At 39.1% G+C, this 144,179-nt stretch overlaps 1 protein-coding gene and 1 pseudogene across 1 annotated transcript; one reads left to right on the top strand and one right to left on the bottom strand.

The window, feature by feature from the left end:
• The first annotated feature begins 23,732 nt into the window (after positions 1–23,732).
• Positions 23,733–28,622, top strand: LOC122831099 (annotated as a pseudogene).
• Positions 28,623–33,226: 4,604 nt separating this feature from the next.
• On the bottom strand, positions 33,227–102,907 carry nphs1 (NPHS1 adhesion molecule, nephrin). Its single transcript, XM_044117042.1, has 23 exons — positions 102,821–102,907; positions 96,777–96,965; positions 91,777–91,899; positions 83,153–83,275; positions 82,477–82,558; positions 78,592–78,695; positions 76,097–76,218; positions 74,539–74,710; positions 73,159–73,316; positions 71,233–71,374; positions 69,763–69,887; positions 69,510–69,678; positions 68,790–68,919; positions 68,411–68,583; positions 67,612–67,752; positions 66,909–67,049; positions 65,437–65,558; positions 64,357–64,516; positions 64,082–64,238; positions 62,310–62,559; positions 35,562–35,686; positions 34,320–34,357; positions 33,227–33,417 (listed from the first exon to the last, which is right to left on the bottom strand). The coding sequence occupies exons 1-23, from the start codon at positions 102,870–102,872 to the stop codon at positions 33,227–33,229; spliced, it is 3,189 nt and encodes a 1,062-aa protein (XP_043972977.1). The 5' UTR covers positions 102,873–102,907.
• Positions 102,908–144,179: the final 41,272 nt, after the last annotated feature.

Here is a 144,179-nt window from a genome sequence, read left to right as displayed (position 1 = left end):
CTAATTTAACCCTGTCACTGTTACACATGGGATGAGTTTGGCCCTTTGAAATGAAGCTTACTGAAAATTTCAAAATAAAAGCCCTTGAAAATTTTTACATCAGGTCATTGCTTTTTTGAGCGTTATATGACTGATTTAATCCAATGACTGTTACACATGGGATGACTTTGACCCTTTCAAATGAAGCTTAACAAAAATTTCAAAATAAAAGCCTTGGGAATTTTTACATCATGTAATTGCTCTTTTTGGCTTTATGTGACTGGTTTATCCAAAGCACTCTTACACATTGGATTAGTGTGGGCATTTAATATGAAGCTTACTGCAAATTTCAAAATAAAAGCCTCAATATGCCCCTCTGGACAGTGCACACGCGGGTGCAGTGATATCATTCTGCATTATCTGTTTATCCGAGGTTAGGGAACTGCCTTGCGCAGCAAGGCAGTTCATTAGCACGTCTTTAGCTTAAATAAGCTATTTTCTATTTTTCAGACTTATTAGCCATGTTTAGTATACTTAATGGAGTAAGTAAATTGACAGTAAACATTCTAATGATACCCACATGCTACTGAAAGTATTTATGCTTACATTAGCATATTTGCTCATTTTAGCTAATGCACTTGCTTTATCATACTGAATGTTGCATGTCCAGCTTACTTAACATTCTTGTGATTCTCCACATGCTATTGATTACATTGCAGCTTTCTTTAGCATTGATGCAAATTGTTAGCATCAGAACGCTGGGTCCAAACCGGCCGGGCACACTTTGGCAGGCCCCAGTTAAATTTCTTCAGGAATTTTCTAGTTATTTATTATTCTTCCGTTACCGTTAATGCGGCTCGTACCGCTCTTGAGCCCACCACAAAAGTGGTATCAAACCGTGCGGCTCGATCCCGGGAGGTGTGCTATTACTTTTGGTGGGATTTGGAGTTACCATGGCGACGTAAAAAGCAAAAAACGACCCCAAAATCACTAACGAGCTCACCAGGTGCAATCTAAATCGTCAAGGGGCGAGCAACCAGTAAATCCTGAAAATACCCTATTTTGAGGATTTTCTGTGTCAAATCATAACTTATGTAGAAACGCCATTCAAACTTCATTTTGTAGATACGTCCGTGATCTCTTTTAAAGTGAAGACAGCACGTCAATATGTATTATGGTTTGTCCACAACTTCTTTCTAAGCGACCCAAAGTTTTTGATTTTTGGAAAAATCAGAGTGTGAAGGTCGCTCCACTAGAGTGAGAGTCAGAGCGACATTTTGACCCCAAATCATTTTTTAACTCGCCCTCACGCTCACAAATATTGCATGATTGGTATCAAACTTGGTCATGACATTGATCGCGTGCCTGCTCCGGTCAAATGTTTTCAAAAATTATCTAGCTTACAGTTTTCTCTCCAGGTACTTCAGAGCAAAGTCAATCGCCAGGGTAGCAGACAGATCTCACTGATTCACTTCCATGTATTTCTGAAAAATTTCAGACCTTGGCACACACTTTTTTTATCTCATCGCTGTTAATACTGTGAGTGAGGTAGAGATATGAATGGCGGGACTATGTGAGACGACAAATAGCCCTCTCATATGCTTCAAACGGTTTTCGAATATGTATTACGGTTCCCGAGCAGAAACAGTTGTTTGCAATGCTTTTTTTAGTCAAACTGGCTGGCTCAAACAGAGAATTGTCTCCCCCTGGATGTCTCACTCACAGCTGGCAGAGAGGATTATTTACCATGGCAACGGAACCCAGAGCAGGGAGAGCTGCTGAGGACTACAAATACATCACTGTAGTTCTAACTAGTAGTTCAGTTAAAACAGAGGAGGACTGAGCTGGCCTTTAGAAAAACTTGCTGCTATGGGCTGTATATAACTAATTTAACCCTGTCACTGTTACACATGGGATGAGTCTAGCCCTTTGAAATGAAGCTTACTGAAAATTTCAAAATAAAAGCCCTTGAAAATTTTTACATCAGGTCATTGCTTTTTTGAGCGTTATATGACTGATTTAATCCAATGACTGTTACACATGGGATGACTTTGACCCTTTCAAATGAAGCTTAAAAATTTCAAAATAAAAGCCTTGGGAATTTTTACATCATGTAATTGCTCTTTTGGCTTTATGTGACTGGTTTATCCAAAGCACTCTTACACATTGGATTAGTGTGGGCATTTAATATGAAGCTTACTGCAAATTTCAAAATAAAAGCCTCAAAATGCCCCTCTGGACAGTGCACCGCGAGGCGGTACAGTGATATCATTCTGCATTATCTGTTTATCGAGGTTAGGGAACTGCCTTGCGCAAGGCAGTTCATTAGATAACCTTTTAGCTTAAATAAGCTATTTTCTATTTTCAGACTTATTAGCCATGTTTAGTATACTTAATGGAGTAAGTAAATGACAGTAAACATTCTAATGATACCCCACATGCTACTGAAAGTATTTATGCTTATATTAGCATATTTGCTCATTTAGCTAATACACTTACTTTATCATACTGAATGTTGCATGTCCAGCTTACTTAACATTCTTGTGATTCTCCACATGCTATTGATTACATTGCAGCTTTCTTTAGCATTGATGCTAATTCTTAGCATCTGGCAGCTGAGTCCAAACCGACGGGCACACTTTGGCAGGCCCCAGTTAAATTTCTTCAGGAATTTTCTAGTTATTATTATTGGGCCTGCCCATAGCAATGCATAAGGAGAGCAGTGACTGACTTAGCAAGTCAGTCACTATCCATGCATTGCATAAGGCACCTATTGTTCTACACCCAATAGAATGTCTCTTTATTATTTCTTAACTTCTTCTTCCGTCAACCGGCTCAAATAGCCCACCACAAGTATCAAAACGTCGGCTCGATCCCGGGAGGTGTGCTATTATTTTTGGTGGGATTTGGAGTTACCATGGCGAGCGTAAAAGCAAAAAAGACCCCAAAATCACTAACGAGCTCACCAGGTGCAAGTCTCTTCAAGGGGCGAGGCAACCAGTAAATCCTGAAAATACCCTATTTTTGAGGATTTTCTGTGTCGTCATAACCTTATGTAAAGCCATTCAAACTTCATTTTGTAGATACGTCCGTGATCTCTTTTAAAGTGAAGACAACGCGTCAATATGTATTATGGTTTGTCCACAACTTCTTTCTAAGCGACCCAAAGTTTTTGATTTTGGAAAAATCAGAGTGTGAAAGGCAGCTCCGCTAGGTGAGAGTCAGAGCGACATTTTGACCCCAAATCATTTTTAACTCGCCCTCACGCTCACAAATATTGCATGATTGGTATCAAACTTGGTCATGACATTGATACACCGTGCCTGCTCCGGTCAAATGTTTTCAAAATTATCTAGCGCTTACAGTTTTCTCTCCAGGTGCTTCAGAGCAAAGTCATGCGCCAGGGTAGCAGACAGATCTCACTGATTCACTTCCATGTATTTCTGAAAAATTTCAGACCTTGGCACACACTTTTTTATCTCATCGCTGTTAATACTGTGAGTGAGGTAGAGATATGAATGGCGGGACTATGTGAGGCGACAAATAGCCCTCTCATATGCTTCAAAGCGGTTTTCGAATATGTATTACGGTTCCCGAGCAGGAAACAGTTGTTTTACAATGCTTTTTAGTCAAACTGGCTGGCTCAAACAGAGAATTGTCTCCCCTGGATGTCTCACTCACAGCTGGCAGAGGATTATTTACCATGGCAGGAACCCAGAGCAGGGAGAGCTGCTGAGGACTACAAATACGCATCACTGTAGTTCGAACTAGTAGTTCAGTTAAAACAGAGGAGGACTGAGCTGGCCTTTAGAACTACTTGCTGCTATGGGCTGTATATAACTCATTTAACCCTGTCACTGTTACACATGGGATGAGTCTAGCCCTTTGAAATGAAGCTTACTGAAAATTTCAAAATAAAAGCCCTTGAAAATTTTTACATCAGGTCATTGCTTTTTGCGTTATATGACTGATTTAATCCAATGACTGTTACACATGGGATGACTTTGACCCTTTCAAATGAAGCTTAACAAAATTTCAAAATAAAAGCCTTGGGAATTTTTACATCATGTAATTGCTCTTTTTGGCTTTATGTGACTGGTTTATCCAAAGCACTCTTACACATTGGATTAGTGTGGGCATTTAATATGAAGCTTACTGCAAATTTCAAAATAAAAGCCTCAAAATGCCCCTCTGGACAGTGCACCGCCGGAGGCGGTGCAGTGATATCATTCTGCATTATCTGTTTTTCCGAGGTTGAGGGAACTGCCTTGCGCGCAAGGCAGTTGATTAACATTAACCTTTTAGCTTAAATAAGCTATTTTCTATTTTTCAGACTTATTAGCCATGTTTAGTATACTTAATGGAGTAAGTAAATGACAGTAAACATTCTAATGATACCCCATGCTACTGAAAGTATTTATGCTTACATTAGCATATTTGCTCATTTTAGCTAATACACTTACTTTATCATACTGAATGTTGCATGTCCAGCTTACTTAACATTCTTGTGATTCTCCACATGCTATTGATTACATTGCAGCTTTCTTTAGCATTGATGCAAATTGTTAGCATCAGAACGCTGAGTCCAAACCGCGGGCACACTTTGGCAGGCCCCAGTTAAATTTCTTCAGGAATTTTCTAGTTCTTAACTTATTCTTCCGTCACCGTGAATGCGGCTCGTGCGCTCTTGAGCCCACCCACAAAAGTGGTATCAAAACGATGCGGCTCGATCCCGGAGGTGTGCTATTACTTATGGTGGGATTTGGAGTTACCATGGCGGCGTAAAAGCAAAAACGACCCCAAAATCACTAACGAGCTCACCAGGTGCAAGTCTAAATGCGTCAAGGGCGAGGCAACCAGTAAATCCTGAAAATACCCTATTTTTGAGGATTTTCTGTGTTCATAACCTTATGTAGAAACGCCATTCAAACTTCATTTTGTAGATCGTCCGTGATCTCTTTTAAAGTGAAGACAGCACGTCAATATGTATTATGGTTTGTCCACAACTTCTTTCTAAGCGACCCAAAGTTTTTGATTTTGGAAAAATCAGAGTGTGAACGCTCCGCTAGAGTGAGAGTCAGAGTGACATTTTGACCCCAAATCATTTTTAACTCGCCCTCACGCTCACAAATATTGCATGATTGGTATGAAACTTGGTCATGACATTGATCTGGCGTGCCTGCTCCGGTCAAATGTTTTCAAAAATTATCTAAGCGCTTACAGTTTTCTCTCCAGGTGCTTCAGAGCAAAGTCATGCGCCAGGGTAGCAGACAGATCTCACTGATTCACTTCCATGTATTTCTGAAAAATTTCAGACCTTGGCACACACTTTTTTATCTCATCGCTGTTAATACTGTGAGTGAGGTAGAGATATGAATGGCGGGACTATGTGAGGCGACAAATAGCCCTCTCATATGCTTCAAGCGGTTTTCGAATATGTATTACGGTTCCCGAGCAGGAAACAGTTGTTTGCAATGCTTTTTTAGTCAAACTGGCTGGCTCAAACAGAGAATTGTCTCCCCTGGATGTCTCACTCACAGCTGGCAGAGAGGATTATTTACCATGGCAACGGAACCCAGAGCAGGGAGAGCTGCTGAGGACTACAAATCGCATCACTGTAGTTCTAACTAGTAGTTCAGTTAAAACAGAGGAGGACTGAGCTGGCCTTTAGAACAACTTGCTGCTATGGGCTGTATATAACTCATTTAACCCTGTCACTGTTACACATGGGATGAGTCTTGGCCCTTTGAAATGAAGCTTACTGAAAATTTCAAAATAAAAGCCCTTGAAAATTTTACATCAGGTCATTGCTTTTTTGAGCGTTATATGACTGATTTAATCCAATGACTGTTACACATGGGATGACTTTGACCCTTTCAAATGAAGCTTAACAAAATTTCAAAATAAAAGCCTTGGGAATTTTTACATCATGTAATTGCTCTTTTGGCTTTATGTGACTGGTTTATCCAAAGCACTCTTACACATTGGATTAGTGTGGGCATTTAATATGAAGCTTACTGCAAATTTCAAAATAAAAGCCTCAAAATGCCCCTCTGGACAGTGCACCGGAGGCGGTGCAATGATATCATTCTGCATTATCTGTTTATCCGAGGTTGAGGAACTGCCTTGCACAGCAAGGCAGTTCATTAACATTAGCCTTTTAGCTATTTTCTATTTTTCAGAATTATTAGCCATGTTTAGTATACTTTATGGAGTAAGTAAATGACAGTAAACATTCTAATGATACCCCACATGCTACTGAAAGTATTTATGCTTACATTAGCATATTTGCTCATTTAGCTAATACACTTACTTTATCATACTGAATGTTGCATGTCCAGCTTACTTAACATTCTTGTGATTCTCCACATGCTATTGATTACATTGCAGCTTTCTTTAGCATTGATGGTAATTCTTAGCATCAGAACGCTGGGTCCAAACCGACGGGCACACTTTGGCAGGCCCCAGTTAAATTTCTTCAGGAATTTTCTAGTTCTTAACTTATTCTTCCGTCACCGTGAATGCGGCTCGTACCGCTGCGAGCCCACCCACAAAAGTGGTATCAAAACGTGCGGCTCGATCCCGGGAGGTGTGCTATTACTTATGGTGGGATTTGGAGTTTCCATGGCGACGTAAAAAAAACGACCCCAAAATCACTAACGAGCTCACCAGGTGCAAGTCTCTGTCAAGGGGCGAGGCAACCAGTAAATCCTGAAAATACCCTATTTTTGAGGATTTTCTGTGTCGTCATAACTTTATGTAGAAACGCCATTCAAACTTCATTTTGTAGATACGTCCGTGATCTCTTTTAAAGTGAAGACAGCACGTCAATATGTATTATGGTTTGTCCACAACTTCTTTCTAAGCGACCCAAAGTTTTTGATTTTGGAAAAATCAGAGTGTGAAGGCTCCGCTAGAGTGAGAGTCAGAGTGACATTTTGACCCCAAATCATTTTAACTTCGCCCTCACGCTCACAAATATTGCATGATTGGTATGAAACTTGGTCATGACATTGATCTGGCGTGCCTGCTCCGGTCAAATGTTTTCAAAAATTATCTAAGCTTACAGTTTTCTCTCCAGGTGCTTCAGAGCAAAGTCATGCGCCAGGGTAGCAGACAGATCTCACTGATTCACTTCCATGTATTTCTGAAAAATTTCAGACCTTGGCACACACTTTTTTATTTCATCGCTGTTAATACTGTGAGTGAGGTAGAGATATGAATGGCGGGACTATGTGAGGCGACAAATAGCCCTCTCATATGCTTCAAAGCGGTTTTCGAATATGTATTACGGTTCCCGAGCAGAAACAGTTGTTTGCAATGCTTTTTAGTCAAACTGGCTGGCTCAAACAGAGAATTGTCTCCCCTGGATGTCTCACTCACAGCTGGCAGAGAGGATTATTTACCATGGCAAGCGGAACCCAGAGCAGGGAGAGCTGCTAAGGACTACAAATACGCATCACTGTAGATCTAACTAGTAGTTCAGTTAAAACAGAGGAGGACTGAGCTGGCCTTTAGAAAAACTTGCTGCTATGGGCTGTATATAACTAATTTAACCCTGTCACTGTTACACATGGGATGAGTCTAGCCCTTTGAAATGAAGCTTACTGAAAATTTCAAAATAAAAGCCCTTGAAAATGTTTACATCAGGTCATTGCTTTTTTGAGCGTTATATGACTGATTTAATCCAATGACTGTTACACATGGGATGACTTTGACCCTTTCAAATGAAGCTTAACAAAATTTCAAAATAAAAGCCTTGGGAATTTTTTACATCATGTAATTGCTCTTTTGGCTTTATGTGACTGGTTTATCCAAAGCACTCTTACACATTGGATTAGTGTGGGCATTTAATATGAAGCTTACTGCAAATTTCAAAATAAAAGCCTCAAAATGCCCCTCTGGACAGTGCACCGCCGGAGGCGGTGCAGTGATATCATTCTGCATTATCTGTTTATCCGAGGTTAGGGAACTGCCCTGCGCAGCAAGGCAGTTCATTAGCATTAGCCTTTTAGCTTAAATAAGCTATTTTCTATTTTTCAGACTTATTAGCCATGTTTAGTATACTTAATGGAGTAAGTAAATGACAGTAAACATTCTAATGATACCCCACATGCTACTGAAAGTATTTATGCTTATATTAGCATATTTGCTCATTTTAGCTAATAAACTTACTTTATCATACTGAATGTTGCATGTCCAGCTTACTTAACATTCTTGTGATTCTCCACATGCTATTGATTACATTGCAGCTTTCTTTAGCATTGATGCTTATTCTTAGCATCACAACGCTGGGTCCAAACCGACGGGCACACTTTGGCAGGCCCCAGTTAAATTTCTTCAGGAATTTTCTAGTTATTATTATTGGGGCCTGCCCATAGCAATGCATAAGGAGAGCAGTGACTGACTTGCGAAGCAAGTCAGTCACTGCCTCCATGCATTGCATGGCAGGCACCTATTGTTCTACACCCAATAGAATGTCTCTTTATTATTATTCTTAACTTCTTCTTCCGTCAACCGGAATGCGGCTCGCCGCTGAGCCCACCACAAAAGTGGTATCAAAACGTGCGGCTCGATCCCGGGAGGTGTGCTATTATTTTTGGTGGGATTTGGAGTTACCATGGCGACGTAAAAAGCAAAAAAAGACCCCAAAATCACTAACGAGCTCACCAGGTGCAAGTCTTCAAGGGCAGGCAACCAGTAAATCCTGAAAATACCCTATTTTTGAGGATTTTCTGTGTCGTCATAACCTTATGTAGAAACGCCATTCAAACTTCATTTTGTAGATACGTCCGTGATCTCTTTTAAAGTGAAGACAGCACGTCAATATGTATTATGGTTTGTCCACAACTTCTTTCTAAGCGACCCAAAGTTTTGATTTTTGGAAAAATCAGAGTGTGAAACCGCTCCGCTAGTGAGAGTCAGAGCGACATTTTGACCCCAAATCATTTTTAACTTCGTCCTCACGCTCACAAATATTGCATGATTGGTATCAAACTTGGTCATGACATTGATACGCGTGCCTGCTCCGGTCAAATGTTTTCAAAAATTATCTAGCGCTTACAGTTTTCTCTCCAGGTGCTTCAGAGCAAAGTCATGCGCCAGGGTAGCAGACAGATCTCACTGATTCACTTCCATGTATTTCTGAAAATTTCAGACCTTGGCACACACTTTTTATCTCATCGCTGTTAATACTGTGAGTGAGGTAGAGATATGAATGGCGGGACTATGTGAGGCGACAAATAGCCCTCTCATATGCTTCAAGCGGTTTTGAATATGTATTACGGTTCCCGAGCAGGAAACAGTTGTTTGCAATGCTTTTTTTAGTCAAACTGGCTGGCTCAAACAGAGAATTGTCTCCCCTGGATGTCTCACTCACAGCTGGCAGAGAGGATTATTTACCATGGCAACGGAACCCAGAGCAGGGAGAGCTGCTGAGGACTACAAATACGCATCACTGTAGTTCGAACTACTAGTTCAGTTAAAACAGAGGAGGACTGAGCTGGCCTTTAGAACTACTTGCTGCTATGGGCTGTATATAACTCATTTAACCCAGTCACTGTTACACATGGGATGAGTCTAGCCCTTTGAAATGAAGCTTACTGAAAATTTCAAAATAAAAGCCCTTGAAAATTTTTACATCAGGTCATTGCTTTTTTGAGCGTTATATGACTGATTTAATCCAATGACTGTTACACATGGGAGGACTTTGACCATGTCAAATGAAGCTTAACAAAAATTTCAAAATAAAAGCCTTGGCAATTTTTACATCATGTAATTGCTCTTTTTGGCTTTATGTGACTGGTTTATCCAAAGCACTCTTACACATTGGAGTAGGGTGGGCATTTAATATGAAGCTTACTGCAAATTTCAAAATAAAAGCCTCAAAATGCCCCTCTGGACAGTGCACCGGAGGCGTGTACAGTGATATCATTCTGCATTATCTGTTTATCCGAGGTTAGGGAACTGCCTTGCGCAGCAAGGCAGTTGATTAGCATTAGCCTTTTAGCTTAAATAAGCTATTTTCTATTTTTCAGACTTATTAGCCATGTTTAGTATACTTAATGGAGTAAGTAAATGACAGTAAACATTCTAATGATACCCCACATGCTACTGAAAGTATTTATGCTTACATTAGCATATTTGCTCATTTTAGCTAATACACTTACTTTATCATACTGAATGTTGCATGTCCAGCTTACTTAACATTTTTGTGATTCTCCACATGCTATTGATTACATTGCAGCTTTCTTTAGCATTGATGCAAATTGTTTGCATCAGAACGCTGGGTCCAAACCGACGGGCACACTTTGGCAGGCCCCAGTTAAATTTCTTCAGGAATTTTCTAGTTCTTAACTTATTCTTCCGTCACCGTGAATGCGGCTCGTGCCGCAGCCCACCCACAAAAGTGGTATCAAAGCGTGCTCGATCCCGGAGGTGTGCTATTACTTATGGTGGGATTTGGAGTTTCCATGGCGTAAAAAGCAAAAAAAAAAACGACCCCAAAATCACTAACGAGCTCACCAGGTGCAAGTCTCGTAAATCAAGGGCGAGGCAACCAGTAAATCCTGAAAATACCCTATTTTTGAGGATTTTCTGTGTAAATCATAACTTATGTAGAAAGCCATTCAAACTTCATTTTGTAGATACGTCGTGATCTCTTTTAAAGTGAAGACAACCGTCAATATGTATTATGGTTTGTCCACAACTTCTTTCTAAGCGACCCAAAGTTTTTGATTTTGGAAAAATCAGAGTGTGAAGGCGCTCCGCTAGAGTGAGAGTCAGGCGACATTTTGACCCCAAATCATTTTTAACTTCGCCCTCACGCTCACAAATATTGCAATGATTGGTATCAAACTTGGTCATGACATTGATCTGGCGTGCCTGCTCCGGTCAAATGTTTTCAAAAATGATCTAGCGCTTACAGTTTTCTCTCCAGGTGCTTCAGAGCAAAGTCATGCGCCAGGGTAGCAGACAGATCTCACTGATTCACTTCCATGTATTTCTGAAAAATTTCAGACCTTGGCACACAATTTTTTTATTTCATCGCTGTTAATACTGTGAGTGAGGTAGAGATATGAATGGCGGGACTATGTGAGACGACAAATAGCCCTCTCATATGCTTCAAACGGTTTTCGAATATGTATTACGGTTCCCGAGCGAAACAGTTGTTGCAATGCTTTTTTTAGTCAAACTGGCTGGCTCAAACAGAGAATTGTCTCCCCCTGGATGTCTCACTCACAGCTGGCAGAGAGGATTATTTACCATGGCAACGGAACCCAGAGCAGGGAGAGCTGCTAAGGACTACAAATACGCATCACTGTAGTTCTAACTAGTAGTTCAGTTAAAACAGAGGAGGACTGAGCTGGCCTTTACAACAACTTGCTGCTATGGGCTGTATATAACTCATTTAACCCTGTCACTGTTACACATGGGATGAGTCTAGCCCTTTGAAATGACGCTTACTGAAAATTTCAAAATAAAAGCCCTTGAAAATTTTTACATCAGGTCATTGCTTTTTTGAGCGTTATATGACTGATTTAATCCAATGACTGTTACACATGGGATGACTTTGACCCTTTCAAATGAAGCTTAACAAAATTTCAAAATAAAAGCCTTGGGAATTTTACATCATGTAATTATGCTCTTTTGGCTTTATGTGACTGGTTTATCCAAAGCACTCTTACACGTTGGATTAGTGTGGGCATTTAATATGAAGCTTACTGCAAATTTCAAAATAAAAGCCTCAAAATGCCCCTCTGGACAGTGCTGCACCGGGGGCGTACAATGATATCATTCTGCATTATCTGTTTATCCGAGGTTAGGAACTGCCTTGCACAGCAAGCAGTTCATTAACATTAACCTTTTAGCTTAAATAAGCTATTTTCTATTTTCAGACTTATTAGCCATGTTTAGTATACTTTATGGAGTAAGTAAATGACAGTAAACATTCTAATGATACCCCACATGCTACTGAAAGTATTTATGTTTACATTAGCATATTTGCTCATTTTAGCTAATACACTTACTTTATCATACTGAATGTTGCATGTCCAGCTTACTTAACATTCTTGTGATTCTCCACATGCTATTGATTACATTGCAGCTTTCTTTAGCATTGATGGTAATTCTTAGCATCAGAACGCTGGGTCCAAACCGACGGGCACACTTTGGCAGGCCCCAGTTAAATTTCTTCAGGAATTTTCTAGTTATTTATTATTCTTCCGTCACCCGGAATGCGGCTCGTACCGCTGCGAGCCCACCCACAAAAGTGGTATCAAAAGCGTGGCTCGATCCGGAGGTGTGCTATTACTTTTGGTGGGATTTGGAGTTACCATGGCATGTAAAAAGCAAAAACGACCCCAAAATCACTAACGAGCTCACCAGGTGAAATCTCGTCAAGGGGACGAGGCAACCTCTAAATCCTTAAAAATACCCTATTTTTGAGGATTTTCTGTGTAAATCATAACTTCATGTAGAAACGCCATTCAAACTTCATTTTGTAGATACGTCCGTGATCTCTTTTAAAGTGAAGACAGCACGTCAATATGTATTATGGTTTGTCCACAACTTCTTTCTAAGCGACCCAAAGTTTTTGATTTTTGGAAAAATCAGAGTGTGAAGGCCGCTCCGCTAGAGTGAGAGTCAGAGCGACATTTTGACCCCAAATCATTTTTTAACTCGCCCTCACGCTCACAAATATTGCATGATTGGTATCAAACTTGGTCATGACATTGATACGTGCCTGCTCGGTCAAATGTTTTCAAAAATTATCTAAGCGCTTACAGTTTCTCTCCAGGTGCTTCAGAGCAAAGTCATGCGCCAGGGTAGCAGACAGATCTCACTGATTCACTTCCATGTATTTCTGAAAAATTACAGACCTTGGCACACACTTTTTTATCTCATCGCTGTTAATACTGTAGTGAGGTAGAGATATGAATGGCGGGACTATGTGAGGCGACAAATAGCCCTCTCATATGCTTCAAGCGGTTTTCGAATATGTATTACGGTTCCCGAGCAGGAAACAGTTTTTACAATGCTTTTTTAGTCAAACTGGCTGGCTCAAACAGAGAATTGTCTCCCCTGGATGTCTCACTCACAGCTGGCAGAGAGGATTATTTACCATGGCGGAACCCAGAGCAGGGAGAGCTGCTGAGGACTACAAATACGCATCACTGTAGTTCGAACTACTAGTTCAGTTAAAACAGAGGAGGACTGAGCTGGCCTTTAGAACTACTTGCTGCTATGGGCTGTATATAACTCATTTAACCCAGTCACTGTTACACATGGGATGAGTCTAGCCCTTTGAAATGAAGCTTACTGAAAATTTCAAAATAAAAGCCCTTGAAAATTTTTACATCAGGTCATTGCTTTTTTGAGCGTTATATGACTGATTTAATCCAATGACTGTTACACATGGGATGACTTTGACCCTTTCAAATGAAGCTTAACAAAAATTTCAAAATAAAAGCCTTGGCAATTTTTACATCATGTAATTGCTCTTTTTGGCTTTATGTGACTGGTTTATCCAAAGCACTCTTACACATTGGATTAGTGTGGGCATTTAATATGAAGCTTACTGCAAATTTCAAAATAAAAGCCTCAAAATGCCCCTCTGGACAGTGCACCGCCGGAGGCGGTGCAGTGATATCATTCTGCATTATCTGTTTATCCGAGGTTAGGGAACTGCCTTGCGCCAAGGCAGTTGATTAACATAACCTTTTAGCTTAAATAAGCTATTTTCTATTTTTCAGACTTATTAGCCATGTTTAGTATACTTAATGGAGTAAGTAAATGACAGTAAACATTCTAATGATACCCCACATGCTACTGAAAGTATTTATGCTTACATTAGCATATTTGCTCATTTTAGCTAATACACTTACTTTATCATACTGAATGTTGCATGTCCAGCTTACTTAACATTTTTGTGATTCTCCACATGCTATTGATTACATTGCAGCTTTCTTTAGCATTGATGCAAATTGTTTGCATCAGAACGCTGGGTCCAAACCGACGGGCACACTTTGGCAGGCCCCAGTTAAATTTCTTCAGGAATTTTCTAGTTCTTAACTTATTCTTCCGTCACCGTGAATGCTCATACGCTGCGAGCCCACCCAAAAACGTGGTATCAAACCGTGCGGCTCGATCCCGGGAGGTGTGCTATTACTTATGGTGGGATTTGGAGTTTCCATGGCGACGTAAAAAGCAAAAAACGACCCCAAAATCACTAACGAGCTCACCAGGTGCAAGTCTCGTCGTCAAGGGGAGAAAACCAGTAAATCCTGAAAATACCCTATTTTGAGGATTTTCTGTGTAAATCATAACCTTATGTAGAAGCATGCCATTCAAACTTCATTTTGTAGATCGTCCGTGATCTCTTTTAAAGTGAAGACAACCTTCGATATGTATTATGGTTTGTCCACAACTTCTTTCTAAGCGACCCAAAGTTTTTGATTTTTGGAAAAATCAGAGTGTGAAGGCCGCTCCGCTAGAGTGAGAGTCAGAGTGACATTTTGACCCCAAATCTTTTTTTAACTCGCCCTCACGCTCACAAATATTGCATGATTGGTATGAAACTTGGTCATGACATTGATACGCGTGCCTGCTCCGGTCAAATGTTTTCAAAAATGATCTAGCGCTTACAGTTTTCTCTCCAGGTGCTTCAGAGCAAAGTCATGCGCCAGGGTAGCAGACAGATCTCACTGATTCACTTCCATGTATTTCTGAAAAATTTCAGACCTTGGCACACAATTTTTTTATCTCATCGCTGTTAATACTGTGAGTGAGGTAGAGATATGAATGGCGGGACTATGTGAGATGACAAATAGCCCTCTCATATGCTTCAAACGGTTTTCGAATATGTATTACGGTTCCCGAGCAGAAACAGTTTTTGCAATGCTTTTTTAGTCAAACTGGCTGGCTCAAACAGAGAATTGTCTCCCCCTGGATGTCTCACTCACAGCTGGCAGAGAGGATTATTTACCATGGCAACGGAACCCAGAGCAGGAGAGCTGCTGACTACAAATCGCATCACTGTAGTTCTAACTAGTAGTTCAGTTAAAACAGAGGAGGACTGAGCTGGCCTTTACAACAACTTGCTGCTATGGGCTGTATATAACTCATTTAACCCTGTCACTGTTACACATGGGATGAGTCTAGCCCTTTGAAATGAAGCTTACTGAAAATTTCAAAATAAAAGCCCTTGAAAATTTTTACATCAGGTCATTGCTTTTTGAGTTATATGACTGATTTAATCAATGACTGTTACACATGGGATGACTTTGACCCTTTCAAATGAAGCTTAACAAAATTTCAAAATAAAAGCCTTGAATTTTTACATCATGTAATTGCTCTTTTTGGCTTTATGTGACTGGTTTATCCAAAGCACTCTTACATTGGATTAGTGTGGGCATTTAATATGAAGCTTACTGCAAATTTCAAAATAAAAGCCTCAAAATGCCTCTGGACAGTGCAATACGGGCGTGCAATGATATCATTCTGCATTATCTGTTTATCGAGGTTGGGAACTGCCTTGCACAGCAAGGCAGTTCATTGATAAGCCTTTTAGCTTAAATAAGCTATTTTCTATTTTTCAGACTTATTAGCCATGTTTAGTATACTTTATGGAGTAAGTAAATGACAGTAAACATTCTAATGATACCCCACATGCTACTGAAAGTATTTATGTTTACATTAGCATATTTGCTCATTTTAGCTAATACACTTACTTTATCATACTGAATGTTGCATGTCCAGCTTACTTAACATTCTTGTGATTCTCCACATGCTATTGATTACATTGCAGCTTTCTTTAGCATTGATGGTAATTCTTAGCATCAGAACGCTGGGTCCAAACCGACGGGCACACTTTGGCAGGCCCCAGTTAAATTTCTTCAGGAATTTTCTAGTTATTTATTATTCTTCCGTCACCCGGAATGCGGCTCGTACTTGAGCCCACCCACAAAAGTGGTATCAAACGTGCATGCTCGATCCCGGGAGGTGTGCTATTACTTTTGGTGGGATTTGGAGTTACCATGGCGATGTAAAAAGCAAAAAACTACCCCAAAATCACTAACGAGCTCACCAGGTGAAATCTCGTCGTCAAGGGGACGAGGCAACCTCTAAATCTTAAAAATACCCTATTTTTGAGGATTTTCTGTGTCATAACTTCATGTGAAACGCCATTCAAACTTCATTTTGATCTCTTTTAAAGTGAAGACAACGTCAATATGTATTATGGTTTGTCCACAACTTCTTTCTAAGCGACCCAAAGTTTTTGATTTTTGGAAAAATCAGAGTGTGAAAGAGTGAGAGTCAGAGCGACATTTTGACCCCAAATCAGCATGATTGGTATCAAACTTGGTCATGACATTGATACTGGCGTGCCTGCTCCGGTCAAATGTTTTCAAAAAATTATCTAGCGCTTACAGTTTTCTCTCCAGGTGCTTCAGAGCAAAGTCATGCGCCAGGGTAGCAGACAGATCTCACTGATTCACTTCCATGTATTTCTGAAAAATTACAGACCTTGGCACACACTTTTTTTATCTCATCGCTGTTAATACTGTGAGTGAGGTAGAGATATGAATAAGCGGGACTATGTGAGGCGACAAATAGCCCTCTCATATGCTTCAAAGCGGTTTTCGAATATGTATTACGGTTCCCGAGCGGAAACAGTTTTTGCAATGCTTTTTTAGTCAAACTGGCTGGCTCAAACAGAGAATTGTCTCCCCTGGATGTCTCACTCACAGCTGGCAGAGAGGATTATTTACCATGGCGGAACCCAGAGCAGGGAGAGCTGCTGAGGACTACAAATCGCATCACTGTAGTTGAACTACTAGTTCAGTTAAAACAGAGGAGGACTGAGCTGGCCTTTACAAAAACTTGCTGCTATGGGCTGTATATAACTAATTTAACCCTGTCACTGTTACACATGGGATGAGTCTAGCCCTTTGAAATGAAGCTTACTGAAAATTTCAAAATAAAAGCCCTTGAAAATTTTTACATCAGGTCATTGCTTTTTTGAGCGTTATATGACTGATTTAATCCAATGACTGTTACACATGGGATGACTTTGACCCTTTCAAATGAAGCTTAACAAAAATTTCAAAATAAAAGCCTTGGGAATTTTTACATCATGTAATTGCTCTTTTTGGCTTTATGTGACTGGTTTATCCAAAGCACTCTTACACATTGGATTAGTGTGGGCATTTAATATGAAGCTTACTGCAAATTTCAAAATAAAAGCCTCAATATGCCCCTCTGGACAGTGCACCGCCACAGGCGGTGCAATGATATCATTCTGCATTATCTGTTTATCCGAGGTTAGGGAACTGCCTTGCGCAGCAAGGCAGTTCATAAGAAATAGCCTTTTAGCTTAAATAAGCTATTTTCTATTTTTCAGACTTATTAGCCATGTTTAGTATACTTAATGGAGTAAGTAAATGACAGTAAACATTCTAATGATACCCACATGCTACTGAAAGTATTTATGCTTACATTAGCATATTTGCTCATTTAGCTAATACACTTACTTTATCATACTGAATGTTGCATGTCCAGCTTACTTAACATTCTTGTGATTCTCCACATGCTATTGATTACATTGCAGCTTTCTTTAGCATTGATGCTAATTCTTAGCATCACAACGCTGGGTCCAAACCGACGGGCACACTTTGGCAGGCCCCAGTTAAATTTCTTCAGGAATTTTCTAGTTATTTATTATTCTTCCGTCACCCGGAATGCGGCTCGTACCGCTCTTGAGCCCACCCACAAAAGTGGTATCAAAGCGTGCTCGTTCCGGGAGGTGGAGCTATTACTTTTGGTGGGTTTTGGTGTTACCTTGGCGACTTAAAACAAAAAAAACGACCCCAAAATCACTAACGAGCTCACCAGGTGCATCTCTCGTCGTCAAGGGATGAGGCAACCAGTAAATCCTGAAAATACCCTATTTTGAGGATTTTCTGTGTCAAATCATAACTTTATGTAGAAAGCCATTCAAACTTCATTTTGTAGATACGTCCGTGATCTCTTTTAAAGTGAAGACAGCACGTCAATATGCATTACGGTTTGTCCACAACTTCTTTCCAAGCGACCCAAAGTTTTTGATTTTTGGAAAAATCAGAGTGTGAAGGCCGCTCCGCTAGAGTGAGAGTCAGAGCGACATTTTGACCCCAAATCATTTTTTAACTCGCCCTCACGCTCACAAATATTGCATGATTGGTATGAAACTTGGTCATGACATTGATACGCGTGCCTGCTCCGGTCAAATGTTTTCAAAAATTATCTAAGCGCTTACAGTTTTCTCTCCAGGTGCTTCAGAGCAAAGTCATGCGCCAGGGTAGCAGACAGATCTCACTGATTCACTTCCATGTATTTCTGAAAATTTCAGACCTTGGCACACACTTTTTTATCTCATCGCTGTTAATACTGTGAGTGAGGTAGAGATATGAATGGCGGGACTATGTGAGACGACAAATAGCCCTCTCATATGCTTCAAAGCGGTTTTCGAATATGTATTACGGTTCCCGAGCAGGAAACAGTTTTTGCAATGCTTTTTTAGTCAAACTGGCTGGCTCAAACAGAGAATTGTCTCCCCTGGATGTCTCACTCACAGCTGGCAGAGGATTATTTACCATGTAGCGGAACCCAGAGCAGGGAGAGCTGCTGAGGACTACAAATCGCATCACTGTAGTTCAACTACTAGTTCAGTTAAAACAGAGGAGGACTGAGCTGGCCTTTAGAACAACTTGCTGCTATGGGCTGTATATAACTCATTTAACCCTGTCACTGTTACACATGGGATGAGTCTAGCCCTTTGAAATGAAGCTTACTGAAAATTTCAAAATAAAAGCCCTTGAAAATTTTACATCAGGTCATTGCTTTTTTGAGCGTTATATGACTGATTTAATCCAATGATTATCTGTTTATCCGAGGTTAGGGAACTGCCTTGCGCAAGCAAGGCAGTTCATTAACGTTAACCTTTTAGCTTAAATAAGCTATTTTCTATTTTTCAGACTTATTAGCCATGTTTAGTATACTTAATGGAGTAAGTAAATGACAGTAAACATTCTAATGATACCCCACATGCTACTGAAAGTATTTATGCTTACATTAGCATATTTGCTCATTTAGCTAATACACTTACTTTATCATACTGAATGTTGCATGTCCAGCTTACTTAACATTCTTGTGATTCTCCACATGCTATTGATTACATTGCAGCTTTCTTTAGCATTGATGCTAATTCTTAGCATCACAACGCTGGGTCCAAACCGACGGGCACACTTTGGCAGGCCCCAGTTAAATTTCTTCAGGAATTTTCTAGTATATTTTATTCTTCCGTTACCGTTAATGCGGCTCGTACCGCTCTTGAGCCCACCCATAAAAGTGGTATCAAAACGTGCGGCTCGAACCCGGCATTGGAGCTATTACTTTGGTGGGTTTTGGTGTTACCTTGGCGACGTAAAAAGCAAAAAACGACCCCAAAATCACTAACGAGCTCACCAGCTGCATCTCTCGTCGTCAAGGGGCAGGCAACCAAGTAAATCCTGAAAATACCCTATTTTGAGGATTTTCTGTGTCATAAATCATAACTTTATGTAGAAACGCCATTCAAACTTCATTTTGTAGATACGTCCGTGATCTCTTTTAAAGTGAAGACAGCACCGTCAATATGTATTATGGTTTGTCCACAACTTCTTTCTAAGCGAACCAAAGTTTTTGATTTTGGAAAAATCAGAGTGTGAAACAGCTCCGCTAGAGTGAGAGTCAGAGGCGACATTTTGACCCCAAATCATTTTTTTAACTCGCCCTCACGCTCACAAATATTGCATGATTAGTATCAAACTTGGTCATGACATTGATACGCGTGCCTCTCGGTCAAATGTTTTCAAAAAATTATCTAAGCGCTTACAGTTTTGTCTCCAGGTGCTTCAGAGCAAAGTCATGCGCCAGGGTAGCAGACAGATCTCACTGATTCACTTCCATGTATTTCTGAAAAATTTCAGACCTTGGCACACACTTTTTTTATCTCATCGCTGTTAATACTGTGAGTGAGGTAGAGATATGAATGGCGGGACTATGTGAGGGCGACAAATAGCCGTCTCATATGCTTCAAACGGTTTTTGAATATGTATTACGGTTCCCGAGCAGGGAAACAGTTTTTACAATGCTTTTTTAGTCAAACTGGCTGGCTCAAACAGAGAATTGTCTCCCCCTGGATGTCTCACTCACAGCTGGCAGAGAGGATTATTTACCATGGCAACGGAACCCAGAGCAGGGAGAGCTGCTTAGGACTACAAATACGCATCACTGTAGTTCTAACTAGTAGTTCAGTTAAAACAGAGGAGGACTGAGCTGGCCTTTAGAAAAACTTGCTGCTATGGGCTGTATATAGCTGGCCTTTAGAACTACTTGTGTTTTGGGCATTTTATAACTGATTTTAACAAACCATTGTTACACACAGGATTATGTGTAATTTTTAAATAAAGCTTAATGGAAATTTCCCAATAAAAACCCCAATATCTCTGTCAGGTGAGTGCAGCGCCGTAAGGCGCTGCAAAAATCTCTGCCTATATTATCTTTTCCTCTCAGGTTATTGGCATTAACCTTTGACCTAATGATAATAAATAGGACTATCAGAACACCATATCTGTAGTTCTAACTAACACTCAGTTAAAACAGAGCTTCCATTTAGAACTACTGGCTGTTTAGGCCAGTAAATAAGGAATTTAACCGAAACACTGTTAGGCATTGGATTAGTGTGAGCATTAAATATGAAGCTTATGTTTATTTTTCAAAATAAAAGCCTTCATATTGCCCTCAGGTTAATGCATCGCCGTAAGGCGATGCAATAATATTCGAATGCTTTATATTCTTCTCTCAGGTTAGGGAACTGCCTTGCGCAGCAAGGCAGTTCATTAGCATTAGCCTTTTAGCATTAATAAGCTATTACAAGTTATTGCACTGTCTTGCTGCGCAAGACAGTGCATTAACTTTAGCACATTAGCATTTTACTGCCCCCACTAGTGGACATAGGCGGTTCAATAAGATCAGCTTGCATAGTTTTTTCTCTCTCAGGTTACGGCACTGTCTTGCGGAGCAAGACAGTGCATTACCTTTAGCACTGACATTAGCATTTCACTGTGGACTAATATTATTGCACCCTCTATGGCGATGCAATAATATTATTCTGCAATATCTTTTCCTCCTAGGTTACTGAACTACCTTGCGAAAGGCAGTTCATTTGCATTAACCTTTTAGCTTAAATAAGCTATTAGCTATTTCTCTTACTTACATATAGTAAAAATAAACCTTTTTTTTTTTTTTAAATAAAAATTTTCTATACATATAATTTTTTTTGTTTTTTCAAAGCTGACACGTCAGCTGAAGCATACACCTGGAAAATGTCAATATCTGATTGGTTGACACATAACATCTTGTATCTAAGCCTGTGATGTATGGTGCAGAAGTTGCCAGCCAGCTGCTATGATAGGTGGGTTTGTGTTCCCTCCATTAAAAAAAAAATTATATTAAGTATTATAATTAAACAGAATTAAATTAATTAAATTTAAATTTAAATTTAATTTAAATTAAATTAAATCCAACAGAAGCCCGCATCAGCTGACACGTGGAAGCTGACACTCAGCTGAAGCATGTCATACACATGGAAAATGTCAATCACTGATTGGTTGACACATACCATCTTGTGTCTATGCCTGTGACGTAAGGTGAAGAATTTGCCAGGCAGCTGTGATGTTTGCATTTTTTAAAATCGTTGCTATGCAAAGCTGACTGGTCAGCAGCAGGTTACGTCATAGAAGCGGGAAAAGCACCATCTCTGATTGGCTGCCACGTACTACCAAGTCGTCGAAGCTTCTGGAACTTTCTGCTTCCGAGTCTGCTTCGGTCAAGGTAAGAAGTGTTTGCGTTCTCTCCATAAAATATACTATTTCAATATTTCATTTGATTACAGTATTATTAAAACTGCTTAGACATAATGTGTTCTTTGAGAAATGTGCTCAATTTTAAAAGTTTGACTGCTCTGGAATATTTTGTTGTGGCTCTGATAGCGTACCTGATAGCTTGATGGAACAGGATTTTTGTAGATTTGGCCAATTTATTCCTAGCCCTCATGATATATGATATAGTTCCGCAAGTGCATCTTACAGTCGTAAGTTGCTCTCTATAACAGGTTAATGTGTGATTCGGTTCGTATGGTCTGAAGCGCAGCACCTGCAGTCATTTATCTGTTGATTTTTAGTCTGACTCAGCAACGGAGAACATCGCGGTTCTGGTTCTGATGGACTAAACAAACTTAGCTATTTTATTTTAGCTTGGTGTTATGTAAATTATAATTTTAATTTAATAAAATAAGTTCATTATCTGAGATTTTATTATTATGTATGGCCCAGGAATGAATAAAATAAAATATCTAGGTTTATTTTGTGTGTAAGACCTTTGAGTTAGCAGTTGGTTGCTAACATGTAAACAAATAATGGTTCCGGTTTGCTGCAGTCGCTCCCATAAATCACACAAAGAATTTGGAAAGGTGAAGATAAATGTTTTAGATCCACAGGAAGCTAAATAATTAAATGTTGCAGTGTTTTTAAGTCTCGTAATTTTGTTCGTATTTTTCTATGTGATATACAGTCATACATTGGGATTGGATGAGATATTTTTCCGGCTGGGAGCGTGTGGCTTTTATTTTGCGTGTCAGAAGAACATTAGTGGTTAGATTCAAACGACTTCATACTAATGTTGAATTCACATCAATTTGATTTGAGCGTTAGGGCCGTCGACTTTACATTCAAAGTCTATGTGTGGCGTGTTTGCAAAGCTAGCGGTACGCAGTTGAAGCCTTTCAGGCTTTTTTGAGCCTGCCTGTATTTGATCAGCAGTTTTCCTGCACATTGTGAAAAGCTTCACACTTGTGAGACATTTAGTCGGGTTTTACTTCATTTTTTGCATATGTAATGCTTAAGTTGCTGCATGATTGATAGGTTTATGCAGTCCAGCACGTACTTTTACTGCAGGAGCATTAATTACATTTCCACAGAGGTTATTGTACTATACTGATTGGACTTTCAGTGTTTGGATAATTGTTTACAGTTTAATTTGAGGTTAAATCACACAGGATGAATCCCATATTTAATTTGCATTGGTTTGTAATTTTGATGTTTAACATGTTTTAACAACTTTTATCTTTTACTTTAAAGAGCTTATATAGTAAATGATTTGGTTAAAGTTTATTTTTTCCATTTACATAAGAAAAACCTGTTAGATTTATTTGTTTAATCTGTTTTTTTAATTACATTTTTGACCAAGTTGTAAAATGCACGGATGTTTACACCAGTTGTGAAAAGTATATTGGTCCTGTTTAGAAGCCTCAGAACAGTTTGAACTTTGTCCTTATATTAAGAAAAAAAAAAACCTATTTTTTAAAAATATATATTTTTACGATCCTTTACTAATTGAAATTTATTTTTCTTGTATTTACAGCTTTTCTCTTGTGCGAGACTTGCCGATTTGGAAGTTTTCCACTGCTGCCTGCTGCGATTCTCACCTCTGCATCACCACATCATCTCATACCTCTATCCTACAGACACATATTTTATCTACATATTCAGACAAGTTCTTTTGCACATAGTAACATTCAGTTACACACATTCACACACACACACACACTTATTTAAATAACCAGCTTTCCCCCCCCCCAGGTGTCTTCTTTTTTTCTACTGTGGTCTTATAGGATGCCCGTGCGGCTCGAGGCTGACCAAGGTGAGATGGAGGAAGCTGGAGAGTGTGCGGTCGCCAAGGTATATCAATTACACATTGCAGTAATTGTTTTTGTCTAACAATAGTTCTTACTGTACTTTGGACTTTAAGTATGATTATAATCATTTCTGTGTTTACAGCCTGGGACACCAACGCTCGCACCCAGCGCTTGGAACCCGACTCGGTCTCCGCCGACGAAGGTAAGGCTGTCATTTTATATTTTAGTAACTTATTGTTGGATGATAACAGTCATTTGGTTTACTCATTTTATTTATGTCTTTAGATGTCCCGACTGCTGGAGGGTGGCCTGCCCTACCAGGTATGTTCATGACAAGTTCAGTATGTTTTATGTAGAATAGCGCAATCCAGTTATGTTTGTACTTAATCTAAACATTTTTTAAATAATTCTTTTGCAGATGTCGCCCGTGGTTCGTCAGGGACGAGAGCCCGTGCAGTCGACTTCTCCGAGTCATATGTATATCAGATCTTTGTTGTTTTCTTGTTAAATTTTCAAAGCCATTAAATCCTAATCTTGATAAATGCACATCTGTAAACAGGCCGTGGCGTCGCCATCGCGTGGAGACGTGGCCAGCTTCCCGGGTGACCAGACGGAGCTGCAAGTTGGTTCTGCCTACTGCCGAGGCTCTGGAGAAGAAGGTACTTTTTTTATCGATTTCATACACAAATCTTGGTTTGAATGATAAAACTCTATAAGCAAAACCTTAATGTTTGTTTTTATTTTTCAGTTTGCTCTTTTGGTTGGTGATTCCCATCTGCGCGCTATTGTGGATGGGTATTCTACCATGCCAAAGGGCGACTTCTCCTTAGGGATGCTTGCATCTCCCGGAGCTTCTGCGGAAGAGTTGCGGCTTGAGGTGCTGGATGCAGTTCTGCCTCGGCCCCCCGAGGTGATCTGTCTTCTGGCCCCAAGTAACAACTTGACCGCCAGCAGGACCGTGGAGGCGAGCGTTTGACGCTTTGTTGCGTACCGTCTGCAACCTCTCTGCTAATGTAAGTATAATATCCACTGCATTTATCCATAATCAAATATGTCAGAAAACTTGGCGTATGTTAATTTGTTAATTTATTTGTCTCAATTTTTACAGGTGGTCGTTGTGGACTTTCCCCCACGCCTTGGCGTGAAGGAAAGTGTGCAACAGCTGCTGCGGCAGGAGTTTCAACGTGTGGCTGCTCAGAGAAGTAAGTGACATACACAATTTGTGTTTAGACTAAAACTTCAGCAAATTAACATTTTATAGTTTTCAGGGTTCAGATGTATGTAAAAATTATTTATTTTTCCTTTCGTATCTACTTTTCTCAAATTACGACATTGTTAGTGTGATTGACATTAAGAATGACACTTTCTTTTTTTCTGTCTAGGTGTTCGGTACTTGCCTGTCACTGAACACTTCCCGTTGAGCAGCCTAGCCTTGTGGAGCAGGGACGGCGTAAGTTGAATTAATTTTTAGAATTGTATTTTAAAAATGTTATTTAGGTGTACTGTATTTTATAAAATATGTTTATATCTTCAGGTTCATCTGAGCGATCGTCCTGGGATGGAGGTCCTTTCTCAGTTGCTTGAGGCGGCGGTCTCTTCGCAACTTGAGTTAAGTGCACCGAAATCTCCAGCTCCTGTGATGTTGGCTCCTCCTGGGCAGCATCCCCAGGTGAGGCGTCCCCTGCCCGGCTGGTTTGTGGTTGGAGGTGGCTGCTCCGTCGTTCGGACCCCTTCGCCTGGACTGTGGTTGGTGGCGTGGGTACTGGATACATGCTTAGTTGATTTAAGCAAAATCTTGCATGTTTAATTCTTTAAGAATCCATGAATGTGTATGTTTGACTTTTTAACGTGTCTGTTTTGTGTCTGCCTCCCTGAGTGTCCATTTCAACTTTACAGATCATAAACTACATAGCAGTTTTTTAATTGTCTTGAGGGCAAGTAAAAGTGGAGTTATGCTAATATAATTAAGTCTTTTATATATATATATATATATATATATATATATATATATATATATATATATATATATATATATATATATATATATATATATATATATATATATAAAGATCATGTAAATGTCAAAAACCACCTATTTTTAGTTTACAAACAAAATATGAAATGCAACATGACATCCCTTTGTTATTTGAAATTTCATCTTCAAACAATAAGTATGGGCTGTATTTTGTTTTTAAGAAATGTAATGGTGTCAAATATACTTTATTGATGTCGAAGGGGAAATTGCTTATTTGCTGAAAAGGTGGTTCATCCAAGGTGTAAATATTAGTTAATACAAATGAAATCATAAGTAATATATAATTTATGAAAATGTATACGTAACTGTGATATTGTAAGTAGTTTAAAAATGTGACTAAATATAAAATAAATAGACAAAATAACAAGCGCACACTTATATTAATCTATAAATGAGTCCAGGAAAAACTTGGAGAAAAGACACTCACAGTCTGGTTATTGTATATGAAAAATTGTGTAACTAATAAATGTGCAGCAGCCAGGTTTGCTATTTTTTTAACTTGAAGTCAAAGAGGGAAACTTGGAGCCATATTGTGAGGCACAGTGAAGATTAAAATGATGATGATGGCAGTTTTATTAGACATGTAGATAATCTGAGGCATAAAGGGTAAAATGAGGTAATGGTAGGGTCAGAGGCAGGTACTCAGAGGTCCAAGCAGAGGAATGGCGGCGCTGTACAGCTGTATGGAGTCGATCACCAGGGGTAGAGGAAGAGCTACTCCCCCACCAGCTAGTAAGCAGCTTCCAGCCATGGTAAACTCCAGGAGTTAAGGTAGAAACCCTTTGTGAGTTTCACAGTGAAAAAATAAACATTTTCCAACTTGAAATTTTTGTAACTCCTGTATGTATAGTAACAGTTTATCCAAAAGAGAAAAAAGTGACAGTTTAGGTTGTGCTGGAGGAAATACCACACAAAACACTAAGATAATTTCTTTTGAGGAAATGCAAAGGTAAAATCAAAGTTTGTTAAAAATGACAATATATGTATAAAACGGCTTCCACTGAATATAATTTTTCATTGTTTACAGTCGCCTCGCGGGGGCCAGGGTGGTGATGGCTATCCACAGGCCACTGGGAGGATGGTTGACCAACAGGTATGATTTTCTTAACCTCAAAGCAAAACATGTTGTGACCTCGGTGTACAAATGAATCTATTTTAAGCAATTTTTTTGATTTTACAGGGAGACCTGCTGGATTCTTCCATCCCCCCGAATCCTGTGTGGTTCAGCCCAACGTTGCTGGAGGAGATGGACCGGATCGTTCCTGCGTCTGGCCTTGACGCTCCGATACCTACATGTTCTCCGACGAGGAAGAAGGTATTTTATTTTATTTTCTTTTTAAAATAATCATTTGAATTTGATGTGCCACAGTTTGTTTTAACAATTATATAATTTCTTCTATTTTTTTTATTAGAAGACGAGTCCGAGGCGTCGTCCAATTTCCGATCCCTCCAAGCTGAATCCGGTGGAGCGGCAGGTGTGACACTGTTTCAGAAAATATATCACAGTCTTTAAGATAATAAAATATATATTTTCAGTTTGCACCAAGTTGATAGCTTCTGTTGATTTATAGATGGAGGGAGCGCCGAGAGAGACCACCACGCCAGCTCGTCGCCAGGCACGGAGTCCGGTTCCCCCGATGGACGTCGAGGCCCCTGCCGAGTCCTCTTCCGTGCCACTGGAGGACCATGTCCGGGATGGGAGCTGCCAGGTAACTCCTTCCTACCATCTCAGTCACAACAAATGGGTGGAAGAGGGCAATGTGTTGTGGAGAAAGTTGACATACGTGGTTCTGTGTATGACGAAGATGCCAAAGATTGTCACGCACAAAAGCTACAAATGACTGTGCAAAGTGATTTTATATATATTAAAAAATGTGTTTTCGGGTTTTTAACTTTGTGGGTGTGCTGCTTTATTATTTATGCCTTTTTTATTTTTATTAAATTGAATATAATTTCAAAATTTTTGTTTTTTCAGATTGGCTAAAAAAGTGAGCTAATATTGTTAACAGATAAATTTCTGAAGTACAGAAAAATACATTTTAGATGCACAAATACGAACATATGTATTTATATTGAAAACTGAACCAATACTGTTGTAATAATAGTATTTACCATTATGTTTATCAAAATTGTATTTCAATTAATTTATTTATCACCTGAATAATTGATTACTCAATTACAAAATACTTGTGTACAACTGGCCTAATTGGTGGTAGATAGTCATCAGGTGAACATTTGTATAAATACTGACTTTTTTTCTTTTAATGCGACAGGCTTCTGCGCTGGAACCCGGGATCAGCGGTCCACCTGTCCTGTCGGTAAGTGCCTCACATTCTCAAGCCGACAAAAGGTATGCCGCATTTTCCCGCAATCACCAGTGCACATGCATGGCACTCACATTTTTAGCTTACCACAATGAGGGGTTGCAGTTTGACACAGTGTTGCTTGACAGAGTGATTGAAAAAGGAGACCAACTTTATGTCGGCGTTAAACAGCAACTGATCAGTGATGGAACGTTTCATGACAATCACTTGACCTTTGAAGAGATGCCTGACCATGTGTTGACTGACAGGAACATCTATGCAGTACACACAACTGGTTTAAGGGTAGGTCATGTTTTTGCTGGTAGCGGGAGCCCTCAAAGATCTCGACAATTGGGTTTGCCTCTTGCCCTGCAACTGGAATGTCTGTCTGAAAATGTCACCCATGCTTTTCTTTTGGTGACTCCAGAGTGCATTGCAGTTTTCAGGGACAGAAGCGGTCGGTTTGGAGTTTTTGATTCCCACTCAAGAAATTCAGCAGGCCTCCCCCATCCCAGTGGAACTGCAGTAATGATGACTTTCTGCAAACTGTCTGACATGGTCAACCATCTGCTGAAGCTTTTTCGAAACCGCGGCCCCAATGCCACCTATGAGTTTGTTCCAGTAGGTTTTGTGAGGGAGAATGACGACCCTTCTGAAAGGCCAAATTCTTCTCAGGATTTGGCCTTTCAGAATATTTCACCGGACGCAACAAAAGTAAGTCCAAATGTTTTCAAATCCAAGAGCACCTCTGAAGAGGAAATGCCTCCTTGGCTTAAGGAAGTTGCAAATGTATTAGAGGAAACGGCTCCAACCATTCCAAATGTATCAAAAGTTCCTAAAACCAATAGAAGAAAAATTAAGAACAGGGTCAAAATGCAACAGGGACAGAATGTACTAAATAAAATGAAACAAAGTTCATCTGAAAAAGAAAAATATCTGAAATCTCCAACATTTAGGACCAAAAAACTACAGGCCTTAAAAGAAACATACATTCTTCATCAATCGCAGAGGAAGGACCAGATCAAAAATAGATATAGGACAGATGCATCTTTTCGGAAGAGACAAATAAATTACGTTATGTACAGATTCAACTTTGTCCACAGCTTCAGAGCCAGTCGTAAAGTCTACATGGCTGAGTATATAAGGAAACGGTTCAGAGATGATCCTGTCTTCAGAAGCAGACAAAAATCACACATCAGGAATCGCTTCAGAAACGATTCAGTCTTCAGAAGCCAACACAAAAAGTCAATGCGTGAATACATAAGGCGACGATTCAAAAACAATCCCGATTTCAGAAGCCAACACAAAAAGAAAATGCGTGAATACATAAGGCAACGATTCAGAAACAATCCCGATTTCAGAAGCCAACACAAAAAGAAAATGCGTGAATACATAAGGCAACGATTCAGAAACAATCCCGATTTCAGAAGCCAACAAAAAAAAAAGATGAATGAATATATGAAGGACAAGTATCATAGTGAGCCTGGTTATCGAGTCAAACATAATAAAAAATGTGCTGCCTACAGAAGAGGCAGACTATCAAGACAAGCACTTTCCAAAAATGTAACACTGCAGCATGCTTTGCGAATCAGAAGAAAGTACAAAAGAAATGTAGGCTTCCACTTTGAAACCCCACGCCCTCTGATGAGTGACAAAATGAAAGCTGCGATACAAAACTTTTATAAGAACATTCAAAACGGACCCACATATGTTTGCACCGTGTGTCACAGAGCCCTTTTCCCCAATCAAGTAAAGCACTGCAAACGAGATAAATATACCAAGAATATGCGTGTAGTAGCTGATTGTTTAACAGGTACGTATGTTCATGTGTGTGGATCTGCTTGCTCAACCCCATGTTCTGTACCTCTAGAGAGGGTGGGGGAGTGGATCTGCTACACATGTGACAGCCATCTAACTAGAGGAAAGATGCCATCGATTGCTGCCGCCAATAACCTTCACCTGGCTTCGGTTCCCACAGAGCTTGCGGAATTGAATGTACTTGAAAGGCAATTAATTGCAAAAATTTTACCTTTTGCAAAAATTGTTTCCTTGCCAAAAGGACAGCAAAGGGCAATACATGGAGCTGTTGTTTGTGTTCCTTCTGACATGGAAACAGTTGTAAACAGTCTTCCAAGGCCCCGTGAGGAAGCCCAGCTTTTACAGGTGAAGCTGAAGAGAAAAACCAAGTACAAAGGGTACCAATACTTTTACACGGTCAACATGAAAAATGTCTTGGGTGCACTAAGAAAGCTTAAAGAGAGTCACCCAGATTACAAAGATGTAACTATAAATGAAAGTGCAACATTTGAGGGTTTCCAAGATGACCAGCCAGTTGAGGACGCTGATCTACAGGCAGAGGAGGCTGAAATGGATGCAGCAACAGACCAGCAGCCTGACCACATAGGGGCAGAGCATCAGGCACTTCGCCCTGGTCTGATCTTGGACACCTACATGCAGCCTCCTGACATAGCACAAGAGGTATTATCATATGGAGAAGGGATTTTCAGCATTGCGCCGGCTCAGGGGAACAAGCCCATCTCTTTCTTCAGTGTTCCAAGACTTGAAGCCAAGGCATACCCTGTGCATTTCCCAACTGGGATAAATACATTAGATGAATCCCGCCGTGTTGCACTTTCACCGAGTATGTATTTCAATGTACGGCTTTTCTCAATAGATACTCGGTTTGCCAAAGACCAGAGTTACCTTTTCTTTGCTCAGTTTGTGACAGAAACTCATATTGCCAATGATAGTATGTCCATTCAGACAAGAAAAGGTAAACCAAGCAGCAAAGATGGAAAAAATATTTCCAGCAAAATGCTCCAGAACAAAGAGGAGTTGGAAAAACTAATCCAAAATAAAGAGGCCACCCGTTTCATGCAACCCTTGAGAGGAACTCCTGCTTATTGGGAGAAAGGATTACGGGATTTGCACGCCATGGTGAGGCAACTTGGAAAGCCCACTTTCTTTTGCACATTCTCCGCTGCTGAAATGAGATGGCCAGAAGTCATTGAGGCCATCAAAGGTCAACATGGGGAGCAGGTAAGTTTTTCTGAGCTTGACTGGAATGCAAAGTGTGACATTCTTAGAAGTAACCCTGTCACCACATGCGATGTTTGAAAAGAGAGTGGATGCACTTTTAGAGACCTCATTCTTTCCCTGCAGCCCATTGGACCAGTTGAGGATTACTTTTATCGTGGAATTTCAGGCAGGTTCACCCCATATCCATGCTGTGATATGGATAAAGGATGCACCTGAAATGGAAGACCCTCATTTTATGGTGAAGTCATAAAGTTCATCGATCGTTATATATCCTGTCAGTTGCCTGATGAAACCAGAGATCCAGAGCTTCACAAAATTGTATCAGAGGTTCAAATGCACAGCAAAAAGCACTCAAAATCTTGCAAAAAAGGTAATGTTGAATGCCGATTTGGATTCCCCAAACTACCAATGGACCGCACCAGAATCACGGTCCCAGTAATTGACTTTGATTTTGAAAATGATGCCGAAAAACCAAAGCAAACTAAGCAAAAAGGTAGGAGAAAGTCCAGAAAATCTAGATCACCATTTGTCTCAAATCTACAAAGAGAGGCAAAGAGAAAACTGAAACCAATTAGGGATTTACTGAAAGATGACAAATCATCTTTCAGGGATTTGTCAGAGTTACTCCAGGCTTGTAATATGACCAAAGTAGAGTACAATGGCCATGTTGATGCTCTCACTTCTGGAATGGTGGTAATGATGAAACGCGATCCTAAAGATAGCTGGGTTAACGCGTACAACCCTGATCTCCTCCGTGCATGGAACGCCAACATGGACATTCAGTATGTGCTTGATGAGTACAGCTGCATTGAGTACATGATGTCCTACATAGCCAAGCCAGAGCATGAAATGGCGCAGTTCCTCAAGTCTGTTGTAGATGATTTAAAGACGGCCAATGTTAGCCAACGCGACGAGATGAAAAAGATCATGCAGGCTTATTCAAAACAGAGAGAGGTCAGTGCTCAAGAACTGCTATGCGACTTGTAGCCTACCTCTCAAAAAGTCCTCACGCAGCGTTCTTTTTCTTCAAACAGACGAAGACGGTGTAAAAATGAGCCTTCCAATGAGTAAACTCATGAACCTGTCCCCAGATGAGGAAAATGTGTGGATGACAGGATTGCCGGAAAAATATCTCAACAGACCAGAAACGTTAGAATTCGAACACATGTGCCTGGCAGAATTTGGCCAGAATACCGGGTTCTATATGGCAGACAAATTGAAGGGCCAAACGCAATTCCCTCCTTAATGATGCAGGATACATCCAGAAAAGAACTATGGGCAAACCTGCAGTTATTAGATTTACTCTTTCTGCCGGAGAAAAAACCCCGAAAAGTTTTACAGGCGGCTTCTGAAGTTGTATTTTCCTCATAGACGAGATGAGGACCTTAAAAATGAGGAACACACAACCAACGAAGCCTTTTACAACAACGGGTTCCGTGGTAGATATCGGGCTAAACATTATGTGGATTTCAATCGCAAAAGGTATGAAGGGCAAGGTAAAAAAATTGACAAAATTATGGAAGAACTAAAAAGCAGGGACCGTTCGAAATGCGTGGAACACTTTTGCACCCGAGGTTGAGGTAGACCGCTTAGAATGCGCTGCTGAACGACCACCATTGCAAGAAGATGAAGAGCAAGACCCTATTCCAGATTATGAAATTGATGTCAGCACTGTAGACATGCCAAAATCGAAGCTCTAAATTGAGCCCTGATTTCATCAGACAAATGTACAGGAGTTTAAATGAGACTCAAGCGTCCGTGTTTTATGCCATTCGCGATTGGTGTTTGAAGCGCCTGGGGTGACGACTCCAGAACCGTTCTTTATTTCTTGACGGAGGAGCTGGTTGTGGTAAATCTCATGTCATCAAATGTGTTTACCAGGAGGCAACCAAGCTCTTGCGACAGCTTCCTAGACTTCTTGAAATTGGTGACATGTCCAAGCCTACCGTGTTCTCACAGCTTTTACTGGTACTGCAGCGCATAACATTTCGGGAAGACTTTACATTCCATCTTGAAACTACCTAAAAGTTTAAAGACAAGGGACTTGGAAATTCTTTGGATGACGTGAGGGCAGTTCTTTCTAATGTAGAAATCTTAATCATCGATGAAATCTCCATGGTTTCCAAAGACCTGCTTGCATATGTTGACTGGAGATTTCAACAAATCAAGGGGAACAACAGGTTCATGGGTGGGGTCTCTGTTTTGGCTGTGGGGGACTTCTTCCAACTTCCACCTCTTGGACGAGCTAAACCTCTTTGTGTCACCGAGGATGGCATGCTTGATATCTGGAATGAGAATTTCCAGATGATCACCTTAACGGAAATCATGCGGCAGAAAGATGACCGAGCGTTTGCAGAGCTACTGAACCGAGTTAGAGTTAAAGGTAAAGCGGATTTGCTTTGTGAGGATGACAGGACTCTTTGATCCAAGCTGTTACTGACCCCAAAGAATGTCCAATGGATGTCCTACACATTTTTGCAACAAACAAACAGGTGGACACCCATAATGCAGCAGTTGTGGCCTCTTTAGGTGCAGTAACAGTTGATATTGAGGCAGAGGACTACAAAAGAGTTACAAAGACAGGAAACATGATTTATTTGGGCTGTTGTATAGCGGGCAACAAACGAGACTTGTGTAACAACATACAGGCTGGTTTGGGTTTTAGGGTAATGATTATAAGAAACTTGGATGTAGAGGATGGCCTTGTGAATGGAACGTTTGGCACCATTTCTGATATTGTCACTAGTACCAAAGATGGAAGGACTAGTGTAAAATTAATTGGACTCAAATTGGACAACCCCCTTGCTGGACATACAAAAAAAATTCAGGGTAAACCAGACGGCTTCGTTTACATTGAGAGATTTGAGGAACAGAGTAGCGTAAAGGGAGTGGTACGACGGCAATTTCCAATCAGGTTAGCCTTTGGGTGTACGGCACACAAGGTCCAAGGGATGACTATGAAGTCTGCGGTCATTTCCTTGAAGCGTATTTTTGAACCTGGAATGGCATATGTCGCCCTCAGTCGCACAACTTCCCTGGAAGGACTTAAAATCATTGATTTCGATGAAAGTAAGATCTACGCTGACGAAAACATCAGAGCAGCTATGGAATCAATGAGACCAGCATCGTTTTTGCACACCAGACCGCTCTTGCATTTTCAGTCTGGTTATCAGGGTGCAACATTAACAATTGTCCACCACAATGTCGAAGGTCTTGTCTGTCACTCTGAGGACATGAAAAAACATCATGAACTCATGTTGGCAGATGTTTTATGCCTAACGGAGACTCATTTGTTTGGATCTTCTGTTCCAGCTTCTTGCCAAATAGAGGGCTATTCTTTCTTTTCACGGAACAGACATGTCTCCTACTCGAACAGAGTCGACATTGCTACCAAAGAGGGAGGGGGAGTAGCGACTTACCGGAGTCTTCTTCCAACCGCAGGAACGAGATTCTTCAACCAGGTTACCGATCTTGAATTTAACGTCGTCAAAGTGGACACCCCAATCAAAACCCTCATCGCGACAGTTTACAGGCCTCCAAGTTATGATCTTAGAACATTTTTAAGAAATCTGACAAACCTCTTGGATGGCCTGAATTCAATGGATATTCAGCCCATTGTCGTGTTAGGAGACTTCAATGAGGACCTTATTCCTCCAGGGAAAAAAGCCATCACTGAGTTGTTTAGAGCCAAAGGCTTTATGCAACTCATCTCTCATCCAACCACAGAAAAACGTACTCTTCTTGACCACTTGTACATCTCCAATCCAGAATACTGTGTCCAGTCGGGTGTCTTGCAGGCTTACTACAGCTACCACAATCCCATATACTGTGTGTTGGCTTCAGTCTAAGCTGCATCTACAGTGGATTGCAAAATAGTCATGTTTCTTGAAATTTTCCATATTTCATCACATTACAACCACAAATGTGGAAAGACAGTGGAGAGATCAAGTATATAATATACACTGTTGATTTTTCCAGGTATATACTAAGTAATACACACTTTTCAGTTTATTTGCAAAAAATTCATTCAGTCATGTATATTTTTAAGCCTCCCTAATAGAGTCTATTCTGGGGTCCTGGAAAAGATGGTCCGTAAGGCCCTGGAGAATGCATAGGAGTTCATCCAAACAATCTACATGTGTTTATGTAAGAGAAGGCTTTTGACAGTCTCCTCTGGGAACCTTGCAGGGGAGGTGGTATGGTTCTCTGGGAGTATGGTGTCCAAAGTCTTTTGATATGGGCTGTAAGGTTTCTGTGTGATTGGTACTAGAGTCTAGTCTGCATTGCTAGCAGTAAGTTGGACTCTTTTCTGCTGAGAGTTGGACTCCGCCAAGGAAACGAGCCCGACTCTGCTGGCAATGCACACCAGACTCTGACATCAGTCATAAGGGACCTAACAGCCCCTATCACAGGGCCTGATACCCCATACCTGGAGAACCCCAGCATGGTTCCCAGAGGGACACAGTCGAATTCCTTCTCCAAGTCCACAAAACACATGTAGAGAGGTTGGGTGAACTCCCATGAACCCTCCAGGACTCTGCTGAGGTTATAGAGCTGGTCCAGTGTTTTATGACCATGGTGAAAATCACACTGCTCTTCTTGAGTCCTACTTTGACTATTTGACAGACCCTCCTCTCCAGGACCCCCAAATAGACCTTGTTAGGAGGTCATTACTGCCCACAAATATATTTGTGGTTGTAGTGTGACAATATGGAACAGTTCAAGGGGTATGATTACTTTGTTAGCACTGTACATCTTAATCCCGAATTCATGACAGGAAATTCTTGTTGAAGAAAATGTTAAGATCTCATGTCATTCTTAATATCACTTTATCTAACTGCGGTCTCTTTCATACATGCAGCAATCAGAAAGCAGTGTGGATTATATTTTATCATTGTTACAGAGGGTTTGATATGTATTTAATCATTGTACACATTTGTGAATCATGGTGTAGCTTGTGGATTTTGTTGTAGGCATAAAATATTTTTGTACAGTTTGTGAATCATTGAATCATACTTATTTAGCTCCGTGAGAAAGGAGAATTTATAATCAGGTTTTGTATGTATACATGAAGGTTTGAGCTTTGAGAATACGAAAGTGGCTGATCTTGAAACACTTATCGGTTCTCTGTAAGAGTAGTTGCTGGAAATATTGGACCAGGAAGCAGCAGATAAAACAATCAGTTACTACACGTATATTCTGTTCATTTTTAAATCAAAATTAATTCAAATAGATCTTCAATCTGGCCCAGAGCATTTTCCTTATTTTTCTAATCCGGTTACAGTAACTGTTACCCTTCAAATGAATCTAATTTTTTGCTAAACTCGTTCTTTATTTTGTAGCATTCAATTAAAGCTCTCCTTGTTTTATCTCTCCCAATCAACACTGTAGTTTTTACTGCTGCAGCCCCCTAGTGGTTACTTCACTACAAAGACAAAAGTTCAACTCACTTTGTCCTATTTGACTCTCCACATAGTCAGAATTTGTTCTGTTTTGGTGGAATTAACCCTTTTTCTTCCAGTTTGAGTCTGTTTTTGCAGGTTATTTTGCAGGTTGTTCCACACAGAAGCTATCCTAGGAGGCTGCCAAGAAGAGAGAGAGGAAACGAGAACTGGAAGTTCAGCCCATGAAAGGTAGCAAATGTATCTAAATTGCAGCCTAAAAGTAGTTACTTTTTTGTTGTTGATAATATAAATTTCTTCAGGAATTGCAAGTCACCTCCATGCATTGCATGGCAGGCACCTATTGTTCTACACCCAATAGAATGTCTCTTTATTTATATATTATATTTATTTAGCTTCCGTTACGGGAGAATTCTCGTTGAGCCCACCATAAAAGTGGTATCAAAAAGTGGCTCGAACCCGGCATTGGAGCTATTACTTTTGGTGGATTTGGAGTTACCATGGCTGGAAATAAGCAAAAGCAGCAGAAAAAATCAGTTACTAACGAGCTCACCAGGTGCATTTTGAAATCAAATTAGGCAAATAGATCCTGAAAATCTGGCCCTATTTTGAGGATTTTCCTTATTTTCTAACTTTATGTAGAAACACCATTCAAACTTCATTTTGTAGATCTCGTGATCTCTTTTAAAGTGAAGACAGCACGTCAATATGAATTATGGTTTGTCCACAACTTCTCTAACACCCAAAGTTTTTGATTTTGGAAAAATCAGAGGTAAGGTGCTACGCTAGAGTGAGAGTCAGACTCACATTTTGACCCCAAATCATTTTTTTAACTCGCCTCACGCTCCACAAATATTGCATGATTGGTATCAAACTTGGTCATGACATTGATACGCCTGCCTGCTCCGAGTCAAATGTTTTCAAAAGGTTATCTAGTGCTTACAGGTTTTCTCTCCAGGTGCTTCAGAGCAAAGTCATGCCAAGAGGGTAGCAGACAGATCTCACTGATTCACTTCCCATGTATTTCTGAAATGTATCTAAATTGTAGCAGCACACACTTTTTTTATCTCATCGCTGTTAATACTGTGAGTGAGGTAGAGATATGAATGGCGGGACTATGTGAGAACAAATAGCCCTCTCATATGCTTCAAACGGTTTTCGAATATGTATTACGGTTCCCAATGAGAAGGAAACAGTTTTTGCAATGCTTTTTTAGTCAAACTGGCTGGCTCAAAGAGAATTGTCTCATTTAACAGCTGGCAGAGAGGATTATTTACCATGGCAACGGAACCCAGAGCAGGAGAGCTGCTGAGGACTGCATATACGCATCACTGTAGTTCTAACTACAGTTCAGTTAAAACAGAGGAGGACTGAGCTGGCCTTTAGAAAAACTTGCTGCTATGGGCTGTATAATAACTAGATTTTAACCCTGTCACTGTTACATTTGGGATGAGTTTGGCCAGTTGAAATGAAGCTTACTGAAAATTTCAAAATAAACCAAGACCTTGAAAATTTTACATCAGGTCATTGCTTTAGTTGTATGTATATGACTGATTTAATCCAATGACTGTTATACATGGGATGACTTTGACCCTTTCAAATGAAGCTTAACAAAAATTTCAAAATAAAAGCCTTGGGAATTTTTACATCATGTAATTGTTATTTTGGCTTTATGTGACTGGTTTATCCAAAGCACTCTTACACATTGGATTAGTGTGGGCATTTAATATGAAGCTTACTGCAAATTTCAAAATAAAAGCCTCAAAATGCCCCTGATCAGTGATATCATTCTGCATTATCTGTTTATCTGAGTTAGAACTTCTTGCAGCAAAGGCAGTTCATTAGCATTAGCCCTTTTAGCTTAAATAAGCTATTTTCTATTTTTCAGACTTATTAGCCATGTTTAGTATACTTAATGGAGTAAGTAAATGACAGTAAACATTCTAATGATACCCCACATGCTACTGAAAGTATTTATGCTTACATTAGCATATTTGCTCATTTTAGCTAATACACTTACTTTATCATACTGAATGTTGCATGTCCAGCTTTACTTAACATTCTTGTGATTCCACATGCTATTACATTGCAGCTTTTAGCATTGATGCTAATTGTTAGCATCAGAACGCTGGGTCCAAACCGACGGGCACACTTTGGCAGGCCCCAGTTAAATTTCTTCAGAATTTTCTAGTTGGGGTTTGCCCATAGCAATGCATAAGGAGAGCAGTGACTGACTTGGCAAGTCAGTCACTGCCTCCATGCATTGCATGGCAGGCACCTATTGTTCTACACCCAATAGAATGTCTTTATTGGGCCCATAGCAATAGAGCAGTGACTGACTTGCTACACCCAATTATCTCTTTATTTATTATTTATTATTCTTCCGTGAATGCGGCTCGCATCAGCGCAGCCCACCCACAAAAGTGGTATCAAAACGCGCGCTCGATCCCGGAGGTGAGCTATTACTTTGGTGGGATTTGGAGTTACCATGGCGACGTAAAAAGCAAAAACGACCCCAAAAAATCACTAACGAGCTCACCAGGTGCATCTCTCGTCATTAAGGATGAGGCAACCAGTAAATCCTGAAAATACCCTATTTTTGAGGATTTTCTGTGTCACATAACTTATGTAGAAACGCCATTCAAACTTCATTTTGTAGATACGTCTGTGATCTCTTTTAAAGTGAAGACAGCACGTCAATATGTATTATGGTTTGTCCACAACTTCTTTCTAAGCGACCCAAAGTTTTTGATTTTTGGAAAATCAGAGGTGTGAAGGTCGCCCGCTAGAGTGAGAGTCAGAGACATTTTGACCCCAAATCATTTTTTAACTCGCCTCACGCCACAAATATTGCATGATTGGTATCAAACTTGGTCATGACATTGATACGCTGCGTGCTCGTCAAATGTTTTCAAAAATTATCTAGCTTACAGTTTTCTCTCCAGGTGCTTCAGAGCAAAGTCATGCACCAGGGTAGCAGACAGATCTCACTGATTCACTTCCATGTATTTCTGAAAATTTCAGACCTTGGCACACACTTTTTTATCTCATCGCTGTTAATACTGTGAGTGAGGTAGAGATATGAATGGCGGGACTATGTGAGACGACAAATAGCCCTCTCATATGCTTCAAACGGTTTTCGAATATGTATTACGGTTCTTAACGGGAAACAGTTTTTGCAATGCTTTTTTAGTCAAACTGGCTGGCTCAAACAGAGAATTGTCTCCCCTGGATGTCTCACTCACAGCTGGCAGAGAGGATTATTTACCATGGCAACGGAACCCAGAGCAGGAGAGCTGCTGAGGACTACAAATACGATCACTGTAGTTCTAACTAGTAGTTCAGTTAAAACAGAGGAGGACTGAGCTGGCCTTTAGAACAACTTGCTGCTATGGGCTGTATATAACTTATTTAACCCTGTCACTGTTACACATGGGATGAGTCTAGCCCTTTGAAATGAAGCTTACTGAAAATTTCAAAATAAAAGCCCTTGAAAATTTTTACATCAGGTCATTGCTTTTTTGAGCGTTATATGACTGATTTAATCCAATGACTGTTACACATGGGATGACTTTGACCCTTTCAAATGAAGCTTAACAAAAATTTCAAAATAAAAGCCTTGGGAATTTTTACATCATGTAATTGCTCTTTTTGGCTTTATGTGACTGGTTTATCCAAAGCACTCTTACACATTGGATTAGTGTGGGCATTTAATATGAAGCTTACTGCAAATTTCAAAATAAAAGCCTCAAAATGCCCTTCTGATAGTGCATCACCGGAGGCGGTGCAGTGATATCATTCTGCATTATCTGTTTATCCGAGGTTAGAACTGCCTGCAGCAAGGCAGTTCATTAGCATTAGCCTTTTAGCTTAAATAAGCTATTTTCTATTTTTCAGACTTATTAGCCATGTTTAGTATACTTAATGGAGTAAGTAAATGACAGTAAACATTCTAATGATACCCCACATGCTACTGAAAGTATTTATGCTTACATTAGCATATTTGCTCATTTTAGCTAATGCACTTACTTTATCATACTGAATGTTGCATGTCCAGCTTACTTAACATTCTTGTGATTCTCCACATGCTATTGATTACATTGCAGCTTTTAGCATTGATGGTAATTTAGCATCAGAACGCTGGTCCAAACCGACGGGCACACTTTGGCAGGCCCCAGTTAAATTTCTTCAGGAATTTTCTAGTTCTTAACTTATTCTTCCGTCACCGTGAATGCGGTTTCGCAGCAGCCCACCCACAAAAGTGGTATCAAACGCATGCGGCTCGATCCCGGGAGGTGCTATTACTTTTGGTGGATTTGGAGTTACCATGGCGACGTAAAAAGCAAAAACGACCCCAAAATCACTAACGAGCTCACCAGGTGCAACTCTCGTCATTAAGGGGATGAGGCAACCAGTAAATCCTGAAAATTCCTATTTTTGAGGATTTTCTGTGTCGTCATAACTTTATGTAGAAACGCCATTCAAACTTCATTTTGTAGATACGTCTGTGATCTCTTTAAAGTGAAGACAGCACGTCAATATGTATTATGGTTTGTCCACAACTTCTTTCTAAGCGACCCAAAGTTTTTGATTTTGGAAAAATCAGAGGTGAAGGTCCGCCCGCTAGAGTGAGAGTCAGAGTGACATTTTGACCCCAAATCATTTTTAACTCGCCCTCACGCTCACAAATATTGCATGATTGGTATCAAACTTGGTCATGACATTGATACGCGTGCCTGCTCCGTCAAATGTTTTCAAAAATTATCTAGCGCTTACAGTTTTCTCTCCAGGTGCTTCAGAGCAAAGTCATGCGCCAGGGTAGCAGACAGATCTCACTGATTCACTTCCATGTATTTCTGAAAAATTTCAGACCTTGGCACACACTTTTTTATCTCATCGCTGTTAATACTGTGAGTGAGGTAGAGATATGAATGGCGGACTATGTGAGACGACAAATAGCCCTCTCATATGCTTCAAACGGTTTTCGAATATGTATTACGGTTCTTGAACGGAAACAGTTGTTTGCAATGCTTTTTAGTCAAACTGGCTGGCTCAAACAGAGAATTGTCTCCCTGGATGTCTCACTCACAGCTGGCAGAGAGGATTATTTACCATGGCAACGGAACCCAGAGGAGGGAGAGCTGCTGAGGACTACAAATACGCATCACTGTAGTTCTAACTAGTAGTTCAGTTAAAACAGAGGAGGACTGAGCTGGCCTTTAGAAACAACTTGTTGCTATGGGCTGTATATAACTCATTTAACCCTGTCACTGTTACACATGGGATGAGTTTGGCCCTTTGAAATGAAGCTTACTGAAAATTTCAAAATAAAAGCCCTTGAAAATTTTTACATCAGGTCATTGCTTTTTGAGCGTTATATGACTGATTTAATCCAATGACTGTTACACATGGGATGACTTTGACCCTTTCAAATGAAGCTTAACAAAAATTTCAAAAGAGCGAGAAGATCCGGGAGGCTTGTCCTTTGAAGGTGAATGACTTGGCTGGCAGCGGGGCGGTGAGTGTCTGATGTGGGTGCTTGACTTTCATTTCACTAGACTCACAGAGAAAGAGAAGCAGTTAGAGGATTTAATGATCCGAAATTTCTAGAAGGAAGACTGATCACCAGGCAGGTGATCGGTCCAGGTTTAGCTCAGGTAGCCCCAAAAGAGGGTGCCTTGAGGCCTAGCTGGCCTAAGACTTGTTAAGGGGCCTGCGTCTGATAGACTTGTTAGGCGCTTGGCGCCTGCAGTCTGATAGACTTGTTAGGCGCGAAGGCGGGGCCTGCAGTCTGATAGACTTGTTAGCGCGCGGGGCCTGCAGTCTGATAGACTTGTTAGGCACGAACCGCTTGGTGACCTGTGGAGGATGGAATGGCTGCTGTCGAGTTAACTAGGTTCTGTAGCTTCACGTGAAAACTGATGCCCGCGAACGGACTGCGGATGTAGGACAGTACGAATCGACAGTGGTCGAAACAGTAGGTGATGAAAGCGAGAACTGTGGATATACTACCAGGGTAAATGAGGTAAAATTGATGCAGAGCAGAACTAGAGTGAAAGATAGTATGTAAAGAGTGAATATGTATGGCGTATGAACGTGATGAGCGAGGGGAGAGCCGTTTATTAAGCATCAGATCTTCGAAGGCTGACGTTAGCTCGGGTTGAGCGTCGGCAGCAAGGCATGGACAGCGAAACCTGAAACTAAGAACGGGACGGAGAGTCGGCGATAGCATTGTAATAACTGGAAACGTGCTGAGCTGAGATGATGAAATGTGTTTTGACAATAACAGCGTGCAAACCGAATGAAAGGCATAACGGATTAACGGATGGGCGGCCTTTATTAATGCTTGAACCATGGTAATATTATCCCAGCCCTAATATCTTCTGCTCCAAGGACGGCCCCAAGGCGCTAAGCTACGGAAAATATTTCATAAAATGTAGAGGATTCGGACTGAGGAAAAATAGGGAAGGCAACTTTCCGCAACCATTCACCTTTTAAAGCCCCAAAACCAGAGGACGGCGGCATCCGTGAAGAACTAAAGCCAGTCGGTCGAGAGAATGACGTTGGCTGGATGCGCCGCTGGTGTGCAGTCTGCTGAGACTTGTTAGGCCAAAGCAGCTTATGGGCCTGCGATTGACTTGTTAGGCGCGAGACGGGGCCTGCAGTCTGCAAGACTTGTTAGCGCGAGCAGCGTGGACAGGGACCTGCAGTCTGTGAGACTTGATGGCCGTGAGCTGTGTTCCCCACGGTTAGCAGCCCTGCGCTTGATTACTCTTCTGCAAGGAACACAACCTACCTTCACACATACAACATGACCAGAGCCCGTAGGGTGTCTCCACCAGCTGCAGGTTTGAAGAGGGAAAGCCTGGGTTACGTTGCAACCAACGGGAGGGACAAAGCGATAACAGTTTTAGGTAGGCCACATGCCAGGAAGTTAGATCTTTGTAAGCGTTATCGCAGGCGTGTTAGCACGAGGTTAATTTCGCTGATTTCACTCGTGTGTTTGAGGAGGAAAACAAAACTTCCACAGCGCTCAGATGTAAAGATGTAAAAAAAGATTTATTCCACAGTTTCTGGGGACTTAAAGCACTTGAGCTTTTGAGCCTGCAGTCTGATAGACTTGTTAGGCGTCAGCTGTTGGCCATGGGGCCTGCAGTCTGATAGACTTGTTAGGCGCGAGCCGCGTGGACAAAACCTGTAGTCTGATAGACTTGTTAGGTGTGAGCATCATGGCCTGCAGTCTGATAGACTGGTTTATCCAAAGCACTCTTAGCAGTCTGATAGACTTGATGGCCGTTGTCTTACGAACAGCCCTGCCCTGATTACTCTTCTGCAAGGAAATCATATCCTACACATACAACATGAATCACGCAGAGCCCTTAGGGTGTCTCCACCGCTGCAGGTTTGAAGAGGAAAGCCTCGTTACGTTTGCAACCGACAGGAGGGACAAGCGATAACAGTTTTAGGTAAACGCCACAAGCCAGGAAGTTAGATCTTTGTAAGCTTTATCATACTGAATGGTATGTTGCCAAGGTTACTTAATTTTGCTGATTTCATTGTGTCTTGAGTGTTTTGAGGAAAAACAAAAACACAGCGCTCCGATGTAAAGATGTAAACAAAAAGAATTTATTCCACAGTTTGTGTTATCCTTACAGCAGTCAAATAACCTCCACAAAACGAACTACGGTTGAAAAACTGTGTGGCTCTGATTCTCACTGCAGCGACCTCGCCTTTTTCCCTCTCTACCCTTCTATTAACGCCAGGCTCCTCACCTCTTTTGCATAAATTGCAAAGTGGCCAATGAAGTTATAAGGCATACAAACTTAAAATAAAACACTTAAAACATTATGAATTTAGCTACATACGATATAATAATACTACCTAAACCTCAACAAATTCTTTTATTAAATTACTGATTACACAAATAATTTTTTTTTTTTTTTTATTTATTATTTTTTTTTTATTTACGGTAACTGAATATTTTCTACGTTAACTTGGCCTCCACACGACGGTTAGACTTGGTGATAAGCCGTCAGGCTATCAAGGACGACGCTTGTTTATGCGAGTGCGCTTTGTGGTTCATTGCCAATAGCTCCAGCAGAGATTACGTAGCAATTGTGACAAACATGAGCGATCGTGCATTTATCAAAACGCTGGCTAGTCGTATCCTGACGCGTGTGTTGGACTGGCGACTGTGCAGATGGCACGGACCTCTTAGAGCGCATGCCTGCTTATTCGCTGCATGAGTGCCTCCTTGAAAGGAGTCGGAACCATTGAATGAGGAGGAAAGGAAGCCGTCGGTGCGGGTGGTTTTGTAAATAAAAGATTGCACCAAACTCGTTTGTTTTCGGTGCGTTTCATGTGTAGCTTTAAAAGACTCCTCTCTATTAGTGAAAAGAGCTTAAAGAATATGGTGCTGTGATTAGGAGACCAGCAGCAGCTGGGCTGGAGGGCAGAATGTGCTGAGATACAAACTGGGACTTCTGACAGAATTTGGAGCGAGCTAAGCAACAGAGGAAAGAGAGGGCTACGGCGGCCTGAGCGGGGAAATAACGGAATGAGGTTGACGAAAGCGATCCATTAAATGGCGGGGTCGTGAGAACTGCTCTTCTAACTAATTGAGCTACTCGAGACCTGAAGATGCCAAGCAATAGGAGGCGAAATAAACTTGAATTAAAGGTACTGGTGCGCTGATGACATGAGACATGTTATGAACGAATCGAGTTACTACGCTATTACGACGCCCGATGGGCGTAAAGTTCGGTTGATGAGGCTGAAGGGTCAGCTGCGAGCTGAATCACGGAGGTGAGCGTAGCGGTCTGATTTCGGTTTCTCCTGGAGGTGGACTGGTAGAGAAGATGGGGCAACGGATCGAGTCCATGATGGGACGAGGAGGAAGAGCCGACGTGCATCAATGGAGCCACGGCGGATCGTGGAGACAACCAGCGCTATGCAGGTTGACAGCACCAGTGAGCCAACTGACGATGGTGAGCGGAACGGAAACCAGGCGGATGCCAGAGGCGCCTCGTCATCAATGAGGGAAAGACATCACTGGAGGCCAAATGCAGGCTTGATGGGTTGGTTAGATCGGTGTGGAATGACTTAGTCGACAGGAGCGAGGCAGGTGAGGGACACTCCTGTATCTGGTTCTGAAAGAGGCAAGATGGTGGAAGGTGCTTCTGCGAGCTGAATTAGGGACTGAAGGACCATTGCTGGCGGACGGAGGCAGCTGACTAGCTGACTGAATATGGGAGAGGTTGGAAAGCTGCTCACGAGAATCAAGCGGCTGACGAGAAAGATCCGGGAGGCTTGTCCTTTGAAGGGATCCGTGGACGATTGGCTGATTTGCGGCGCACCTGACTGTTACACATGGATGTGACTGTTCATGAAGTTTTGTCTCCCAGCTTGAATTTTCGCCTAGGCTTCATTTGCTCTTTTTGGCTTTATGTGACTGGTTTATCCAAAGCACTCTTACACATTGGATTAGTGTGGGCATTTAATATGAAGCTTACTGCAAATTTCAAAATAAAAGCCTCAATATGCCCCTCTGGACAGTGCACGGAGGCGGTGCAATGATATCATTCTGCATTATCTGTTTATCCGAGGTTAGGGAACTGCCTTGCGCAGCAAGGCATTTCATTAGCATTAGCCTTTTAGCTTAAATAAGCTATTTTCTATTTTTCAGAATTATTAGCCATGTTTAGTATACTTAATGGAGTAAGTAAATGACAGTAAACATTCTAATGATACCCCACATACTACTGAAAGTATTCATGCTTACATTAGCATATTTGCTCATTTTAGCTAATGCACTTGCTTTATCATACTGAATGTTGCATGTCCAGCTTACTTAACATTCTTGTGATTCTCCACATGCTATTGATTACATTGCAGCTTTAGCATTGATGGTAATTCTTAGCATCAGAACGCTGGGTCCAAACCGACGGGCACACTTTGGCAGGCCCCAGTTAAATTTCTTCAGGAATTTTCTAGTTTTTGCCCATAGCATAAGGAGAGCAGGCTGACTTGCATGCAAGTCAGTCACTGCCTCCATGCATTGCATGGCAGGCACCTATTGTTCTACACCCAATAGAATGTTTCTTTATTATTATTGGGGCCTGCCGCAATGCATAAGGAGCAGTGACTGACTTGGCGGCTAAGTCAGTCACCTCCATGCATTGCATGGCAGGCACCTATTGTTCTACACCCAATAGAATGTTTCTTTATTATTATTTATTATTCTTACGTTGCGGCTCGTGCATCTTGAGCCCACCCACAAAAGTGGTATCAAAACGTGCCTGCTCCCGGAGGAGCTATTACTTTGGTGGGCTTTGGAGTTACCATGGCGACGTAAAAGCAAAAACGACCCCAAAATCACTAACGAGCTCACCAGGTGCATCTCGTCATCAAGGGACGAGGCAACCAGTAAATCCTGAAAATACCCTATTTTTGAGGATTTTCTGTGTCGTCATAACTTTATGTAGAAACGCCATTCAAACTTCATTTTGTAGATACGTCCGTGATCTCTTTTAAAGTGAAGACAGCACGTCAATATGTATTATGGTTTGTCCACAACTTCTTTCTAAGCGACAAAGTTTTTGATTTTGGAAAAATCAGAGTGTGAAGGTCAGCTCCGCTTAGAGTGAGAGTCAGAGCGACATTTTGACCCCAAATCATTTTTTAACTCGCCCTCACGCCACAAATATTGCATGATTGGTATCAAACTTGGTCATGACATTGATACGCATGCCTGCTCCGGTCAAATGTTTTCAAAAATTATCTAGCGCTTACAGTTTTCTCTCCAGGTGCTTCAGAGCAAAGTCATGCGCCAGGGTAGCAGACAGATCTCACTGATTCACTTCCATGTATTTCTGAAAAATTTCAGACCTTGGCACACACTTTTTTTATCTCATTGCTGTTAATACTGTGAGTGAGGTAGAGATATGAATGGACTATGTGAGACGACAAATAGCCCTCTCATATGCTTCAAACGGTTTTCGAATATGTATTACGGTTCTGAACGGGAAACAGTTTTTGCAATGCTTTTTTAGTCAAACTGGCTGGCTCAAACAGAGAATTGTCTCCCCTGGATGTCTCACTCACAGCTGGCAGAGAGGATTATTTACCATGGCAACGGAACCCAGAGCAGGGAGATTTGCTGAGGACTACAACACGCATCACTGTAGTTCAACTACTAGTTCAGTTAAAACAGAGGAGGACTGAGCTGGCCTTTAGAAAACTTGCTGCTATGGGCTGTATATAACTAATTTAACCCTGTCACTGTTACATGGGATGAGTTTGCTTTGAAATGAAGCTACTGAAAATTTCAAAATAAAAGCCCTTGAAAATTTTTACATCAGGTCATTGCTTTTTGAGCGTATATGACTGATTTAATCCAATGACTGTTACACATGGGATGACTTTGACCCTTTCAAATGAAGCTTAACAAAAATTTCAAAATAAAAGCCTTGGGAATTTTTACATCATGTAATTGCTCTTTTGGCTTTATGTGACTGGTTTATCCAAAGCACTGTTACACATTGGATTAGTGTGGGCATTTAATATGAAGCTTACTGCAAATTTCAAAATAAAAGCCTCAAAATGCCCTTCTGACAGTGCACCACCGGAGGCGGTGCAGTGATATCATTCTGCATTATCTGTTTATCCTAGGTTAGAACTGCCTTGCAGCAAGGCAGTTCATTAGCATTAGCCTTTTAGCTTAAATAAGCTATTACCTATTTTTCTTACTTATCTGCCATGTTTAGTATTCTGAAGGAATTAAGTAAATTACAGAGAACATTCTAATAATATCCCACATGCTACAGAGAGCATTCACGCTAACATTAGCATATTTGCTCATTTTAGCTAATACACTTACTTTATCATACTGAATGGTGCATGTCCAGTTTACTTAACATTATTGTGATTCTATTGATTGTATTGATTACATTGCAGCTTTCTTTAGCATTGATGCAAATTGTTAGCATCAGAACGCTTCCAAACCGACGGGCACATTTTGGCAGGCCCCAGTTAAATTTCTTCAGGAATTTTCTAGTATATTGGGGCTCCATAGCAATATAAGGAGCAGTGGCTGACTTGCGAAGCAAGTCAGTCACTCCATGCATTGCATGGCAGGCACCTATTGTTCTACACCCAATAGAATGTTTCTTTAATACGTTTTATTATTCTTCCGTATAATGCTCGCTGCTGAGCCCACCCACAAAAGTGGTATCAAACGTGCGGCTCGTTAGGAGCTATTATTTTTGGTGGATTTGGAGTTACCATGGCGTGCAAAAAGCAAGCAAAACAACTCACAGGTGCATCTGTCGTCAAGGTATGAGGCAACCAGTAAATCCTGAAAATACCCTATTTTGAGGATTTTCTGTGTCGCATAACTTTATGAAAACGCCATTCAAACTTCATTTTGTAGATACGTCTGATCTCTTTAAAGTGAAGCCAGCGTCAATATGTATTACGCTACAACTTCTTTCTAAGCGAAATTTTTTGATTTTTCAGATTTGTGTCAGGTTAGAGTGAGAGTCAGAGCTATTGACCCCAAATCATTTTTTTTCGCTCATAAATATTGCATGATCAAACTTGGTCATGACATTGATACGCCTGCCGCTCCGGTCAAATGTTTTCAAAAAATTATCTCCAGTTTTTTCTCCAAGAGTGAAAAGCTCATGCGCCAGGTAGCAAAAGATCCAAATTGATTCTGATCTTCATGTATTTCTGATTTTGCACTTTTTTATCTCTCGTTAATACTGTGAGAGAGTGTAGAGATAATGAATGGGACTAAATAGACTATGACAAATAGCTCTATGCTTCAAACGGTTTTCGAATATGTTTTACGGTTCCTCGGTTTTCTGCAATGCTTTTTTAGTAAACTGGCTGGCTCAAAGAGAATTGTCCCCCTGGATGTCTCACTCACAGCTGGCAGAATGGAATTTACCATGGAACCCCAGAGCAGTGAGAGCTGCTACTACAAATACATCACTGTAGTTTAACTACTAGTTCAGTTAAAACAGAGGAGGACTGAGCTGGCCTTTACAACTACTTGCTGCTATGGGCTGTATATAACTTATTTAACCCAGTCACTGTTACACATGGCATGAGTCTAGCCCTTTGAAATGAAGCTTACTGAAAATTTCAAAATAAAAGCCCTTGAAAATTTTTACATCAGGTCATTGCTTTTTTGAGCGTTATATGACTGATTTAATCCAATGACTGTTACACATGGGATGAGTTTGACCCTTTCAAATGAAGCTTAACAAAAATTTCAAAATAAAAGCCTTGGGAATTTTTACATCATGTAATTGCTCTTTTTGGCTTTATGTGACTGGTTTATCCAAAGCACTCTTACACATTGGATTAGTGTGGGCATTTAATATGAAGCTTACTGCAAATTTCAAAATAAAAGCCTCAAAATGCCCCTCTGGACAGTGCACCGCCGCAGGCGGTGCAATGATATCATTCTGCATTATCTGTTTATCCGAGGTTAGGGAAGCAAGGCAGTTCATTAGCATTAGCCTTTTAGCTTAAATAAGCTATTTTCTATTTTTCAGACTTATTAGCCATGTTTAGTATACTTAATGGAGTAAGTAAATGACAGTAAACATTCTAATGATACCCCACATGCTACTGAAAGTATTTATGCTTACATTAGCATATTTGCTCATTTTAGCTAATACACTTGCTTTATCATACTGAATGTTGCATGTCCAGCTTACTTAACATTCTTGTGATTCTATTGATTACATTGCAGCTTTCTTTAGCATTGATGCAAATTCTTAGCATCAGAACGCTGGGTCCAAACCGACGGGCACACTTTGGCAGGCCCCAGTTAAATTTCTTCAGGAATTTTCTAGTTATACAGGAGAGCAGTGACTGACTTGCGAAGCAAGTCAGTCACTGCCTCCATGCATTGCATGGCAGGCACCTATTGTTCTACACCCAATAGAATGTCTCTTTAAGTATTATTTATTATTCTTCCGTCACCCGGAATGCGGCTCGTACCGCTGCGAGCCCACCCACAAAAGTGGTATCAAAACGTGCGGCTCGATCCCGGGAGGTGTGCTATTACTTCTGGTGGGATTTGGAGTTACCATGGCGACGTAAAAAGCAAAAAACGACCCCAAAATCACTAACGAGCTCACCAGGTGAAATCTCGTCGTCAAGGGGACGAAGCAACCTCTAAATCTTAAAAATACCCTATTTTTGAGGATTTTCTGTGTCGTCATAACTTCATGTAGAAACGCCATTCAAACTTCATTTTGTAGATACGTCCGTGATCTCTTTTAAAGTGAAGACAGCACGTCAATATGTATTATGGTTTGTCCACAACTTCTTTCTAAGCGACCCAAAGTTTTTGATTTTTGGAAAAATCAGAGGTGAAGGCTCCGCTAGAGTGAGAGTCAGAGCGACATTTTGACCCCAAATCATTTTTTAACTCGCCTCACGCCACAAATATTGCATGATTGGTATGAATCTTGGTCATGACATTGATCCGCGTGCCAGCTCCGGTCAAATGTTTTCAAAAATTATCTAGCGCTTACAGTTTTCTCTCCAGGTGCTTCAGAGCAAAGTCATGCGCCAGGGTAGCAGACTGATCTCACTGATTCACTTCCATGTATTTCTGAAAATTACAGACCTTGGCACACACTTTTTTGTCTCATCGCTGTTAATTACTGTGAATGAGGTAGAGATATGAATGGCGGACTATGTGAGACGACAAATAGCCCTCTCATACGCTTCAAACGGTTTTCGAATATGTATTACGGTTCCCGAACGGGAAACAGTTTTTTGCAATGCTTTTTTTAGTCAAACTGGCTGGCTCAAACAGAGAATTGTCTCCCCCTGGATGTCTCACTCACAGCTGGCAGAGAGGATTATTTACCATGGCAACGGAACACATGAGGCCAGAGCAGCTGATTTATGGGAGGACACTCTGGAATGAGCTGGCCTTTAGAACTACTTGTGTTTTGGGCATTTTATAACTGATTTTTACAAACCATTGTTACACACAGGATTAATGTGTCAATTTTAAATAAAGCTTAATGGAAATTTCCCAATAAAAGCCCCAATATCTCTGTCAGGTCAGTGCCTAGGTCTCTGCCTATATAATCTTTTCCTCTCAGGTTATGGCACTGGCTTGCGCAGCAAGCCAGTGCAATGGCATTAACCTTTGACCTAATGATAATAAATAGGACTATCAGAACACCATATCTGTAGTTCTAACTAACACTCAGTTAAAACAGAGCTTCCATTTAGAACTACTGGCTGTTTAGGCCAGTAAATAAGGAATTTAACCCAAACACTGTTAGGCATTGGATTAGTGTGAGCATTTAATATGAAGCTTATGTTTATATTTCAAAAGAAAAGCCTTCATATTGCCCTCAGGTTAATGCATCGCCGTAAGGCGATGCAATAAAATTAGAATGCTTTATATTCTTCTCTCAGGTTAGGGAACTGCCTTGCGCAGCAAGGCAGATCATTAAGACAAGACTTTTACCTTAAATAAACTATTAGCTATTTTACTTACTTATTAGTCATTTTAAATATACTGAATTGAGTAAATCAATTACAGAAAACATTCTAATGATACCCCACATGCTATTGGCAACACTTAGGTAAAGATATGTTTGGCCTGCTTTGATCAGAAAAACTAACTGCTTCAAACTATTAGTATTCCATCTCTCCCTGTGTTTCATTGTCATGACAGTTGAGCTGCTCTTTAGAACTACAAAGACTGAAGGTTAGAACTACAACATGGTGGAACTGTCAGTTACTACAGAGGAGGACTGAGCTGGCCTTTAGAACTACTTGTGTTTTGAGCATTATAGAAACGATTTAACACATTCACTGTTACACATGGGATGAGTTTGACCATTTCTTATGATGCTTACTGAAAATTTCAAAATAAAAGCCTTGGCAATTTTTACATCAAATATTTAGTAATTTTTGCTTGACGTGATTGGTTTATCCAAAGCACTCTTAGACACTGGATTAGTGTGGGCATTTAATATGAAGCTTACTGCGAATTTCAAAATAAAAGCCTCAATATGCCCCTTCTGAATAGTGCACCGAGTAGGCGTGCAATGATATCATTCTGCATTATCTGGTTCTCTCAGGTGAGGGAGCTGCCTTGGCAAGGCAGTTCATTAGCATTAGCCTTTTAGCTTAAATAAGCTATTACCTATTTTTCTTACTTATCTGCCATGTTTAGTATTCTGAAGGAATTAAGTAAATTACAGAGAACATTCTAATAATATCCCACATGCTACTGAGAGCATTCACGCTAACATTAGCATTTTTGCTCAATTTAGCTAATACACTTACTTTATCATACTGAATGGTGCATGTCCAGTTTACTGAACATTCTACTGATTCTATTGATTACATTGCAGCTTTCTTTAGCATTGATGCAAATTCTTAGCATCAGAACGCTGGGTCCAAACCGACGGGCACACTTTGGCAGGCCCCAGTTAAATTTCTTCAGGAATTTTCTAGTTCTTAACTTATTCTTCCGTCACCGTTAATGCGGCTCGACTGCCATGAGCCCACCCACAAAAGTGGTATCAAACGCATGGCTCGATCCCGGGTGGTGTGCTATTACTTTGGGTGGGCTTTGGAGTTACCATGGCGACGTAAAAAGAAAAAAACGACCCCAAAATCACTAACGAGCTCACCAGGTGCAAGTCTCGTCGTCAAGGGGATGAGGCAACCAGTAAATCCTGAAAATACCCTATTTTTGAGGATTTTCTGTGTCGTCATAACCTTATGTAGAAACGCCATTCAAACTTCATTTTGTAGATACGTCCGTGATCTCTTTTAAAGTGAAGACAGCACGTCAATATGTATTATGGTTTGTCCACAACTTCTTTCTTTTACCCAAAGTTTTTGATTTTGAAAATCAGAGGTGAAGGTGCCCGCTAGAGTGAGAGTCAGAGCGACATTTTGACCCCAAATAATTTTTTAACTCGCCCTCACGCTCACAAATATTGCATGATTGGTATCAAACTTGGTCATGACATTGATACGCGTGCCTGCTCCGGTCAAATGTTTTAAAAAATTATCTAGTGCTTACAGTTTTCTCTCCAGGTGCTTCAGAGCAAAGTCATGCGCCAGGGTAGCAGACAGATCTCACTGATTCACTTCCATGTATTTCTGAAAAATTACAGACCTTGGCACACACTTTTTTTATCTCATCGCTGTTAATACTGTGAGTGAGGTAGAGATATGAATGGCGGGACTATGTGAGACGAAATAGCCCTCTCATATGCTTCAAACGGTTTTCGAATATGTATTACGGTTCTAAAACAGTTTTTGCAATGCTTTTTTAGTCAAACTGGCTGGCTCAAACAGAGAATTGTCTCCCCTGGATGTCTCTACTCACAGCTGGCAGAGAGGATTATTTACCATGGCAACGGAACCCAGAGCAGGGAGAGCTGCTGAGGACTACAACACGCATCACTGTAGTTCGAACTACTAGTTCAGTTAAAACAGAGGAGGACTGAGCTGGCCTTTAGAAAAACTTGCTGCTATGGGCTGTATATAACTCATTTAACCCTGTCACTGTTACACATGGGATGAGTCTAGCCCTTTGAAATGAAGCTTACTGAAAATTTCAAAATAAAAGCCCTTGAAAATTTTTACATCAGGTCATTGCTTTTTTGAGCGTTATATGACTGATTTAATCCAATGACTGTTACACATGGTATGACTTTGACCCTTTCAATTGTATCTTAACAATAATTTCAAAATAAAAGCCTTGGGAATTTTTACATCATGTAATTGCTCTTTTTGGCTTTATGTGACTGGTTTATCCAAAGCACTCTTACACATTGGATTAGTGTGGGCATTTAATATGAAGCTTACTGCAAATTTCAAAATAAAAGCCTCAAAATGCCCCTTCTGATAGTGTATCAAGAGGCGTGCAGTGATATCATTCTGCATTATCTGTTTATCCGAGGTTAGGGAACTGCCTTTGTAGCAAGGCAGTTGATTAGCATTAGCCTTTTAGCTTAAATAAGCTATTTTCATTTTTTCAGACTTATTAGCCATGTTTAGTATACTTAATGGAGTAAGTAAATGACAGTAAACATTCTAATGATACCCACATGCTACTGAAAGTATTTATGCTTACATTAGCATATTTGCTCATTTTAGCTAATACACTTACTTTATCATACTGAATGTTGCATGTCCAGCTTACTTAACATTCTTGTGATTCTCCACATGCTATTGATTACATTGCAGCTTTTTAGCATTGATGCTAATTTTAGCATCACAACGCTGGGTCCAAACCGACGGGCACACTTTGGCAGGCCCCAGTTAAATTTCTTCAGGAAATTTCTAGTTGGGGTTTGCCCATAGCAATGTACAGGAGAGCAGTGACTGACTTGGCGGCTAAGTCAGTCACTGCCTCCATGCATTGCATGGCAGGCACCTATTGTTCTACACCCAATAGAATGTTTCTTTAATCGTATTATTTATTATTCTTCCGTTACCGTTAATGCCGCGTCGCTGCAAGTAGCCCACCCACAAAAGTGGTATCAAAACGCGTGCTCGCTCCCGGAGGGAGCTATTACTTTTGGTGGGCTTTTGAGTTACCATGGCGATGTAAAAAGCAAAAAACGACCCCAAAATCACTAACGAGCTCACCAGGTGCATCTCTCGTCATTAAGGGGACGAGGCAACCAGTAAATCCTGAAAATACCCTATTTTTGAGGATTTTCTGTGTCACATAACTTTATGTAGAAACGCCATTCAAACTTCATTTTGTAGATACGTCTGCGTGATCTCTTTTTAAAGTGAAGACAGCACGTCAATATGTATTATGGTTTGTCCACAACTTCTTCTAAGCGACCCAAAGTTTTTTGATTTTTGAAAAATCAGAGTGTGAAGCACGCTCCTCTAGAGTGAGAGTCAGAGCGACATTTTGACCCCAAATCATTTTTAACTCGCCCTCACGCCACATATATTGCATGATTGGTATCAAACTTGGTCATGACATTGATACGCGTGCCTGCTCCGGTCAAATGTTTTCAAAAATTATCTAGCGCTTACAGTTTTCTCTCCAGGTGCTTCAGAGCAAAGTCATGCGCCAGGGTAGCAGACAGATCTCACTGATTCACTTCCATGTATTTCTGAAAAATTTCAGACCTTGGCACACACTTTTTTTATCTCATCGCTGTTAATACTGTGAGTGAGGTAGAGATATGAATGGCGGGACTATGTGAGACGACAAATAGCCCTCTCATATGCTTCAAACGGTTTTCGAATATGTATTACGGTTCCCGAACGGGAAACAGTTTTTTGCAATGCTTTTTTTAGTCAAACTGGCTGGCTCAAACAGAGAATTGTCTCCCCCTGGATGTCTCACTCACAGCTGGCAGGGAGGATTATTTACCATGGCAACGGAACCCAGAGCAGGGAGAGCTCCTAAGGACTACAAATACGCATCACTGTAGTTCTAACTAGTAGTTCAGTTAAAACAGAAGAGGACTGAGCTGGCCTTTAGAACAACTTGCTGCTATGGGCTGTATATAACTCATTTAACCCTGTCACTGTTACACATGGGATGAGTTTGGCCCTTTGAAATGAAGCTTACTGAAAATTTCAAAATAAAAGCCCTTGAAAATTTTTACATCAGGTCATTGCTTTTTTGAGCGTTATATGACTGATTTAATCCAATGACTGTTACACATGGGATGACTTTGACCCTTTCAAATGAAGCTTAACAAAAATTTCAAAATAAAAGCCTTGGGAATTTTTACATCATGTAATTGCTCTTTTTGGCTTTATGTGACTGGTTTATCCAAAGCACTCTTACACATTGGATTAGTGTGGGCATTTAATATGAAGCTTACTGCAAATTTCAGAATAAAAGCCTCAATATGCCCCTCTGAATAGTGCACCGCCATAGGCGGTGCAATGATATCATTCTGCATTATCTGGTTCTCTCAGGTTAGGGAGCTGCCTTGCGTAGCAAGGCAGTTCATTAGCATTAGCCTTTTAGCTTAAATAAGCTATTACCTATTTTTCTTACTTATCTGCCATGTTTAGTATTCTGAAGGAATTAAGTAACTTACAGGGAACATTCAAATAATATCCCACATGCTACTGAGAGCATTCACGCTAACATTAGCATTTTTGCTCATTTTAGCTTATACACATAATTTATCATACTGAATGGTGCATGTCCAGTTTAATTAACTTTCTGGTGATTCTATTGATTCTATTGATTACATTGCAGCTTTCTTTAGCATTGATGGAAATTTTTAGCATCAGAACGCTGGGTCCAAACTGACGGGCACACTTTGGCAGGCCCCAGTTAAATTTCTTCAGGAATTTTCTAGTTATTGGGGCCTGCCCATAGCAATGCATAAGGAGAGCAGTGACTGACTTGCGAAGCAAGTCAGTCACTGCCTCCATGCATTGCATGGCAGGCACCTATTGTTCTACACCCAATAGAATGTCTCTTTATTTATATATTATATTTTATTCTTCCGTTACCGTTAATGCGGCTCGCATCGCCAAGTAGCCCACCCATAAAAGTGGTATCAAAACGTGCGGCTCGAACCCGGCATTGGAGCTATTACTTTTGGTGGGATTTGGAGTTACCATGGCGACGTAAAAAGCAAAAAACGACCCCAAAATCACTAACGAGCTCACCAGCTGCATCTCTCGTCGTCAAGGGGATGAGGCAACCAGTAAATCCTGAAAATACCCTATTTTTGAGGATTTTCTGTGTCGTCATAACTTTATGTAGAAACGCCATTCAAACTTCATTTTGTAGATACGTCCGTGATCTCTTTTAAAGTGAAGACAGCACGTCGATATGAATTATGGTTTGTCCACAACTTCTTTCTAAGCGACCCAAAGTTTTTGATTTTTGGAAAAATCAGAGTGTGAAGGCCGCTCCGCTAGAGTGAGAGTCAGAGCGACATTTTGACCCCAAATCATTTTTTAACTCGCCCTCACGCTCACAAATATTGCATGATTGGTATCAAACTTGGTCATGACATTGATACGCGTGCCTGCTCCGGTCAAATGTTTTCAAAAATTATCTAGCGCTTACAGTTTTCTCTCCAGGTGCTTCAGAGCAAAGTCATGCGCCAGGGTAGCAGACAGATCTCACTGATTCACTTCCATGTATTTCTGAAAAATTACAGACCTTGGCACACACTTTTTTTATCTCATCGCTGTTAATACTGTGAGTGAGGTAGAGATATGAATGGCGGGACTATGTGAGACGACAAATAGCCCTCTCATATGCTTCAAACGGTTTTCGAATATGTATTACGGTTCCCGAACGGGAAACAGTTTTTTGCAATGCTTTTTTTAGTCAAACTGGCTGGCTCAAACAGAGAATTGTCTCCCCCTGGATGTCTCACTCACAGCTGGCAGAGAGGATTATTCACCATGGCAACGGAACCCAGAGCAGGGAGAGGTGCTGAGGACTACAAATACGCATCACTGTAGTTCGAACTACTAGTTCAGTTAAAACAGAGGAGGACTGAGCTGGCCTTTAGAAAAACTTGCTGCTATGGGCTGTATATAACTAATTTAACCCTGTCACTGTTACACATGGGATGAGTTTGGCCCTTTGAAATGAAGCTTACTGAAAATTTCAAAATAAAAGCCCTTGAAAATTTTTACATCAGGTCATTGCTTTTTTGAGCATTATATGACTGATTTAATCCAATGACTGTTACACATGGGATGACTTTGACCCTTTCAAATGAAGCTTAACAAAAATTTCAAAATAAAAGCCTTGGGAATTTTTACATCATGCAATTGTTTTTTTGGCTTTATGTGACTGGTTTATCCAAAGCACTCTTACACATTGGATTAGTGTGGGCATTTAATATGAAGCTTACTGCAAATTTCAAAATAAAAGCCTCAAAATGCCCCTCTGATAGTGCATCACGAGGCGGTGCAGTGATATCATTCTGCATTGTCTGTTTATCCGAGGTTAGGGAACTGCCTTGCACAGCAAGGCAGTTGATTAGCATTAGCCTTTTAGCTTAAATAAGCTATTTTCTATTTTTCAGACTTATTAGCCATGTTTAGTATACTTAATGGAGTAAGTAAATGACAGTAAACATTCTAATGATACCCCACATGCTACTGAAAGTATTTATGCTTACATTAGCATATTTGCTCATTTTAGCTAATACACTTACTTTATCATACTGAATGTTGCATGTCCAGCTTACTTAACATTCTTGTGATTCTCCACATGCTATTGATTACATTGCAGCTTTCTTTAGCATTGATGCTAATTCTTAGCATCACAACGCTGGGTCCAAACCGACGGGCACACTTTGGCAGGCCCCAGTTAAATTTCTTCAGGAATTTTCTAGTTCTTAACTTATTCTTCCGTCACCGTGAATGCGGCTCGTACCGCTGCGAGCCCACCCACAAAAGTGGTATCAAAACGTGCGGCTCGATCCCGTGAGGTGTGCTATTACTTTTGGTGGGATTTGGAGTTACCATGGCGACGTAAAAAGCAAAAAACGACCCCAAAATCACTAACGAGCTCACCAGGTGCATCTCTCGTCGTCAAGGGGATGAGGCAACCAGTAAATCCTGAAAATACCCTATTTTTGAGGATTTTCTGTGTCGTCATAACTTTATGTAGAAACGCCATTCAAACTTCATTTTGTAGATACGTCCGTTATCTCTTTTAAAGTGAAGACAGCACGTCAATATGTATTATGGTTTGTCCACAACTTCTTTCTAAGCGACCCAAAGTTTTTGATTTTTGGAAAAATCAGAGTGTGAAGGCCGCTCCGCTAGAGTGAGAGTCAGAGCGACATTTTGACCCCAAATTTTTTAACTCGCCCTCACGCTCACAAATATTGCATGATTGGTATCAAACTTGGTCATGACATTGATACGCGTGCCTGCTCCGGTCAAATGTTTTCAAAAATTATCTAGCGCTTACAGTTTTCTCTCCAGGTGCTTCAGAGCAAAGTCATGCGCCAGGGTAGCAGACAGATCTCACTGATTCACTTCCATGTATTTCTGAAAAATTTCAGACCTTGGCACACACTTTTTTTATCTCATCGCTGTTAATACTGTGAGTGAGGTAGAGATATGAATGGCGGGACTATGTGAGACGACAAATAGCCCTCTTATATGCTTCAAACGGATTTCGAATATGTATTACGGTTCCCGAACGGGAAACTGTTTTTTGCAATGCTTTTTTTAGTCAAACTGGCTGGCTCAAACAGAGAATTGTCTCCCCCTGGATGTCTCACTCACAGCTGGCAGAGAGGATTATTTACCATGGCAACGGAACCCAGAGCAGGGAGAGCTGCTAAGGACTACAAATACGCATCACTGTAGTTCGAACTAGTAGTTCAGTTAAAACAGAGGAGGACTGAGCTGGCCTTTAGAAAAACTTGCTGCTATGGGCTGTATATAACTCATTTAACCCTGTCACTGTTACACATGGGATGAGTCTAGCCCTTTGAAATGAAGCTTACTGAAAATTTCAAAATAAAAGCCCTTGAAATTTTTTACATCAGGTCATTGCTTTTTTGAGCGTTATATGACTGATTTAATCCAATGACTGTTACACATGGGATGACTTTGACCCTTTCAAATGAAGCTTAACAAAAATTTCAAAATAAAAGCCTTGGGAATTTTTACATCATGTAATTGCTCTTTTTGGCTTTATGTGACTGGTTTATCCAAAGCACTCTTACACATTGGATTAGTGTGGGCATTTAATATGAAGCTTACTGCAAATTTCAAAATAAAAGCCTCAAAATGCCCCTCTGGACAGTGCACCGCCAGAGGCGGTGCAGTGATATCATTCTGCATTATCTGTTTATCGAAGGTTAGGGAACTGCCTTGCGCAGCAAGGCAGTTCATTAGCATTAGCCTTTTAGCTTAAATAAGCTATTTTCTATTTTTCAGACTTATTATCCATGTTTAGTATACTTTATGGAGTAAGTAAATGACAGTAAACATTCTAATGATACCCCACATGCTACTGAAAGTATTTATGCTTACATTAGCATATTTGCTCATTTTAGCTAATGCACTTGCTTTATCATACTGAATGTTGCATGTCCAGCTTACTTAACATTCTTGTGATTCTCCACATGCTATTGATTACATTGCAGCCTTCTTTAGCATTGATGCAAATTCTTAGCATCACAACGCTGGGTCCAAACCGACGGGCACACTTTGGCAGGCCCCAGTTAAATTTCTTCAGGAATTTTCTAGTTTTACCTTATGATTAGCAACAAAAGGCAAAGCTTTGGCTAACTCCTCTAATAACCCAGGGGCTGATTTTTATAATTTATATAACCAAACACAAGCAATAAGACATAGCCTCATGATTATTTCAGAATCAATATTGAGAGAGCTGATCAAAGGAGGCTACTCAGAGCCTTTGCTCTTTTACAAAGCACTGCTTCAGCTAGGCTTCTGAAAGCAAAGTGGAATGTTTCACATTTGGAGCATCAGAAGCAATAATTTTGGAGAGGAGCAGTAGTCAAGTGAAATGACAGAGAGGTAGTTAAACAGAAGCATAGGAAGAAAGTGCTGCTTGAGCAATGATTCAGTCTGCATTCCAGTTTACAAAACTAAGTAATTCCTTACTTAGTTTTGTAAATTAAGATTCAACCAAACTCAAAGAAGGCAAAGAGTTCTCTTAAATATTCCCATCCGTGCTAAAAGAAACTAACAAAAATATGTCTTTCTTTCAGCCCCAATGTGATAAGGAAGCATTTAAAATTTATTATCACTGTGTCAAATTAATTATGATAATTCCCACACAGCCGTAAAAGAAAGAAGAAAAATATATGGGCAAAAACAGGGCCAGTATTGGATTGTGTTGTAAAGTTTTTACAGTAAACATTAAATGTGTCCATCGATAGCTGCCGGCATTTGCTGAGAGCTGGACTTGGTTGATTAGACTGGTAGTGTGCAGATACATTCGGTAGCTCGAGGGTGGAAAAGTCTAAGTATGCCAGGAGAGTAAAGCTTATCACTGCAACTCTTATCTGTGGAGGAAGCAAAGTAGTGCTGTGGGCTAGATGATAAGGTAGAGAGATAGAGGAATAAAATAAGGCCTGACTCTTGTGAACAACAACTCTCTCTGCAGTTTACAGAATCATAGTGGGATTGTGAAGATTCTCCCAAACTATTCTGCAGCAGCTGAGAAGGCTGGATAGAATTTGGACCAGACGGCATGGATTCAGTTTTATTTAACTGTATCCAAATAAGAACAGAAGGAAACATTCATGCTTTCCTGCCAAGTGTGTGATATGAATAATCCCTACCCGGTGTGTGCCATAAAGAAACTCACTTTGATCAGTTGCCATTCATTTAAAAAACATTCATGTGGGATTTTTTGGGGGGGTTTTCCCACTAGGAGGGCAAGTTTACAACAATGGGAAAGGCACAGTGGGAGGAAATGGATGCCAAGGATGGTCAAGAACCAGTAGACACTTTCTTGCAGTCTGTTGTCACTTGGTATTTATCCTACCAATCTCTTAACAGTATGGTATTGTGTGTTTACAAGAACATGGAGGCTCAGACATGTGGCTTGTGTTGGCCAGATAATTAAAATGAAGGGGGTGTTTATGAAATAATGAAACTGCTTTGCATTTAAAAGTAAATAGCTCAAAACAGGTTGTTCTATATAAATTCAAAACACTGCTATTGATCTAATAACCTTTTTCTCTCTTGACATGCCCAAAATGTGGCACAGCTAGCTTTTTTCTTCTTTTTTTTTTTTTTCCTCTCACTTTTGCAAGGCACCAAGTAAGAATACTGCTGAAACCACAGTCACCCAGAGACGCACGCCCAATTGCACTTAAAATGGAAATGTATGCAGATGCAATACTTGTGCTGACGAGCTGGATGTCTAGCTTGTCTTCCCCAAGTGAGTTGCGAGCAGTGCAGCTGAAGACGGCGTAGTCCAGAGTGGCGCTCACATTCACCACTCGCAGAGTACTGGTGTGGAAAGAGCCATCCCTCGCTGTCCTCTCCTCATACCTGCAATATGAAGATTTATGGCACTGAGGTAGGAAAAGGGATAAACACTGTGCAGTCACTAAAGCTTGCTGAAATAACAATAAATAGTAAAATAATGGAGCAAATTTGAGGATTAATGTAAACCACAGGAGAAGCTAATTGTGCATGAATGTGAACCGCGCCTCTCGAAACTATTCATACCCCCTAACTTATTCATATTTTGTCACATTAATATCAGAAGCTCCATTGTTTTTCTGGTATTGATCAATACAAAGTAGTGCACCATAGTAAAGTGAAGGATTTGGACTGGTTTTAAAAAGTCTATATACTGTATGGAGGCTCCCTGAGCACATGCCTTGATATTTTAAAATCAGTTTGAAGTTAGTCTGAAGGGATGAAGAGAACCAGTGAACATTAATTTTCAACTTTTGCCACAGATACTCAGTTGGATTTAGGTCTGGACTTTTACTGGGCCATTCTAACACATATTTATGCTTCGACCTAAACCATTCAATGTTTAGTGTCATTGTTCTGCTTAATAGGGATTCAGTATTGTCTTTTGAAGCCCGTGACAGTGGCTTGCTGCTGAAGAACAGCACTCCACAGCATGACACAACCGCTGCCCTGTTTAACCAGTGTGACAGTCCATTCAGGATGATGTACGGTACTAGTTTTCTGCAGCACATATTGTTCCGCAGGTAGGCCAAACCGTTCAGCCGCAGCTTTTTTAGCATGTCTGCTACATACACTACATGGCTTGTGGTAATCTGTTAACAGGACATTTTATGATTTTGGTTTAATAATGGCTTTCTCCTTTTCACTCTTCCATAAAGCAAAATTTGTGGTGAGGATAAGTAAAGGTTGTCAACAGATCCTCACACCTCCCTCTAGCATCTCCCAGCCTTTTTACTGCATCGCTGATTATTCTTCTCCTTTGTTTTCTGTTGTGTCACACTATTACTATTTCTGGATGATGAAATGAACACCATTCCATTCCATGTCCAAAACTTGTTTTTATAATTTAATTCTACTTTTACCTTCTGCACAACTTCCATATCTGCTGGTGGTGTTCCTTTGGCTTCATAAGCTCTGTCTGTTCATTAATTTGCCATAACAAATATTATTTGCTGTAAGAACAGCACAGTTCTTACAGCTGTGCTTATACTGATGATAAGATATAGCGGAGTTGGGTGGCATCTCCCAAAAAGTGATTTCTGAAGCTATTGGTGGCACAGGATTGTATTGTGTGGTATTAGACTAAAGGGAGGTCTATACAAATGGACATCACATTATTAAGATTTTTTATTTGCAAGGAAGGTAATAATACTAATCTAAGTAAGACTCATTTTCTTCCCAGAAATCTGGGACGATTCATTTTGTTGATCTATGACAAAACTACACTACATATGTGTTTGTCCTATGAAGAAGATCATATGATCATATTCGAAAGGGTGTGTTTGCTACTAATATTTTTTCAAAGAACTCTAAATCTAACTTTGTGATCAAAATGAACTATGAATAGAAATCAAAATCACCTCCTGACCTGGGATTTGCCAAATCTATGAGCATCCCTTTCTTTTCCCAAGTAAACTCTACAGGAGGAATGCCCTCTGCCTGACACACCAACTCAGCAGTGGCAGTGCCATCCCCTCGACTGGCAACCTTCCTCCACTGGGGTCCTTTCCGAAGTTCCGGAGTGACTTCACAAGGAAAGACAGATGAGGTAAAGTATTCAGAAACCTGAAATTCTGCATTTACATAAGTCAACTGAAAGTTTGCTTTGCCTTTTAAGCTGAAAAATAACAACAATGGACCTACATTGCACCACCAGCTTCATTTCCACACTGCCAGGGAGTGCTATGCCATTGCTGGCCGTACACTGGTAAAAACCAGCATGAGCCCGAGTCACATTATGAATGGTCAGCAAGCTTGATTTGTTTTCGTTGGTCTCCTCTCCCATCTCCACTTCTTCCTCTCCCTGTGGAAGACAGAGTGAGGGGAAATAGTCAAAAGACAGCTGCTATCCCTCAGTATCTGCACTCCTTCTAAGGGATGGTGCACTACCTGTCTCGCCACGTAAAGCAAGACAGGTAGCCAGACATTATTGCTTGATGTCTGCATGAGAAGGGCGTTCAATACAACAAGCTGAGAGGACAAAGAAGAATAACACCAAAGGCTGTAGAGCCCCAAGACACAAGAAAAAGGAGGGCCAATAAAAGCAGAGGAAAAGAACACGAACCCGACTGCCAAGGGGTGGGTTGGACCATGGAGAGCATCAGCAGATAGAGAGACCACGCCACATTGACAAATGTGCCCTTTAGTCACGCAGCGGTAATGAAAGCTATTTTTCTGGATTTGGGCTGAGTGTGAAACAAGGAGACATGGGGTGGAAGGATAGTTAAAGCCAGTGAATTATGGTGCATCTGTGCATTTAGAGAGCCCAGTGATAAACGGTAAGAACGGAGAAAATAACACAGAGGAAGCCAGATAGGGGGAATAGATTCTAGACTGTTGCTGCATAGGCTGTGTGTGCGTACGTGTGCATGGGTGCGTGCGTGTGTGTGTTTGTGGCCTTGTTTTTGACATGGCATAAGGACCAATTTCCCCAAAAATAATATGTTGTGATTGTGAGCTCCTTTTAGAAGCAGTTGGTCCCAGAAGGGAACCCATAAGAATTAGCACTATTTTGGGGTTAGAGATTAGGGTTAGGACAAAGGTGTTAATTGAGTTTAGGTTAGGTTGAGGTTGGATATGTACTGGTAACTGATAATAGTTAGGTTTAGAGTAAGGGTCGAGGTTAGGCTTGATTGTAATCAATCACAAAAGAATGGAAGTCAACGCAAAATTCCAGTGAAGATATAAAGATATGTGCGTGTGTGTGTTCGCTGTAGCACTCACCAGCCATTTCCAAGAGAACATCTCCGGTATAATGGGGTTGGCATCTGCCACACATATCAGGTCTGCTGTCCCCCCCTGGTTAACATACACAGGGTCTTTCTCTGCCTTGACAGTCGGAGCATCTGAGTGTGAGGAAAGAGGAAAAGGCTGAAGCAGAAGTGAAGTCAGTCTGAGACAAATCATCCATTAAAAAACCCATGTTGATTTACGATAATTACTCTTGCACTTGTTTGGCTTTGACAGTGTTCATAACCCCTGGGATACAATACTATTAACTTCCTTCCATGCGCGAGCAAAGATGGCAAATTAATGTGACCCACGAAACCCTCTAATGAGAGCACATCCCTATTCAGATTATGGCAAAGTGACCAGTTTGCCCTCGTTTTGTTTCCCCTCTCTATCCATCTACACAACAGTGAATCTCTCCTTTCATTCAGAGTCCTCACTTCTTTTCTTTGTTAGCTTCATAAGCTTTTTACACTTCCCATGGGTGCCATGTACATGCAACAGTAAGGCCATTAGTGCCAACTTGTCTGAACCTATGTTCCCTCCTGAAGAACAGTGGCAAAAAACACAAGCTAGAGACAGACCTCTGGGTTGGTAGTACCCACTCGTGCTGGTCTCCTAACAAAGACCGACATTGTTAAGTGGGATACACTGCCACACTTAAAAGCTACTACAATCCTCCATACATAATGAATATCTACAACTGTCATGCCCAGTCAGTGCAGGATGGCAGAATCCATTAGTCGTGTACCATGGGCTTTGGTGAATCAGACAGACCTACATTTTCAGCGCTAGCATTATTAAATCATTACTATCGAGGCAGAGGGCCTAGAGCTTGAGGCTGGGCCTGAGGCAGCGGAGGAAATGGATGGTCTTGCATGGAGGCCTAATGAAGGTTTTTTGAGGATGAATCGAAAGCCAGTTTTGGTTGTCTGATACTCTGTAGCATTGGACAAGTTCAAAATTGTGCTATTAGCAATCGATGAATTCACTGTACTGCATGAGCAATTATTCAAAAACCACGTTTGAAAGACAATTGAGGAAAGTCAGATGTATTATTGTATCCAGGAAGGTCAGAGTAGCAAGGTAAGTTGAAGAACCTAATATGTGACAATTGCTTTTAAATCATTTTAGCATTTATGTTGAAATGATAATTAATCGGCTACAGAAGAAATCAGATTTTTCAACATGCCAGCACACGTGGCAAAATAGAAAAAGAGTATGACAGCAGCTTGAGATCAAATATTAACATTAAAAAAATAGAAAAAGTTAAACCAAGTGGTCAAATGCATTCTTAGCAAGCAGGTTTTTAATGTATGAAACCTGAAATGGTACATCCTGCCAAATATTGCATCCAAACTGTCCTTTGCGACTGCAGGACTGTGCACATTGATTCTGACAGTGATTTAATATACTACATGTATTACTCTGATATGTTGATGCATTCTTTACTTGCAATGTCTTACAGTAAACATCCAGCTTAACAGTGGTTTCGTTGACACCTTCACCATTTTCACATTTGATAGTGTAAAGTCCGCCATCTTTTCTTGTCACATTCCTAATCTCCAGAGAGTGGTCATCCGACCAGTGGTGGCGTATGTCTTCCCCTTAAGAAAAAGCACACACAGACAAACACACGCACACATAAAAACCGATAGTAAATTGAGTATTCATTACATGCTCATCAACAGCATGTCCTCTGGCCACTGGTCTCTAAGTGACATCTAATTCTGCATTATTGATTGGCCTGGCAAGATTCCCACTAAAATCTGACAATAGGTGTGTGAGGGAGACCTTCTGTACAACAGTACCCAAAAAAAAGTAATAGATGTTTTTCCTCATTTGAAAAATACTGTAATTTCATGGGGTCGGCTGCACATAATGGAAGTAGCAGAGCTAACAGAAAGAGTGTGGGTGCAGCTGGGCTCTGATGACATCGACCTGGAGAGGAAGACGGGTTTAAAGCAGTTGTGTTGTATTCAGGGAGACAGCAATCCTCATTTAGACTGAATATATTAGAGCTGTAATGAGAATCACATTTGGCAGGGTCCCATGCTGGCTAACCTGCTATGTTTTATTCAGACCCTGAATGGCAGAGCTGAGTGCTTACTTGCTGGCTCAGCTCAACTAGGACCTGGTTTATAGAGCCATCACACGGCCCGGGATCACCTTTGACCAGCATCTGCTTGCGGCGCAGCCAAATGCAGGAGACCACCTCGGGGTTTGCTGAGACCATCAGGGGGATGGTTGCCACATCATCCTCCACCACCTGGACTTCTGTTGCTTGCTCAGAACTGAATTCAGGAGGATCTGACGTAAAAGCAGCACACAAATACAAATCCAGCTGAATTTAAACAGTTGTTACATTCACAGAGGAGTAAATGCAGGCTCCTGTTCACAGGAGTGATAAAATCCAACAAGAGCGAGCACAAAAACCCACAACACATGCTGAGCACAAAAGTCCGAAGAGACACTAATGAGAGTCAAACCAGTAGAAAGTCAACATCCCACCAATAATTCCAGATCTAACCAACTTCAAGCACTTCGACAACAGGGGAGTGAGGCAGCACAGGAGGGAGAGGGACAGGCATTAAAATGACGCCTGACAGTACTTTTGTCCAAATGCAGATTTGCGCAAACACACAGTGACATTCCTTCATGCTCATACACAGCACCGAGCTTTGAAGCAGAGGCTGGCTGCTGCCTGTGAAATGGCATCAAAGGCAAACATGGCTATGCAGCAAAGCAAATGCACAATTAGGACACACTGCCGCAGAGCTCAACAGATATACAAATCACAACAAAGGTTTCCTGTAAACAAAAATATTTTTGCAAAAATATCCCAACGATGTAGATTTCATCTGCACTGTTAGTGAATTGTCATTTAAAAATGAAGCAAACTTTGCTTGGCTATACGTGTGTGACAAATAACTGAAAAATATGTGCTTTTTATTCCTGCCTTACTTACATAGCACATTCAGTTGGTAAAATGTGTTAGCTCCCTCTTCCAACACAGGACTGTAGGCCTGACAGATCACCTTCTGGTTGTGGTGTTGTGAAGTCAGATTCAGGTGAAGCCTACTGAGAACAGAAACGCCTCCAAACTCAGCCTTCTTGGGTGCCTCCTCAACTCCCTGGAATCTAGGAATAAGTGGCAAATCACAATTGCTAAACAATTTTAAGTTCACAAAAATGCAACTGGACACATCTGAGAAGATGAGTCTCTGTCGTCCGACCTCATTTGCGTTACTTAAAGCTGATTATATCCTTATAAAGAAAGTAGTGGCAAAATGATGAATAAATTATTTGGTGTTTCTCACACTACAGGTCTAATTTTTAAAGCAAACCTCAATGTGCCCACTTTCCAGGAAATGTCGGACTTTGGGTTGCTGCTCCCAGAAAGACAGTCCAGTTCCATCTGCTGACCTCGGTAAAATACTTCTTCTTTGGCTGTAATCTTCATACTCACGGCTGTAACTGGAAAAGAATCATTTAAGCAAAAACAACCAACCATTTAAATAACTTTCCTTTTTGATTGAAACGGAACTAACACACTTGGATAAGCTTATTGGAAATCTCTGAGGTAAGTCTAGGCTACATTCTTTTGGCAAAACACAGATCATCGCTAATAAGTCACTAATCACAAATATAAGAGGACATTTTAAAATGTCAACTCCAAATAATTTTGACTGGTAGTTGTATTATCTTATTTCACTAGAACTCTTCTCTCACACATATGACATAACTCTGCCTCCACACTTAATACACATAAGTAATGACCACTCACATCAGGAAGTTAAAATCAGAATTGGCTGAAATATATACAGTACATAGCTAGATTTGAATGTCCCTTGTTTAGATTCAGATAGTTCTCTTTAAGAATTGGTGCTGTGTAAATAACATGAAGTAAATCGACGATCAAAACACATCAAGGTGAATACTATAAGTTATATTCCAGTGTGCATCACCTTTATTTATCCAATATTGATATTATACATCTTTCAGTTGACTGTGACAAGAATAAAGGTCAGACGGTGTGCTTGCATTAGAACAGTAGACATACTCACACTGGACCAGCAGCTTAGCATGTGCTGATATTGTTCTCTTTGCCTCATTTGTGGCATCACAGCGGTAGGCAGCCTGGTTGTCGCTCGCCGTCAAGAGCAGGTTGAGCACCCGAGTTACAACCATATTAGAGGACGTCTGTGGCTTTGCATCTGAAACCTTTTTTCCATTCTAAAACATAAATGAAGAAATTAAGATATGGATTGAGGTGCATTTCTTCTTAGCCTACATAAATGATATAAGGTAAGATAGCACCTTAAACCAGGTAAGCTTCGCAGGAGGATTCCCTCCAGCCGAGTGGCAAACAAGCAGGGCTCTGGTGCCCGAGCGCAGAGGGATGTCCTCGGGCGGTGAATCAATAAAAACTTTTTGTGGAGGATCTGTTTTCAAAGGGTAAACATTTTGAAATTGACTGTCCCAAGATTTTATAAATTTAAATGTATGTCGTTTTCTATGTATGCTCAGCTCCTGAAGAGTTTTATTTTTAAAAAAGGTCTTTGTAAAGTATCAAAATGACCAGAATGCTCGTCATATAGAAGTAGTTTGGAATAAACTCCACTAAAAGTGGCCAAGACTGCAGGGGCCTAATGAAAGACAACTCAGCTCTCTGTTTGTGTCACTGTTTTTTATCTTATTGCTCCAGGGCTAAGTTACTCCATGAAAATATAAGAACCTCCTGTTTCTCCAACACCACGGAGAAACAGGTGTTGCTTGCATTCCGTCTTCTCCAAAATAGCAGTGATCTCACCTTCTAAATGAATTTAAAGTGATTTTTTTTTTTGCCATTTGATCCAATCTAAGCCCTTAGGATGTGTGACAGCTGTGTATAAGTCACAAATTAAATTGTAAGAGTGTCAAAAAGAAAAAAAACTTTTTTATGCTCTGCTTCTAAGGCAGTGTGTTGCAAATTACCAAGAGTTAGTCAATGTTCAACCATTTAAATAACTTTAAATCTCAGCATTTTGAAATGAGCTGAGATTTTTCCACCTAAGTTCCTCCAGAGTTACTCTGACCAGGAGACATGTCAGTTTAGGTATATGACACTTTGTTTCTTTGACCTTTTGAGACTAAAGAGCACTTTGTGTGATGACATTGAAAATGGTTGACTTCTAAAGGCACAGACTTTATTTAGCAGTATTAGAGTATATAGGGTTCCGAATGAGATGGTCAGACAACAGCTCAGGTTCTTCTATATTTTGTCTTGGCCAGTGATATAAAGCCCAGTTGTGATTAATTCAAATTGTGGCAGTAAATTAGAAATAAAAAAGAAAAAAAGTATGTGGGGAATGGATAATTTGCAAGAGGCAGTATGCTGCTTCTGAGATGGCATTTTTTCCTCATAGTACTTTTAACAAAGCAATGAAAAAAAAAAGAAAATATATTTACAAATTAGTGTAGTGTAAAGCTGGACTGAATTTTGGACATTTCTTTGCTTATTCCCTGTGCACATATTGTAAATTATATTCCAAGGTTTTTTTCAGTGATTTTCAGTGATTAATTTCTCACTGTAACAAATGTTTGCAGCTGTTAAAAGATAAATGTGGCAAAAGTCTTAAATTTTTAAATGAAGTAATAAATGTGTTTTATTCCCTAGGAAACCAAAAAAAAAAAACAATTAGGCAAATTAAAAATGTTTTGATATTGTAGCTGATTATATGAAATCCAACTGCACTGTTTTGTTTTGTTTGTTCAAATAACTTGTTAAATGTGATTACGATTACTTACAGTATACAGCTAGCTTAGCGGCCTGGATTTTGGAGAAATGTGTGCCATTATTAAAGGCCTCACAGGTAAGCTCGAGTCCATTCTCCTCCCGGGAGACCTGGTGGGTCACATTGGAGGTGGTTGTTATCCCTCCGTTCTCTCCCTGCAGACACAAAGAGCAACAATTAAGATGAAGAAAACAGGCAGGCTTGGTCCGTCGTCCTCAGCTGTGAAAAAGCGAGACAAAAAGCGGAAAAAAGCCACCAACCTCCCTGGTTTGTCTTGTGAATACAAATGGCAAATTAGCTGCTCTAATGACTGATGTTGTGCATGGTCTGTGATAAATAAGCATATTCATCTGATTCCCCCCGCTTTGCACCCCATTATAAATGGAGCACAGTGTCATTTTGCACCTGCCTGATAGTGGTCATGCCTATGCAGCACATCTGGTTATTAAAGCCATTATTGTGGTGATTACGGTAAAAGCCACAGTCAGAAAGACTAACAAAGACAGTGAACAGGCGCGTCAGTCTTCATTAACTTCCCACTGTTTCACATGCATTAAAGCTCACATGCAGCCCACAGAGTGCCTCGCGCAAGATCAAATGGAAATGCTGCTGCCAGATGAATAAAGAGCTTGTTTAATAATACTCATCTTCTGTGTCAGCTTTTATTCACTTTGATCTTATTAACGTACACAAAAGAGGAGCGGAGCTACGAAATACTCTTTTTCGAATTGGCTGACTCATTTGCAAAAGCTGCAGTGGGCTTATTCGGGGACTGCTCACGGTTGTACTGTTTGCTTTCATCTACCAGGGTTCACATGAGGTCAAATTTCATATTGGGGATTCTTTTTCATTCAGTCGAGGGTCTTTTGCTACCCTAATAAGAAGCTTGATTAAGCAGGAAGTGCTTGCTTGTCTATTAATATTCATGCCTTCTAGACCATTTTAGGCAAAGGAGGAACATAAACACAGCCTTTTTCTGTCTCTTGCTTGCATGAAAACATTTTAAGATGTAGGTCTGATCAGAGATATTTTTGTTGTTGTCGTCACCATAGGCATAGGCGTCATATTAGTTTGGGCTCATAATGACATATTTCAATGGGTATGAAGATGGCACAACACATAGCTTCATATCCATCCCTCCATCCATCCATTATCTTACACACTTATCCCTAGGTAAATATCTGCTGGTACATATCTTCAGCAGTCAACGAGCGAGAGGCGGTGTATCCTGGACAGGTCACCGATCCATCACAAGGCAAAAAAGAACATAGCTTTATAGAGCTTTAAAAACAACGAAAAATGGCAAACAAGTTTGAATTACTGTGGATTTTTACAAAAACAAATTATTCAGATAGGTTTGACATCTACATACATCCAGCCAGGTTAATTTTTGGCTTAGTAGCTGTTAGCAAGTTGAAGAGAAGATCTGCTTCCTGGACAGATTAGGAAGCAAATCAAGTTCTCATTTTTTTGTAATTGGGATTAACAAAATTATGGAAATGAAACTTTCAACCATCTGATCCAAACGTCCAGGATGGTTGCCGGGATAGTCAAGTACAATCAAAAAACCAAGGTGCAAACCTATAACTTACTCTGGTGTTTCAGCAGACTGTCATTCTACATAGATAAAAAGAAATAATCTCCTGCTCCAAAAGTGAAGTGACAAAAGCTGTTAGAGAAATCCAACATCATTCATCATTATGCACCAATTTCTTGCTTTTTAAACACCACCTGAGTTGTATTATGTATAAATGATCCCACCAAAAGTGAGAAATTGCTCAATATGACTAAATAATATAACATTCATGCCCACAACATGTCTGTCAGCTCCTGACCAGAACTATAAAAGCTACTGCTTTTTCATTCCATTATTCTTCCTGACTACCAGCTCTGTTAGAAACATACACTCTTTGTGTATTTGTGTGCCATCCAGTCCCACCTCTTCCATTGTGACAGAGGTGTTGCTGAGCTCCTTGTGCCCCAGCCACCAGCGAATGTGGACGGGGGGATTGCTCGAGGACGCATGGCAGCTCAGAGTCAACTCCTGCCCTTCGATGGCCTCCAGCGAACCCGACAGCGTCAGCTTCGCAGGGCCGACTGATAAGAAAGCACACACATCCACAAGCAAGCACACAAAGATAAGTCAGTAAAAAATATCACCCCGCGAACAGCACATTCAACAGCTCCCTATTCTGATCACAGCGGCAGCGCAACTATTTTAGGATGTGAGACACAGAGCTCGTATCAAGGGTGAGAGTGAAAATCACTTTGAGTGGCAACTTGTTTTCTCTGGGGGTTTTTTCATTGTGGTTTCTAAAGTGTGCTTCATTTTAACCAGAAGGGGAGACAGGGTACAATAGCTGCAGGCGATACGATGCAGTTGTATAAATCCTTCAGGGCAATACAAAGGCTGGGGCGGGGGGTCTAAGCTGACAGGTTCAGTGAAGAAGGTGGGTCATGTGTGTCAGTTTGTTGTCACATTTGTGCATATCCCATATTCCACATTACTGCACTCCCTCTCTTTCTATCTCTTTATCTCAATATATATGTATATATTAATTTATAAGTATAAATTAATAAATAAAAACATTAATAAATATAAAGACAAAAACATACACACATATATATATATAAATATAAATATATTTAACTCCAGCAGGGTGTCTTACTCTGCGCCCTGCAGCTTCTGTCGCAGCCTTGAGCACACCCAAACAGTCTGCAGTTCATTTTCAGCATCCCTGAATGGATGACTTGAAGGGATGATGACTTCAGAGCATGTTGGGGGGCAAAGGCAGGCTCACTGATACAACTCTTCACCCACACTGACACGGCATACACAACATATTTTTTAAATAGAGTTTTACATAAGATACCGTATCATTTAGAAAGAATTTAAGATTAAAATCAGGTAAAATGCAGCAAGGCATATGGATAATAACTCCATATTTGTTTAGTAGTTGCTGAAGTAAACATTTTATATTCCAAGAAGAAAATATAATCTATTAACTGTTGTTGTTACAGTTGCTCTAAGTGTCGTCTGTAGAGCCTCAGGACTGTGCAGTTAAGAAATTGAACTGAATTAATGCAACAGCTCTGAAATAACCATGAAGTAACGCTAGTCTGGAGGCAGTAAGAAATATTGGCTTCGGCTATCATAGCCATTAGTTTCATTAACGATATTAACATTAGACTTCTTTTTTCCTTCTTTTTTCTTTTTAGCTGGAACTCCAAGATTTTTATTACTTTTTTCTTTAATCTTTAATAAACCATTAGAAGTAAGACCTGAAAAGGGTATTGTGTGCCTTCTGCTTCCACTCACAGAATACTGTTATTTTGCGGGTGATGGACAGAGGAGACAGGGAGACAATATTGGCACTTTCACAGCTCAGCTCTGCCTGGTTGTCAGCAGGGGTGATCTTTAGTTTGAGGATATTTCTGGACTTCTGGCCCATGACTTCCTCTTCCCAGGTTGTTGAGAGAACTTCGCCTTCCTGTAAGATGGAAGAACATGAGGGATAAAAAAGGTGGTAGTGTCTGAATATGGAAACCTGCAAAAGCTTTCAGATCAGTTAAACTGTTTCATCTTTTTTTCTGTTATCTCTGCAAACTCCAAAGGGCTTTTATGTGAAAAATCAACATGTGGTATTCAAATTTCTTTTAATGTCTGAAAAGTGTGGCTTAAAGTCGTACTCAGCCCCTTTACTCTAATGCTCCTAAATAAACTTCATCACAGCAAACTCCAGTCTTTTCATAAGTTACCTAAATAATAAGCATAGTCTGTCTGTTTGTCTGTCTGAAATGGTGCTTTTCCACAAGAGCATCTCTAAACGGTTTGGTCCCATCCGCCCCAGTCGGACTCATTTTCCATTAGTCGATCCGGTGCCGCCCTGCATGGGTGTTCTCAGATTTTCCTACCTACTTCAGTGGTAGAACTAGCCACACTGGACAAACTACTGAGAGAAAGCAATTTGATTGACAGCTGACCATATTTGTTGATTAACTCAAGATTTACCTCGGCGAGCTCCAAACAATTTTATATATTTGCTGTGGACCGCCTGCTCAGTACAGAGAAGTGTAATTATGAGTTTAATCACGAGCAGCGCCACGAACACGTGTTAAGTTTTGGGGCAGAATGACCTCTGTAAACAGCTCCTCTGTCAGAAGAATGGAGAATACAATAAAGAAGAGAGAAACGCTGCCGATTTCTGTTGGAGCTGCAGTTTTGCGCTGACAGTGTTAAACACCGGAAATACATAACACCAGCTGGTGATATGAATTTTATTTTTTGCTTGGATTAAAAATAAATAAATAAAGTTATTGTGTGGCTATTGGTTTACACCTTATGACTGCATTATTTAAACCCAAAAGGTTTAAGTAATGCATATAAAAGGTTGCATAGATATATAAAAAAAGTGCCAGAATATAATTATTTTTATATCCACAGCAATAAACAATCAGTTGATCTGGGTCTTTATCGATGTGATTGAGCCAGCAATTCATTTCTGTAAGACAAAATGATAATATCTCAAAGTGTGGCCTCATATAACCTCACAAGCCACTTCGAGGAGAGTTAAGTCGTAAATCATGTGTCCCGCTCTTTCAACATCTCATAGAGACTTGTTGAATTCATCATCTGAAAATGGAAAGAATATGGCACAACTGCATTACTACCAAGACACAGACTCTACATGAAATGATAGGCTAGAAGAGGATAACTTTAATCAGAGATGAAGCCAAAAGGTTACAAGACTCACAGCTTAGGTGGTTAAATAAGGTTCTCTAGAGCTGGAAGGGTTTGTGAAATAAAATGACTCATTTAGCCAGAGTGATTTTTTTTTTTTTAAAGCTTCATTTCGCAGATGGCTAAGAGGATTTACCTTAGTCCATTGGAGAGTGCCCAGGGGGTTTCCACCATGGGATACACACTCCAACACGAGCAAACTCCCTGCTTTTACCACGTCTCTGTCCAAACCAATAATATATGGAGGCTCAGGAGGATCTGTCAGAAAAGGGAGAGACAAAAATAGCAATAGCTCAGAGAAATCTGATTCTTAAGTAACTCATCAAAATATGCTGACTAAATTTAGTATCTGCTGACACTCAATACAAGTAATAAGTGGCATGTGAGGCCCCAAAAGGTTGAGTTCTAGGAACTTAGCTTTTTCCTACTTTACCCTTTTATGACTTCACATTAAATAAAAAAATATAGCTAATCTTTCTAAACATCTTTATGTGGAGATTATACAAAGGTAAGTAGTAACTAGTTACATTTACTTAGTTACTTTTATTTGAGTACGTTTTGGGGAAAAAAATAACATCTAGAAGTTTTACTACATTGTATACTTATTACCTTTACCGAAGTATTGCAAAGTATCGCTGTTTTTACTGTAGTAAAATTATTCAATACTCTAGTGACTGTGACTAACTTCACTGAATGAAGACCAATTTAATTCCTATTTTAGTCATATGAAAGTTTTATATTTAGTCATATGAAAGTTTTATATTTAGTCATATGAAAGTTTTATATTTACATAAAGTTTTATATATGGCACTATGACACCATTTGATAGCACAGCCAAGTAACAAACAACTTAAAAGAAATTTGACTTTGCAATTTGATGCTTTAAAAATGGCCTCTGTCTCATTAAGAAGCCCCTGCTCTCTTCAACACTTTTCCTTCAGTGCCTCGTCACAACAATGCTTCTCCATTAACTCATTTATCATTGTTCTTAGGGCCAGTGAACGGAGAAATAGATTATATGATGAGCTCAGCAGACACACAGTTCCACCAGGTGTCACTTTGTGTTTTGGTTTAAGTTGCATGCTCCTGCATGCATTTGGGTCACCACATATACACATCTCAAAACCCTGTTGTATTTTTGTTTTAAGTTTCTGTTCAGCACTTTTTCCTGGGAGATGTGTCATATAAATAAACATTTTATTACTATATGAATTGAAATAATGAACAGAGTATCCCTGTTTGTTGAGACAAAGTTAATAAATTGGTCCCATTCAACATGGCTACGAGTAAGAGAAGTCCAGATCTGATGACAGCATTAAGAATTAAGGGGAACAGTGAGACCATAAAGAAAAATAACAAATGTTCAAACAGTAATAAGACAACGTGAAATATTAATAAATTATAGCTGAGCTTGAATAAAATATATGCAGTAAAATAAATTAAAAGAGGATGGGCTTTTGTTATTGCTGCAATCAGTTTCAGGGAGCAGCCTGTAGACTCTGGGCCAGCATGAAAAATTGCCACCTTGCTGACAATCTGGCTGGCAGAAAATGGCCACCGCACCGGCTTTGATGGGCTGGCACACTGAGTAATACCGCAGCAGAGGTCCCAAGTTCTGCAATATTAGCACTTTACCACAGAGAGAGCATATTATTTATGGAAAGGAAGGGAGGGTAGGTTAGATTAAACAAAAGCACAAATTTTGACTACAAAGGGGATGAGATTGGACAGAGGTTAATCAGGGTGTTCAGTCAGTTTTGAAGATATAGGACTGGAGGGTGTTCCTAGCTTGAAGAAAAACATCTTAACGGTTACTTTAACTGATCAGCAGTGTAAAATATAAACTCCACTGTGGTAGACAATAGCTGCCATGTCACGCTGGTTCATGCATTAAGAAACAAAGGCTCTCGCAGTTGCAATGCCAAACAAAAGCAAAAGGGAAATTAAACAACAATACGGGAAAATGACAGCATTTGTGCCAGCTAACCTTTGTGCAGTTCAGCAGAAGTTCTATTTCCATGCTGTCCAATGTGAAATCAGTACGAGGAAAAAGGCACTTTCTGCCTCTGTGCATTCTAAATTTAATTTGAGCTGATGAACACAAACGTTGCCGGGCTAGTTAAGGCTGGATTTCTTATTATATCTGAGGTGGCCTTGGCTTCCATTAGCCTATTACTTATTATAATGCTATTAAAAAATCTACTAGAAGCCTTGCTTGTATAATCCATCTGGACTGGTCTAATAATCGTTTGGTGTATTTTGGGTTAACGTTGGGGCAAAAGCTGTGTCAAACATGATACATCAGACTTAATGAAAACGTAATTGCACACTGCTCTGTGTTTTCCACTGTATCAGTGAAAGAAAAAAAAACACTTTACTGTGACCCTACCAATCATTAATTGGGTCCATTGGGGGGATTTAAGATTTTTTTTGTTGTTTTGTTTTCGTCTTTTTTAAACAGGTGTTGACTTTGCCTGCAAGTCGAATGTTTCTTTTCAGACCACTAGCATAGGCTGACTGCACAAGACAGGATGCCTCACGGGCCTCCCCGAGGGCACCTGGACTCCTGTGTAGTTGAGTGTGCCTGTAGCTGCATGAGTGTATGCTTTGAGAAAAGAAGCAGACACTCACAATACACATCCATGGTCACTGTGGTCACCACCGGCTGGAAAACGGCTTCATTGTTGGCGTGGCATGTCAACTCTCTCCCATTGTCAGATTTCAGAGCAGTGACCCTTTCAGAGGGAACACAGAAAAGAAAAAAATAACATGTTTAAAAGAATAAAGGTGCTCATGGTTCTCTTTAGTTGATATGGATAAACACTGGAGACCTGCAGGGGTGTAGGAAAGTCCTTGACAATTTAATTTATTTTTGTAATACAATTGAAAATGACACTATATTTTCCAGATTTCTTTCACACAGAGTTATGGATTTCAATTGCTTATTTAATTTTTTTTTAGTTGATAACCATGGCTTACAGCTGCTGAAAAATCTAAATTTCAGTTTATCAAAACAGGAGAATATATATAAAAATATCCTCTTAAATTTACACCTGAAGGTTTCTCGAGGCTTTAAACAGTCTCTCACTCTAGATCAGTAGGCCACACAATCTGCTAACTTGAGAGATGTACTTTGTGAGACTTTCTGTGGTGTACTTGTACTAAATTTGACCATATCTAGCCTAAACCTGCAAGAAAACTATATCACATTACTCATGCCAAAATTCGGCTCTTTTGTCATTTCAAGGGCCATGTACTTATATTTATTTACTTGAATAATAAGATTACTTAAACCAATGGCATGCACTGATTAGTTTCAAAGAAATAAAATGGTTTGTTTACATGTACAAAATATAACTTCCATCCATCCATTATCTAACACCCTTATTCTTGCAAGGTCGCAAAGGATGCTGGTTCATATCTCAAGCAGTCAATGGGCGAGAGACGGGATTCAACGGGATACACAAGGGGAATATGCAAACTCCATGCTGAAAAACCAAGACTGGGACTGAAACCCTGTACCTTCTTGTTACAAGGCAACAGTGATGCCACTGTGCAGCCCCAAAATATATTTTCTGATAAAATGAAACTTACTTAGTATGATGCAAAAGTATTAAATGGAGGAGCAAATTAGAGAAGGAGAAATTGAACTTGATCCAAAACTACCATTACCTACTTGCTTTTACTGAAATAATGTTTAAATAACAGTGAACTGAACTCTGGAAAGGCAGTTAAGTGTAAATACTTCAAACTAAAGCAAGTGAGAGTTGTGTGCTTTGCCGAGGTTATCAACAAAGTAAGTCATGTTCTGTTTGCATCAGTCAAATGTGCTTCATTTGAAAACTGATCATCCAAATACATAAAAAATAAGAGCAATTTAATTTGTCGCTTTAAACATACTACACCTTCTTAAAAGTGAAATATTGTAAGGTGTTGAACCAAGATAGGAAACACCTTCCAGTTTCAATTTTCCAAACCAGTGACAAATCAATAACGAAAATAACAAATTGCTCTCCAAGCAGCAGCCCTGACTTTTTCTTATTTCTGACTACTTTTGTTTATGAACTCTCTTTCCAAACACTATGTTAACACAATAAATCAAAATCAGAAGTTATATACGAGTGCAAGAGTTAGCCATCATATTTTTTTTCTGTTTGTGATTTGTGCACTACTGAATGATCTGAACTGAGGAATCTCAACATTTTATAAATACCACTTTTTCCAAACACTGAAACCTTGTAAAACACACAAGCAAATATACTTTCTTGGTTTGCTGTGTTATGTCATACGCACAAAAACAAGAAAAGAAGAATGTTCCTTCATGTTGGAACAACATGAGTAACTATGGCTGTGTTCATGCAAATATGATAAGCACTCCAAAAATGTGGCTATGGATTTTCCTTTTACTTAGAAGATAAAAATTGTTGACAGAAAGAATTTTATAGTCAGCACTTTTTGAAGTTGTGTGCCTATCCACAGAGTTAGCAAACAAATAATTCCTCTTTTGGTTGGTGTTTGCAGCCATTTGCCAAGGACCATTTATTTTTATTAGTGCTTGTTGGCTGTAGATCCAAGAGAGGTATATTTGTTGTCTGAACTATAAAAATAGGCAGGTATAAGAATTCTTGGAGGGGGAGATCTCAAACATTTTCAAATTTTAGCAATTCGCAGACAGCTCTGTTTCTTAATTCCTTCAAACTCCAGGGGTCTGCTATAGACTGTCCAATGAGTAAGTTAATTAGCAAAGCCCACTGGTTTTCAACTTGAAACTATTAACTGGTTAGTTTGAGTTCAATGTCATTTCCAGGTGCAGGTTAAGACTTCAGAGGTAAATGAAACACGGCGTTACACACCAACAGCACTTGTACCAAGTTCCCCATCGTCCACTTCAGTTGGTACCAGAAGTTTTACAGTTGATGCTTCTGACAAACTAGCTAACATGGCACATATGGGGAAGTGCACAAGGTGGAATTAGAAAAGAAAGGTGTAAAAACATCAGATCAAAAATAGAACATATCTGTCAGTTGTGTCCTGAACAAGTCTTCCATTGCTTTTCATGTGCAGTCAATGCAGAGCTGGTGCTCCCTACCTACTGCTGAGAATAAGAGAACTATTTTATAGCATACATCCAGACAGCACTGCCTTTCATCGTGCCCCCAGAATTTAGATGGTTTCTGACATTTTGACTGAAGGAGCGGCTCACCGGAACGGCATTCATGCAAAAATCTCCACTTGCTCTACATCACAGTTAAATTCTTTCCATTTACCTACCAAATGCTTAAATTTATTCTGGTGCTTTTTCACAGTTTGAGAACTATGGATCTGATAATCACAGAAAAGAAAATATGAAACAAGGGTCTTTAAATACAATTCAACTACAGTTCTCCAAGAAAGTAACTATTTCTTTTGGCCTCAAAGTTAAATTTTCCATGTCAATTTCTCTCATTTTAAGGCAAGCAATGGCAATTTCCAACCTAATTTATGATATAACTGTGTATTTGCTTTTTCTTCTACTCTTGAAGTATACAAACTAAAAGGAACGAGGGGAAAGCTTTGTAGTCTAAATGACCTAAACCATATGATACAAAACTGTGCTTGTTAGAATAAAGTTGCTCAATTAAAATTTACTAGTCCATCAGGACTCAAAAAGATTATTTGGGTGGAGCCCCAGATTACGGCTGGCCAGTTAGTGACCTACAGTGTACAGCAATCAGCATGCAAGCCAAAACCAGTCAAGTGCAGTAACTTGTTGTCAGCTTGGTGTGTCTATGCATCCATAAGGTCAGCATTATGCAAACCATTTTAAGGTAAAGAAGGCTTGTAGGTAGAGAATCCTTAGACAACAAATGAGATAGCTTGAGTACTGGTCTGTTTTTTTGTTTAGGAGAAAATAACATTTTGCTTGTGAGCCTCTGTGTCAATAAATCAAAGAATGTGCAGTCTACTGCAGACAGAAATCTTCATAATAACTTTTACTCTTGCCTTGTTTGGGTTTCAGTTTATGTATTTTAAATAAAACTACAGTACAGTGGCATCTGTTCAAATCCCACAAGGCCTGCTGCTCTGCATGCTCTCTGTGATTATAAAGAAAGAACATCAATATTGCTTAAGACCTTGGCACCAACTCTGGAGGGCTAGACAATAGCACAGCTCCTCAGTGCAAATGTTATCTCAGAATATGACAAGAGGTTATTATCTCTGACACCAAGGAGACGCACAGGATTAAAGCAATCTATGCCCCTGTTTAATGTATAGGCACCTGGTGAACCGGCGAGGTTCGGCTCTGTCTCGCTGCTGCAATGTAATTTTGTGCATTTGACAGGAGCTAATTCAATCAAGCGGTGGCAAGTAACAGTTGACTTGTGTACGAGCTGAGATTCATTGTATTCGCAAAGACAGATGGAGAAAATAAGAACACTTTGAAAACAAGGAAAACAAGAAGCCCAGGCAGGCTGGGGGGGGGGATTGAGCGGGCTGGTTGAGGAGAGTGAATCTGGCAGGCGGTGGAACACATACGTTACTTCAGCGTGCGTGTTCAGAAGCTTATCCTTTGAGCCAGATGTGGTAAAAGACGTCGCACCTGTCAGATCGACTCCATCTAGAAAAGACAGTGGGGAGGAGATGCACAAATAAGACGAGTCTGTAGATGTGTTCACATGACTCAGATGCATCAGTGCTGCTCTCACTAGAGTCGTGAATACTGAAATGTGCAAATAAGGAATCGCACCATCTTTGTTTCAATGTGTCTGAATTAAAAACAGCCATTGCTGGATTATGAATAGATCGGGATGCATATGAATGAAATACCCTTTGACCTCATTTCATCTCAAACAAAAGGGAAGTCTTACAAAGCTTTAGCCCCATGCAGTGTAGCTTCTAGTTAGTTTAAGTGAGCAACTAGAAACTTGTGATATACACTGTGAGAGTAATTGTAAAGTCAGGAGGAAATTGGAAATTCAAATTCTCAGGCTATGTCCTCCCACACAGAGTCTCGTTTCCTATTCAAGAAATATAAAAAACTCAGAACTTATTGCTGAAACTGAATTCCATCTTCCAAAATTTGTTCACGCTTGAACATTCAGGTCACGGCCTATAGAAGAACTGAATGCAGAATATTTTAAAAGGGCCGCAACCCTTCTTTTCTAAGCTGCTGTCAAACTGAAATCAGCTGGAAAGCTAGAAAGGCTCTCACCTTTATACAGAGTGATATCAGCTTCAGGCTTTGCGTCAGGGGCCACGCACTCAACCTTGTACTTCTTTCCAGCCACCCAGGGTGTTGTCACATCCGTGGTAAAATACGGCTTCGATGGGGGAACTGCAGACGTAAAACAATTTGTTTTCATATTAACTTCAAGGTCAATATTACAATGCCTTGATAGATCAACACAAAGTGGTGAATAATTGTGAAGTGGATGCAAATGAAACATATAATTTTTTTTAACTGAAAAAATGAGAAAAGTATGGAGTGTGCTTGTATTCTATCCCTTTTTTCTCTGATGGCCATAAAGAAAATCAAGTCGAACCCATTCAAAAATTGCCTAATTAGGAAGTTGACCTATAAATCCAACTGCTCTACAAGGAACATCAGTGAACTATCACCCTAATGAAGCCAAAGGAACACACAACCAGGGAGGTCAGGGGCAATGCTTTGGAGATGTAAAATCAACAGTTTTGAACGTCTCAGGTTACCGTTCATCATTCAACTAAGAAAGAACTTTTGCAAAACTGCATCCAAATACTACGTTTAATGGAGAAATTTCTCATCCTAAGGTGTTAGTTTATCCTGAGCTATCTCTGCTGGTGTGCTGCTCTTGGCTTCGACTGCGGGGCGAAAAACTGATCCCTCATCCTTAGTCTTCTACTTTCTTTTGCTACTATTCTCCAGTTTGCATTATTCGCTGTTACTTCAAGTGCTGACTTTATGTTTTCGGTCTTGTTCTTCTTTACAGTAAGTAAACTGAACTTACTTGAATTGAAAACTAACCTGCCAATTCATCTTGAACAAAACTTCCCTGAAGTGAAACCTAAACACACATACAGAGCTACAACACAATGGTTTATATAATTGATATTCAAACACTTTATATAACATTTTAAAGGTGAAAAGACTGCTATACTGTTAAAATTGTGAGTGAGTTACAATAGTGAGGTTTGATGTAGTACTGTTTTTTATTTCAATTTATAAGCAAGAAGAAAAAGGCAGAAACACTGATTCACTGATACACTATACAGAAAACAACAAATGTCTCTCTCTCTTCCTTTCTGGATTGACCACAGCAGTCTTCACGTCTCTCCTATTCAACATTTCAGTTCTTTTATATGACCATAACTAGGAATTCCAGAGTAAGTAAAAAAAAGAGGAAAGAGAACAACTGCATAGCTTTTACCACAAGGGACCAAGAATCGTTTGGCAGTGAATTGAGAAATCTGCCACCAGCCTAATTATCAAGGAGATTCTTCAGATCTATCCTCCTATCTTCCTCTTGCTCCTACCAAAAGAACTCTGTTATGTCACGCACAAACTACAGAGAAAATGTTCGTCTATTGTGCCAACTTTGAGAGAGTGGGTGAGCCATGGAGAGCATGGTTGCAGTGAAGGTTGTTTTTCTTTCATCAGAGATCAAGTGCAGAGCTGAGAAACAAAGCCGAGAGTTAGTATGGCTAGGAAAAACAGGTGAAGAGGAAAATAATAGGATATGTCAAGAGAGAAAAGTCAGCATAAGGTATAGTTGCTCCGCACTCCGACAACGATTGATTTAAATCTGGCCAAATCAACCAGCCATTAAACAAACAGCTCCTTTCCACCTTTTTTCACCACATACGATCTATCCTACACCACTAGGAGGAGCTGTTGCAGTGTCCAGAGTCGCACACATGCTCTGGTCTGCTATTGAGACAGATGAGATGTGGCTGCAGCTTCAAACTGATTTAAAAGAAGCAATTGAATCTGTGTGGACTGTGATGGGTTACCCAGAGCACTGCAGAGGCGCATGCCGCAATAATGAGATGCATTTGTTTGTTTTCTCCCCTCATCCTCCTCCTCCTCCCTGAGACTAGGCCATGCATCTATTGACAGCCGCTGCACTCTCAATCTACTCACAGCAACACAATTCACATGTGCGCATCACTTGTGCTTGAGGAGCATCTGGCAGCCCAACAAATCCTAAAAATAAGAATAATGATATGTTCGCAAATGAGCCAGGCAAGTTTCTAATTTCTTCCTCCCTCCCTGAAACACCATCCTGTCCCTTGTATCTCTTGTTCACTCCATCATCCCCCGCCCCGCCTCGCTCCCCTAAATGCAATCCTTCTTGACCACTGCAGTTAAACTGCAGAAGTGAAGAGGAAGGTGTATTCTGTCTTGGACTTGGAACTTGCATCTCGTCATCCATCATGTACACCGGGGCACACCATGTGATCAGATCATCACGGTCAGGAGAAAGTTACTCATTCATACAAATCCCTCCATACATGCGTCTTGCGAAAGTGTTTATACCCCTTGAACTTTTTCACGCAGTATTTTGTCACGTAAAACCACAAACTTTGATGTACTTTAGTGAGATTTTGTGCAATAGACTAACACAGACCAGTCCATTACAGAAAAGCAGAGGAAAATCATATATGGTTTTTTTCACAATTAAAATCTGAAAATTTTACATTTACAGATTTTAATCTCCTTATTTCATTGTTTAGAGACGCACCTTTCACTTCAATTACCAACTTTTGAGACGTCGGTCTGCCAACTCAACAAGTACAGAGACTGAGATTTTTACGTTTCTGTGCAAAATAGCTCGACCTGAGCCATAATGGAAGGAAGAATTTTTTTGAAAGACATTGAAGCTTTCAATGTCTTTCAAACAACTGGACAGACTTATTTTGAAAAATGAGCAAATACTTCAGCCTCTAGACTAGATCTACAAATGGGTTTTGACACACATACTTTCCATTCTAGCTGAACTTCTCAAATTATGCAAACAAAACATACCATTTTTCTTTCACTTTACATCTATTCAACATGTCCATTCTCCATATTGCCACTGCAAAGTGACCACAAGGTCTAATGGCTGTTGAACTAGACGATTGTTGTATTTGTCCAATGGTGAAAGGAGATAAACATACATAAAAAAATAAATAAATAATTTTAAAAAAGTACTCACTTTTTTCAGACATGCACTCAGAGCTAATCATAAAAAACAATCATGCAGTTTCCCTATTTAACCCCTACAGTTCCTTCTTAGTCTACATGCCAGTCATTTATTTTTCTTTAGCGTTCCCTTACCCTCTTTATCTCTCGCTTTCATCAAGGTACATATGAAGAACACAAAAATAGATTATGCAAGGACTTGTTCCTGCAGTTCAGAAGACAAACAGTGAGCAGCAGAATCTGAATTATTAGACAAATACAGACGGATGGATGGATAAAGCAGATAAGAACCAGATTAGCAGATGCACATTAAAATGCATAAGCAGCTCTTCCCACCTATCCTTCTCCTTCATTCACATTACTTTCTTTGCTCCTTGCTGCACAAACACCCAGAGATAAACTCAAATCTACAGTGCATGCAGATTTGCACAGCTACCCAGCAAACTGACACAGGTGAAGGAAATATGCAGATTGTCATCTTGCTCTGCGTTAAGTGTGTGCACGGTCTAACATGTGATACTAACATGATTCTCCGAATGATGCTGGCCGAGGAGATAAGCAGTCTCTAAAAAGCTGATTGTGCTGAATAGGACGGAAAATAATGGAGATCTGAGTTCTTAACAGCAGACACACTGCACTCATCAGTTTTATCTCTAGGGGGAAAAGCACACACACATTCACGCTCATCAGCACTGGTGCATATTTGAGTGTATTTTTATTTTGCATAAAAACACACACTCCTGCTTACACATATGCACGCATTGTAGGTCTCAGGTGTGTGATCTCTGGCAATAAAAGCAGCTGAAACAAAGCTCTTTTTTTAGCTTATCCTTTCTTTCCTGGCTTTCTTCCCCCTTTTGCTTCACGATTCAGAGGGAAGATGTTGAGCAAACGTGTAGGATGAAAATCACATCCTCACACAGTCCCCCCCATCATTTCTTCATTCAACCAAATGTAACTTGCTTTGACTGTATTACATAACTGTTAAATTCCCTTTTTGGAAAATCTACCTCCAATTTGGACTCTTGTGGCCAAAAGCTAAAAATATACGACAAACACACACAAACACACACGCCCACATTCAAACATGGTTTGTGCTCATTCACTTGTAAATCTGATGTCATCACATAGTTGTCCCATAAGATAAATTCATATTTTATTGGAGCAATATAATCACTGACAATTAAAGAACAATACAAAATATTTCTTAATAAAATCTTTAGTCTCACCTTGTTTGTTCTTTTTGGTTTCTATCATCCTATATAGCCCCACTTTGCCTATAGCAGAGAAATTTATCTTCTTTAACAGTACCAGAGAGTGTTGCATATAGTGAAGCATTTATCTTTGGACAATCTTACTAGATGGCCCAAAGTCCTGTTTCCTGTTTTGTGCTTTCTTCTCTAGCTTATCACAGAGGTTTTCATTAAAGTTAAGGCCTGGGAAATAACACAGCCATTGAGAAAGGCTGAAATATGTCTTGAGGAAGAACGCTCCACCATCCTTTTTTCAACCCACCTAACACTATAGCATGGACAAGGATCATCAGAAAAAGCCAGACTATCACAGACATTTTGGAAGTTATATTAAATGAGCTACAATATGACTACAATACATGTATATTTTTAAAAGCATGCAACAGCTGTAAAATCAATGCAAAGGAACATTTAATAACCTCAAAACAACGCAGGTTAATCTGACTCCCTGTTATCTATCTGTTTTCTCAATCATATCAAAAATGTATGGGGATTACTGAAAAGGCATATGTGAGCAAGGCAGCCTATAAACACAGCTCATTTACACCAGAAGGAATGGGCCAAAATTCCTGCCAACTATTGTGAGAAGTTATGGAAGGAAACCCATAATATTTTAGTTATATATATCATACAATTTAGGTAAAATGATACTAAATACTAATGAAGCCTAGTGTGGAAACCACCGCATATCATTGCATTATTTATTTGATGCTTCCTTCTCCCATTAACTTCACCAGCCCTGGTGGATCAGCTAGGAGCCCCCCTTCCCTACTGCTCCCACCCCCCAAAAAAATACATAGATATCTGTATGTATGTGTGTGCGTGTTCATTTTTCTGGATGAGCTTGTACTGCTATAACAGAATTTATTTTTAGATGTTACCAGGAATGCCAATAAGTGGAGGGTCCTGTCTATGCTAATTAAACGTTCAAGATAGAATTAAAAGGAGCCTCTTAAGTGTCCCATTTCACTATTAAGCATGACGTCCCCTGGTAGTTATGAAGGCAGAAACTGACGCTTTAACATCAGTCGAGCACTCTAATATGCACACCATCACATCAGTGCATAACTCATCAACCTCTGATGAGAATATATCTTTGGTAGCTGTCAGAACTTTTTAAGAACAAGGATGAAAAAACTCGGTATGCTTCATGTTGCTTGTGCCCCGATTTATAAGTTGCTCCATTATTCATAACAGGGAATCAGAAAATGAAGGCTCATTATATACTCTTCAAGAGCTAAACTCATTAGCTACCACCGAAACCTTGCCATAGCCCCAGTTCCTAAAATGTCCTCTAACCTCGAAGCAACTGTGATAATAAGCTCATACAGATACACACTCATGCACGTGCACGCACACACTCAATCACAAACGTGCATATTTCTGTAAGATCCGGCAGAATGAGTAATTCAGTCTAAAACCAGAGCACATCAAAAAACAGTTTTGAACATTTGCAGGAGGTATCTGTACAGGCATGCAACATGATGAGAGAGAGAGTTGTTCATTAATAGGATTAAATGCTAAGGCTAATGGTACAAACCGAGACACAGGATGTGTCAGGTATGTGATATGTGGCACCGTGCGGGGTAAGTTTTAGCAGCAGAGGGAGGAGGAGGTAGGGGGTTTCAGCAGAGGTTGTTATTGTCATGGATTACTCACTGCCACTTGATCTGCCTATAGCAGTAATCCCCTATCTAAGCTCCACAGAAAGGCAAAAACACACAGGAGTTATGTTACACCAATGGATATGTCTTGAAAACATCTCTTTTTAAGCCCATGGATGGGGGCTTTATTGACATTTCTCTCTCTTCCCCTCGCTATTCATTTCCTGCAGTGATTTATCTTGAATTAGTCAGTCATGATACCAATTTTACAACTAGCAATTTCAGCTTGGCTTTATTTTTTTGTAAATTCCTTCCCCTCTTTCATAAGCCAGGTCTTCATAAAGGGTTTATAGTGTTTTGATTTGATGCAGAACTTGATGGGATCTGGCCACGGTTGACCGGTTGGAGAAGGGAAGGGTATGTGGGGGGGGGGGACCTTGGGAGCAATCGTCGCCTTGATGGAGGAGTCTACGGGAAACTCATCAGAGGCTATGCTTTCCAAAAGGATGCACACTTTCCAGTCCCAGCTCAGCACTAACACAAGATTGCATTCATCAGCTCATTAAGAAGCCTGTGATTTCTCACATATTTTGAATCACATGAACAGCTGGTGTGGAACTAATGATCCTTTAGGACAGACATTTTCAAAGAGCTTTTAAGGTCATCGCTTCATTCTTTAACCTTTTCGACAGGTGTAGCTGTCCATTCTGAAATGTAAACAGCCAAAAAACACAAAACCATCCGTTGTCAATTGTGGACAAGACTCATTATCTGAGAGTGTCAGAAAGATGCCCGATGCTATGCAAACATGATGCCTGTGTATTTTGACCTTTTTGGCAGAGTCAGAGGCAATCTTGTTGGTTTTGTGTACGTGGGCGCGCATGTAGTGGGCATCTCAGAGGTAATAAATGTGGGAGTCAAACCCGCTGTGGCTGCAGGTGTAAGGCCTTCTGCAGGATACGGAGCTGCTGCAGAGCAGAATGGAGCGCAGTCATTTAAAAGAGACGTCTGCAGTCTATGGCTCTTGCTACCCCGCACCACCCGCCATCCCTCCTGGCAGCCCATTGATGTCAGAAAAACCTGCTCTCTTCCCAGAGGAGAGAGACTGCTGAAACTGCCACAGCAAAAACCCTTTCAACCCCCTCCCCCCCCCCCGTCAAACCTTCACCACCACCCCCACAACCGTATTACCAAAGAAAAAGCCTGAGCACAAGGGAGAGAGTAAAAATTTCAGTGACAGAGAAAATGGGAAGGGGTTGGGGGTGGGTCTAAGTAAATGAACTGTGCCTGGAGAAGAAAGGTTCTTTTAGAGTCCTTTCCTGACCACATATGGGCTCACTCCCACAGGCAAGAACGACGGGAAAGGGTAGTTATAGAATGACAACAGGTGGTCCAGTGTAGTCTTACGGTTACATATGTTTCACTACATGTCCAAATTGAACTTTTCAATCACCTCTGTAATAATTTATTCTGTGCAAAAGAGAGACATTGAACTATCTCCCTTTAGGCTTGCCAGGCTGCACTGTTACCTTATATCTTACAGATGGTGGTAACAACCACCAGACCCCCTGGTAGAAGTATTTTGAAAAAAAAAGAAAAAGTTATTTAAGGTGTTACAAAACTTTTTGCAATTTACCGATTCATCTCAATAAATAATATTATCAAATAGTTGCTTGAATAAGTTAAATTGATAGTTTATATCAATTTATTACACACATAGAAGTTTATTTCTAGTGTTTAATCACTTTATTTGACAGTTACAGCTAAGAAAAATGTTGTTTTCCACAAACTAGAATATTGGATAAGACCAATAAAAGTGGAATTCATGTTGTATAGCCTGGACCATCAACTGGGAAACTGCTGAATTGGGCTATTTTTCCCATCACACTGTCTCTGACATCCTCTTCAAGGAGGATAAGCCACAAAAGGTTATCACTAAAGAATTGTGGCTGTTCACAGAGTGCTCTATCCCAAAATACTGATGGAAAGTTTAGTGAAAGGAAAATGTGTGCTTTGAAATGGTCCAAAACGAAGAGGAATACTGCAGTGTTAAGAGGACTGTGAAAAAGGCTCTTTTGAGAGTTTGGAGGTGACAAAGTGTGAATTGTGGGTGAAAGCTTAAAAAACTTCCACACAGAAAAGCACCCCAGAATCCATGGCACATTTTATGGGCCATGTGACTAGCTGCTGATCCATTGTTTTATTGAGTCTAAGCTCTGGCCAGCAGAATAACCTGTTATAAATGCTATGGAGAATCTATAGCGTATTGTCAAAAGGAAGGGTAACCGGACATCTTCCTGAAAGCAGACAAGCTTTGCTTTGGCAGCTTTCTTAACACCTCTAATGCTTTCCTGTATATAATAAATTTCTGTAAAACTGAAATTAGTTTTTTTGTTAGCTGTAAGCAATAATCATTAGCAGAAGTAAATGATTACTACTGTGGTAAATACTACAGGAGATAGACTCCTCCACCACTAATTTCACTAATAATACTGAAATAAATGAACTTTTCTATAATATTCTAGTTCATTAAGAGGGATATGTACATGTGCTCAAAGGAAACATCTGAGTTTTACTGTACCAGTGATTCATTCATTTTGTCTCTGCTACAAATGCAACAGTATTATCTTGAAAAAAAATGAAAGCTCCTTATCAATAGAAATGAATATTTAACAGCTCTTTATATGTTGATTACTGGTCAAGAGGTCAGACATGTTATTGGAGTAGAGATAATGCTTACTGTGCGTTGATGAACACGTCTCCAGCTACTTACAGACAGACAGACAATCAGATAGACAGACAATCAGACTCTCACTTTGTACGGTGAGAAAGGCTGGATTGGAGACAATAGCATCACTTCTCTCAGATTGGCTGGCTTGGCATTCAAAGAAGGCATCATCATCAAGTTGTGCATCTTCAATCCTGAGATTATACTGTCCTGTGCAGACACAGAAATGGAGAAATGTACTTAAGAACAGAAGCGTAAAACAGCTTTCTTTTATCAGAAAAATTCAACAGAGGCAAAAGTCACATTAAGGTTGACATTTGTGAATCATAGTGTAATGTGCAATCTTTCAATGGGATAATTCAACTCTGAATATGTGTAAATGGATGCCTCAAGAACTTTGAAGTGAGTTTATGTTAAAAGGTTTCAAGCAGCTTTCTTTAGACAACTCACCAAATATTTTATGTTTATTTCTATTACAGAGTTCCCTAGTGTTGCCAAAAAAATGTCATACCCAAAATTAGAAACAAGACACATTTGGATATATTAGTTAATTAAGACATTAGTAAGCCTACATATATTTTTATTGCAAAACCCAGATCAGGGTTACGATCATTTACTGAGTTTATCAGCAAAATCCCATTCCATTCCTTCCTGCCACATGTAGTATACACTATGGAAACTAGAAAAGTATCAAACCACTTATAATAATAACCATAATAAAACAGGCATATGAATCACCCACTATACGTATTAAAGCTGTATTCTCAATGACACAGGTGTGAATCTAATTAGCTCCAGCAGTTTATTCAGGATTAACCTGTAAAAATTCAGATGTGTTTATGAACTCTTTAATTGTAAACCTTTCACAAACAATTTTGCACAAAAAAAGCACTTAATACACATAAAAGACTTCGCAATTGTTCTTCAATGTACTCTAAAGTGGAAATGAAAACTAAAAAGATTTTTCTGTCACTGACTGCTTCAAATACAAAACATCTAGCTTCTTGTGCAATGATAAGAGTAGCTCTTTACAATTTATAAAAGAAGAAAATTAACAGTATTCAGTCATATCTGGGTGATCTAGCTATAAATAGACAATTTCCTTTTAGCTGTAGAGTTAAAACATCAGACTCTTTGAGAATCTCTAATTTCTTGCTCCAGGCATTCCAATTGATATGCAAGTTGCAGTGTACTGTATACTTGAAGGATTGTTTTTCTTTTTTTTTTTTTTTTCTTTTGCAGGAGTTTCCAATGTGGTAAATAAAATCCAATCTCTAATTCAAAACGCGAACTGAATAAACTGCCTATTATTTGCTGCCAGACAGAGTCCCTCACTATGTATCTCCCCTCTGCTAGTCTGGCATGCCAATGGGGCTTGATTTGTTTGATGCGTTGCCACAACCTGTGGGGATTAGATGATGCTCACTGTTGGTTTTCCAGCTCCTGATGGCTCACAGCCCACTAACATGTGGAAAATAGTATCTTGGTCTGACAACCACTCAGGCCTAAAAACGCATGTGTCAAGTAAGCTGGCAAGATAATTAACACCAACCAGAAGCAATTTTCACATCTAAGTTATCATTGAGTGCAGAGAGTGGGAGAGACACTGAAGTCATTAATCACGTTCCTCTTTTCTGAAATTATTCACAAATAGTGCAATCAAGTAGCAGCAAGTGTGTATTTATGGCAGAGGAGATGGTGAAAGGCAGGGACGTGATGTGCCAGTTTGTCTATTACTTTCTATTTATTTCATATAGATTAGGACCTTAGGAGGCTTTAAGATTGAGTATAGATACAAAGACATATTGACTGCAGTTAAAATTAATGTTCCCTATGCAAATTCACAGTATGTGAACCAAATTAAAGCTGAAAGTATATCTTACAACATAAAGTCTTCCTAGTAAATGTGGTTAGCTTTTAAAAGTATTTGTTTTTAAATAAACTTACTTATGTTTTAAGTATATCTTACAATATAAAGTCTTCCTAGTAAATGTGGTTGGCTTTTAAAAGTATTTGTTTTTAAATAAAATCCCTTCCTTAGGTGTTTATCTTAGCACATTTGTTATACTAAATCATTTCCCACAACAAATTAATTACGCCATGGTCTCACATACATGGGGTTGTGTGAAAATTAGATCACAACCTCAAATCAAAGCATGAGTCTCATTTAAACAATGCCTCGCAGTGAAAGTAACCTGCTGAAGTGTTTTGAGGTTTTTTAAATAACATTTAACAGGTCAAAATCAATGAATTATTTTAAGCTGGGACTCAGTGAAAACAAAGAGTAACAGGTTCAGATCAGACAGTTGTGATTTCCAAATCAGCTGATTGTTTTCTACCCAGTCAGCTGATAAAAGCAAGTAACATGTTCCCAAAAAAACGTTTTAATTTTACAGTTTCAAATGACTTTCTCACCTTTTCACCACATACCGCAAAGCTTTTACTCATGTCACACCGCTTCTCTGTTTCACCAGGTCTGAACTAGTTTTAAGGAAAAATGAATCAGGTTTCCTTCTGCTGCACACATTCTGACTTCTGTGAACTGGCTGAAGGCTCTTTATTGCTTTCTATTTCCTTTTCTTCATCTGTTTGAAATTACAGACTCAAAGGAAAACGAAAGAAACTTTGGTGACTGTAAAAGCCTACATGAAACTTTCACCTAGACTGAAGAAATTGGAGAGGAAGGAATTTTCATGTTTCATGAATAACACAATCATTAATCCATTTAATATTCTTTCATAATAGTTATGTTATCATCCTTATGGAAAATATGCAAAAGCTTGGTGTTTTTTGTGCTCATTAATAATTATATTTCGCCTCATTGATTGGCTGCAGGTCAGGTATAATTAAATCACTGCTTGTGGGCCAATCATTGAAAATAAATTAACAAAGACATACTTCATGCTCTAATGCGCCAAACAAGCTGTTTTATTGGCTCATCTGTGTTTGTCTTTACAATAAGGGCTGTTACACGAATCAGCCTGAAATCTTGCAGTAGATTAGGACTCATGTCATTCCATATTTATATCACTCCTTTGCTTCAGGGGGTGGGGGGGAAGGAAGTGTGCTGCATCTACCTTGAGTGTGTGTTGAAATCAATGCTGCCCTCTCTTGTCTCTGTAAAGACATGATTTCAAGCTTTTTAAAGCATAAATAAACACCCCCGATGGTAACAATCAGTGAGAACTGGTGGCCTATCAAGTGCAGTCAAGTGCCATCCCAAATGATTTGGTTCGTTCTGGGCAGGGGAAAGTGATTGCATATATCAGTCTGCAGTTACCTTTCCTGGAAATTGTACCTGTGCTGATAGAGATGTTATTCATAGATGAGTGGATGAGTGTATAGCATGCTGTGCTTGCCTTTGGTTCAAGTGTTCATGGGTGGAAGTTCTTATCTCAATGCTGTAGACTTTTTTTATGTTATTTCCATATGGGCTGTTATTGATGTTCTCTTTAAATTGCTAATCAGGAAATAAAAGGACATTTTAGAACTATAAAAGGTAAAAATGTTCTTGAATAATTTCTTTTTTATCAATACTTTATTTAAAAAAAAAATTGATTACTAAATTATAGATTCAGCATGGAATGTGTGGCATATGGAGAAAGCTTCAGAAGACTTTCATACAGGAGAATTTTTTTTTTTTTTTAGTTTATGTTCTTTCAATTTCATTTAAAAATTAAATTCCCAGAGCCTAGAAGAAAAGAGGCACCAAATTTATATTCTTAAAGTTCAGTGGGATGTTTCACCAGTCAGCCATTTGTTAGGGTTAGTCTGCTGCATTTCCTGAACTCCAAAGTTTGCATACCTGTCTACATGGAAGGTAAGGAGCAATTCATGCTTACAAACTTTATGGAGATATTGATTTCATATTTCAATAGAATTTGTTTTATGTATTATTCTAATTTTCTAAGAAAATTTTGTAAAAAAAATATATATATATATATAAATAACAAAATAAAGGGTTGAGATATCACGCTTGAGAACCTATACAAAATGGAAGGTTTAGTATTTGAAAGAATTACAGAAAATATATATATTTTTCAGAGACACTACACATTACTGAGATGCACTTGTATATTTTTGTTGATGTTTTATGTGCATGGACTATGGTTCCCCGAGCATGCATATGTCACTGGCTGTCTCCGACAGAGTGCAACAGTGAAGTGTGGCTCATCTAGTTGCAGGATGATCAGGAACAGATGCTCCTCTCCTACTCGGGATTGCCTTCTAATTGGCTATTACTTTTTATAGACTGTGGTGTTCTGCAACACACTTTTTTCCCCCTCTGTCACATTTTACTGATTAGCTGACAGTTCTGTTTTTTTTCTCCCTTTTGATATGCCCATGACAGGATAAGTGGAACGTGTAATCTCATGTTTTTATACCAACCCGCTGCATTTATAGCTCACGTTTTTTTATGACAGTGTTGCTTTATCAATTTAACCTCAATTCCTTTACTGTGAAGTACCCAGAGTGTGTTATTCGATGCATCATCATTTTTTCTTTACTAAAAATATGCAAATTAGTGTTGACAACCTTGTTCTATACTGCAACTTCACAGTTTAAGCTGTAGGGTAATTTCTATATTGTGTGACTTTTAAACAAAAAGACTTGCACTGCAAACATATTTACAGTCCTTGAACTTTTGCGTACTTCCTTACATTACAACTCCAAAATTAAGTGTGTTTTATCTGGCTTTTAGGTGATAAACCCAAACCAAGTAGCATGTAGTGCAGTTACATAAGATATGAATTTGAATTTATTTACAAATTTCCACCTGACAAACAGGAGATTTTCTTTTCACTGTTGTAACAGGTGTGGCCAGTATAAGAAATTACTGCAAAGTAGGCAACAGGTTGCAGTAGACTGTCCATTGCTTTGACTTGGTCTATCACATGAATAATACAAAAATGTAATTGATGTTTATGGATGTTAATAGACACATTTTTAAGTTTAAGTGGTATAAAATCATTTCTCGGCACCATATTTAGCGAGAACAACTATAGCATTTACTTTGTCTCATTTTTGTTTTATTGCTTTTATTTAAAATCAGTCCTACAGACTACTTGGGTAACTTTCCTGTTTACCTCTCCTTCCAATCATGCTGTAGCGTGGGAAGCCTGGCAGGCTTCTCTGAGGTCCCAAAAGAAAGCCGTCTTTCGCCCACTGCACAATCCCAGAGGCCCTGAGGACCTCACACTTCAGCACAGCTGTGGCTCCCATTCGCACAGTGAGGTTCCAGGGCTCAGTCCTGAAGGCCTGCTGGGCATGCGTGCCTGGAGACATAAAAAGCAGAGGGAGGCAAGGAGCTGGAGTGGAAGAGGGTGTAATGGGAGTTAATGCAAAGAGATAAAAACGAACGAGGAAATCAGTGTGCGCGAGAAGTGTTATCAAAGAAGTAAATGAAGTAGAGAGAGCGTGACATAAACATGCACCGCAGGGATGCAGTCCTGTGATCTTTTGTAGGGGAAGGCATCCCCATTGTGTGTGGACACATTATTCATCCTGGCATATTTTTTATTGATGGTAAGCTGCGGTGATACGGCTCTGAAAATGAGTCAATAAAGTAATTACGGCAAATTAAATCTCCCCTCGGTCACGCAGATATGGTATGGGGAGGCGCAAAAAAAGCAGGGGGTATCAGAGACCTTGTTCACCTGTGGTTTTTCTTTAATGTTGATGTCCCACCAGCTAATTCTTTCTTGGAAGAGTAATGATTATCACTTTAATCCCCCTTGTTTGTCATAGGTAAGGTTGGCCATCCTTCAGCCAGACTGTGAAGGGAAATTCACTGGTTCAGTGCATCTGAATCAGAAAGGTAACTTTAATGCAGAACTATCACCAGGATGATGATTATATCATTATAATACACAGAATAAATTCAGTTCAAGGAGTCCTGTGCAAATACTTATTCCAATTAGCAGCTCAAATCAAAGCATGGGTCTCGTTTAAACAATGCCCTGCAGAGAGGGTCTGCCTGATTTCATTGAGTTGCTTAAATCTTGACCTTCATTGAAGCAATGACCAAGTTGTTTGTGAAGTGCATGCTCTGTTGCATCTGACAACATGAGTGAGAGGCAGAGCTCTCAGATCAAGGCTGAACCAGTCACCTCACGTCAAATATGAAGGGCAGGATTGGCCATAACAGTGGATGCATACAAACAGCCACCCACAGAAGCGTTTTTGCATACAGTTTACATAAATGAATACTCAACAGAGATGCAGAATAGATGTGCTTTACTGAAAATACAGGAATATATCTTATCAACTACGTGATAAAATTTTATTTGTGTTCTTAATTAAAATGTATTGCTCAATCCAGAAAGATTTTAGTTTCTTAATTTAATAAAAGTAGTGTTCCATTTCATATAAGTATCTGTTTTAAGCTAGTAACTGTTAATGTTATTAAAGAAAGACATTTTAGATTTAAGAGGACACCATTGATTGTTTAGCTTTTGTTTTAGTCAAGATGTAAGCCGTGTTTCTTTTCTTTTTGTCTTTTTTTTCTTTTTATGTCAAGTAAGTCTTAGTGTCAGCCATAGGTTTTCCGTGCATCCCTGTCTATTATGCTAAAACTAGACTCTTCCTGTTCATTTGATGTCCTTTTAAGGACACTATCACAAATTAACCAATTTGCGGAAGTGTCATTGCGATTTTACCATGTCTGCATTCAGTATCTAGACATGGTAAAATAAGTTAATGTTTGAACTGAGCATCAGATTGGGGAGGAAATTGGATTTTAAGACGCTTAAACAATAACATGTTTTTTTGGTGTCACGTAATCTGGCCTGATTAATTTAGATACAGTTGATTTACTGTGATTTTCAGATACGCACAACCGTCTCATGGGTTTACAGAGAACAGTCAAAAAAAGAGAAAATATGCAGTGAACAGCAGGCATGTGGATGAAAAATTCTTGCTGGGCAACAAAACTCAAATAACCTCTTGTTACAGCAAGATACGTAGAAAATATTGTCTCTGAGCGACAACACATCAAACTTTGAAGCAGATGGGCCACAGCAGAAGAAGACCAAATCTGGTGACACTCTTGTCAGCTGAGAATTGAAACCTGAGGCTACAATTCTTACAGGCTCCTGCAAATTGGACAATAAAAGATTGAAAAAACGTTGCTTGTTTTGTTATGTCTCAAATTCAGCTGCAACATTCAGATGGTGAGATTAGTGTTTGGGGTAGACATCATGGAAACATAAATCCATACTGCCTTATATCAGTTGTTTTGATTGGAAGTGGCTGTATGGTGTCGCACATATTTTCTTGGTACTCATCTGGACAATTAGCATCATTTGAGCATGCCTACTTCCTACCTGAGTACCGTTGCTGACCATTACTATAGCCATAGTATAACAATCTTCTCATGTCTACTCCATGACCATGTAACAAAGCCCAAATCGTCTAGTACTGGTTTCCTGAATGTTGCAAATGCTCAATGTGTTCTAAAGTCCTCCACAGTCTCCATTTCTCAGTCCAATAGGCTCCCTTTGACCTGTGATTTACATCATATAATGTGCTATCAAAAAAATCTATTTCAAGTGTGTGATGCTGCCATGTCAATACACATCAAAAACTTGGGAGTATTTTTTTCTGCCTTACAGCTGCAGTATGTAACTTTACATAAAGTGAATGTTTAAAAAACATTCACTTTATGTAAAGTGATTTGATAAAATCACTTTACATAATCACTTTACATCTTAAAAATGATTTGATAAAATCTTGGAAATTTCCAATTAAAATTCCTTACACCTAACCTGTGCAAATTTCCATAGGTTAACCTGACTCGATTGTTGAAATATTTATTTAAATTAGCCATAAACTATAAATATGACATCATATCAAAACAAAAATTATGTTATTACTTTTGGTGATTTACCATCCTAAGATTAACAGTGGTGGTAAACTGACTACACAACAATTTCTCACAGCAATGCAGTTTTATCTCTGCAGGTCAACAATATCTGGTGTTTAACATAATATCCTGCCCTTGAGTAGTTATAAATGAATTGTCTCAACGACATATGTATTTCTTTAAGTTGAAGTCAAAGAACTAATTCTTCTTCCTACTTTCTTTTTCCCTAGTTTATGTATTAAAAATAATTTTTTTCTTTGTAAATTTGCTCTGCTGCAGCTCGGTTTGTCTCAGCATTTCTCAGTCCCTGCAGTTATTTTCTGCTCCATTTTAAAGTTACTTAATCTGCATGGTAATTAACCTTCCTTCTTTACTTCTTGCATTTTACCTCGTTTGTCTCCTGTTTTGCTCTTTGCTCAACTTGTATCATCAATCATTTTGTGGTTTAACTGTAGTCCAACCCTTCTGTTTATTAGCTGTCTGTTCCTTATTGTTTGTCGTGCTGTGCATACCAATATTTTTAGTTTGGACCTTATTTTGCTATTTATGTATTTTGTCTTGAACCATTCCCTGTGGTTTTGTTCCAAAGCTTGAATTTGTGTATTTTTTATTTTCTGTATTTTCTAACTAAAGCTTCCCTTTTCATTGCTCCAACCTTCAAATGTTTCTTACCTTTTTGTCCTCTCTCTCTTTGGAATGAACTCTCAGATAAAACCTAGCAGCATGTTTTTCCTTAAGGATGTCAAACCTTTCTATAGAAAAAAAATAAATGCATATGTTGATGCCATTGCTGAAAATGCTGGATGTTTCTGGCATGCAGTCATAAACAACCTTTTTTCCCTGTGTCTAAAGATATTTATGTCATTAGTGCATAAATAGGTAAACACGGTATCTATAAAGAGCATTCACTTCCTTGGATGTTTTACCTTTTTACTGCCTTTACGAAATCATGAGGAACAAAATGTAAAATGTAGCTTTTTTTACAAGAAAAAATGCTTTTAATTTTAAAGTGAAAAGTGAGCTCTATTAAACTTTTACAATTAGATAAAAATACTAAACATAAAATAACTGATTTTGTATTTACTTTACACATTTTATGTGTTCCCCCTTTTTAAAGTAACTGACCTAATCCAACAAAGGATCAGCCAATTGGTGCTTATAGTCTCACAATGAGTGGAGTGGAAATCACCTAAGCGCAATGACAGTGTCTCAAGTGACAGTAGCATAATGATGCCTGTGTCCAGAATCCATTCACTGGCTAAACCGTGTTCCTGGCTCCCATTACAGCATGAAGACAAAAAAAACTCCAACCAAATCAGTGAAAAGGGCAAATGTGAAGAATGTTGGTATGAGTGATTCAGTTTTCAGATGGTTCAGGAATTATCTTTCAGATATAACTCAATGTGTTTTTGCAGATGGGTTGAAATCAGAATTTGTGGACATTGTTTAGAACGTCCCTAATTTTGGTTCCAGTTCTGTTTACCACTAATAAAATCGAATTGGGAAAGCATTTGTAAAATGTTAAGGCCTGTCTGTATGCTGATGATACCATCATTTATCTTCTTGCAGCCACTGTTAACTAGGCTATTGTACAGTGTCAGACTCTGCACTATATGTAATGTAAAGTACTAAAATGTTACTTTACATTTTAGAAATTTTCAGGGATATGTTGATGTTTCATGTACTCAATTAACTGATGACTATTATGACATTTACTTAGCTAACTTCACAAAATACTGTCAGTACACTGTTTCAATAAAGTTGTAGTGGTGAAAGGTATTTTAAATCATAAACATATTATGTGGTCATCTTTATAAAATAATGACCAAAAAAAAAATCCCCTTAAGTGTTTTTTTTTTTTTAACTAACCGTTTTTTCGGAATGAAAGAGGTGGGTATTTTTATTTTTTTATTTATTTGCTTTTGCCAAATCACTTTTGGCACAAAAACAAAAAAAGACTCAAGCCATTATTTTAATAAGGTGATGATATGGTGGAGCTAATTATAGGCAGCTTAGGACAAGACAGACTCATAACTGACTGCCTCATTAACTGAACAGCCACATGAGAAAGCCATTCTTCTGAAATAACTTCAATGCCAAAAAGTCTTGACAGGTATATATGATGAGATGTCATCTATATGGCTAACAAGATGTGGCAAAAATAAATGTAAAATCCAACCACCCATGCATCTGCTGACAGTTTACATCGTGAGAGAAGTTAGGTCTTTCATGCACTAGAAAAATCCAGTCTGGTAAAGGGACAGACATAAAAAACAATAGGCCTTCACAGCGCTTTGCTGCCTGGGCCTAACTAGAATCATGCAAAACCATGTTTAAATAGAGTTGAATCTTATAGAAGTGCCAATTTCAGCTCGTGTGGAAAACATTTTATACATAGCCTACAGTCGTGGTATCTTACACAATGTCCCGAACTCTCAAAACATAGCCTTACTCTCAAAAGTACTTAATGATGGTTTAGCCTACTTATAATGAATACTTGTAATGATTTAAATAGTTCATCAATTACTGATGTGACAATGGCTGTAACATCTCGGTCTTGGTCTTGCTCTTGACAAAATGGGTCGAATTGTTTAGATTAGTTTGTGTCAATAACACAAAAACATGACTCCCTTGTATCTTCAGATGCACAACAAGATGAATGTAAATTAAAAGCAACATAAGTTATAACACAGCTGCCTCCTACTTTCTCAAAACACCAAAAACATACTGTTGTTATTGCTAATGACCGCAAAATTGTGTTGCATGGGAAAATTTATCACAACAGGCGGCTTTTAGTCCTCTGATTTAAAAGCATGCGATTCTGTTCACATGTGGTGCGATTTAGCTTTTGCCAGCAAACATCTGCAATCTGACTGCAAAAAAATCATTAATTCTGCTTTTTTAAAAACATAAAACATTTTAAGAAAGGGGAAAGGAAAAACACCTGTAAAATTTATCCACCGTCAGGATTAATAAAATGCAAAGTGAGCAGCGTGTATTGATACAAGGACAGCTAAGTGGTAAAGCCAAATACATAAAATCCAGTTTCAACACTAGCTTAAACATAAATGCTAAACCTGCATAACAAACACACAACGCTAGACCAACACTTAGCCATGGCTGAGAGTTTTCGCCTTCCTTTCGGCTAATTCCAACAGTAGGCTGTGAGCATCGGCGCTCTACGTGCACAACTCACTGAACCAACAGTTGATGAAGACGAAAAATAAGGCTCATTTCATAAAGCCAATAACATAAATCCAGTCTTACCTTTTATTGTCATAGTATGTGTTAGAGAAAATATTTCTCCATCTCCCATCATCCCTGTTGGCTACGTGATTTTTGCAAATCCCGTGGTTTCTTTTGGGTCAGATGGTTTGGGGAATTCCCCTTATGAAGCAATTTGCTTGTCTGCACAATGCCAAACAATTTATTGAAATATCCAGGATATTTAACTTTAGGAACTCTAAGCTTTTTAACATCTGGTACTCTGATGAACTGCTTGTTTTCAGACAATCACATCTAAATATATATACCGTAGGCTATAGCCTATATTTTAATTGACAAATCTTTACTAGCATTTTTTTTTACTACAGCAACAGTGGAGGAGGTGGAAGAGCTTGATCTTTTCACAGGTTACCTGTCTCATGCCATACTGTCACGACATGTTGAGAATTTTAGCTAATATGTAAAAAATACATTTAAAAAAAAAAAAAGCTACGAGCAGCTTTAAATTATGGAGGGGAATTTGAAGCTAATGGAGATATTACAATACGGCCAAGATGGTATCCTGTTTAGTCTTTGTTAACACTATAACAGTGCATTACTTAACAGAATGAGCTTAGAATACAAATATTTTAACTGACCTGCATTACCATTATAAATATGTGCTAAGTCATATTTGACCCAGATTTAAAAGGGATCTAATGTAGGCTATAACACACAGTAGCAGTTACATAAAAAAAATAAAAAACAAAAACAGTTTAAGATTGTTTGGTTACGGCCTTACCCAAAACAAAAGAACCTTGAAAGATGGGACCTGAAAAGGCCATTGTTACATAGATTTCAGGTGCACAGCAACATTTGACTCTCTTACCCCAAAAGAAACACAGAAATGGTAGAGTCCAACAAGACACGATCCAAGTTGACACAAACTCCATTTCACCATTGGCACCTGACCTTACAAAATCCTGAAAGAACCATAGACAACAAACATTTTGAAAAAAATGCACATATGTGAATTCAGGGTTAAGAATTATAAATGTGTTTTTGTAGACATTTCTGATTTCTGAGGTACAGTCTTATAAAACCATGTTTTAAATCAACTCCAGTCTGATTTATTAAGCAGAAACAAATCCAGGTAGATGTAAATCCTTAAAGGGGCAGTGTTATGTATTTTCCAGCCATGTGGTGCCATTTCATACACCAATCAAGTAACTATGTTACCTTAAGCTGTTTTAAAAATGCTGTATATATCAACATAAACATTTCAAGAATATATATATATATATATATATATATATATATATATATATATATATATATATATATATATATATAAATATATATATATATATATATATATATGTATATATATATATATATATATATATATATATATATATATATTCAGTATATATGGTTTTTCCCAGAGCAAACATACAAGTACAGACAAACCTTGTTGACCTGAAGGAGAGTTTGGAGAGGTTGGTGGATTTTAAGTTCAGCGAGTAATCGCTTCAATTTATCAGCTGCAATAGTGGAACAAATAATAGTGATTAACTTAATTGAAAACTAAATATTTTCTCAACTGAATAGGCAAAATGAATTGGTGGCAACTGCTCTTTGACGCATCTCCCCCGTCGATTAGTTGCACTCCAACAGACTTTGATAAGACTTAACTTGCACTCAATTATTATTTGCTCTCAAAACATTTTGTGCATTTCACAGCCTCTACTATACTCTTAGAGCACACCAAGCCAATTATATCCTTCTTAAATGGACAGAAAATCCTCTGTGAGGTTGAAAATGTCCATCCTCTCTTTATTTCTGCCACATGTGGGTAAACACAAATGGAATTATTTTATCATTCCTTTTCTTCTCTGTTTTCATATGGATCGCAATGTACTACTTTTCTTTTCTTAAGTGAGTGATTTCACCGCACAATTAAAAATCCAAAATATCATTCCTTCCTTTGAGATTCAGAGCTTAAACATCAAATCTTTACTGTGAGAAAGGGAAACGTTAGTCCAACACACAGAAAGGTTGCTGCTAGCCTCATGAGTCACCATTTTCATTGGGACTCTTAATGAAAGCAGACATGGCCTGTCTGACCTCCCCACATTCCCATTACCTAGTTAAACAACCTCCTTAATTGCTTTAAAAATACAGCGAGTCCAAGAATGTTCATTAAATGGTGTGAGTTTGTTTACTTTGTATGAGAAGTCTCTGACGGTGTAACATTTACGGAATAAGTGTTACTTGTCATTCAGACTGAGATTAGTTAAGTAGTGGATGAAATGGTTATTAAATCTTTCTTTTCTTTCTTTCTTTTTAAATAAAAGAAAAGGATTTTGCCACAAGAGCTCTTGACACGGAAGTATTTTTTTTTTTTTTTTTTGCTTTGACCTTGTACTTCACCAGCTTAAATGCAAATTGCCAAGTTTGATTTGAAATTTGATTTGCTTTAGAAAGAAAAAAAAATTGCCTGTACACCTCACAAGGACATAAGAGGCAGGCGAGCCTCGTTTTAATGGCATCTTTCATAACATCATCAACTGACTCAATGCATTCAGTCCAGGACCAGTTTAAAGCGAAACTTCATGAAATCAGTCAACGTGCAGAAAATGAAGTTTTACCCCTAATGCGGCAGTTCAATTTAGACGTGGTCTGACATCTTAATGCCAACCTAAGGTTTTTTAAATCTCATAATTTGCCTTTGGGTGTGAACGGTTACAATGGCTGCCATGGGAACCATGCCAGCTTGAAACTGAAATGGTGTTAGATGGGCTGCCTCAGCATCAGCATGTAATAGTGACTAGTGAAACTTTTGGAAGATGACGCCCTGAATTTGAAGGTTAGTACTTTAGTCCTCACAATTTTAATCAATGTTTGAAACTCTTGGCTATTGAAGTTGGCTAAATTACTAGTATAATTTTTTGCAGCTTTCTCACTTTATAAAGGAGTCTTTGATCATCTTTCATTTAAAATATAAATAGTTAAACCTGAACTTGAACATTTTGCACCAAAAACAGAATACTTAAAACACAAAATGGCCTAATTCACCAGAAGAGTGTGTGAAAACACATACAAGAGCTTTAAAACCAACTTAATACATTTTACATACTCACTGGCCCTTCAGGACTGCCTTTTGTATTGAATAGATGGAAGGAGTTGTATTAGATTCTTCATATAGTATGTCCAGAACTCTGCAGCAAGACTTGTAAAAAACAAAAAAGAATGATTAAAACCTATTTTCACATGATTGTATCAGATTTGTTGGCTACACATGATGATCTGCAACATCCCAGAGATGCTGTGTTGGTGAGCATAGAGGCCATACAGTGAACTCATTTTACAGTCTTCAAGAAATACTCAGGCAGGGTGTGATGTTTAAAAAAGGCTATGTTAATACTAAGAGTGCCAAGAAAATCATCCCCTTACACACACACATACACACCCAATTACACCATCAACCCCAGTTTAAAATTTGATACAAAGCAAGACAGATCCATGCTTTTATGTTTCTTTTTCTTTTAAATTAGGATCCTACCGTGTTACTGTTGCAGCTGAAATTTAAGCCCATCATAGTTGGCAACATTTTTGTCCAAGCTGTCCATCTTTGGTAAAAAAAAAAAATCATCATATTCTATTCTGATGTTCAGTTTGAACGTCGGAAAGTAATCTTCGTCATGTCTAAATGTTGAAAGGCAATGAGTTTCTGTCAAGATTGGTTAATTCACCAGAAAAGTTAGCAAGCCGAGCAATTGATCAGGTGTACACAACAGAGTTACTAGTTAGTGTAAAAAAAATCCCAGGTAACATTTTGTTCAATAGAAAGAATTTATTCAGTACAAATAGATGCAAATAATGTGGAAATTCAAATATGAATATAACTAATTTTAAAATGTAGTTGAAAACTGTCTGAAGTTCAAGACTTCAGCATGATTGTTTTAGTTATAATAAATATAGTACATATAAATATTTTAACACATAATTTGTTTCACGTTAAGATAATGAGAGGCAGATCTGAGTTAGAGCTGAACAAAGATGGAGCTGGAGATCTATGAACCAACGATTGCAACATAAAAGTATTTTACTGATTATGTAAAACATACTTTGTTAATCTTTTAAACCTTTTATGCATCTGTGAATACAAACAAAACTTGGGCATTCTCAGTTTCCCAAAAAACTTTAGTCAAAAATGTCAACTTATCTTGTTCTTGTGGAACCCATCATACATCATGCATTGTCTCATCTTGTGGGCTAAATGGATTATCATATTACTTCTTGTTAGGCATTATTGTAATATAACAGTACAAAATGAAAATGTGTGACAGGGAGAATTCCTGTCTTCAAATTCAATCGTCAAGTCTTGGAGATTCCTGAGGTGTTGAAGAGAGCCCAAACTCAATATTTGTCTGGTTTGTCTGTTTTCCTTTACAGCCTTTAAGTTTTCTGAAATACAATGACTTCACTTCACACTCTTACACACCTGCTCTCCCAAGAAAAGGGTTGAAAAAGAGAGGCAAAACCTCCTTTCAACATCTACCAACTCAAGTATATCTACCTGCCTAAAGCACACAGTGTGAAAGCATGAGGCAGACACTCTCAGAGAGGGAGTTTCTTCTTTAAAAAAACCCCAGAATCTTTTAATAGTTTTGTGAATTTGCATGAGTGAAAGAGAGCAATAGCTTACCTGTTGAGTGACACCAAGGCTCAGGAGCAACTTTTTGTCTTCCTGATCTACAGATGGCTCTCTGAACACAAGTGAGCGACTGAAATGCTTTAGAATGCCAATGGGACTCTCCCCTTCACTCACTCCTTCCTCTATGTCAGAGGCATACAGATAAAGAGAGAGAGAGAGAGAGATGCCATATTACACAAACTGAAGATGGAAGTGAGGTTGCATGTGTGTGTGACAAGTGTGATGTCTTGCAAAAAGTATCCATACCCATTGAACAGTTTTATGTTCTATCACACTACATCCACCTGTTTGTATTGTGGTTTGCTTTATTGGGATTTTATAGACCCAGACAAAGTAGTGTACATCTGTCATGAGGAAGGAAAATTATATATTATTTCCAAAGCTTACAAGTTAAAACTGAAAAGTGTGGTGGGATTTCATATTCATCTTTCCTCAGTTAATACATTGTACAACCTCTTTTTGTCTTTTTGGAAATGTTTCTATCAGCTCTAAACATCTAGGGAGAGAAACTTTTGCCCAAAAAGGATTATCATATTACTTCTTGTTAGACATTATTGTAATATAACAGTACAAAATGAAAATGTGTGACAGGGAGAATTCCTGTCTTCTAATTCAGTCATCAAGTCTTGGAGATTCCTGAGGTGTTGAAGAGAGCCCAAACTCAATATTTGTCTGGTTTGTCTGTTTTCCTTTACAGACTTTAAGTTTTCTGAAATACAATGACTTCGCTTTACACTCTGTGGGTCACTGTGGTGCTAAGAAAATTGATTTTTGTGAGCATCAGTTTTCAAATCTTGCCACAGATGCCCAGTTGAATTTTGGTATGGTCTTTTAACAAACCTTCTTAACACATCAATGTATTTTCCAGACTCTCCTTGTCAAGTCTTTTGTAGTCTCTGACATAGTTTTTTAAGCCTCACAAGTAGTGATATGTATTTGGCGTCATTCACATCCCTATTACCTCTAATCAAATTAAATTTGATTTCATCTGAACAGAGCATCCCGTTACATATGTTTGCTGCATCTCCTGAAATGGTTGATAGTAAACTGCAAAAAGGACGTTTCATGTTCTTTCTTTCTAACGACACCTAATTTGTGTAGCACAGCACAAATACTTACTCTGTCATCAAACTCTTCTATCCAAGCAGTGAATCTGTGGAGCTCTTCCACAGTTGAGCCTCGTGAGCTTTTCTGATTAATACTCTCCTTGTCTTACATGAATGAATATGTCTTTGTATGATATCATACTGTTTCCATTTACAGATGATGGCTTGAGCAATTTGGTTTGTTATGAAGGCACTTGGTTGTACTGGGTTTTATTTAAAAGTAACATAATAAAGAAGGTTGGCTGTAACATCTTCAGATCATTTATTTATTAAAAGCATTAGAAACCTTGTATCTTTTACTTTACGTGTTACAGTTATGTGCCACTTTGTCTGGTCTAAATCCCAATCAAACAGGCCAAGGTTTGTGACTGCAGTATGACAAAATGTGGAGAAGAGGAATATGACTATGGTAATGCACTTTATTCTTACAATCTGCTTCTCTTATTCAGTTTTGTTTTAGAGTTGGTCAAACTTGTTGATGCTGAGTTAATCAAGATTATTTCCTACAGTATGAGAGCAATTCATCCTTTACACCAGTGGTTCCCAAAGATTTTCTGGGCCCCCCTATGGATTACAATAAAATACCCCCCAAATCAGACATAAAAATCAACTGGGCACACACACCAGACATAACCTTATACACGTATTTTGTTTTCAAACTCCACTGAAGTTTATTTCACACTTCAGGTTGTAACAAAACACACTACAAACCATCTTTACAGTGAAACACTTTTGTGTAACTGTTTATTTTTTATTTTTTCATCCATTCATACCGTTTCCCACTGATTTACACAAAACTTCATCAATTTGGTTTATTGTTTTTTTATTTTTATGTATTTTTTTTTTGTGAAAGTAAGATGTATTTGTCTTTTGCTGTTGCTCATTTGAACTTGTCTCTAATTTCAGGACATGACAAACACCAGTTTTTTATTTGATTAGTTCGTTTCTATGTGTAAAGCGGAAATCAAAGAAGGCCCCATTTCTGAGCACTACAATGTGCTTTGTTGGAAGGAGCAGAACTGCTTCAAATTTCCTGATGTAACACGGATGTCTTCACCGCTGCCAGTCTGTAACATTTATACATAATAAATGGATTCAAGACTTCACACATAACTGTATTTCCTGCACTGAACACTACCAGACTGATATGCTCCACTGCAAAGCTAGAGACAGGGACCAGTCAAATTCAGTCTGAAAAGATTATTTTTTTTTTTTCCCCAAAATATTGACCCTCTAACACTTTTATCAATTATATACTTCGAACTGAATGGTGTCTGGAGTATACCACCACTTGCTCAGTGCAACATACTGAAAGCTCTCCTGGCGAGGCAACTTAAAAGGTCATGTTTGTTTCCCCCTCCACATGTATCTTTCAGCTGATCATCCGATTCTCTGCTGCACTTGTACTGTGAGTCTGTGTCGACCATACCAACCAAATGTTTTATGACTATCCCTTAAGCAGTTACACTGGGGCATCTGCAGTTCAGCTGTGCAATAAAAATATCAAGTGATGTCTGTTAAAATATTGGCAAGAAACTTCTTATTTGTGTTGCAGTAACAAAGTAACAGTATCTTGCAAAAAAACCCAAAAAACAAAACAAAACAAAAAAAAAAAAAAACACTGAGCTTTCCCTCAAGGTGTTTGGAAAGCAACACCTTAAGTTATAACATGCTACAACATGTAGCATGTTGTAAGTTAAACAACATGCTACATGTTTGGTTGGCATTTTATGTGGTATGCTGACACGAAGTAGCATGATAACAAAATAGAATAAAAATGGTATGCAGTTTTAATTTGTTTTCACAAATAAAAAATTCTGAACGGCATGATATGTAGCCTTTATCCGTAATTTCAAATTTTTATGCCCTAAATGACCTTAGAGAGTTAGAAAACAATAGTGAGCAAACAACATCACCTAAACAAAGAAATACACTGAACTGAAGCTGAAAAATTTGGAAAAACAAACAAGCAAACAAAAAAAAAAACATGGGAATGAGAACAGGAAATGATTTCGAAAGGAAATGCTTTTCAACTGGCATTGCTGTCTTAGTGTTCATTTTGAGCCTTAATTAATTTTGGGAAAAGGGGCCAGCCATGAACTGGAGGAGCTGCAGACATTCACAGATCAGGTGGAAGAATGTCTTCACTAAACTCCTATAGAATAGCACCAACTACAAACATAGTCTCTGTGGAAGAGTGAAAAATGATTTTCCTGTTCAGTTTGCCACAAGCCCCCCTGGGGATACATATCATTCATAGCAAAGAAGATGCTCTGATCAGAGGAAACCAACATGTAACTTTATAATTCATCTTTAAAACGCAACTCAGTTTTTGTCTTGTAGAAAGTTATTACATAGCCAAGTGAAGATTATTTGTGGTATGTGTGTTATTATTCTTAGCAGGACAGGGAAGCTGGTCAGAGCTGAAGGTAAGCTAGATGGAGCTAAATGCATTCCTGAAAGACAAACATAAGAAGTTCAACTTTTTGAACAAAATCAGACCTACAATGGAATGGTTTAGATCAAAGTATGTTCAATGAATTATAAAACAGCCTTAATATAAATAAGAAAATAAATAAGAACTTTCGGTAGGAGATGTTTTGAAGAAAGAATGAGCAAATATTTAGTTGTGCAAAGGGACTGAACATATGTTCACGCCACACTTTTCAGATTTCATTAAAATAAAAGAGAAAATCTAAAGTAAATGCAGGGAAGTTTTTGTGTGTTTAAAAAACAAAATGCAAAAGAAAATCAAGGATAATAGAAAAAAAATTGCAAAAGCATTGTAGCTAACTGTCTTCATTTGATGACTATGTACTTATGCTGATAACATCGGTACCAGTGTCTGTGCAGTGGGTTAATTTATGTCTGTACTTTTATATAGGCAGTGCAGATAGGTGTGTGTGGCTCAGATGTCAGCACTTGGGTTGTGTGGTCGAAGCTGGCCCCACAGACAGTCATTAAAGCCCAGCAGCCCAGGGCTGGAAGGTTAATTCCCCTGCCTGGGGGAAGAAGAGGAGTGGGGTGCTGGGTAGGAGGGAAGCAAGAAGTAAGGATAGAAGGAGGTGGAGGATGAGGTGAAGAGGCGGAGGGGGCAGGAGCGGGGGGGGGAGACAATGTGAGGCGAGGGGGCTGTGAAGCTGAGCACTCAGTTCACGCAAACAGCACTGTCAGCAAGAGTGGAGTAGTTCCACTGCCAGATGAAGTAACAGGAGGGAGGGTGCAGGAGCCTGACAGAGAGGTGAGGTGGAGGGGAGTGGGTGTTGGGAAGGGGCCGTGGGCAGGGGAGCGGCGGGGTTGTAGGAACGGAGTGGACAGAGGGTCTGAAGATGAATGGCAAGAGGGGAGATGGAACGAAGAGGAGGGAAATACAGTAAGAGGTTGAAAAGAATTCATGTCAGGAGGTTGGACTGGCAGAGGGGGAGATGAAGGGGACATGAACGAGCAAGGTAATGGAGCGAGAGAAACGGATGGAGGAAGGAGGCAGAAAGATACTGTAAAATGGACTGCGGAGTGATGAATTGAAGACGAGGGAGGAACAGGGGAAAGGGAGAGATGGGCGGAAGGAAGGCTGACATGAAGGGTTGTTTTGAAAACCAACAGGAAGCCTACTGACTCAGACCAGTGCGTCAGGGAGAGCACGGAAGAAGATTAATCAAAAGAAAACAATAAGCGCCACAGAGAAAAGCAACACAATGTGTGGAAAATGGAAAGATGGGGTCATATCCAGGGGATTGATTCAGAAATGTGGAGCAGAACCCAAACTGCATGTTGCACATTACTTTGATATGTTGGAGTTCCTATACATGCCTGTGGGTGAGGATTGGATTCGTGAAGAAGTGGCAGAAGGTGTGACAAAAATATTCTGGCACAAACAAAGTGGGTGCTACCAACACGACAGTGCTTTACTATGAAATTATTTGACAGTTTGTATTAAGCAACTTTTAAAAGAAAGGCTTATCGAGTTGACTAATTTAAGGTCAAACGGAAAAGGCGGTTAGAAATTGAACAGTGAAACCTCTAAATTAAATGGATATACCATTTAACTTAATGGTATATCCATTTAAGTAAACTAGACATCACAACTTGTAATATATTTTACATTTATTTTTATTGTTATGTTAACATGTAAGAGATATTTTTCAAACTATAGATTACAATCAGTGTTTAAACATTGATAAAAAATAAATTAAGGTTGTCTTAGAATTACTGCCAGATGAAGAATTACTTTCAGAATAGTCTGAGGATGTTGTCAGGTCTCCAGCTTCACATTCCTTGTAAATCATAAAAAGAGTTTGGACAACCCAGGACTTGCTGTCAATATGAAAAAGATTTGTGTATTCCTTTGGGGCATGGGTAACTGTGCTGTTAACCACAGCATAGATATGTTGAGAGTGGGCAGAGGCTGGCTGGTCAAGTTGTGCCAACAAGTCATAGTATCAAAAACGGCAAACAAATTACACATGCCTACTGCTGGGTCTTTTAACAGAGTGCCAAATAAAGTATAATATGAAACCTATAAAATCAATGCTTTATAAATTTCTAATTGTTTTATTTCTGTTCAGTAGTGATCAATTGAAATTAGGTTTGATTAACAGAAGTATTTCAGGTGTTGAACTAGAGATGATCAAATTGCACAGATTGCATTTTTTTTTTCTTTTTTGCCATATCCAAAAGGTTCAATGGGCCCAGGCCTATTTCGCATGAATCCAATCTCAGCAACACTTTAAGGCGACCAAAAGTTCTAAGAAAGGGAACCAAAACTGCCTGTGTACATCAAGTAGAGCAGCAATACACACTCACTCTGAGCTTTGGCATTAACTACAGCTATCTGACCTGATGATCTGATTGGAACTCAAGCTTCTGCTGCCTGCCACAGTACAGCTGCCCTGTCAGTGATGCTTCTGTTTTCTAAATCTGTAGACAAGGTCAACATGTTTTTTTCCCTAGCCAATCTGGCTCACAGTCGAACAAAGAATGAACTTTAACAGACAGCAACAAACTGTGAACATGTATTACCAGAAACCAAAGATGAAAATTATAAGCTTCATTACAACCACACAAATGATGCTAAGAGGGCTTGCTCTAGTCTAACAGACACTGAATCTCTTTTGAAAGATCTTTCATGATGAAAGTTAGTAGAGAAACCCCTGTTGCTGAGCCTAAATAACCTGCAGACCAAGTGGAACTGGAGCACGTGTTTGTACATAAATGGGGCTTTAGACAGATTTTGAAAAAAACCCCGTTAAACACACCAATACACTTCTTGCTATTCCCATCAATCCCCATCCATGTGTCACTTTTCCTGCTGGCACCAACATGCAGTCCAGAGCCGGGCATGTGTGTGTGCACAAATGTGTGCATATGTGCTGTGAGGGATGGAAAGACTTGAGACAACCAGCTGCGGTGTCCAGATTGGGAAGGGATTATTTCCCAAATCTCCTTCATTTGCCCCAGCTGTCTAACAAGCTCCTACATAACCATGTTAATTCACTGCTGATAGTGCCACACTGATTCTGCTGGTAATAACAGAAAACCATGTCCGATCAAAGAGGCATTCATGGTGACACTGAACCCAGCTCTTTGCTCACAGAGTAAGTTTGAACAGGCTAATTTCATGGTAATTCAGATATAATACATTTTAACTGCAGTTGCTGATGATGATGAGAAATGAGTTGTTGAGAATTTCAATAAATTTACAAGAGTGTTTTGCTTTAAATTTAGTTTTGCTGCATGTTATTGGTGTATCAACATCTGTAGATGACATCAGAAAGTACCATCACACCTCTTAGGTAAATAATCCATAGACCTTTTGAATGCGTTGCAAACACATGATAAGTGTTTTAGGTACTTGAGTCAAACAATGTGCCTGAAAGGTAAATGAAAGTCACTAGGGATGCACAATGACCTTTTGGTTAAACTGACAGTGATAGCCGATCATTTTTTCATTCCAAAAGTCGATTACATTCCTGGAAATAAGGAGGTTTAAAAGATGTTCTATCTTTTAAAATAAGATAGAACATTTTCTAATGAAAAACAATTTATATCACCAGAAACCATACCTCAAATGAACCCCTGTTTAAATAAGGTGCATCACCAAAAACATCCATTGAAGGTGGAGAGCTGGTTCTGAAGTGCCATTATTTAAATTATGAGATATTTAATCACTTCAGTCCTCTTGTGCTTGGATGCTCTTGGCCAAATTTTTATGTTTCCTCCAAAGCTTCACCAATAGATTTGAGTCCAGCTGTCTTCTTGTAGGCTGCCTTTTTGCAGCTTAAACATTGCACGCTTCCTCAGAAGCTCCTTCTTAGCAATGGTTCGCCATCATGTCCTCTGTTTACTGACAAGCTGAGATGCATTCACATGGTTTTGGAAGATCCAAGTTTGGGAGTCGTTCTGACCTTTTGTTTATATTTCTGTTGCTTGCATGTACCATCCTGGGGTAATTGATATATCACTTTTTTAACAATTATAATTATGCCAGAGTTTTCTGACATGAGATAATTTTAAAATGATTTACTTTCAGTTATAAAGTTGTTTTCTCTAACTATACTAATGCTACATGAACTCTGTGCAGGTCTCAAGAAGGTGTGGGAGCGCTTGATCTAAAAGAAACAAAATGCACAGAACTGAACATGTTATCTGCGTTATTCATTACAATATTGGTCAGACAAAAATGATGTCATAGTTTCTTGATAGTTATTGGGCAATAGCTATTGTGCATCCCTAAAAATCACCAATTATTATTTAAAATTTGACTTAGGCTGCATTTTGGCACTGTGTGTGCCACCAGATAGCAAAAGGGGCTCCTGGTTTGATCATTGGACTGGGATTTCTACTGGTGAGATTGCATGTTGAGAGTTGTAAAACTTCTCGATAGTAAGTTGTCTAAGAAAAAAAAATTACAGAAAGAGCGTTTTTGCTTGTATCACATCCTATAGCCTATGTATATGGTGTTATAACAATGAGCTGCACTATGACCATATTCCTACCGGCTGTCTGAAGTAGAGATGAGCCTCATGTGAGCAGCTCACATCACAAACACAGACAGGAATCTGGAGAAACCAATATCAATATTTCTTTTCACATTGCAAAAATTGTAGGGTCTTAAAAAGGTGTGGGCTGGGTCCAAATTGTCTTGCTGTTCAGTATGAATCCATCTAAGAGTCCAAACTCTGGGAATTTCTGTGGCACCCTGTTGAGGTAATGATAGTGAAACTGAATTCAGCTCTATCTGTCTTATTCCTGTTGCTCTAGGATTGATTGTTTTGCAAGTTCCATTGAGGCTGTACCAACTGTGGTAAAGTGGTTTGATTTGGGAGCTTACCATATCTGGTGAATTGTATTTTTGTTGTTACTAGTCTGTTGTCTTCTTTTTTTTTTTCTCCGTTTTGATCGCGCAACTTCCTGTGGAGTTAGGGCATTGCTGAACATGACTACTTGTTGCACTATTTGTGGCTAGATCTTCAGTCAAGGAAAAGTGTAATTTGTGGCTATGCCAGGTGCCTTTGACATGCATCCATAGGAAAACAAGATTGCTCCTGTGATAAATGGATTAACACACATTCTTTCAACAGATAAAGATTCAAAGTCGAACAGTGTCAAAAAAAATCTAAATTTAAGTTAACTACCAGCACTGCAGGTGCTGTATTTTTACTTCATCAACTAAATGGGTGTGAAGGATGACAAAAAAACAAAACACACTTACCACTCTGTTGGGTTGAAAACATAAGCTGCTGAAAATGATTAACAGTGTTTATGAGAAAAGATCAGCTATAATTTTAGGTTTAATAATAACATATAGACAGACAGAGGCAACCTTTTTTTAATGTGCATGGCATCCCAGTCTTTGCAACCCTAAATGTATTCTCAATCTACAACAGAAAATTACCACCTAAACATAGTCAATTACAGAACTAAGTGTGCTCTCAGGCACTTAAAACCATACAAAGATGTGATTAATTATCAAATAAATCTATTTACATTGAATCTTGGTCCATACAAATGAAGTTGCCAAAGCGGCGAGAGACAATTTGTTTATACATACGAAGGCTGGTCTTAAAGTCTCAAATACATACATGCAACGTGTAAGAATTTTTTTCTTGTTCTTCATACCGACCATGTCCATTATTGCTACGTCATTTCCAACATGCTGCTCTACATTTTGGTATTAGTCATTAAAGACCACTCTAACTATGTGACTGATGTTTTCAGTTTTGTCTTGGCAAAACATAATCAGGCACATAATAGTGCCTGATTATGTATTTTATTACCATCATATGTGGTACTGTACAACATTACCACACATAGTATTGTACTCAATAGACAGTAATACAATAAACCTATTTTAAGCAGAACAAAACTTTGATATGCAGTATATCTCTGTTTCTGGTAAATCACATTGAAACATTATTTTCAAGCGTCAGTGAAGTCCCAGGAAGAAATCCCTTTTTGGAAAAAAAAAGAGGGAAAAACTCCCAACTTTTTCCCTTCAATCTAATACATTCTTCTCTGAAGTCATGGGGTCACAGGCTGGACAGGATAACTGAAACAATATTATTAGGTCACTGAGAGAAGAGCAGGGTCACATAATAAGGCTCAATCCGACTGAGTGAAAATGCATGGGAGGGAAAGTGCTGACGCTTCCCTTGGCCAAGCTCATCCAATTCCCAGCACTTACTCCGTGCCACAGATATTCATCCAGAGCTGTCTTTCTACGGGCCACAAACTTTAACATCCTCCATCTCCGCTGCAATATCTATCACCCAACGTGGGAATGGACAGATACGGCGGTGGTAGGGGGGAAGAGAAGGGACCGTACGAAATTTAAGGTCAGAGAAGAGAATGGTCAAGTTCATCCTTGAGTGTCAAATTCACTTGATCCATGTACAATAAATACACAATCAAACATATGCTCAAACATAGACAAACCAACTCAATATGAACATTATATCACAAGCAATTCAATATAAAGACACTCAGAGCAAAAGGCAATAACCTCATCCTGGGGAGAGATCTTACAGGCTTTGACAGCCAGGGCTGAGCCACATAGTCCAAGCAGTGTCACTAACAAAACAGTAGGATTAAAGGATGAAACAGAGCTAAATCTGGGTGAGCTAAAATTAGGGCAAAAGCAAGGGATGGAAAAAAAATACTGATAGGATCCTAAGCAAGCCCTTACCTTTTTGCCAAGAAATTTCCCCTTTAACAGTTATTAAAATATAATTTTAGCTTTTATTGTTTGCAAATACACTTAGCTCACACACACAATATGTACACAATTCACAAATACATACCTGTTTAAAACCATCCAGAAAAGAACCCCACAGACATTCATTCCTCATTCCTCTTCAAAACCTTAACAATAATTTTCACCACTGTAGCTTTAACACTGGGCTCTGGTCTGGTGTATTGTTCCTCCTCACCTTTTCCTCACAGCATTAGTATTACCCCAGAGGTGACGATTTTGCAATTTTTACCTCAGAAGAGACTTTTTTTCCCTCCCATTTCTGAAGGAGGTCTTGTAGTTTTCAGAAGGAATCACTCGGTGACACAAATTCAGCTGACATCTTTGGTGATTACAAGAGAGTGAGGATGCCTGGAAGGAGTAGTGGTGTCATCTCAACCCAAACACCCAAAGCAAAGCCATTGCTAAGACAAGATCTCAAGTCTTTACACATAATGAATTAAATAGACGGCATATTTAGAAGTGACTCACGCTTGTTATCCACTGTAATGCAGCAATGTGTTTTGATGATGTGAGACACAAACAGCCTCATTTCAAGGTGTGATTGCTTAGTGTTGTGCCTCTGCTTTGTGTACCATTAGGCTAGACTAATTAACTTAGCATTATATACATATATATACATAAGGAGCATTTCTTCACTTTACTTTACTCAACTTTCACCCTTTTCTTATTTACTTTGTATAATATAAGCTAACTTATCAGGAATTTGCTTGCCTGAATGTGATAATTTTCATCCTTGTTACTGCAGGTTATTCTATCACCTTTAACTTTTTCCTCAGACCATCAACGAGACGTTTCTGCTCAAAATAACATCATATTACTTTTCTGAACAACATTTTATAAGGTATTGCAAATTTCTCACATATCTTGTTGACAACCATAGTGGAAAATCAAATTGATATATTGAAAATTTGGCCAATGTAAAACACAATTCATGTGAACTGGAGAACAGGAGAGAAGCATATATAAGCTGACAAGGGCAGGGATGTAATATCTACAAAATTCAATTGATTTTGATGTAGTAATTGGTGAATTTGTTCATGATCTATATATTTTTAAACATTTTTTTTAAAATACATTGATGTCAATCTTAGTTAATTGTTAATTTATCTTATAATTAACTTGCACAATACTGGATATAGTCTTACCTCACTAGTTTCCAGGCTATCATCAATGTTACAAGAATATGAACAGGAAGCAAAAAGCAGCAGAATAAGAATTGAATGATTGACTGGATTTTTGTCCATAACTTGATGTTTTCTGTTTGCAAAAGTACGGGTATACCCAAAAGAGGGTATGCATAAATTAACTGTCAAATAAATGACACTTAATTTTACATGGTTTATATTTAGCATTTTTAGGCTTTCGCATGCAGCTAAAGCACAGTCACACAACCATCCTTCATTTGAATAAGTAAGGAGATTTAGGCCAGAATCAGCCCACAGTTAATCAAGTAAGCCTACTACAAAACATATGTAAATAGAAAATGAAACAGAAATTTGATAGCAAATGTCCTGTGTTTCTACTGTCATTGTTTTCCATAATTGTCCACGTTCCACCAAAGTGGAAAAAAAACAGCAAAGAGAAATTGGAGAATTTGGTCATTAATTTTGAAAATACAGTTTAGTATTGCAATTGGATAAGCAAAATACTTCAAATTGGAATTCTCATCTAAGCATCAATGTCTGTTTTATCAAAAGGATTGCTTGAGTACAATGTTTATTTCATTGTATTGGGCCAGGTGGATGGTTTCTCACTTCTCTTACTTATGGCACATATTTTGGTGTCTAATATGCTGATGCTGAAGCACAAGAAATATAAAAAAAATATGAGTTCACCTTCAAATATCTTTTTGCAGTGTTCAATGATTTTAGCACATGCTTTCCATGTATAGTTGCTATAAATTTGCCTCTTGCAAAAATATCACAAAACCCCAATACTCCACCTCAGAAATACAAGGTGCCCTCATTCTAAAAGGCAGAAACCGGCTCTCATAGGAACAGAAGTACAAGAGCCAAGAGATATTAAAAAAAAACAAAAAAAAAAAACAACCCACACACACAAATGCACGCGTCTAAACCAAACACACCTCTGCCAACAGATGGGCTTAATGCTTTGTTGAGGTGGAGTTTACCATTGCAGCCGTCCCATTTTTAGAAAATCCACTTTAATTAACATATCAGAACCAGAAATGAGGCTAAACCTCAGTCTCTGCAAATTGTAATCTTTCTAGTTTGAACTGACCAGCCATAGAGGCCCTCATGGTAAGGCTTGCCAACTGAAACACAAGGATAATCCAGTTATACCTGCTTATGCAGCACATAGCTAAAAGCACTGATCTCTCCCACTGAATGGCCAGAGCATGCATTTTGATTTGAGCAAAGTTTTTTGATTTACTTAAAACAAGTGGCTCAGTAGGATACCACATGGTCCACTTAAGGTTATATAATCAAATAAATATATGAAATGCTACTGGTAATGCAGCATCTAATGTTACATGCAGAAATAAGACTGCCATTATTCCTATCCTTAGATATCCATCACTGAACTTCCACTTATACAAGTTTCTATAATCTGATAAATCTCCTCTCAATATTTGACCATAACCATTATTACACCTCATTCCAAACAAAATAAATTGTTTTACTTATTCTAGCTTAGCTTTAGCACTCCTTTCATGATCATTTTACATCAGGTTTCTTACCCATGCAAATTAATACCCCCCACACATCTCCCAAACACCCACCCAAATGACCACCGGGGAAAGCTGTCTGACCCAACAGATGGAGGCCATCTTGTAACGAAGGGTGTGGGGCAGAGTGGAACCAGAGCAACGGAAGACACACAAACACGAGAAACTGTGTGTGCTATTCAAATCGTGCATGAGCATTTGTATTTGACGAGTGCTTTTACTAGTGCATTCATTTGCGACTCCTTGTGTCTGTGAACTGGGGTCAATGGGAGAGAGAAGAAAAGGAGGGTGCAGTGATTTTAGCACAAGATGTTTGAATGTTGTCAGCCTGACAGAAAGTCACTAGACGGCTTGGTTAACGGAGTCTCTTGGAATCTTCTTTCCTGCAGTTTTAATGAACCCCAACACCAAAAGACCTAATGAAGTGTGCTGTGTTTGCCTAAACAGTCTTTCAGCTTGACCCCCCCGACCCATGCTCCTCGGCACCATTTGAGAATGAGTCTCCATGGTGAGCGGTCTAAAGAGCCAGTGGGGGTAAAATTATCAAAAGGACAAAAGAAGTGCTAACACAGAGAGAAGCAAGCGGTTAGAGAGATGGACAATCAGTTTTCAGCACAGAAAAAAACAGATTAAACACATCAACATTTTTTCAGTATACGTATTTATAATTGGGCCATTACAAGGATATTCAAACCAGGTGTTGGTAGCAACCTAAGTGACTTGCAATCAAAGTAAATTAGCACATAAATGAAATTGTATGAAATAATGTTGAATGACAGGTTATAAATATTGAACTGAATTTGTTGAAATATATTGAATACTTAGCTTTAGAAAATCTCTCGAATGGAGAAACTCACATCTATTGATGAGGTTGTTTTTTCCCCATTTGTCCTTATAAACTGTCCTCACATCTTGAGGCTCATGGAATCTCTTCTGATCTACAATTATGTCAATAGCTCAACCATTAGATTCCAGTCCAGCATCTGTCAGAACCATTCAGCAGTGCGCTACTTATTCTTATCGTGAAAAACAGTTTCTACTCATTCTAGGTCTTTCTGAAGATCTTCATAAGCAGAAGGGCCTTGAACAATTTTTCCAATTATTCTCTCAACTTCTTTTTGAGACATCTTACAAAACCACCAGGGTTTTTCTGGTTTCTGGTCAAATAATGTCCCTTCCACTTACAAATTATTGCCCTTCCAGTACACAGAGGAATAGTAGACAGACATGTGTAGCTAATCTCATCAGTAAGGGTGCCACAGTGTGTGAAAGAGTCCTTTGCTTTTAACCATCATGAGATGCTTCTTGTGTAATACATTGGTAGTGAGAAACCTATTTATAGACTCTTACTTAAACTAAACCAGTGGAAATGAATTGGCTTCTTTTCCTGATGTGTTCAACATATATTACTCTACTATATGTTAATATATTGTCCACAAATTATAAATATTATATGGACAAGTTTATTTTAATTTCTCTGTCTCTTTAAACCTTGGGTAGTTTTCAATGTGTGGTGAGCATTTCATGTCAAAGCCCTATTAGCAATATATCTGATGGAAAAATGTTGTTTTCTTTATTTCTTATTTTTTCCCACTGCATGTGCCTACATATGCTTTGAGTCAGAGCCGCTTACCAAAGTTTAAATGTTGCATATTTACGCTTTTCTTTGTTATCGGCACACACACAAAAAAGGCCAGTTAGCAAAAAGCTGCAACTGATTTCTGGCCAAGAAAACATTTTTTGTTTTTTCTAACAAGCTCTTCTGCCTTGTCAGCGTTAAAAAATAATCTATGCGTAATCACATGAACAGAAGTCCTTGCACACTCTCAAGATGGTTGTCATTTCAGTTTAACTGCTCTTTATTCAACCTCAACAGAATATAGCTTGAGAAATGCTGCGTGTATTCATTTGGGACAATGATGTACGTGTGTGTGGGATGCTGTAGGGGTGTATTTGATTGTGTGTATTTGTGTTAAGTATGAGTAAAGGACTAATAAAGTTCAAGGCACCTAATTAAACAGTCTTTGTTTACGTTCTATGGCTGTGGTATAAATTCAGCAGGCACAATAAGCGAGTGGTACGCTTGGTCACCGTGCGCTCATTTAAATAAACGCAGTCAAAAGCAATGAGACAGACAGGGCAATCAACTTCAAAAGAAATTCTTGCTTAATTGCAGAAGTGTGAGAAAACTAACAAGGACAAAAGAAGATGAGGTGATTAAAAACTGCACTGCAGAATGTAAGGAATCTCAAACTCATTTTAAAGGTATTCCCCCTCATGAATAATGCTGTACAATTTGATTAAAAAAAAACAAAAAACAAACAAACAAAAAAAACATCTATATTGATATTTTTGGATTTTATCTTTATAAGTTCTAAACATAGCCTGTAAAATCCCTCAAGGATTAAAATGGTCCGAACATAATCAATTTCTAGATAGAAAAACTTTTGATTTGTGTTTTTCTTGCCAGTGTTAACCGTCGAAGCACACCACTGTGAAGTCTTTCAAAAAGGAAAACAAACACAGACCTGCAACGTTTCTCTTCCATTTGCCAGGCGTGTAAAGAAATAAACAGAGCACGGATGGCTGGATTTTTCTAATTATTGTGTGAATAGGCACCACTCTGCAATGCATCCTCCCCCCTTTAAGAAAACAGGGTGGAAAACCTGAATGGGCAATCAGAGCTTCACATTCCTGAATCCGGTACTCTAATGGTTCCATTCATTATAATCCTTATTAAAATAAACACATACAGACATTGTGATATAATAACAAACAGACTGGGCAGCCCAAACCATCATAATGAGCTGAAATTAAAAATGCCAAGAACCTCTATATTACCTACGTAACCTGTCTCTCCCTATCTTTTCACTTTTTCTCTCACACAAATACGCACACGCACACGCACACTGTGAAGTAAAATAATCAAGGTTATGTAAATGAGTGTGCAGGCTGCATAAACAGTGCAAACGGTAAGAACATTATGGGCTGAACGTGTTCATGCATTTCTGATCTCCCACAGTGGTTAGAGGAGGGTGTGCTGGGTGGGTGATCAGGGTCCATTTTCAGACAAGCAAAGGTACATTTACTTTAGGGTACCGCACACAAGAAGAAACATGTCCATTTTTATTTGCTGCCCTGTCAAATAATACAAACTTTGTTTGTACAATTTGCTTAAACTGTCCAACATCATTTACAATTCTTTCTGTAAAGTTTGTTCCGATCCATGATTTTCAAAGAATCTGAGGAGAAACAAGCATTTGCTTATGTCGGAGGCAGCAGTGGAGAGTTAGAATGAGCGGCTTGTGTAAATGCATGAATAACTGGAGGGGGTTCCTGAGTGCTACCAGCTGACATTCCCATGCAATTCAAAATATAATTGATTAAAGGGATGTGAACATGTGTGTATGGAGATGCTCTGGAGCGTGTGTGTGCATGGCAAATACATGCCATATGGGCAAAGGATTGCACTTCAATTACACTCAATTGGGTGTTATTTATCAGCCCCACCTCTTTGGCACAATCACAAGATGCTTAGGTTTGGTCAGGCCTGGAACATTGTTGACTCCTAAAGGCACATTCCGAGTAATTCAGCTAATGTACTTATAAGGACTATACTAGAGTCTGAATGTGTGCCGCTGTAATTTCAATCAACCTTTACCACAGAAATTCCTATCAGAAATCATCTCACATCTTAAACTCGTCTAGAGTATAACCAGGATCAGGAAACCAATGCAGAAACCAAAGCAGTTTGTGAAAAGGCTTTATTTTGGTCATTTTTAAACTAAAGTGGTATTTTGAAACATTTTTTAAACCAGCCATATCTTTTAAAACAATCAAATTGTATTCTTTCCTACCGCCAGAAGTGGTAGCCTGATTGCTGCAATCGTTCCGAGTTTAATTATGTAAGTTCCAATATAAAGCTACAGACTTGAACAAATTTGTTTGGTAATTATAATTTTCTGATGTCTTTTGTCCAGCTTTAGAGATATTTATGTAGCTTTATGAAATGTTCAAAAAATTCTGGTATTTTTAGGATTGAATTCAAGGGGATGTTGTATATTATGCACATGTGTGTCACTACAGCAAATTGGGGAGCATCATAACATCTACATAGCATATTTTTTTAAATGCAGTAAATAGAATTTTTTAAATAGTTTTTAAATGTATTTCAATACATATATGTACTTACCAAACTGATGTTGGATAAGGACATTTGAGGCTCTCGAAAGCAATGGAGTGATTCAATGTTACCCTGAACTGCTGCACTGAACCGAGGTACTTGGCAGTGTTTTATTGGATTGAGAATGTACATTGTGGGCTGATGTTAGATGAATCAAGGCGACCAAATTAAACTAATTGCACTGTTGCCTGCCCAATGGACCCTGTCTGGGACTTGGGAGTAAAAAAAGAACGTGAGAGCGGCGAGTACATTGCTGAATTCAACTAATTGCTCACACCTGTGCCTCTGAGTTTGGTCAGAAGGGGATTCTACTGACAGAGAAGAACTGGCCTGCAAACATATGGATGTTACAAATTAAGGTAATGTCAACAGATTCCAAAGGATTGATAATGGATGGTTAAGTTAGACAAAATAGCAAAATGTTTTAGAGAATGTTTTAAAGGAGAGTTAGGAATGCAGAACATATAAGGGAGAGTGTGCTGAGATATCTGTTGTCTGACCAGAAACTTCCTGGGCAGAGAAGAGATGATCTCTGAGTTTCACAGCATGGATTCCACACACCCATCACCACACAAACAGCATGAACCCTGCGCTCTGCATGCGTGGCTCCGACACACACAAGCGCGCGCGCACACACGGAGCGAGGGAAAACACATGTACAAATCATCACTCCGAGCTAGATATGAAACTCTGACCGATATGGTATCCACAGTGTTCTCATTATAACCACCAGATTCATCTTTATCCGGAGGCAAAACTAAGATACACAAGAATCCTCTTTATCTTTTCAACTCTCTCTAGTGAGACTATCATTTGGAATATGAGGCTACTGCTCATGTTTTATCAGAAGCTTCAATTTAAAAGCATAACACAGTTAGAAAAGTAACATTTAAAAATGCTCTCACTTGTGTCAGAAAAAAAAACCATGGAAGGAATATCTGCCTCCATGTATTTATCAGATATTTTACTATGAGGTATGCTGACAGGACCATTTCCTCATCACTTTTCAGTTTATCTTTCATTGACATGTGATTTCAGAGCTCATGCAGTGAAAGTCAGAAACCCTCACATGCAACACGGCAATAAATTTCATGCTTGTTCTGATTATTATGACTTGTGGGGGTGGTGCAACAAATATCCTAAAAGAATATGGAAATATTGAAATTGGTTCACAAGTTCAGTTTATTGTAGATATTATTTTTTTTAAAAAACTTTAGCTTCAATGTAAATGTAAAACTTTGACATTAAATGTTTGCCAACATTTTGGTTAAATCTCCCTTTTCAATTTGCAAAGAAAAATCACAACCTTTGTATCCATGATAAGGTCCCATCATCATTGCATGGACATTTGACAGCTTCTTTAAATGAGTAAATTATTTTCCTGTTGCATCTTTACACTATTATTTTTGAGGACGGCTGCTAATCACTGGTCACATAAGTATGGGATCATTTTCCTGCTGCAGCACTTCATTGCATTAACCATCTATCTTGATTGGAGGTAAAGTCAAGAAATTGGAAGGAATTTCTCTATCATTATTTTATCTACTTTGTGCAATGCAGAAAGAAGATGCATTGCCTTATTGTTATGGTACTACCACCATGCTTGACTGTTAGTACAATGTTCTTAGGTTTGAAAATCTAAGCTTGATTCCCCCTGTCTGGTCATAGTGGCCAAATAGCACAATATATATATATATATATATATATATATATATATATATATATATATATATATATATATATATATATATATATATATATATATATAATAGATTTTTGCACATCTAATTGCTCTTTTCCACATGCTGAAGTTGTGTCACCACTTAGACATTGAAAAATAACAGTTCATATGCATCATCAAGCTCAAAATGAATGACATTCTCATAAACGTTAATAATGACTGTTTGCAAGCTTCTGGCCAACACTGTATGTGCTTTACACAGCATTCACTGTGTGCACCTAGCATCACCTTATGTCAGACAAATCTGTGAAGAACATACATCACTTTGTTCTCTGAGCAACTTTGTTTTCCTAAAACGTCTTTTGGTGTTTTTTTTTTTTTTTTTTTTCTTTTTTGTGATGTTAGTAAGGTTTAGAAGGTGTGATAAGTAGAGGAGTTTTTATAGCCTTCAATTATTTGTGCCGACAGACTACTTGTATAAGAAAGGAGGGCAGAAAAGCATCCCCCTATGGCCCATTGTTTTGGAAGTGTACGGCATTTCCACCCCTCCCGTAGATGTTGGGGGAATAGAGCACAGTCTGGCTAATATTTAACTAATGACTGTGCCTTCCAGACTCGACCGCCCTCCTCTCACCAACTGCCAGACCTCAGCCGTCTCTGCAGCGAGCGTTACTGAAGTGTAGCTGTGTGAAATAGAATGTGGAAGGATGGGGCTCTGTGCAGCATCACGGGATGAGGGGCAAGGGAGAAAATAACTGTTGGAGAGCCCATAAAGGAGCTGTGAGTGAGGGAGAGATGGATGCACACTGTTGTGTGGGAGGCCAACAAGTCCAGCAGTCTGAGAGAATGCCATATGCTACCTTGAGGCAGGCAAAGTCTTAGCAAAAAGGCAAAGGAGATATGGAGTTAGACAAGATGGGCTGGTTTCCATCAGTGCTGATATTATATGTGTCTGGCCTTCACATTTTTCATCAAGGTTCTCACTTATTCCCAAGTGTCTCCCTTATAGATAGAGGCTATGATGATATCAGAAGGGATATAGGAGAAGGAGTTGAAAGAAGAAGGGGGGGAGGAAGGGACAGAGATAACAGGAATGAGTGAAAAGGCCTAATTAGATAATGAGGTCTGTGTTTTTCATGTGGGAGAACCAGAAGAGGAGGAAAGAAATTTGAAAGGCCAAAATAACATAAGTTTAAGGAAAATTAGAAGGAAAACACCGAAGAGTGAAGAGGAGTAGATAGATATAAAAGATGCAACAGGGATGATTATTGTTTTGGTGCCATAAATGTGGACTGAAGCCCCCCAGTGATCCCAGGAAAATGTAGTATTAGTCACTTTAATAATTAATCTCCCTGGGAGCATGTTGTTGGAGCCACTCGTTGACCTATTTCTCTACTATTTCCCTCTATATAGCAACATGACCAGAAGAGCCCCCTCTCCATCTGTACCTTCCCTCAGTAAGGTGGGGGTGCAAGCCCGAATCCTCTGGGTCAAACATGGTCATTTATTAGCCACATTTCTCCAGAGAAATAAAAGTAATCTTGCTGGTCTTCTCAAAGGCTGGAAACCAGGCGTAGGGAGACAGAATAGTGGCCCAGGCCGTGGCCCAGGCCGTGGCCCAATGGGCCTGGCTGACTGTCTGTCCTGGTGAAATATGAAGCCCATATGTGGGACGACCATCTGAAAAAGAGACCCAACAGAGTTCCTTCAGGCTTTGATGATCACCACTACAAAAGCAGATGGCTATGTCCTGGTCTTAAAACGTTCTTTTTTTTCTTTTTTTTTTTTGCAACCCCCGACCCCCCATTTCTTTCCCCTTTCATCCAATTCTGTCTGGCCTATTAGCCCCCTGTCTGTCATGGTCTAGCAACCTATGCTTAGGCCCCAGGGGGCTTCCAGAGCTGTGGAATGAAGTCAAGCTTCTCCATTGACACACGTCTTTGGATAGCTTTGAATAGAAGTCAACACAGTGAAAAGGTATGTTTTAGAAGACAAAATGGAATAAGGTGTGGGGTGGATCAATACCGCACTGTTGTTTGGACTTGAAATGCTTTCCTCTCCATTCTCAAACAAAACAGTGCTGACAGCAGGTGGCGATGAATTTTTCTGTCCGTTTGGGGGGAAAAAAAGCAACAAAAGCTGAGTAATGGAAGCAAAACCTCCATGCATCTGTCTAAAAGATTGGGATCAAAGCAGGAGAGATAAGCAGCTGAGTGCGCAGTATATCTATTCCTGCCTAAAACAGCCAAAATTTGTCTCCCCGGTCCAATCTGAACCCGAGTGATTCTCAACACCCAAGCAATTTCCGAACCAGAAAGGAAATCAAAGACTTAAAGCCGGGCACACATTGTAAATAGGTGCAGAAGCCCATCTGTAGTGATCCAGCAGTCCCTCCTGCACCAGAGTGCTTCCAGCGTCAGCCTCTCTGTGGCACAAGCCAATTAACTGTTTGATTCAGAGCCGAGGATGAGCACCCTAATTGATTACATGGCGATAGTCAATTCAATTATCAATTTAGGCACAGAAGGCTTAGCAGGGATGCAAAACTATGAAGTGCTGAGTCCTTCAGTGTCCTAGAATCACAATCCCTGCATGTGCTGAGATGCAAAATGAAAAAGAAAAGGAAGAAAACGGCAACAAATACGGAGGAAGAAGTTATTTTATCTGCTGTCAGGGACAACTACTTCATCTCTTTCACCTCAATGAAAATCAATGTGTTTCATAGCAAACTTGAAAATCAGGCGTAATATTGTGATCACTCAATTAATAGTATTAGTAAATATTTTTGTGTCAAAACAACCTCTAACCCATCAAGAAATGTAGTCCTCTGGACCCAAAACAATGGGCTGCAGTATCTGGCACCAACATGGAAGGAGAATATCTCTTAGGTCCTACAAAGGTGCTTCCCTGTATTTGACTTGTTTATTGATTGGACCGAAATACTGGAATTTTGGATGTCAACATCAGTCCCATGAACAAATTTTTGTGCTTCTCAAATCACTCCTGAAATACATTTACTTACATATGTTTCACTTATTCAATTACTGCCTGTAGAAAAACACTGCTCTACACTTAACCTGTTAATGGTCATGCTATTGTTTTGTGTGATTAGTGCAAATTTAGTATGTGTGTACAAAATGCATATAGATTTCTGAAAGAGAATGAAAAAAAGAGCTATTAAAACCAAAGAGAAATCGACCTTTATTCACCCACAGGTGTGAACGTAAATTAATACTCCAGACCACCTTTAGGGATCATTCGAATCACATGAAAACAAACCCTCCTTTCCTCACCAACTGTGTGATTTTGCTTTGTTTACTCGGTCACGGAGAGCTGCTCTGTTCGATCAGGCTGTGGATGAGCTAATGAAGTCTCAATGTGCCGCCTGCATGTGGGGTAATTTCCCTAGATGGCTCTTTACCTCACTCCTGGTTCTGCTGGTAAAGACAGAGATCAGCACCTAAATAGACGGATGTCCTTCAGCCCACATCAACTTCCTTAGATTACTTATAAACTGTTCTGTGGTCATCTGGGAATTAAGGGCCATTAATACGTTGATTCTGACTTTCAATTTTTATGTGTTGCTAACATAACTCATCTGAAACTTCCACTGAATGCTAAGGTAAGCCATTTATGTTTTTGGTTATGCATGAAATACAGACTACAGAAAGCATATGACGCTATGCTAAGTTTAATATACTGTTTCAATAGATAGTCATACGCCTATAATTCTATTTATGAAGTATTTTTATTTTTACCATCATGTTCCTTTTATTGAAACATTTTGTCACATTTCAACCACAAAATTCAGTGTAATTTATTGTGATTTGTGCAATATAGGAGGAAAAAGAGTTTTTGCTAACACAATCTGTAAAAGTGTGACATTTTGAGTCAGCCACCATAGATGTAGAACCGCTTTTTGTTGCAATCATACTTTCAAGTCTTTTGAAGTATGTCTCTACCAGCTTTACAAATCTGGAAAACAATCCATGTTGGCCCATTGCAACATAGCTGAATCCATATTCAGATTGCTTAGAGAACATCTTTGAATATCGGTTTTTAAATCTTGTCACAAATTCTCGATAGGATATCAGTGTGGGCTTCGAATAGGTAATTCTAACACATGCAAATATGATTTGATCCAAAGCTTTCCATTCCACAGCTCAGGCTGTATATTTATGGCCATTCTTCAGCTGCTTTCACATCTTATAGTCCGGTTGACTCAGTTTGAGTACTCAGACAGAAAATTACAACATTTGTCACATTTTCAACTGGTGCAATTAGTTTTCTCACTGCACTGTGTCAAATGAACCAAACCTCCTCACTTGCGGTGGTGCTGCACCAAAACTCATTGAAGAAAATAAGAACATTTCTGAAAAAGACACTGAGCGCAATTTTGCTCTTCACGATATGTAAACAAAAATTCAGTGGTGCGAGTTTAACAGTTTTAGAATTTCTTTTTTGTCTTTGGCAAAAGACCATTAACAATAGACACACGTATTTGTTTTGGTTATATTTACCCAGAAATCCCTGCTCTCTAGTCTGCTTCCTGCTTTTGGAGCAGTGTCCACTCAACTTGGCATTAACAATGCATTCCAGCTGCACCAGACGGAGCGAACGGAATGAACGTTCGTTCCGTCTTCAACAGAATGAAGACCTAGATTTTTAGGCAGACCAGAATTCACTTTTTTGATGTGCATCAGAGTTTGACTGCACATTCACACAAATGAACCTTTCTAGGCAAACAAACTTGAGTTTGATTAAAGCAGACTAAACAGGGCTGTTGTCAATGTACCCTAACCCTCAATCCCATCAAACCTGATTAGCTTTCTATGGCCACCATCAGTTCCCCTGGGTTGTGAATGCCACTAAATGTTGCTGATTACTTTGGATTTTATTTAGTCATACCAGAGTAAAATGGGCCAGAAACAAATGGGGGCCATATTATACATTTTTTCATTTGTAAAAATCTTCCTCTTTACAGTTATGCAGTGGTTAATTTATTTTATGGTTGCAACTTTAGTTTATGGTTGCAATGTTACAAAATGTGGATAAACACATGCAGAGCCCATAGTTGAAAATGATTATCCTATATTGCAGGTAAAATAATAGCATTTTAAACAGTATGCTCAATTTGTATTATGGAATGGTCTCTTTAGGACTACATGGAGACAAGCTGATAATTTTTCCCTGATTAAATAATCAGACTTGAGTGCACCACAGAGAGGCTTTATCTAGATATTTACATATCTTCACACTCTAGGTCATCTTAAACAAAATTAAAGTCTCATTGTATTTCTTAAAGAACAATAAAAATGTTGTGCTGAAGAGCTGAAAAGCTTGGAGAAAAGAAAGCCGAGGAGGTAAATATTTGGATGTTTAAAAATTTTGAACAGGATTAATCTGTAATGCAACAAACTGGATGTTCCCACTGGCATATGCACTGGTGCATTACCCGGGGCAAACAATAGCCTTTACTTTCTTCATTTGAGAGAAATATGCTTGCTGACAGAAGAAACCCTATTTTAGCCATCACAGCCCCCTGCCAGGCACTGATGACTATTCACACAGTGACACATAAGCTACACCCTTTTTCCTATTAATCAGCAGCGGTCTGCTGCTCTGGTTGCTCACGATAGCGACAAGGTGGCGGTAGTTTTCACAGACTGCAGTGTTGCTAATTTCAACAATTATTTAAAGCGATGTTGGAGACAGAAGGTGTGCCACGGAAACATCTCCATCAACCTGACAAGGGTTTTTCCTTAAGCAGCAGGAAACCTTTAAGGAGGCATTGCATGTTTGATTTCGGTGGTGTGTAGCACAAGGTTGCATGGATGTAAAGCACTGCAAGTGGTCCTCCCATATGGTCAATTGCCCCCTAGCTGGTGGGAGGGCTTCAGATTTTATCTATGGCAGACATTAGGGCTTAATATTATCTTGGTCCAAACCCAAAGCCCTCAGGGTTGATGTTCCAGGAAAGGAATGAAAGTCTCAAGGCACAAATTATTCACTGTCTCCTGTCAGTCGTTTCTTTCTGCATATGAAAATAAAAGACCTCACTGAAATACAGGGAACTGTGAATGCTCACTATGTTCTCTTGGCAAAAGCTGTTTTCCTAATAACCTCCCCTCACATGTATCAAGGAATGCTTCCACACACTCTGATACACTCTAATTCGGTGGTATGGCTTCTTCCTCCTTTGTGGGTTGAAGCTGGTCCAAGGCATCAGCAGTATTGTAGGGGCTTACAGAGGAAGAGAGTGAAAGGTGAAAGTCATCACAGAATGAGGAAGTCAAGTGTGTAAGAATTAAATGGAGTGACAAGGAGAAACCAGGACAGACGGAGTTAGAGCTTTCTTCATCAAACTGCTGCCAACTTGACAATACTCTTTTATAATCTGTCATCTTGTCTGGACAAATGTAACCAAGGTTTCTGCTGAACGGCCGGATGGATGGACAGATGGACGGATGGAATGACGGATGAATGCAATTTCTTTTCATAAGCTGCTTTATTTTTCTATACTTTCGCATTGTCTGACAAATGACTTAATCAAACTCCAGACATTTACAGACTGTGTAGAAACCAATGGTAGCTATGAGTTGAACTGAAACAAACCAAGTTGTGATGTCAGATGCAGGAGGTTTGGACGAGTAACCGGTGCAGTGAATTACCGTCCTTTACAAAAAGCGGTGGCAAAGTCTAGATTTAGAACAATGAGTTTGTCTTAAGAATGTTCTTCACAATGGCACCTTGTTACTACTCAAATCTCCAGGAAGCCATTTTTCAAAGCAGCCTGGGCGAGCGTCAGTGTGTGTTAGAGTCATAGCGAGTAGGGGTGATTCTTTTATCCTTTGACCCAGATTTGAGGTAAAAATGAACAGGAGACATAAAAGACACGGACCTCCCTGTGGAGCTGGGGTCATGTGCAACCTGAGCGGAGAAGCACACCGGCATGGCCGGCTAAGCAGATAACACTATTAGGCATGCACACAATCCATACCGACATACAGAGCACATGTTCACAATAATACAGGCATTCTTCAACACCTCTCTTATGAAAAAAAAAAACAAAGTGTGCCACATCAACATTCCATCACAGACATTGCTCTCAGCTCCTATGACAAGAATCATTTTCATGTATGTGGACACAGTGTATTGCTCCAATGAGGGGACACAAAAGGTTGAAAGCAAAATGAAATATTATGGGCATTAATGTGTAAAATGCTTGATGAGGCAGCGGACATTATTTCCAAGAAATATGGAATTTTGATTTAAATAAATTGAAGTAAAACTTTTCTTTGTCAAAAACAGTGACAAAAAGACAATAATGGTTGTTGCAGCTTCACAGTGCGACTTATTAAACTGAAGTTCATGTCTCCCTCACATAGACTCAAACTGTCTCAAAGACACCTAACTAGACACAAACAAAATGTCAAATGTTAAATATAACTTCCAGAATGACCCTAATTGGTAGCGTCATTTCAACAGGGGCCTAGGTGGTGTCGGTGGTTGGTGTTCATTCTGTAACCGGTTGCCGGTTTGAGTCCCCGCTCAATCTATCTCTGTCATTGTGTCCTTGGGCAATACATTTCACCCACTTTGCCTGCTGGTAGTGATCAGAGGGCCCAGAGGTGTCAGTGCATGGCAGCCTCACCTCTGTCAGTCGGCCCCAGGGCAGCTGTGGCTACATTGTGACTTTCCACCATGAGTGTGTGAATGTGTTCATGAAAAGGAGGAATGACTGAAACTAGTGTGATGTGTTTGGGGGTTCTCAGGACTTGATGATACGCTATACAACTACGGGCCATTTAACCTCACCATCAATACAGTAAAGCGAGCTAACCAGTGACGACTAATTTTGCAAATTACACCGTATGCAAAGATTGTCAGCAAAGGTGACATTATGTCAGGTGAAGTGTTGTTAGATAATTATAGCTGCTTTCTCAAATCCTTACGCAGGAGCAGAAAATACTGAACTGATGAAGCTCAAGGGCAATAAAAGTGTCCTGAAAAACAGCATCCTGAAGGACGTAGTTGTGCAAGTGAGCATAGGACACAGCCCTGCTAATGCAAGCCACATACTGCTAGTAAAGTGCATGGAGAATTTCAAGGTTGGAACATGAATTCTTGGAAATGTCTTTTTTGTTTCTTTTTTACATTCATTTCAAACACATTTAAGCAGCAAAACAATTTTAAATGACAAGCAAATCCTTTTCTAAGCACAAATTCAATAAAACATGTGGTCTGTAGTATTGAGACACCATTGACTGTGTTTTCTTTTAAATATTAATGTTTATTAAATTTTGAATATTCCACTATTGAATTGTTCATTTTTTATACATCATCTGAATAACTTGGCCGTTTATAGAAAATGTGGCTACATCGAAAATAGGAAATTCAGGGGGAAAAAAGCAAAGAAAACTACAAAAAAATTATTATAGGAAGAAGAAAAACTGAACATGTCCCACACACAGTTAAGCTTCCATTAATTAAATTGGCATTGCAAAGCTGCAGGGGCCATGGGGAACCCAGCAATGTTGAACTAGAGCCCCATTCAAAAAATACAAGTCGGTTGTTTTTAATTATGATAGTTGGTATTTAACCTGCACTCTGCCAAGGAGTCACTTGCTATGCACTGAACATGATGCTCAGGTAGGGGCCAGTGGTATGGCCTACTTGCCACTTTATGTGGCAAGTAGGCTTTCTGCATGTTTGACTTTTTTTTTCTAGCCATACATTCAGACATACTGCAAAATAGGAACAATTTTGGTTATGATTTCAGAAAGAAAGTCACTGCTTTCTTTCTTCTCTGCATGTAAAACATAAATTTTGATCCAATGGCATGAAGTAAACCATTTTTTGAAAAAAATACTGTCTTTGAGTGAAAGATGGTCATTTGGTTGTTTCCAAAGCAGAAATATGAGAGAGAGGCATTGATTAATCACTTAAGCACAATCATAAATAAACTGAAACACAAGACTATGTGTCAAAACTTCTATATGGAGAGCTGAATAATTTTAAATGTGGCGCCAATATATTTATTAAGAATATTTGAGTAGCAAAACAAACTAAATCCTAAAAGCCCTGGAGTAGATTTGAACTTCTTTACCAGTATGCAACAGAAATAATACTGGATTTGTGCCGGTGTAAAATAAGGTCGCTCCCCTACAACCAGATGGTCCCTCATGTCTGACCACCATCCTCTTATTTCTCTCAAATTTTCTGTCTCCAGCAGTCTGCTACATCCTTCTTCAGGTCGGATAATAGCTAAGTGCTGTCATTTAAAAAATTCAACTTTGTGCCTTAACCAATTGTACAGTCGCATAAAAAAGAAAAAGATATAATTTTTTTCAGGGAAATGAGTGACAGTTTTTGGCCAGGCTACTACAGCTACTCCTTATGACCACCGAAATCTCTTAAGGTGCACTTCTTGTTAGAGGTGACAAGTCAGCTTGGAAAAGAAAGCCATTACCAGAGAAGAAAGGTATCTGACAGCCTCCTGCCGGTATAGATTGAAACCAAATACAATGGCTGCAAGCAAAGTAGTTACTCTGGGAAATCTAATAGTGCCATTTCCTTTCCTGATAATTTGGGTGAAGTTTTCTTTACCTTTTGTTTGAAATTTCTTTTTCTTTTTTTTCCCTCAGAAAAGCAGAACAGATTCTTTTTCTTTTTTTTTTTTCAGCAGTTCATCATATTTCATGTGACCCTCAAAGAGCGATACCTAAAAAGGCATTTCAATAGCATTTTAATTTCTAAAATTAATTTAGAAAATGGCTCCTGAGCTACTTAATAATTTGAGTCATCCTTTACCCCTGCTCCCATCTCACAATAGAATGGTGAAGCCTGGGAGATTGACCACATGGTTCAGGCCTGAGCTGCAATGCACAAGGGCAAGGGAGAAAGAGGAAACTTGTGGGTGTTCAGAGGAATAAAAGTCCCTTTCTTCTCCTCTCTTGCCTCTTTCTTTGAGCCAGAACAGAGGGTTGCCACGGCGATGAGGTTGGTCCGTCTCACAGAGGTGGTCTGGGAAGAGCAGCAGCTTGCGTTGACATTTACTAAGGCCGGAGGAAACAGAGACAATACAGCAGGGAAACACACAGACACACAGACATACACACGCATGCACACAGAGTGAGGGAGAAGAAGACTGCAGAGCGTTTGAAAATGGCAGGCGCATAAAAGAGGATGGGATAAACTGTGGCACCTGAAAAAGCTCAGGGTGGACACACAGAAACACACAGAGAACAGGCTTTTTCTGCATTTATGTAAACCTTTTATCTTTTTCTCTGTCTCCACTCCTGTCCAACTCCTGCCCCTGCCCTCCTTTTCATTTGGCTCTCATTTATACTCAGCCAGTGAGTTAGCAAGCCAACATGCAGTCCCATCCCAATCACATTTACAGCTCAAATGATGCAGAAAAATCAATGCAAAGACACGAAGAAATGCAGTTAAAACCCAGGAATGCACACACAAACATATAAATGGAAAACTCTGACAATCCCACTGAGGGGCAAACAACTGTGGAAGTCAAAGCTGCAGACAACAATGGAATACTTGACCATCATTTTATATTGCATATTGTGTATGTTGGTGCCCCCATGCATATATTCAGCCCTGCAAAAATACTCACAGTTTGTCATGTTATTACTTCCGTGTAAGACAAGGCAAGGCAATTTTATTGGCATAGCACATTTTCAGTAACAAGGTAATTCAAAATGCTTTGCATTATTAGAAGGAAAATAAAACAATAAACAAGCAAAACACATTACATTGTATTTACGAAGTAAGGAAAATCAATGACAGGTTTAAGAACAGGCTTCATTTTTTTATGATGTTCTTTCTTCTAAGCAAATGGGTTTTTAGTCTTGATTTTAAAGAACCCCATGTTTCAACTATTTTGCAGTTTTCTGGACGTTTGTTTCAGATTAGTGGATCATCAAAACTGAACTCTGCCTCTGCATGTTTGGTTCTGGTTCTGGGGATGAATGTAGATTTGAATCATGAGACCTGACTGATCTGGATGGTCCATTCAACGACAACACCTCTTTTTCATGTATTTGGCTGCTAAGCCAATCAGTTGTTTATAAAGTAACAAAAGTATTTTAATGTCTTTAATCTGAGTTACAGGGTTACTTAAAAATAATAATGATAAGCTCTATTTTTCTGGTTTTAATGCCAATGAAAACATTCTGGAACAGCTCCAGCTGTCAGATTTACTTTTCAGGCAGACCTGTGAAGACACTGTTGCAGTAATCAAATTAACTAATTTGAACAAATTTGTTTGTTGTGTTTTTTTTTAGATTTTGTTAGGACATTAGCCTTTTAATCCTGGAAATGTCCTTTATGTGATTTAAAGTTGACTTTATAATTGTTTGTGCATGTGTAGACTATTTAATGCATCATTTAAAAAATAGTATTCATGTGTCAGAATGACCAAATAAAGTCATTGTGACTTTAATTGACTGAGCATGAGTTAATGTGTTAAACAAACAAACAAACAAAAAAAAAGCTTTGTTCTCTTGATTACCAAATCTAACAGGGACCAAAAAGATTGATTTGCCATAATCACAACATGAAAAAGTTAGAATTTTGTGGTTTTAATAAGATAAAGTGAGAAAAAGTTCAAGGGGCAACATTTTTTGCTTCTGCAAAAAAATATCACCATTGTGTGTATGATTGTGTGTCTGTGGTTTCCCACTTGATGCTTGAATTCATCAAATGTTTTCCATTTTGATGGATACTCCAATGATCAAAACACACAAGAAAAAACAGCTTTCTGCTTTTGTCAGATGATGTTTGAACATTCTGGTTTTGATTGAGGGGAGTCAACAGGCAGATAGCGCATCAACAGATACAAGAAAGAGAATAGGTAAAAGGGAAATTAAAGTGATGTTGGCTGAAAAAAAAAACACAGTCTAAATGCAGGAAAATAATCTGACTGTAAATATGTGTTTCCCTTATGGATTGCTTAGCGTACAACCCAGAGGAGGCAGCAGTCGAAGAAAAGATTGATCAGGAATGTGCCACAAAGGAAGTGATGCAACATTCAAATGGTTGATGACATTTTTTAAATCAATACATTTGACTGGAGCAAACCTCAAGGAGACTATGCTAATATGTGCTGAAATACACAAGATCCCTAATTGTCAGCAGTGGATAAGCTTCATATTCCCTACACCAAAGCTCTAGAGTGAAATTTACCCTTTTTTCCTACAACTGATTCAGCACAATCTAGTTAATGCAACTTCTTTGAGAAAAGCTTGTGTTGCCATTATGCAGACCAACAGACACACGCACACGCCTCCACACATCCACGCACACCCACACCCCCACATCACACTCAAGCACAGTTCTCCTATCACAATAACAAGACTTTCCTGTTTACCTGAGGTGCCCAGCATCACGTTTCCTTCATATCATGCCTGTTGTTAGTCTGTTGTGCCAAAAGCATTGGTAAAATTTGAAAAGCTCAATAGCAGCACATTTAAAGAAAAAAATGAAAAGCAACTGTAATAATACTGCCAATAAACTGAGAACTACAAAGGCACAAAACTGACAAAAATACATTCTTTGAGTAGTCACCAGCAATTGGATCACAATTACAAAAAATAAAAAATTAAATTTAGAAGATGAAATAAGAAAAATATTTTTAGAAGTGTATCATCTATTTATCTTTTCAGGGCTTGCTCATCTGCTCAACTGATCACAGGTTCCTTAATAAATGAATAAAGATGAAACAAAATTGCTTTTACCATATCTGTTTAGAAAGATATCAAATGTTGTGTAATGTGATAATGAGCAGTATTGGTTTTATTCTTTTTGTTTGCTTTTTTTTTTTTTTTTGCCTTTTTTCAACTTGAGTAAAGATTATGTCAGCTAATGATTGGTGAATAAAACGACAAGCAACAATGTCAATCAAAAATCAGTCTTACAGATTTAAAAATAAGTTTTTGATCATTGTCTTTTGACAATTTTTTAAGGTGTACTTGCCCCAAAACACAGTCTCTATTTCCATCTAGACAGTACCAAGGCCATTATTTTCACAACTTGTCCCAGACTTTCAGATATTCAAGTCAAGCTTCCTGAGTTTTAAACTTAATTTTTTTCTTATCCGACCAGGACGGCTACATTATCATGTTACTGTGTCCAATGTGTGACTAATGGCTATCTTTTATTTTTTATGGCTTTTCTTAAACAATGTCTTATTTATTGCAGCATTTTTATAAAGGCATAATTCTGGGACATTGTTAAGTGCACAGCATCTCTGTCAATTTATTTGGACAGCCATGTTTGGTACATTTCAAATTCTCTACAATTTTGTCCCTGACCTGTCAGTTCTGTTTGTCTTCATGGTTCTGTTTGTTTACTTATGTTCTGTAACCCTTTTTAGCCATATCAGAGTTAAAGGCTGATACATCCAAGAAACACTTTTCAAGCTTTGATCCTGAATTCTGTGGTGGTCAAATGACGAAACAATTTTTCGTAGCATTGTTATTGTCCGACTAAAGCAAACAAAAAAGGAGAGCACCAGATGGTTTACTGGTAATTGTTTAACATTACCGCTTTGTAAGACTTATCTCAATATATTAAATAGCACAGTGTTAGTCACCAGAAAAAGTTTGAGACCAAAAATCAGAAACTGATTCACAATTACAAAATGATGGAGATGCTAATAGGCTGTTGCATCTGGCTGATTGACAAGAAACATGACTCCTACTGGAGTGCTGTCAGCTGAAACAAAGGAGGGGATTAAAAAAAACACTCCTTGAAGAAGGTAATTCAACATAGAGTGTGGCAAAGCATGTCAGATGTTCCAAGTCAGCTGAGTCTAAAATTGGAAGCCAGTATTTTAAATACCAAACGGGGTTGTTAAAGGAAACATGTAGGTAGACTGTGGAAAATGTCAAAGCGGCAGGACAAAAAGATGAATCTATACCTATAATTAAACAAGAGGCAAGACTCCAGGTTTGTAAAATAAAATTTGATTAACTGTGACCTATCTCAATGCACTGCCTTGTAAAAATATGCATGCTCTCAAACTTTCCCATATTTTGGCAAGTAACGACCATAATCAATATATTTTATTGAGACCAGCATAAAGAAGAGCATCGTTGTGAAGTGGAAGTAAAAGGTTAAATATTTACAAAAGTGCAAAGACAATCTGATAACTCTGAAAGAGCTGTAGTGATCAGCAGTCGTGTCTTTGTGGAAGAACTGCAAGAAGAAAGTTACTGTTGAACAAAAGCCAAAAGAAGTCGACTCAGCATGTTGCTTCTACCAATACAGGGCACACAGACGCTTGTGAAAGTAGGTGCTCTGGTCAGATGAGAACAAAAATGAAATTTTTTGCCCTACATGTTTATGGATAAAAACATTATTCCCTGAACACAGCATTACCACCAAGAAATACGGTGATGGCAGCAACATGCTGTGGTGATGCAGAGCACTGACAGTGAAGATGCCCCTTGCTTGTGCGAACAAAAAGAAAAAAAAAAAGAGCAGAAAACATCAACGATTCAAGGAGAAGTTCAAACAATCAAAAACATGCAGCCAGAGCTACAGTGGAATAATACTTTAGATCAAAGTTTATTCCTTTGTTAGAAAAGGCTAGACACAAGCCCGAGCTAAAGGATGTGTTCAAAACAGATGTTTACAGATGTAAACAGTCTCTAGATGAATAAAGCTGGTTTAAAACATGCCCCACAATTCATGCGGCTATGGGTTCAGTCAAAGGTGGTGCAACAAAGTATTTCCCAGGTGGATTCCATTGAATTACATGTAAATGTACATGTGTTTGTCTATTAAATCAAATCCCAATAAAATGAACTTCATCGTTGAAATGTGAGCAAAACGGAAATGTTGTAAATTTCTCTAAAAGAAAATTGGAGAAAGAAAAGCAACAACGGGCCAAAGAAGACATTTATGATAGATTCAATGAAAGTGGCTCTAGGTGATGCACCACAAGTTAGCATTTATTAGTCCTGCGATGCAAGAACGACTGCTTTGAGCTGGTTCAATAAAACATTAAAAAATATATTTTTTAAGTCAGTGATGATATCGGGTTGCATCTCAAGTAAAATGCAAATCCATTACATTGACTTCAGACTTAAAAACAGCAAGACGAGAAGAGCATCCGATAACTCATGGAAACCTGTCGAATAATTTTGGAGCCCTATCGGCTCTCAACCCCATCCTAGCTTGAGCTACAACCAACAGAAGGTGATCTGGCCTCATGTAATGGTGGAAGCCTGAAGTTGGTCAGAGAGGTCTGATTATTTAAATGCCAAGAGGAGAATTTAAAATCAATTCTTTGGCACCCAGGCACATTGACCGAAAAGACAGAAGAAATTATTTTTGTTTCTTTGTGGTTAAAAAACAAGCAGCAGCATTCTGAAAGAGCTGAAGGCATGAAAAAGAGACTGACTGATCCCAGCATAACATGTATTGCAAATAATCTAGTTAAGTTGTGATCAAAGAGTGGATTATTCTCTCCAGGTCATGTTTCAACAAGACTTGTTTTAGTTTACCAACCTGCAGTGGCTAAAAGAAAGTTCTCTGCCTCTGACCTGTTTGTTGAACTTGAAACCTCAATTCAAAGTTACAAAAATACTTTGTAGCATCTTGCTTAACATATGGTTCCAGATCACTGAAGTTTGAAAAAGGGATGTGTAGAAAAACTGTCTACGTCTGAATCACCTTCGGCTTTTTTTCCTGCTTTCTTTTCACTCAAACTCAAGAGGAAATTTATGAACAAAATATTATGGGAAATGTTACACAGCCTAATTTTTGATTCCCTTTTTAGGTAAAAATCAAAGCAACAGGTTATGATCATGTATCATCAAAACTGTAGAAGTTGGGTCATGCAGAGAATATTAACTATTAATACTTGATGTAAACTATTAATACATTCATTTATTAACACATTCAATAAACGAATGACATTCTCAGCAGGTTCCGTAAAAGATATGTAATCTTTAAATTTATGTCATCTTCCTAGTGTGAGTCTGATGCGGGACGAATAAAAGGGATACGTGCCAAACTCTGAAACAAACAAGCCGAGGACAGAAGAGGTTGAAGGACCACTTAGCAAAGTGTTCCTTTAAAACCTTTCCATGCCGTACAGAACAAGAGTCTGCTAATAGATAGTCTAAAAAGACCTGTAAGTCTGTAAACAGACTTTTGTTTTGTTGTAGTTGAGTAAGTGAAAACAGAATGATCTCAAACATAGGTGCAATATGTCCAGCTTTTTATTTTCACCCTGCTGAATCTTTCGTAAAACGGTGCAAAGTACAAACGATGTAAGAAAATTGTACATCAAACTTTAGCAACTTCTATTTTATAGCAGACATGCCAGAGCAATATTTTCACCTAAACAGTAAATGTAACAAAATGTCTGAAAGCATAAAGAACTGACTCGTTATTTCACTATGGATTGAGAAACATTCAGCCAACCCAAAGACAAAGACCAAACAATAAAACTGAGGAGGTATAACAAATTGAAAAGCATACTTTTAAAACACTGAAAATGAATGAAAGAGGTTGGCATTTAGCAAATGATCCACTTGGGACTCATTTTCAAAAATCAGATTGCAGGAACCCATCACCATCATCTGTCAATAAACATTGAGAAGAGCAGGATGTATGAAAACTCAAATGGAAAATTTTCAGCCCTAATAAAAAAAAGACAATGAACGGCTTTCAAAACTGCAACTACTACAAACACATGATTGTGATGATTGAATTTAGGTTTCCTGCCTTGAATTGAAGGCATGGTTTTTCCATGACTCAGAAGTCTGCTTGTGTCATGTTCTGTTCTGTGTTTATGCAACCCCACCTTTCCTGAGACAGTCTGAACCAGTAGAAATTTTACAACATTGAGAGTAACGTGCTAGGTTTATTCAGCAGGAAAACAACTTTCTGTTTGTTTTGTCAGCACACAATTAACTGGACCCCCACTAATGTTTTGGGCCAAATTATCAACCAGTTATAGTAAAACATTAGAGTAAGTATGCTCACATTAGTGTAGGTAGTGTAATGGCCTTGAGCTGGTTTTCTGCTTGAGAACTTAACCAGCTAACTATTGGAACCATGACGTCCACTGTACTAACAAACCCTTAACTATCAATTCTTTCAACGTGAGTTTGAATGAGGTTCCATATTTAAGTTCTAACCCCTATAGGAATAACTGCAAGACATTTATGTTGAATATTTATTATTTATGGTTTAAAAATAAGCTAAAATAGACTGATCACTCTGGAAATCTGTACCGTCAGAATAAAACATGAAGGACAGCAGAATGAAGCTCGGGAATCTCTGACCAGGCAATAAACACGGTGTGATAGGTCGTTTGTGGTGCCAACAGTCCCAAAACAGATAAATAATGCTAATGTCAAAAGAGAAGGAGAAAGATATCCTGTCAAAAGTTCACAGGCATCATGAATGGCTTTATTCTACAGCTACTTTAACTTTTAAAAATAGGATATAAACAAAGGAATTGATAAATGTTACATTTTCAATGATTTACCTTTCAACAATAGTTCTTCTGGATGCCACTTTATTATCTTGTCTCCCTGATGAATACGCACTAACATTGTCATGGCTTCACTTTGTCCTCAGTGCAGTTGGTCACTTCCACAGAGATATGGGGATAAATATTGTCTAAATGATGATATGTGGGGGATTTATCCTTTTTGGCGTATAATCTCATCACTTGCCGAAGGCACTTTCCTGGAACCCAAAGGGGTTGTTGAACTGGTCTCTTTCTGCCACATGTCGCAGCTACCCCTT

Source organism: Gambusia affinis, linkage group LG05 (assembly GCF_019740435.1).
Source record: "Gambusia affinis linkage group LG05, SWU_Gaff_1.0, whole genome shotgun sequence".
NCBI classification, from domain to species: Eukaryota; Metazoa; Chordata; class Actinopteri; order Cyprinodontiformes; family Poeciliidae; genus Gambusia; species Gambusia affinis.
Note: the sequence above shows the minus strand (reverse complement) of the source record. Positions and strands in the feature narration are given on the sequence as shown.

Excerpts from the sequence above, each read along its gene's own strand:
- nphs1 (XM_044117042.1), bottom strand. The coding sequence starts at position 102,872 with ATGATGGGAGATGGAGAAATATTTTCTCTAACACATACTATGACAATA. Across the intron at positions 69,679-69,762 it reads CGAAGCTTACCTGGTTTAAG|AATGGAAAAAAGGTTTCAGA; the intron begins GTGCTATCTTAC and ends TTTATGTTTTAG. Across the intron at positions 67,753-68,410 it reads TTACCAACTGAATGTGCTAT|ATCCTCCTGAATTCAGTTCT; the intron begins GTAAGTAAGGCA and ends CTTTTACGTCAG.